The 144,179-nt window shown below is 37.4% G+C and overlaps 4 protein-coding genes across 4 annotated transcripts; 3 read left to right on the plus strand and 1 right to left on the minus strand.

Annotated features, from left to right (window-relative positions):
• Positions 1 to 3,223: 3,223 nt before the first annotated feature.
• LOC113068296 (low-density lipoprotein receptor-related protein 12-like) lies at positions 3,224 to 12,852 on the minus strand. The gene is made up of 7 exons (XM_026240987.1): positions 11,917 to 12,852; positions 9,934 to 9,990; positions 8,304 to 8,439; positions 7,229 to 7,431; positions 5,928 to 7,029; positions 5,695 to 5,827; positions 3,224 to 5,159 (listed from the first exon to the last, which is right to left on the minus strand). Exons 1-7 carry the CDS (start codon positions 11,981 to 11,983, stop codon positions 4,236 to 4,238), a joined length of 2,622 nt encoding a protein of 873 aa, XP_026096772.1. The 5' UTR covers positions 11,984 to 12,852; the 3' UTR covers positions 3,224 to 4,235.
• A 19,560-nt stretch (positions 12,853 to 32,412) lies between these two features.
• LOC113068297 (zinc finger protein ZFPM2-like) lies at positions 32,413 to 78,783 on the plus strand. The gene is made up of 7 exons (XM_026240988.1): positions 32,413 to 32,671; positions 45,310 to 45,435; positions 47,401 to 47,502; positions 59,980 to 60,104; positions 64,383 to 64,479; positions 74,029 to 74,235; positions 75,847 to 78,783. The coding sequence occupies exons 1-7, from the start codon at positions 32,632 to 32,634 to the stop codon at positions 78,159 to 78,161; spliced, it is 3,012 nt and encodes a 1,003-aa protein (XP_026096773.1). The 5' UTR covers positions 32,413 to 32,631; the 3' UTR covers positions 78,162 to 78,783.
• A 4,854-nt stretch (positions 78,784 to 83,637) lies between these two features.
• LOC113068299 (serine/arginine-rich splicing factor 4-like) lies at positions 83,638 to 92,447 on the plus strand. Its single transcript, XM_026240991.1, has 6 exons — positions 83,638 to 83,799; positions 84,638 to 84,780; positions 88,151 to 88,263; positions 89,752 to 89,960; positions 91,113 to 91,166; positions 91,365 to 92,447. Exons 1-6 carry the CDS (start codon positions 83,693 to 83,695, stop codon positions 91,834 to 91,836), a joined length of 1,098 nt encoding a protein of 365 aa, XP_026096776.1. The 5' UTR covers positions 83,638 to 83,692; the 3' UTR covers positions 91,837 to 92,447.
• A 594-nt stretch (positions 92,448 to 93,041) lies between these two features.
• On the plus strand, positions 93,042 to 98,498 carry LOC113068298 (transmembrane protein 200A-like). The gene is made up of 2 exons (XM_026240989.1): positions 93,042 to 93,548; positions 95,908 to 98,498. Exon 2 carries the CDS (start codon positions 95,944 to 95,946, stop codon positions 97,153 to 97,155), a length of 1,212 nt encoding a protein of 403 aa, XP_026096774.1. The 5' UTR covers positions 93,042 to 93,548; positions 95,908 to 95,943; the 3' UTR covers positions 97,156 to 98,498.
• Positions 98,499 to 144,179: the final 45,681 nt, after the last annotated feature.

Consider the following 144,179-nt stretch of genomic DNA (forward strand, 5'->3'; position numbering starts at 1 on the left):
TCGAGTGTCAGTAACTGCATGTTTGATATAACTTTATAAGAGTGATTAGCATTGCATTATAATACATTACCCTTATGCAAAATACCTGAGATAGCTTGAATGCAGATAAACCATACATTGTTGCAATAATATGTTAATTGTCTTCATGTTTAATCAGACAAACATTTTGTACATTTTATTCAGCTACAATAATAGCTAGATGCCTTTGGATTTTACTTGGATTTACTTTTTTGAGTCTGGCCTGTGGAGATTCTGTGCAAGGGCGCCCTCCAGGCTCGAGTACGAATGAAACAGACAATACATGTAAGAGTTCAGCGCTGTGTGCGTTTCGTTTAGAAATATCATGGTTATTGCCAATACCTGTATATCATAACAACCCTTAAAGGATTAGTTCACTTACAGAATAAAAATGTCCTGACAATTTACTCACCCCCCGTCATCCAAGATGTTCATATCTTTCAGTAGCAAAGTAATTAAGGTTTTTGAGAAAAACATGAATCCGCTGTAAATTGTGAGGCGTTTAACTTTGATATTTTAGATAGTATGTGAGAATACAGAGGCACAGCGTGTCAAAGCCTGAACCTGGAGGGTCACAGAGTTTAGCTCCAGCGTTAAACACGCCTGATCCAGCTACCTATAAAGTTTTCATAATATAATCAAATGTATGTAAATTTGCAGATCAATAATTATTTACTGTTTGCATCTACTAAACTTACTTGTTGACTAGTGCTGGCTAATTGATGGCTCAAAATAATTGATAAAATTGCCTAGAGCTGCAGACAATGATTATATAGACAATTGATTCATATTAAATTAAATTGAATATTAAATTAAAGATGTGGAAGATGTAGAATCACTTTTTCCGCTTTAGTATACGAGTAAATGATTGACATTTACTCGTATACTAAAGCAGAAAAAAAGTGATTCTACATCTTCCACATCTCCAAACAAGCAGTAAACTGAAGGCTAAGGTAACTACAGTGAATGTAGCTATATGTATGCTGACATTCATGCCATCTCTGGTCTGGGGATAAAGCAGCTATGGATATGTTTTTGTAAAGTGTGCAATAATTAATTGTAAAATTTGCTTTTCAAGATTTTCAATGTAGCGATAGAAGCACTACAAATTGTTTAAAAGGCATTAGAAAGTCCCGTCCTCAATTTAGATTTATTTTAATTTTAAAATGATATTGATATGGTTAGGGCTTTACAATGGTTTGATTTTATATTTGTAATATATTTATTATATAAATACATATGTTTAATATCACATTGAAACGTCAACAATATTGGAGAAAATTAAACTGGCTTTTGGAAACAGAAACCATCTATGCAGTCATATTTTCAGTTAAACTCCACAGTTTCAGTGTGTCTCGGGATCATCAGGAGACACTGCTTTGGTTTCTTTTCAGTATAGTCCACAGATGACTTTTAGAATGCTTCAGTTTTTTCCAGAAACTAAAATTCAATGCCCGCCCACTCTTGCTCACTTTAGGAAAAAAAAAGAAAACGTCCAACACAAGTGAGATGAACACTTTTATTCTCTTAGTGCAGTAAACATTTTTCTTTTTATCTTTATATACACACATATACATATAGACACTATACCGGTTTTGTAATGTTGTAATGTTTTTTTAGAGGAGTTTCTTCTGCTCATCAATTTAATACACATTAAAATCAAATTTATTTCTGTGAATCAAAGCTGAATTTTCAGCATCATTACTCCAGTCTCATGAGTCACATGATCTTTCAGAAATCAGTATAATATGATGATTTATAATCAGTGCTGGAAACTGCTGTGCTGCTTAATACTTTTTTCAGGATTCTTTGATAAATAAAAAGTTAAAAAGAAGAGCATTTATTTAAAATGTAAATCTTTTCTAACAACATTCACTACAGATCAAAAGTTTGATTGTGACAGCAAAGATTTTAATTGTTAGAAAATATTTATATTTTGAATAAATGCTCCTTTTAAGCTTTTTCTTCATCAAAGAATCCTGAAAAAAGTATCAAAGTAAAATAATAATAATAAGCACAATTGTTGCCAAAATAGATAATTCTAATAATAAAATCAACATATAAGAATGATTTCTTAAGGATCATGTGACACTTTATACCAGAGTAATGGCTGATGCAAATTCAGCTTTACATCAAAGAAATAAATTATACTTGAAAGAATATTAAAATAGAAAACATTATTTTATATTGTAATAACATTTGGCAAGATGTTTTTTTTTCTGTATTTTGGATCAAATAAATGCAGCCTTGATGAGCATAAGCGACTTCTTTTAAAAAAAAAACATTACAAGTCTTACTGATCCCAAACTTTTGACCCGTAGTGTGTGTGCATGCATATATACACACACACACACACACACATACAGAGATCTCTTTTGCATGTTTTTGTATGTGCGTGTATATAATTATATAGATATATATTAACACCGCATCATTAAATGAAAAAAACAAAAGCACAAGACAGTTGGACATGCTTTTTAAGTAAACGCTATTGAAATGAAAACCAATAATAAATATATACACCCACACAAGAATTCTCAGTACCAAAACAGTAAAGGTTACCAAAAGGTTTACGGTAACAAAAAAATAAATACAACAAACAAAAAAGGATGTTATACAATGCAATATTTTTAAAAATAGTAGCTCCCTCTCAGATTACAACCGGTTATAAATTAAATTCTTGCAGGTAATGCTCCTAGTACCACTGCAGCAGGGACACAAACTCACACGCAACTGAACAAACGTACCAATTTTCTTTTCTTTTGATCTCCAACCTTTTGCAAGCAGTTAAAAGAATACATTTCACCCAAAATGAAAATTGTCATTTACTCAACTGTTCCAAACTGGTTTGACTATCATACAAAATTAGGGCTGCACGATGTGTCGTTTAAACATCGATATCACGATGTACGAATCCACGATAGTCACATCGCAGGATGTGCGATGTAGGCTGTCGCAGTTGATCCGTTATTCATTAACTGTACGGGTCAGCTGCTTCGGGCCCTTGACGAATGTGATTCGCGGAGAGCACGAGAGAGAGAGTGCGCACGAGAGAGAGAGAGGGAGAGAGAGAGACAGAGGGAGAGAGAGAGACAGAGGGAGAGAGAGAGCAAGCGAGCCACGGAAGCAGGCTCACAGTCTTCAAACAACAAAAGCGCTGTCTTGCTCTCTCTCTCGCGCATATTAATCAATTGACACGATGGTGACATTTATGATCATTTAAAATTAGAACGTCAGTGTGCTCACCCCATTTTCGTTTGTAAGAAAAAATTAGATTAGATTTCATATCGCAATATATAAATCGCAGAAAAATAAAATATCGCAATATCATTTATTCCCAGTATCGTGCAGCCCTATACGAAACACAAAATTACTTTTTATTTAGTACTCTGTTAACCCCTAAACAAACTCTGAGCTACTTTCCAGAATGTCAAAGCTGCCTTTTCCATACAGAGAAACTACATGGGGACAACAAAAAACTAAAGAGAACTCCATATGACTTCGGCATGTCTTTTGTTAATCAGTGAAAAAAATCGTTGAAATCATCTGATGCCCAATCTAATACAACGTACCTTTATATGAGAACTACTAACATAATAGATTCATATGGATCACATATAACCTGTATTCAGGGTGTTCACTGTATAGAAAAGAGCTGCTAGAACGCCATTCACAATAACACAAGAAAGTATGTCTGGAACAGCATGAGTGTGAGTAGACATTTCATTTTTGGGGCAACCATTCCTTTAATAAAACAAATGTCTGAGATCAAAAGTACAAATAAATTAAAGGTTAGAGAACAAATAGCTCCGAGCGCTTGGATGTGTTCATTCTTTCGTTGTCCCACACTGTCCAGGATCGACGGGTCTGTGTCTGTGCTGCTTTCCCATACTGCAAAGCGGCTCACTCTGTACTCTACTTGAGCTTAATTTGACTCAGAAAAATAGACTTTGACCTGGTAAACATCTCAACGAATACGAATATTGCACAGTGGAAGGGACAGTGGGACTGTGGAGCTCTCTTACGCTGTATGATCTTTACAGACCGGTCTTTAAAAGTACCTGATTTCTGAAGCTCTTCGACTCGTAAGAGGACACATGTTTAAAGACACTCAACCTCCGCTCCACTAGGGGGCGATAACAGAAATGGCAAGCTGTAAGCAGGGACATTTTAGAGTCATATGGGTCATGTACCGAGTCAGGGAGTTCCTCTGAGTCTTAACAGAGCAGCAGTAACTCGTCGTCACTAGATTCTGTTTTCACTGTCGCCTCCAGACAAGCGTCTGGGATCCGCGCCGTGTGGACAATTCCACAGTGTTCACAGGGGCCATCCCTACCCACCAGCCGGCCTCTGAGAGAGACCGCAGCTGGGGTCAGGTGGGGCCCGAAGGCCTGTTCCAAGCCTTGTTCCAGCAGCGGCCTGGAGCTCTCATCACTGTCCAGGGAGCTTGCATCTGAGACGGGAATGAGGAGCTCCACGTCATCCTCATCCTCACCTCTAATGCCGATACCAGTGCAACCCACACTTCCTTGCTCCAACTGCCGCAGAGGGCTGTGATTCTGCCCAATGCCACTTGACCCTCCATCTCTAGAGCGCCCCAGAGAGAAACGAATCCAGCGTAGGCTGCGGGTGACCCGGCTTAGAGCGCTGCCGAAGGGGCTTCTTGCAGGAGCAGAAGTATTGGTAGTTGGAGATCCAGTTACTCCAGAACTTTCTGAGATGCTCTCAGAGATGCTGCTCTCGCGGCTGACCAGTGGAGCCGAGCTGGCAGACACAGAGACGATGGCTTCCACTGCTGTTGTTGGGGGAGTTTTCTGTGGCAGTGGGGCCATCAGGCCTCCAACAGCTCCTGGGACATCCCTGCGGGGATGCTGCTCACTCTCAGTGTCCGTATCATCAGAGTCCAAGGGCAAGAGTCCACGGCGAGAGCCAAGTCTCTCCGGCTCACGTGCTGAGGCACTGCCATCAGAGCGCTCTTCTGTGTCCGCAGACACCAGTGCGAGAGAACCAGACTGCCGTGAACGCGTGAAATTGAACAGGCGTCTCCAGATGTTGCTGTGGCGTCCTGTGGTGGGGAGCCGGATTGAGGTGAATCCTAGCTGAGAGCGAACTGCCAGTCTTAGGTTTTCTAAAACAGATGCCTGAAAGCAACAACAACAGTGAGTGTTACCGAAGGTCATCTATAACATGCAGGCCAGCCATCATGCTTCATACTGTCTGGGAACTGTCCAAGGTCAGTCAGACAGCAGCTTGGTGCAAGTTTACCAAGCTTATTGTAGAGAAGGCTTGGATCAGAAATGTCAACATGCATTTACTCATCTCACCTGCACAAGAAACAGATTCAGCATTCCTAAAAATAAATGAAAACAGTGACATGCAAACCTAGAATAATTAAAAGTTGAATAAGAAAAATATCCTCTATGCCATCTAATTCTATAATAGAAAAGCCCATCCACAACTATAAGAGTAACAACAAAGAGGAACAATCACTTTCTGAACTTCTTTTTCCAGCTGAAGAAAGGACTAAAAACATTGACAGCCTATAAGAATCCACTTAAAACTGTACTGTGTGCTTCTAACAAACAAATCCTTATATGTGGACACTAACATAGTTATCTTTATAGTTATATTTTTTGTCTGAACAGGCTTTAACTACACAATTATGTAGTCTCATACCTGGTTTCCAGAGCAGGCAGGAAAATCTTCCACTGGGGGGATCAGTCCTTGAGCAATCAGCTGCCCATACGATGGAGGAGCTTCTCTTCTCAGTAACTCAGCTTCCACTCTAGAGAGCTGAGTCTCAAATGACCTGGAAGAACAGCCAGTGCGTTAATTGGGAACTGTTGGGGAAACGGTCCCAACAATCCATTTCTGTTCTAGCTCTAGTCTGGCGAAGTGGCTTCACTAACCTGCGCTCAAACATCCTGAGTGAGTAGAGTTTGCATGTGCAGCCCAGAGCGATGACCAGCAGCAGGCCGCAGATCAGACTCCCGATTACAGCGGCAGTGATGACTCGCGTGGGCACGATTACCGGGCAGCTCTCCTCATCGCTTCCGTCCCCGCAGTCGTCTTGCGCGTCACACACCCAGCTTTCAAAAACGCAGCGGTTGTTCTTGCAGTGGAAGTTTCCAGGTTGGCAGAAAAAGCAGTTCTTCTCATCGGAGCCGTTGGGGCAGCGGTTCTGGTAGTTGCACCGGTCAGAGTGTGGGTAGCATGCACCGTTTCGCGAGCATGGGAACTCGTCTTCCTGGCAGTTGCTGCAGTTGAGCTCGTCCCTGCCATTGGGACAGTGCCAGTAGCCGTCACAGCGCTGTTGTTCAGTGTAGCAACCCCAGTTCCCTCCGCACGGGATTTCCCACGGCAGGCAGAAACCGTCTACATGATACGTAACGTTAAACCCTCGAGCCGCATTGATTTTATCAGCATAAAAGTGTATCCGAAGTTGTCCTGAAGATGACACCACTGCTACAGGGGCTCGAGAGTCGAACGCAGTCAACACACGCAACAGACGCCCGGGGTTCTCCTCTAATCCATCGTAGACTTTAACATAATCGCCATAGCCTGTGCCATCCAGCTTGAAGTCCATAAAGCGCAGGATGACCTTACGGTGGTCGCCGGTGTCGATCAGCCAGGTGCAGTTACTGCCAGGAGGATAGAAGTCAGGATAGTTGGGCGAGCTGAAAGTACCGTAGAAGTTGCGCAGCCATTCACCACAGGTGGGCACGTCACAGTCGATCTCGTCACCCAAGTCCTGACAGTCAATGCTGCCGTCGCATTTGAGCGACTCCGGCAGACAGGTGTAAACACGGGTGTAGCGTGAGAGACAAGGGAACTGGTTGAAGGCGCAAGGCTGGAAGGAGAAGAACGCGGAGGGATTAGGCTGTGCGCACAGCTCCTCGTCTGAGTTATCGCCACATTCATCCATGGTGTTACACTTCCAGGACTCTGGGATACACTTTCCATTAGCGCAGTGGAATTGGTCAGGCTTGCAGCTGGCTTCTTCGGATTTCCCTACCAATTACACACAGATATCAACCTTTAGAAAAGACAACTTTTAGCCATGTTTGGTAACATCTATGTTTTAGAGAACATCCTGTAACCAAATACAATTTAAGAGTGAGAGAATTTACTAGTGTTGGATGGCAGAGTGAGACATCTTCGTAATTCTCTGATACAGCCGTATTTAAAGGGATATTAATAGCAGCTCTACCTGTTACGTAAGAAAGCCTGAAGCCTTTTCCAGTCATGCTGTCATCAGAGTGGAACTTGATCCAAACGTGATCCTGAGAGGAGATGTATGGGGCAGGAATAGACGAGCCACAGGCCCGGTACCCATCCAGGTTCTTGTAGGTTCCAATGGAGATCCAGTCCAAACCACATCTGTGCGAGCTCTGAATTTCAAAGTCCTGAAAACTAAAAAAATTACCACTGGTTTTAAGTGCAGGAACATTGGGTATGTGCATGACAGTATGAAATACAGTAACCCTGTCATCAATAAGAACATTCAAATTAGTCTGCTGCATCACAAGCCTCAAAAATCAATAGATCAAGACTTATATTGAATTGTTATTAAGTACCACCAATTAAGAAATGATGCCGGGAAAAACTCTACCATGCTAAATACCTATAAAAAGAAAGGTATACTTGTGGGACATGCGTCTCGCTGAAAACTGAACCAATGGTCTTTTTAAAACAGTTCCCATTCACAAATTAGTAAGTTGCTGTGTTCACCACAAAAGTCACATCCTGTGGAAAAGAAATACCCATTTGGTCTATTTCTGTACCAGTAACCATGGACACCATTCTTGGATAAAGACGCAAACAAACACTCTGGTTGAATCAAACAGGCAGCGCGAGAACAAAAACTGAAATAATCACAAAAAAGCTTTCATAAAGAGTTTGAGGTGGCAGCAGCTTAAAAAAAACAACAAAAAAACACACCTTATTCTTTTAAACCAAGAGAGAACTCAAAATACAATCCAAACGCCTTGAGAATTCAAGAGACACTGCTCTGCCTTAAACATCTCTGTTGTGATGACAAACAAACAGATCCCCAAAGTTATGCATCTGTGTCTAAAGAGGCAGCTTGTTTTAGCAAAAGCAGTGGTTTGCATTGGTACAGAGAAGCAGACTCCACCAGCACTGCAGGAATTCATAGCGACCATGACCAAAATAAAAGTCTGTGGTTAAGCCTGTGGGAAACTGTGAAGAACATCTTTATTATTGATCAGCTCTTGACTGCGTCAGTGGAAGGGCAAATAGTGCAGTATTGTGGTTAGTGTTACCTGATGGTGATGATCTCTCCAGGGTTGGCCCTGATGTTCCAGCTGCAGTTGATGCGAGAAGGATATTCAAAGGGCCAGCCAGGGCTGGTGATCACTCCACTGGACGCCCTTATCTGCTCTGCTACATCTCCACAGGCTGGAGAAAACCACAAAAACAAAGGTTAACACCCTGCATGCATATTTTAACACATAATGGGTGATTAAATGTAGAGTAGGGGGATTTCAGAGAGGCTGGGAACAACAAGCTAGCATTGAAAGCATAAGATCCCACCCTCCCTGCAAATCATTCTCCAAAGCCACGCCTCCTCCAGATCACATGACCGCACTCCGGCACAGCAGAAGCTGACCGGCGACACCATGAGAAGTGTTCGATGGAGGATTGAATGCAGTGCTGTCAGATTACTTCATATTAGAGCTGTAACAGGTTTCAGGCCTGAGCCCGACAAGTACATTTTGATTGACAGCTTTTTTAAAGCCCGAACCCATTTACAGCCCGACATTAATCAAATGTGCGCACACAAACAGCTCTTTTGCCTTTTGTCAACAATGAGTAATTTATTTATGTTTTAACATAATTTACTCATAACTAACGTAGACTAGACCACTTGGAAGTTGGAATAAAGAAATAAAATAAGTCCTCTGTTACATCGTAACATCTCAGCATTCTAGACATAGGCTCATTTAACCTATAAATAGACCAACGCACCAATAAAAACGAGTCATTTAAAAAAAATTTAATTAAGATAAATTTTAAATTAAGATGGGTATTTGGCAATAACGAAATTAAGATAAAGACTCCGCCGGATTTGCTTTATTTTATAAAAGAATAATGCCAACATTAGCGTAAATACTCTGTCAACATTATGCATTTAAGACTCAATGAATATTTAGTTATCATTTGAAAAACCTTTACTCACAGAGATTAGGCTAGGTCTACATATTTTTGTGGAGGAAAATGATTGAATCCACTGTAGAGGTCTTCAGCGCGTTCCTGCGCTCACTGATAGTGCGTCATTATTCACTCATTATTCTCATTATAAACATGGCCAAAACTTTTCCACACCTCAAGAGTTTGCTTTAGTTGCTGGTGCAACCAAAACGTAATCACCAGAGGCAAGCCTCCGTTACACCTGCTCAGCATTCATTTTCGCATCTTTCTCGCGCTAATCGAAACACATCACATGACCGCTCGTTTACCTCGCAAACCGGAGCACAAGCCCGAGCCCGGCCCGAGCCCGTGTAAGATGATAGAAATTAAGCCCGAACCCGACCGAACCCGTCGGGTCCCGACGGGTCCCATCGGGTTCGGGCAAAGATCTTCAGCTTTACTTCATGTCTCGTTCACCACTGAGAAAATATTACAGTACAAAGCTAACCTTTAAGTTACCAGTTACTCAGGCAAGAGGTAACATGTGCAGACTAATCTGGGCTAAGTATGATGAGTCTTTATATGTCTTACATTCCTTTGATCTCCAGAGGCACATCCAGCTCCCTACAAGCTGTGTTTGAGGACTTCTGAAACAACTGAGGAGCTTTGGTTGACAGTCATCCACATAGTCTATTTTGCTCTGAAGATTTCAAAAAAATCTATAACCGGGGTCTGTAAACCAAATCTGAAGTCAGGACTCACCGTTCGCCATGCCTGATACATATACGTTCTCGCTGTGCTGTGACGAAACCGCATTTACTGTAAAAAAGAAAAACATATTTCCAATGATTATGATGCATATGACAGCTGTGTGAAGAAAGCAATGTGTGTAGATGAAAACCTAAAGGGGACAGAGAGCTGATCCTTTAAACTTAATATGGTGTGCAGCAGGGCTTTGTAAACCAAGGGCTGAAATTTCATCCACAGTTAGACGCAAGCAGGAACAATGTGTACTCACTATCAAACCGATATTAAAATGGTGCATTTGTGAGTAACAGACTGATCCAGAATGCTTCCAGCATTGTTGCGAAATTTGGTTCAAACGCCCACATATATTTGTAATGCATTTATAACTGTAAGAGACCAAGCCATGAACATCAGACATGCATAACCCTCAGCTAATATTTGGACTTGTTCTGACTGATCGAAGCCACGTTTCATCTGCTTTGAAAGTAATACCTTTTCAATTGCTAAACCTGAAAGATAATGCAAGAAAATTGCCATACACATCTACCATCAACAAAGTGACTGGGATAAAACCTGGCTTAGTCTTCTGTGGCAGCTGTGGCCATTGCATAGCAATTAAATCTCTGACTATGTCCAAATAGCATACTACTCTTCTAGCTCTGCAGTATACTGTAGACATCCTATTCACAATAGATTACTTTTCTATATGCATGACCACAGAAAACCCGACATTATCCCTGAGGGGCATGCATTGTTCGGGCTTGCTGGTCATCTGTTGGGGTTTCCCTCACTTATGGGGCTGCTTACAACAGCTGACTGCATGATGGGAGCACAGCACAGGGGAAACAGCCGCATGCAAACCTGGCCACTGCCACACAACAAATGTACAACAACTGACAGATACGGTGGATATTTCAACTTGCCTATATCAATAGGTCAGTTGTAATATGACCAGCAAGAAATTTGTCAACTAGAACAGATGCATTGGAGTAAACGGTACTTCACAAGAAAAAAAAAAAAGATACATTTATGATCCAGTTCTTTTGTAAACAACATGTAAGTTTGTGTATAACTCTTCGGTTCTTGGTCTGTGTATTTGAAACTTTGCTATAAATGTTAGTTATTTGTCTGTGTTCCTCTAAACTTTTTTTTTTTTTTTTTTAATCAATTTTGGGCTTTGGAGAGGCACCAAAAAAATAAAAATAAAATAATAATAAAAAATAAATAAATAATTTAAAAAAGTGGTAAATATATATAGTTTATTATTTTTATTTTTTCAATTGTGCTGATTCAAATTTGACCCAGCTAATGTTATCCAGTGGGAAAACATTATTTTTTTTCAATTTCAGAAATTACTTGTGATAATGCTGGAAGCAGTTGAAACATGAACAGATCAATGTATGCTATTGTTTTCCAGTCAATGTGAATTTATAACTGCCATTCAGTTACAGAAACAAAAAAAAACATCCTTATTGTTGATAAATCAACTGTTCTGCATCAGATGATTTCGTATGGACGGTTAGATAAAGGGAATTTTCCAAACAAAATCAAAAGTGAAAGGAAGAAAAATAAAGAATTCCCCAAAACATTTACGATTGAAAATCCCCTACCAGGACAGATAAATAAAGGTAGACAGTAAATAAGAAAACGAGAGGCAAAGGACCAGACGAACTGACAGCCAAGGGCAAACAATACACGTCTTTGTTCCTTTCACTGACCCGGATCTGATCTCAAAACAATCACTCTAGCGTTATGTGTGTGTGAGAGTAATTAAATCAACCCTTATTTAAGCATTAGAGAAACTCCAATGTATGTGAATGAATGAACACCAGCACACTCCTCTGAAATATCACTAGGCTGTAATTTACTGAAACGACATTGTTTAACATATAGTATTTGCTAGATTACACTGCAAACGCTATTTTATGATAACCAACAATAATTGTAAGACGCGAGAAGATTTCATGATATTTAGAGTAGCGAAACAAAGTCTCTTACCCATGAAGACGAAGAGTAGATGTGTCCATACCAAACAGATCTTGTTTAAACTCGAAATGTGGTCCATACTAGCTTTAAACGATGAACTGTGATAGTCTGTAGTGTCAGTATGGCTATTTTCATACAATATCTGTATTTGTTCTTCAGCCGTGTATTACCAGAGACACCAGCTGCTCAACATTTCCTGCTCATGTCTTAATAAAACACTGATGTTACAGCCAAACGAACTTCTTATATACACGATAGTAAGATATAAACAATAAAACAATCGATAAGACTGAATAAAAACGAAATCTCAAAAGCAAAGTGAGTGAAATCACATTCACTCTTCCCAACAAAGGAGTCGCTAATGCTAACAGGCTAACGCTAATGTCAAGCTACACCGCTACTCTAACCTACTGATATCAAACTCATAGATTCATTGAATGAACCTCTTAGTCCAAACACACACTTATCCGATTAGTAAAGCAGCTGAATCATTCCCGATGTCCATCACTGATAGATTCGGTGATAAACGACTAAAGGCACCGGTGTTAAACTAGCGTTAGCCGGCTGTGCTAGCGCTTTTGTTGTTGGCTCGCGAGCTCCTGTAAAACACACACAAACAGTGTCCTTAAAAGCCCAAGACGAAATCAACACTAATCTATCGATGATCCGACGTGAAAGCGCTAATTCCGAGCGTCTGAAGGTGTTAAACAAGCCTAATCCAGACAGATATAGCCACACAGTGGTCTACAGCATGATGACACGAGCTGAGGTCTGGCCGAATCAAATACTGGAAATAAAACTAGACATCAGGTTTAATCGACAGCATGATCGTCTGCCGATCTGACTGTAATCACGCCAAATTTCGTTCTTTCTGATCTGACCGGTTGTGTGTGTTGTTACAGCCGGGTATTTACCACCAAACCACCCCTTCCCCCTCTAACATCTCCTCCTCCTTTCTCTCTCAATCACAAACATACTGTAAATACTCGTTCTTTCCGTTTAGTTGCATTCTTTGTGATACTTCACAAGCAATGAAAAAAGAGAGATATAAATTATGTAATAAATAAATAAATAACTGGAGCGTGGTTGTACAATTGTAAAATGTATTCCTTTTGTAACATTATCCTCACTGTTACTTTGGATGTAATTCATCACTGCTGAATAAAAGTATCAATTTCTTAAAACACACACACAGTCTCTCAACCAAAACTTTTGAATGGTAGTATATAAAGGTTTCTTCAAAAATAAAAATAAAATAATAAAAATAATAATTATATATATAAATATATATATATATATATATATATATATATATATATATATATATATATTTTTTTTTTTTTTTTTTTTTTTTTTTTTGTGGAAACCTTTATATACAACAAGGATGATGATGATGATGATAATAATAATACAAGTTTTTTTCATCAGAAAATCGTCACAATAATTTCTGAAGGATCATGTGACTCTGATTAATGATACAATGATGAAAACATTCAGCTTTGATCACAGAAATAAATCACATTTTAAAATACATTCACATAGAAAACAATTATTTTAACATTTGATCTTTCAGAAGTAGCCATCTAAATAAGATATTTTTAATAATTATAATTTTAAATAATTTCCAAAGTTCAGAGGAGCCAGGGCTGCTGTGGAACGACCCAGAGGACAAAACTGCAACTAATGTATTGTAACAGAGAGACATGCACCGTTCTGTTGAACAAAGGCTGTGACCGCGGGGTCTCGCTGTCATTATAGTCAGAGAGGTCACTGCATTCAGGAGCCCCAGAATTGAGCTCAGACATCAGGGCTTGCAAAACCAACATCTGTCTCTATTCAGACGGCCCACGTGCCGCTTAGTGAAGCTCACAGTGAGTGACAGATGTTGTGTCATCCACGCATGCCCAAACACAGGGTTAAATCCATTAGGAAGCAAACAGATGGTTAGGGTTTTTTTGTTCTCAGTGTCCAAAAGCTGCTGGAGTTTGTGTTCTTTATTATATGCTTTTTTTTTTTTTAGCCGGACAAGATCAATTGTTCTCAAAAAACACTGTATAATGGTTCATAGTAACACCCACTGTCATTCACTACTTGGCTTATGTACTTTCTGTAATATATATATATATATATATATATATATATATATATATATATATATATATATATATATATATATATATATAAACATCCCGTGGCTGTTTACCAGTTCTTATAAAACACATTCCAATGCCTTATTCTGTCTGATCATATTCTAGATCCCCTAATCCACTCCATACCTAAACTTAACTTAAATTTACTAACTAATAATAAGCAGCAAGTTAGTAGTTTATCAAGGCAAAAAAAAAAAAACATAGTTAATGGTGAAAAATGATCTCCAAACTAAAGCGTCTGCTAAATGCATAAATTTAATTTTAATTAAATTTTTAATTTAACTAAAACCTAATTTCACCCTAGGAGTTCACAATATATATCTATATCTATATCTATAAATATATATATATATATATATATATATATATATATATATATATATATATATATATATATATATATATATATATATATATATATATATATATATATATTGTGAACTCCTAGGGTGAAATTAGGTTTTAGTTAAATTAAAAATTTAATTAAAATTAAATTTATGCATTTAGCAGACGCTTTTATCCAAAGCGAGGAATGCAACAAACAGTTTAATATTAATGTAGTTTAATTAAATTAAATTAATTAATTTAATTAGTTGTAATTAAAATGAAGCAATAATACAAGAAGTGCTAGCAACAAAGTTTCAAATATCGTCTAGAATTGGACAAGCTATATGAAGGAGGGATAGGGTTTGTCACGTTAAATAGAGAGAGAAGGTTATTTCACCGGCAAGGAACAGCGAAAGGAAATGTTCTGGAAAGGGATTCTGTGGCTCTCTGTGATTGTGCCACGAGGTGTTGCTCACTTACAAATCTCAGGCTCAGGAGGGGATTATTTACTTACTGCGTTCTGAATCATTTGTTGAGGTTTGATTGCACTTGTTGGAAGTCCAGCCAGAAGATAATTGCAATAGTGCAGCCAGAAATGCTGATGTCGTTACACTGTGGTCTTTGAAAGTCGGTTGTTTATCGTAAGATTTCTGCCTGATGTCGATGAGTTTGTTTTTGAGGATCCCATGGTGAAACTGCTGTAGAGTTGCTAGTCTGCACTAGTCTTGGTCGAGTTATAGGTGATGTTCTTTCATCCATGAGTTTTATAATATAATATTTTATGATGGATTTTCCTATTTTAAGAATGAAAGTCTGGGTTTGGGACAAGAGGAAAATAATATTATCTATACATGTATAAAAACATTTGAAAAGTAGCTAAACTGAAATTAGACATGCAACGTGATTTTTTTATTATAAAAAATTATAAAAAAAGAAGCAATTCAATCTTCCTCTAAGCTGTTGGACTCATTTTACAGACTCTTTCATTTTATCTGATAAATTGTAGTTAATTTGAAAACACATAATTAATTCCCCTCAAGTCTTTTGGTTATTTTTCACGTGATGTGACCGAACCGATTACTATTTTACTCGGATGTACGTCACAACAGAGAAGACAATATTTTAGCCATTTCTGACTTTAAAATGAAATGCATTGACACACACAGAAAAACAAGTTAAACTAATTTAGTCCATGACCCTCACTAGTGCGTGGAAGTGTGGTTTGATTTGTTAATTGTAAGGTGTTTTGATTTCCAAACAAATCACATATTGTAACCAGAAGAGGTCTGCTTCACCCAACATACCTGAAATAATCAGACAATCTACTTAGAATCCTTCATGATTTTTTTTTCTTTTTTTTTTTCTTTTTTGTCAGTCAAACTCAATTCACAGATTTATTTATTTTTGTATATTTTGTATATTATATTTTTTTACTCTGGAATAAAAGAGGTAAGCATTTTAATATTTTGATTTTAAACATCTATCACATCTTTTAAAATGTAATATGTCAAAATAAAAGTTGTGTTTAGTTAACATAAAAACAGCATTCTGTGAAACATATTTGTAAGTGTAGAGATGTACATGAAAAGAGCCCTAAGGGTAACGTGATAGCAAAAAAAAGAAAAAGAAAAAAAGAAATAAAATAAAAAAGAAATAATAACAATAATAATAATAATAATTAATAAAAAATTATTTAAATTGAGGCCACATTTCAATGCTATTGCATTCATTCGCATTCACATGCAAAAGATTTGTTCTCATGAGAAACTTTGCTTTCACTCACAAAAGCATTGAAATAAGCTATAGTTTAGCCTCCCACCGTATTTTATTACCATGACCAATTTTGCTTGCATGTAAGAGAGTGCAAAGCTTTAAACGCAAAAAGTGAATGCAAAGGTTCAATATAGTTGTTCCTCCCACCTTTGGGTCTCTGGAAATATGTCAAGACTACATTTTATTTGAATGTTGGTTATGCTATCAGACTATAAATAATATTAGTAGGCTATATGTTAACAAAAAGAGCGGAGAAATATTGTATATAGTATAGTGTATAGTGTATTAGTGTACTGTCTTAAATCTGCCAATGAAGACCTTTCTTTTTTCCAGTCCTCCCTTTAAATTGTAGGGTCGTGTCTCATTCACTCACTAGATGGTAGCATTGTTGTGCTGTCCGTTCTTTTCCTCTGCTGTATTAGTGCAACTCATCCCTTGACTATTACTTGACATCTTTTCATTAATGTTCTACCAATATCCAACCAGTTTCTTCGCTTAAAGCAAAAACACGTCTGATAAAGACAATCCTAGGGACAGCTTTACAAAGAAGACATGATATTTGCACATCTCACTTTCAAATCAACAAGGACCTTTTCAGTGTTACTCGATAAAGTTAAAAATGCTTTTCAGACACATCCAGACCGTAAGAGCTGGTTTGTTCCAAAATGCCACCATGCTCTTTTTTTTTTTGAAAGATATGTCACTAAATCTGTCAGGAATTTAAACTGAACTGAACTCTAATCATCAGTAAGCTGGCCCATCCATACAAGAGGTAGAAAACGAATTTCCTCTTATTATATGAAGGTTTTCATTTATCTTTGAGCAAACAATGAAGAGTTCATTAGAATTAGTTCATTAAAAGCAATCTGAATATGAAGGACGTACATAAAAATCTGCCCTTTTAGAAGAGATAAAACATTTAAAGTTCTAATTAATAATAGCAATCTTTGGATTACAATAAAGCTTAATATTTAGATATTTATTACGTGATATGTTTGATAATAAAACATATAAGGTATTACTGTAATTAACTGACATATATATTTATTTGTAAAATGAATAAGAGAAGATTTAGGATAAAAGAGCACCATTGAAACCATTTTCAAGAACTAACATTAAAGGTTTTCATATATTTGCATCATCATAATTCTTCATTATTTTCAAACTTTTTTTTTTTTTTTTTTAACAAAATGAGCATGTTTCAGTAAAGGGGCTCAGATATCAGTGTCTTCCTGTGTAAAGATCAGCGGTGCTATCAGAGCAGTTCAGCACACTCTCAGTGCTGGTAAACCCTGGAGAGAAAAGCTTAAGACACAGCCCTCGATAAGAGACTGTTGACTCCATAAAATGTCACCCCAGGCATATCTCAGCGCTCAGATGAAGGGTCTTTAGAGGAAGGTTAAAAATAGAAACCCTGCCATACAATAAGGTAAGCAGACACTGAGAGGGAGGAAGGGAACGAATGAATCAGAAATAGACATTAAACATCAGCAAGTGACCCTGAACTCTGAACCGTCTGTCTGAATTGTGATCGTGATACTCGCAGAGAATTATCAGTATCACATATTACAAGTCTATAATTGACAGAGTAACACGCTGTTCTTCTCTACACATAAAACATGCATTAAAATTATTAAAAATAAACGTTTAAATAAAGTTATACTTTTGTTGAAAACAAATGGAGTAGAATGTTGCAAGGAACATTTCTGTAACCTTTAAATTAAGTTATAATCACAACAAGAAAAAAAAACATTTCAAAACAATTTTCCCAAACTGTTTTTATAACCTTAACATCCCAGATAACACACGCACGTCTTCAAGATGTCTGTTAAAGTTCACTTGATCTGGAAAGCATCTGTTGTGTACAAACACCTGATCGACGTCTTTAAGACGTAAGTTTTGTGTCCATTCGAAACCATACACATCTTAAAGACATCTTCTAAACTTCTAAACGACATCTGAACGTATAGAAACGTCTATTAGATATAATGCAGATGAGAAAACACTATAAAAAATGTGTCTCGCAGATGAAAATGCAGATATCAAATAGATATATAGTCTCTGTGATGTACGTGTGCTATCAGGGTTGTTACATGGGTGGGTGGTTGCCAGGGGTGGATTTAGTGAATTGGGGGCCCCATGAACCAACCTTGAGGATCCTTTTTTGTTGCGATGCTTGACGCTGTACAGTTCTGCCCCCACAGTTGTGTCCAATGTTTCACATTTTTTCAAGTACATGTTATAATGGCTTTCTTTCATGTTGTAGACCACAAAATAGCAATTGATTCACAGTTAAGATACAGTTTTTCACAAAAACTACAAAAAATTAAACCCTTTTTTATTCATCATTTTTTTTTTAAGAAAAAGGATAAGTCAGAAATATAAATTGAAAATGAATTAAAACGGTGTTCATTGGGGGGATTTTTGCATTGGTCAGAACAAAAACTGCAGATGGGCTGATTGAAAATGTACATTCATCCTCTGCCAGCAGGAGGCGCTTTTGGAACCTCCGAAATATAGTGGTTTCCCCAAAGCAGTGCTGTGCTCATGAAGCTACTTTATCAGATAAAATGCCATCAAAACTTTTCTGAAGACAGTCGTTTCCCCTCATAGATTCATTCATAAAAATTAACTGAATTGGTGAGAATGACAAAAGTGTGGAAAAAATATAACCTACATTGACATAAATAGCAATCGATCGCATGTCCACACAGTTAATGCACATCTTGTATATGGAAAACATTTTAGGGGGGGCCTTGGCTTTTGGGGGTCTGAGGCTGTCGCCTACCTTTGCCTAATGGGTAGGTCCACCCCTGATAGTAGCCACGGCATTGCTATGTGGTTGTTAAGGTGCCGTGAGTGTTTTTTACAGCTAATTTTGCATTTTAATGTGGGACTTCTGATTCAATAGCTGCAATAAATGAAAAGAAGAAGTGCTGTGAATGGTAAAACTATATATAAAAAAATATTTACTAAAATAAAACTACTACAAAGCAGTTTGTGATAATAAAATAAACAAATTTAATAACAAATAGTTTGCGATATAAATCAGCATATTGGGCTGTACAGGTACAGGTAAATAACTTTGACACCGGAAGTCTTGCACATTCAAGCTGTAAATAACCGCACCTGCTCTCAAGTACAAAAAAAAAAACAAAAAAAAATAAATAAAAAGCCTGTGAATTTTACGGCATTGTTCTGCTTGTTTTATCGCCCATCAGACAAAATAGTATGTTAAAAAATAGCTCTTTAAGCTATGTGATTTGGGGTAGGCTAACAGTGCTAGACGTGTTATACACCAAACCGGAGTCATGCTAACTATGAGCAATATGATTGTGATGCTTGCCTCAGCAAACAGCGCTAATTAAATTTGCCTCCATATCCTTAAATTAACTCACTTTGTGCAAAGTAATAGCTCAGTGTCCCCAGCTCAAATGGCCCAGTGTGCTGTGAGCAGTCAGTACACAGCTGGCACGCGTCAGTTTGCTGAAGCGATACACATCGTCCTCTCTCATCAAAGCCTGTCAACCCAGAGAGCGCCATTACGGCTGATGACTGACAAGTGCAGATTCTCATACGATGCCATTTGGGATCCGCTTTTCCAGATGTTTTCCAACTCCTCCGTTCTCATTTTCAGTGGGATTGCGGGCAAATAGCACACAAAGCGAGTGGGGCACTGCATTGTGGTCTCGTACTGTCTTGCCAATCTCGACTGACGCGTCTCTTTTGAGGTATTCATCAATTTTGACAACCATCTGCGCAGATTACTGGTTTCTTTCCACACATGCACAGTTAGAAGTTTGCAGTTGTTGTCTTCTGTTGCTCAGGATCGGCCCATCATAGATCGGGTGTAGAATAAATCTCAGATTTGTTTATAATGCAAATACCATATGGATTAAAGTGAATGCATATGTGAGACATATGGGCAAACTAATTAACGAATAAAGATAAGTTACTTCAGAAAGTTGAATCATTTAAAAGACACTTCTTAATCTCTTAAAAGTTTGCGTTTGCATTAACCCAGAGGATTTATTATTATTATTATCATTTTATTGCTTAGATGTTTTTAAGCATCATCTTTGTCTCAGGTGTTTCTTATGCAATTATTTTGAGACTCTGGGAAGCAGGAGATTTAGCCTAAGCACAAATATCAGCTCTCTGTTTACCTCATCGCTGACTGGGAGAAACCATTGAGGTATTCAAGAAATCTCATTTTTGATTTTACTGTGCCATCTGATAATTCAGGCGACATGTTTAGAGCTCTCACTGTAAAACCCGACAAGTAAACTTAACTCAAACCGTTTGAGTAAACAGATTGCCTTGATTTAAACCCTGTAAGTTTTAAAACTTTGCATTCAAGTAATTAAGTGATTAACTAAGTGCTGATTGAGAATAAGTGATGAACAGCTGCTGTTAACAAACAGAATCACTGAAGAAAAGAGAAACACAAGAAGCCTTAGATGAAATCAACTGAAATAAAATACATGAAATCTCTCAAGATCTGATTAAACAACCCCACAAACAGCATCACCAGCTCCACTTATTAATAACCAGACTGACTTTATTTCTGTCAGACGTCTACAGAAGATCTTATTGAGAATGAACTAAGGTTTAGATGTTGATTTATTGTTTCATTTGAAGTAACCATGTTAGAGATCAGTGTTTGCTTTAGTTGGGCTCTTGACCCTTGATTTCTGTCTTAGTCTTTTCTCTGGCTGTTATAACCATGTGTTTCTAAAACACATTTGTTGTAACTCAAAAGCCCAGAAGAAATGCCATCAGGTGTTAACCTGTACCTAGATGTAGGTTGTTATACTTTATATCGGTGATGATAATCATCAATTATTGAACTGCTAGGAGTCTAATCTCTGATGAAATAGGTGTTGTGTAATTTGATTGGTTATAGTGAAAGTGATTCTAAGAGCCAGTGGTTCTGTAATAATCAGTTAATACAAAGACTTTCCAAACAGTGTGGTATTCTACGGTGTCAAACAGTCACACACAGACATCAATAATCAGAATATGAACCTCAACAATGGTTACCATAAAAAAAAAAAGCTGCAGAGCATGCTGGGAGCCATGGATGAGTTTTGTACTACAATAGTACCCAGCATGCACTGCAGCATGTTTTTTTGTCACCATTGTTGAGGTTCATATTCTGATTATTGATGTCTGTGTCTGACCAACTACTGGGATGGAGTACAAATGTATGTGTACAAAATGTTTAAGAAGCCATTTTTATATTAACTGATTATCACAGACTCTTAGGGTCACTTGTATTAGATTCACTTCTACTAATTACACATTTGTTTCCTCAGAGATTAGACTCTGTACAGATCAATATTTGTGAACAATAATTAATAATTATCATCACCTATATGAAGTATAACAACCTACACCTAGGTACAGGTTAACACCTGATGGCTTTTCTTCTGGGCTTTTGAGTTACAACAAATGTGCTTTAGAAACACACAGTTATAACAGCCAGAGAAAAGACTAAGACAGAAGTCAAGGGTCAAGAGCCCAACTAAAGCAAACACTGATCTCTAACATGGTTACTTCAAATGAAACAATAAAATCAACATCTAAACCTTAGTTCATTCTCAATAAGATCTTCTGTAGACGTCTGACAGAAATAAAGTCAGTCTGGTTATTAATAAGTGGAGCTGGTGATGCTGTTTGTGGGGTTGTTTAATCAGATCTTGAGAGATTTCATGTATTTTATTTCAGTTGATTTCATCTAAGTCTGTGTCTGAAGTCAGTTGTAGTAGTTCTTGTGTTTCTCTTTTCTTCAGTGATTCTGTTTGTTAACAGCAGCTGTTCATCACTAATTCTCAATCAGCACTTAGTTAATCGCTTAATTACTTAATTGCAATGTATATCTTCTTTCAATGAACTCAACTGAATTAAGTTCAGAGTACTCGTAACTGTTAGTTTTTTCAACTTAAATGGTTTAAGGCAATCAGTTTCCTCAAACGGTTTGAGTTAACATAACTTGTCAGGTTTGAGTGAGGCTGTGTCTGAAGTCAGCTGTTGTTCCTTTCTCTCTTTTCTTCAGTAATTATGTTTGTTAACAGCAGGTGTTCATCACTAAAGCTCAATTAATCACTTAATTACTTAATTGCAATGTATATCTTCTTTCAGTGAACTCAACTGAGTTAAGTTCAGAGTACTCATAACTGTTAGTTTTTTCAACTTAAATGGTTTAAGGCAATCAGTTTCCTCAAACGGTTTGAGTTAACATAACTTAAGGATGTCTGTTTACTCAAATCGTTTGAGTTAAGTTTACTTGTCAGGTATTACAGTCAAGGCAATCGGTTTACTCAAACGATTTGAGTTGAGTTAACTTGTCGGGTTTTACAGTGCTGTGGCTGCTCTTTCAAAGCTCAGGGAAATTATTGGAGATCTCCCCTTGGAGATCATTTGTCATCCTCTTAACCTTAAAGCCTGCTGTATCATATTTGATACACATATTTCTATGAGCTCTAAATTATCAGCATGATCAAACTTTGCTGAAAAGCCAACTGTACACATTTTGCATGCCTTCCATCATCTGATTGATAGTTTAAACATCTTTTTTTTAGCAGGTAAAGGAGGTTTAGTATAAATGCACAAATGTCCCACTTCAGGTCGTGTCTGTCTACTGTGAACGTGTAGTAATAAAATTTATATTTAATATTTCTAGATAAACACTTAATGGACTGAATCAATTTAGGCTTATTCGATTAATTATACATAATTTTATGCATCAATTATATTACACATTTTATATATATATATATATATATATATATATATATATATATATATATATATATATTTGATTTGATATTGTTAACATAGCACTAGTACTGAGCGAAAAAAAAAAAAAAGTGGATCCGACAGCTTAGAGTTTATTTTGAAACCTTGATGGCATTTAGACTTTTCAATAGTGACAAATCTGAGCACAGTTTAAAACATTGTTGAGATCTCTTTTAAAACTTTAGAAGAGGCAAATGTGAGATTGCTAAGGTGTTTTTCTCGGGAGAAAACAAAAACAAAACACAATTCAAAAGTTTATTTGTATAGTGCTTTTACGATACAAATCATTACAAAGCTACTTTACAGAAACTTAAGTTTCTACAATACACTTAATCGAAGTTTGATCACCATTTTATCTCCGTATTATTTATAGGAAACCAATGAGATCCAGAAAAGATCTTCTGTTATTTTTCCTTATTTGGTAACCTGAAATAGCAAGCATAGTATGGTGCAAATTTCGATATTTTAGAAAATATGCACAAAAATAGTCTTGCAGTGCTGTTTAGATACCTTGCTCACTTCTTTCTTTGTTGTCCCTGTCAATTAACACATCAAGTGGTGTGCACGCATGCTGCACGATGATAATCCTCCACAAATAATGAGGAACGAAACTAACATACACAAATGGCTGCAAGTATCTAATCAATGTCTCACAGGGATGAGAATTGGGCTTTTTTCTTATTCTCTGCCTATTTTATTTCTCTCTCCCCTCCTCCAGTAAATACACAAATACAAATTGCTTATGCATCAGACTAGTCATTATCTCAGCTGCCAAGGTGCATTGAGTCTCAGGAACACGTGCATTTTCCCGCAGTCTCCAGATCACAGGGATAGGCTAAAGTAGCACGGCTATTACAACAGAATACAGGCCTGGTGTCATTTAATTATTCCCTATCTGCAGATAGGCAAGCACTATAATCTGTTTGGGTGAAATAGCCATTTCTGATCAGCGGCGCCACGTCGAGCTGTTTAGGAATTCACTGCGTTTTTGATCTAATCACAACATCAAAATATTCATGACACACAATGATATCTCTCCAAGGCAGGCTGACAGCTATTAACAGGGAAACATGGGTAATTTATTAACACTTATCTAGACCTGAAAAGTCCTTTCACTCTGCTCACCACAGAGAGAAGAGGAAAATAGTTTTATGTGATGCCAAATGATTTATAATGGTCAGTCGTGATTTGCAAAAGGGATTTAATTAAATCGTGTCTTCCCAATTTTGGAGGAAGTTCCCTAGAAAGGGAAAAACGGATGTAGGGTTTTGTTTGAATCACTATTGCTATATTGTATATTGTATACCCCACTTTAGTTAAATCATACAGAAATGAGGTGCGATAAGCAGCCAAACAAATGTGCTTTGCTACAATGGATGTACTTACTGTTCTTCAATAACTGCTACTGTTAACTTATTTTCACCTACTCTCAGAGGCTTTGGCTAAGATGGTCAGGGTTGCCAGGTCTGCAAAACAAAACCAACCCAATTGCAAATCAAAACAAGCTCAAAACTAGCCCAATCATAGTTTTCAAAGTTGTGGGGAAATCACTGTAACCCATTGCTTTCAAAACCCTGAAGATGGTGGATCTCTTAGTCTTCTCGCAACCGTTCAATTAACCCAATCATCCGCCATCTGAGCCAGCTGCGAGCTCTGATTGCAGTCAAGATAAACACGAAACAAATCAATACGAGTGTTGTAAAGGTTAAATTATGTTATGTTGTCTGTTGTAACACCGCTGTGTGCTGGAGCAGTGAGCCACTGACTCGCTCTCGCCTCGGCAGACTCTTAATGCTCGAAACACTTCAGAGTTGCAGGCGACCCACCAGTAATTCATTCAAACCTTGGCTTATTTCATGTTTCTAATCCAAGAGCACACATTACGTTTGCTAATTAGTCTAAATTAGCCGATTCTCTCACGCACATCTCTCCTCAGAGAAAGGTTGTTTAGTCGATCCCACAAAAACACAACTTCGGTGTTGAACGTTTTCAGACTCAAATCCTGTAAAGGGCCCAGCATTCTTTTGTCACAAGCATACAGACACTTTCAAAAACAATTAAGCCAGTGACATCACTGTAATTAAAGTAACTAATTACCCTCTTTAAATGAACAGCTTAGCACAGAAAGGAAAAGAGCATCCGCTAAACTTCTCTTCGGCTCACCTCTGAAGACCACACAGAGGAAGCTCTTGTTTTTGGCTCACATACACGTCATTCAAGGTACATCATAAATTTTCACACTCAGTTCTTATCAGTGAATTTGCATTAGTCTCTTATCAGTCCTCTTGCTGGGCTTAACTTGATAGGAAGGATGCGCATCATACATGAAGCTTCGCTTAGTCTGATGTCATCTGATGCCAAGGAGTTTGCATGTTAAATATTACTCTTGGTACTTGGGGGTTAGTGATTTGAACAAAACCCTAATATTAAAGGTATAGTCCCCAAATCCCACTCACCACCCCTCCCCCATCCCCCAACCACATACCAACATTCCAAAAAAACACTCAAGGTGATGAGACATGGGGCGCTTTCCCATTGAGAATGGGAAACACATTTCAATCTGGATATTTTGGATTGGTCGTGGGTTCTGTGGCTCACCTGTTGCCTGCAGCATTGCTCAGAAAGTTGCCCTGTGTATCATCACCTTCAGAACACCCTAGCAACACTGTACCAATAGCAATAAAACTACACCCAGCACTTTAGTATCATGGGAGCTGGTTATGCACAGGTAATAACAACTCGGAAGGTTTAATTGGGAAATTTCACCTAGAAATGAATTTTATTCAGTTTGTATGCTAGGACTGAACAAACAATAGAAATCCACATTCAATCATATATCATGAACAGGTTATAATATGTGTACAGTTGATTACCAATAATTTTTTTTCTGAAAACAATTGAAGTTACCCTCTTTTGATACAACAAGCAAATAAATAGCATTTGCAGTAATGCACTAACAATAGACAATGGACAAAGACATTGGCGATATGCAACACTCAACACACATAATATTTAACCCTTACAGCATTTGAATGTATTTGAACATCTGTTCCAATGCAGTGCCGTCAGACATCTCAAGCAAACTACTGTTTTGTGAAACAGATGATGTCCATGAGCTGCAGATGGAGAGACTGATGGTCCAGTGTTGTTTGGTTTGTGAGCCGCTGCTCATGAAGTTTTCTGTATGTTTTTCTGCATCTCTTCGTCTTTCTATTTGCTGCTGATTTGAAAGAGCGGCCTCTCTTCACCCCACACTGTGAGATTCCTCCATCTGCTTCCCCTTCACTTCATCAGCTCCCCGATCGACGGCAGCTCTTCCCTCTATCACAGTCACCTCGCTGCATGCCACGGATTTGAAGATTAGCTACTCCCATATTTTCCCTTTCAGCGTTTATCTCCTACAAGACACAGCCATACTGAAAAAGGGCAAAACCACAATGAGCCACATACTTTCTCATGCCTCGAGGCCTTTTAATTACAAAAATCAATGAATAAACTGAGCTGGGGTGGGGTGAGTGTTCCTTGTGAAGAAAAGTGTGCATGCGCAATCTTTCTTTCTTTTATAATAAATGCTTTTTGAGTTCATATTTTGTTGGAACGACCATCGAACAAACGCTGCATTTTGAGGCCAATTCAATGAGATATCCATTGTATAATACAGACCATCAGGCAACCCACTGATGGATGTTTCATAACTCTATAAGAGATACAGAGATGAGTGCTATTGTCTCCTCGCCGCTAACAGCTATCTTCGTCTTTTGTTATGACACGACAATCTCTGACAAGCCTAATTACTGTTTAAGCTAATTACCAGCGCTACACTGACGCTCTGCCTTCAGTTCAAAGCTCTCAGCAGCTAAATGACACATCGTCTCCCGCATATTGGGATGGTAATAGTGGCGTGCCATTATCAAACCCCTAATGATCAGGTGCAGGGTGTTATATGAGGAAGCAGGTCACTTCTGTGAAGGCCTCTGGACCCTCCTCGTCCCCCTGTGATGGCTCTTCTTGCCCCCATCGCTGATTTGATGCACTAGATGCTAGAGCGGTGATAGCGCTAGGAGAGGATGTTCTCAGAGAGAGGGAGTGAGCGCATGGCGGATAGTAATGATGGAGTTATCCTGCCTGCTGTCCCACAGGGAGCTAATTAAACAGTGGAGCGTTCATTAAGCTGCACCTGTCTCACTGGAGATGAGAATGGGCCAAAGTTCATCTGAGCTGAAAATGTCAGGAAACAATGTCGAGGTGTTGTGTTGGACGACTGGAAGCATCAGTGAGCTGTATTTTTGATGAACCACTTCATAGTGTAAACCCGCTGGGAAATCTTTATTTTAAATAAACATACAGGTTTTTGATTTTTTTTGCTCCCCATTTTTTTAAGGTGTCCTCTGCTTAATTAATCTGTTGTTTTTTTTTACTTAAAAACATTTAACTAAAATTGACCTTATTTACTTTTTTTACACTGAAAAAACCACAACAACTGTTATATATAGTAACATCTAATTTAACAGATTCCACAAAATAATTGTTTATACCTTAAATAGGTTAAAAAAGAAGCTATTTAAGGTTAAAAAAAAATTGTCTGCCTCTTTTTACAGTGTACCTAATAGTTATTGCTAAAAAACAGTTCTGATTATTATCAATGTTGAAAACCATTGAGCAGACTCATATTTTTGTGGAAATACGTATATAAATAATGATATCATGTCATTGATATCTGCTATTTGATTTGTCTAAATAGAAACATTTAATTGTATTTGCATACAGATCATAACATTTATTATTTTACAGTAATCACCTTGTGATAAAAAAAAAAATTAGTAACACTACAAATCAGATTTCATTAGTAAAAATGAATTAACAATGCAAATTACTTCTAAAACATTTAATGATCTTAGATATTGTTCTATTTTTATTCATGTTAACAAACATGAATATAATATTGTAACATGCGTGTGGCAATACTAATGTTAACTATGGGACCTTACTGCGAAGAGTTACCAAGAAATTCATACAAATAAAAAAAAGAAATAAAAAAAAGTATTTGATCTATTTTGCACTAATGATGTCAAACTAATTATATAAAGCTTAAAAGCACCCAAAACTGTAGAATTATTTAGACTTTGCTCTCATCAGCTGAATTGGCTCTGTGCGAGTGTCATACGCAGAGGTGTTGTTCTCTTAATGATTCATTCTCTAATGTCAGCATGGCAGTGTGAGGGTCAGGTTGTTAGTGTGTGTGATGATTAGCAATCCAACCCCACAGGGACGCATATTAATGAGGCCACACGCAGGGTTAACAATTCATATCAATTCTTAAGGCAGGGCCTAAATTAATTAAGCTCTCATTTACAGGCACATGGAAACCCCTCTGGATTTAATAACGCTTTTTGGAGTAGCATTTACACAATTAATTCATTCTCATTAACAGCTAGCGAAATATAGCAGTTATCAAAATGATGTTAAGGTGATGACTCAATAATGACGAGCCTGACACTTCCCTCTCTATGGGTGCATTCAGTAAAATCTCATTTAGTGTGAGCATTTCAGTCAAAGTGTGACAGGACTTGCATTACATAAAGGAAATGCATATGCAACATTTGGACAACACAGAAAAATGGTCCAGCTCAGAGGTTGACAGTTTCATATCACTGTGCTTCTTCTACATATCAGCTTTATCTTAAATAGACTGTAGCGTTCTTCCATACCTTATATGATCAGTCTCTGAAGAATTTAATTCGATTTGATTGAGTTCTCTTCTGAATTTCTATTGGGAAAGAGAGAGGGGCAGGAATCTGTAGAGCGCCAGAAGTCCTGATCTCAATTTAATCCCATTGGAGAAGATATACAGTATACTCTATATACACTGTATTGATTAAATGTGGTTCTTTCATGATTCAACAGACTTATATGACCTCTGTTGAATATCTTTAAGTATCAACTTTGTCTGAGATGTTTCTCCAAAAATGATGAAATAACAGTAAAGACATTTATAGTGTATTTATATATTAATATAAATATAGTATTTCTGCTTAAAATAAATGCTGTTTCCTAAAAAAATGTATTTCCACAAAAGTATGAATCAGTTCAATGTTTTTCAACATTGATAATTATCCGAACAGTTTTTTGAGCAATAATTCAGCATATTACACTGATTTCTGAAGGACACTGAAGACTGGAGGAATGATGCTGAAAATTCAGCTTTGATCACGAGGATAAATAACATTTAACAGTATATTTAAACAGAATTTTTTTTTTAAATAATATTTCACAATATAGTTTTTCCTGTATTATAAATTAAATAAATGCAGAATTCTTTCAAAGGCATTTAAAAATCTTATCAACCCCAAATCTTTTAGTGTATGTGCCATAAATTGAATGTTGTTAGCACAGCTTAGAATATTTGGTCTTGGATTGTCATGAAAAATGACGAGGAACATTTGACTTCATATTGAAATCTTTTGATTGCAGACTTTGGTCAGATCTGAACACAGTGCGAGACATTGGTGCGATCTCTCATCTGACTCTGAAACAACTGAAATATTGAAGAGATGTCATTTGTGATCACTCTTTACCAAAAAAAGTAATATTCAATTCAAAAATGATTCTGAGCATACAGTGCTTTTAGTATCCAAGATTGGAACAACCATCCTTTTTATTCCTCATGTGTCAGCCATGTGCGATAGGACCAAAGTGTGTGTGTGTGTGTGTGTGTCCACGAACGTGTCACAGCCACCGATTTAAGGCCCCCAAGGACTTGCTCCTTCCCTTTCCATCAGCAGGTGTCTTCAGGGGGCATGCAGTAATTTCATGGCTCGTTGATGGTGTGCAAAACCTGGGCCACTGTCACTGTTAACCTTCCTCTAGCCGAGAGCCTTTAAATGAAGTTATTAATCCAGCAAACACAAGCAGACCGGACGCTCCTGTGAGGAGGGGCGAAATTCACTGCCCCCATCGACATCCGTGTTGCCACGAAGCATGTAATGACAACATCATTCATTTTTTTTAAGAAAAGCTCAGTGGACGTAACCCATCAGGACCGATGGAGTTCCTCTTCCCCTCCGCGTCGCGTCCTCCACGGGTGCACCACGTCAGTTTCCCAGCCTCCGTGTTTTGACGGCGCATCTGTTTCCTGTTTAATTGAATCAAGCCTTTAGAGTTTCCCTACACCCCCTGCACTGAGTAAATGTGGTAAGACCACAGAAGTAAACATCAGAGCTGTTGCCATCCACGGCTTATCACCAAAGACCCATACGTTCACTTAATATGCCTTCAGTTTTAAGGAAGGATTGTCTACGAAATATCCCTCGCAGGCAATGTTGGAGCAATAGAGACAAATACATCAAACTAAATGTGTTTGCCTTACTGTAAATATAATCTTCTGCTTTGTTTTTTAGGGGGGAGTTAAAGCCCACTGCAGTTATTTTGGCCAGATTTGGCCATTTTAGTATTCTTTCTCTTTTTTGGATAGTTTACAGGTGAGTAAAAGGTTGGCGGGGATGATGTTTTGCTGATTTAGTTTATCAAATGAACTAAGAATTTACTTCAAATATATCTCAGGCCTGAGGCGAAAACATATGCAAAACCCATTAAGCAGGCTTTACTCTACCCCATTTCACACTATAATTCAGATATCCCTTTAAAGGTCTTCAAAAATGTGAAGGTGATGGAAGGTAGGTGCAAGGAGTTGAGGGCTTCAGACAAGCCAGATAAAATAACTGGATGAATTATGCCTTAATTGTGCCTGCTCAAATCAACTGTCTCAGAGAGATAGGAAAAAAATGCATGGAGATGCACGCATTAAAACCGTATGTAAGACGCCAGAACTGTCCCATTCCTCTGTAGCTCCTCAAGAAAGATCTCATAACGTCTTAAAGCCTGATATTAGATATTCTTTAAAAACATTAGTGCTTAAAAGAAGCCTGAAATGGTCTGATCTGAGGAATATATACATTTAGACATTTAGAGGTGAATAATGCCAGGAGCCTCTGAAGAACCACTGAAGAAGCTTTATTTTTAGGAGTTACAGTAAAGGTTAAGTGGATGTGATTTACTGTAAGAGCACCGCATGCACTTTCACCTGCTCTGTATCTTCTGTTCCACAGAGGTCATTCTGTCCTCTTTGTTTTACTGTCTTTCACCTGCCATCATTTTACAGCACAGTTATTTACATTACCCTCTTGGCTGAGCAAGATATGGCATAATTGCATGTTTTTAATTATAAAAAAGTAAGGCGATGGGATGCGAGGTAGCATCGCATTGTTCCTGTCTTATCTGTGCCCTGTGATCGTGTGAGCCTGTCTCCTGTGCTAAGTGATGATAAGCCTGCTTTCAATGCTGGCTCATAATTAATCCATCTCTGGCGCGCGCTCGCTCCCGCATCTCAATGCAACTCAGCTCTCTCTTGATATCTCCCACAAAAAGAGAGGTGCAAATCCTTGAGCTGAGCCTCAGATTGATGACATGATTCTCAGCGCGCTAAATCTCAGCATCTATAGTCTGAAAATGCATCAAATTGCAAACAAGACGGGGACTGTGTTGGTGACACTTTTCTGGCATTTGTGTTATTTAAAGAAATGTGGAGGAATTTGAATGTGTTTGTGTATATCGAACACTAAAAACTAAGTTTCTTTACTGGGATCTATGGTTCTATGAAGAACCTCAAATAAAAGTTCTTTGTAATGGAAAAAGATTCGGACCCTCTTTACACTGAGAGTCATCAACTGTTATGCATTTAAATTAATAATTTGATACAATGCACGTATAGTGTACTTCTGAATCAGAACGCACCGAGATCAGATCCAAAAATGCTCTCTTAGGTATTGAAACTCATTTAGAACAGAATATTGCACAATGCGTGTTGCATATTGTGCAGTAAACACTGCAAACAGCCTGCTTTCATAGTGCAGTATTTTTCAGGTGCTACTACCTTGCTGTTACATGCATAACACTGTGTTTAATCCAGCATGCCATCATCTCATAAATAAAAATGATTTCAAATTTTTTTTTTGAAAAGTTTTAAGTGCATGCTCAAATCCCAGTTTTTCTGTCTTGTCCCAAACAGTGCGCTTGATGTGCTCGTGTAGCCTTGCAGGACCCCACAGAGGCTTCTATGACCGGAGCGACACTGTGGTTTTTAGGCCCCCTAAATAGAAAAATAGTAGCCTATGCATAGTACACATATAGTGTATAGTGTAAAGACACAGCCACAGTATTGAGACAGTTTACAATGTGTTGTTCTGTAGCTACTTAAATACAGAAGGTTTTTGGATGTAATTAAAAAGTTAAGAACAAAAACAAAATTCTACAAGTCCGGAAAGTTGCATATATATCTCCGCAGCAGACATCCCGAGGGGAGAGAGAAAACAGCTTGTAAACAGCAGAGTGCAGTGAATGTGTGTGTGTGTGTGTGGAGTGTGTGAGCGCTGCTGCTGCGCTCAAACCTCCAGCAACAAAAGCTCAGCACGCGCTCATCAGCGCTGTCAGTGTGCGCCCGGAGCACCGCGCAACTTCACTCTCTCTTTCTACACTACACGACGAGACCAGCAAAGCCTGGCTGGAATCAGACAAACACCGAAACACACCCGAGTCTTGTCTTACAGGCACTGCGTTTATCTGGGTTTGGATGAGTCGCGGTATCATCTTGTAATCTCGAGTCCAGCGCGCGGAAGCAGGAATGTCCCGGAGGAAGCAGAGCAACCCGAAACAGTTCAAACGTGAGTTTGCCAACGCGGATTTTACTCATGCCTTATTTTTTATTTTATTTAATTTTTTCAGATGTCAGAACAGGTTGTTTATAGTTTTATATGGTCAGCTTGAGTTGATGTTTGATTATTATTATCATTATTTTAATTTATCGATTGGTGATGGAGAATATATGATCAGTCAGATATGGATCCGAAAAATCAAAGGCTCGTTTATCTTTCATGCGTTTATCAGAATTGTTCTTCTTCTTCCTTTTTTATATCGAAATTGAAATGGCATAACTGAGATCTCTGGAAAGTTAGAAACTCCTGAATTTGTCTGAACGGCTGCATGCAATGCTTGTGAAGTATAAGCATATGCATTATGTCTCTTGTGACTTTTAATCCAGTGCTTTTAATAAACTAAATTAATTTATAACAATCATTGATATTTTAAATCCAGAACTTCCCAAAAATGTTTGAAAAAATGAATGCTAGAAATTAGAATCTAGACATATGATATGAAAGTAACATTAAACTTGTAAAAATAGTAAAACTGCTACATGTATTATTATTATTATTGAGTAGTGCAAGCACTGCAAAACATCTGTTAATATCTGTAAATGCATCTCAGAATTACATAGAAGAGCTTTGGAAGACACTGGGTGAAATTTCAATTTTTTTAGCGGCAGACTTGAAATGTAACACAAGGACAGCTCTCCAGAGAACCTTATTTGTTTCCAGTCTTGGCATATTGCGCTGGAGATTCTGTCGTGATGAAACTATTTGCTTAGCAGTCCGGGCATATCAGCTCTCATCACGTCTGTTTTCTGCTTTTCAAGGTCTGCATTATACAGCAGGCAGTTGTAGTGATATCTCAATCTGCAGACGTGTCCCACATATTTCTGATTTGAAACACTAGCATACATCACAGAGTTCTTGAAATAACTGTAGCACCTGTAAAGAGCGCAGCTTCGCCAGCCACCTGCTCATAGCAAAGGACAAAGAGGTTGTTATGGGTAGAGACACTCCTGTCTTTTTTCCTTGGTTGGATTTTGTTCCCGACTGAACACAGTTTGCCCTGTTATCTGAACCCTATATATGCGAGGCAGATAAAGCGAGAGCACTGAAAGAGCTTCATTAATTTGCCCCGATGACTGTGGCGATAAGGGCAGATAATGGGCTTGATAAGCTGAGGAAGATATACCATCAGAAACCCCATTATTACCATTAGAATTCCAGGCCTGTGGTCTGCTCCAGCCTGATAATCCCTCTCCCATCCTCCACTTCGCATGATAAGACACAGAACAGTCTCTTTATTAGGATGCCTGGATTTTCCGATAATATGGTGATAAATTATGTATTTTCTCTTCTCCCACTATTTTAGCCCTGTTGAAAGATCTGTCTCTCTCCTTATGGAGAGATATAAAGGGCATTTCGGGGTCATCTTTTTTTCTTTCCCATGCATCCTCCCCCCTCTGTTGGTGTTTAGGGGTTTAGTTTGATGGTAAGGGAGATTGGATGGCCGAGGTGTCTTGGTGGGAGAGCAGCGTCAGTGCTATCAGCTCTGCATCTCCAGCACAGGCTGCTACCAGCTGTTCATCTCAACCTCTGATCACCTGCACGGACACGCAGTGTACATTTGGCCAAATTGTTTGTCGGTGCAAGACGGGTTCGCCGTTTTTACTGTCTGCTGAATTTGTAAAACAGCAAATAATTGCTGTTGGTCACCGCACTGTTCCCTAAACTCTCAGAAACAAAGGTACAGAAGCTGTCACCATGGTGGTAACCATTTCAAAAGGTACTAATAAGCACGCTTTAGATACTAATATTTACGTTTATAGTACTAATGTGAATCCGGTAACACTTTATAATAACTACACACTATTAATCATTAATTAAGCATTAGTAAACAGATAATTCATAATTTATAAAGCATTAATAGACAGTAATAATCAGTTTATAAATACAGATATAAATGCTTTATTCTTGATTTAAAAGCATATCTATAATGTGTTTTAATAATTGTATTTTCATACTTTATTCATGATCAATTTATCATTTCTCAATGAAGTATAGCATTATTTACAAACCAGTTATTTAGGAGTTGCCAGTGATTCATAAGATCACAAAAAATGTAGTAAATTCAGGTAGTTATAAAGCATTTAGTAGTGGTCAGTTAACTATTTATGTGAGCTCATCTAAAGTAAGTCTAGTTATGCCTTGTAAAGCATTTATAAAGGATATTTAAAGGCTCAGTTATCTTCTAAACAAAAAACAGAAACAAACACAACACAGTGATATAGAACATAGAAATATTAAGAGCCTTTAAATCTCATTTGTAAAAGCTTTACAAGGCATAAATAGTCCTCACTTTAGATGAGCTCACAAAAATAGTTAACTAACAACTACATATGTTTTATAACTACCTGAATTAACCCTGAATTACAGTAGAAATACATGTTAATAAACCATTTATTAACACTATAAGTAACTATTACTATATGTCTGAATAAAAAGATGTATGAATGCACATTTAAATAGTTTATTAATCATTTACTTACAATTTCTAAGTGATCTTATGAACCACTTACAACTCCTTAATAACTGGTGTGTAAATAATGCTATACTTAATTTAGAAATGATAAACTGATCATTAATAAAGTATGAAAAAACAATTATTAAATACATTATAGATATGCTTTTAAATCAGGTATAAAGCATTTATATCTGTATTTATAAACTGCTTATAAATGTCTATTAATGCTTTATAAATTATGAATTAACTGTTTCCTAATGCTTAACTAATGATTAATAGCATGCAGTTATTATAAAGTGTTACCGTGAATCCTTTAGAGATTGTTAAATTCAAAGAGATACAAAGATGTACCATTAGACAGGGTACTGAGAACAAACGTACAAAAAGAAAAGAAGCTGTAGATACATTGAGGATATTTTTTATTAATTACTTACTGAATTTGAAATTATGGTGTGTGTGTATTTATTTATACAATATATCACACAAAATATATGCATCATAACTCTCTCAAATACATAATTTTGTGTTCTATCTTCGAATGTCTTTGTCTTATTGTTATATGCATGTATACAGAATTTCATAGTTAATGTGACACACCTGTGGTTCTTATGTGAACTACAGGAGAACTGACTTCACGATAAATAACCTTGACACCTTGAGAAGTCATTGCAAAAACAAAGAAGAGTGAATTTAGTTCACTTGAGCATCATTTGTGTGCAAATTTAGAAATTTTGATATCTATTTCAATGATAATGACATGCTTTTAAGTTCAGTTGAGGTGTCCAGAGACTGTTTGTGACCACTGTATATGCTTCTAACTACTGTTTCAATATAGTGTAACTGCTAAGTTTTGTCACTAGTTTCAGCTCTTGCAGCCAAAGTGCTCGCATTGTTCACAATACTTCAATGATTTATTTGGAGGCTGTCATTCGTGGTTATCAGTGCTAAGTTTGTGCTGTCAGAATATGATAATTGATTTCAATATTATACCCTATCAAGGATGTCAGATTTGTTGCCTCTCCTTTATTCTTTTTTTTAATCGGTTTTGATAAACTTTGTCTGCCACATGCCAGCGTGAGGCATCCCTCAGTCGCGAGCTATCTCTCACAGATCAGTGCAATATGAAGAGAGGGCTTATTGCGTGCCAACTTTCTCCCCAGCATCTGTTCAGCACTAATGAGCTATGAAGTGCTGTGGCTCACTAGCCTGCAGGAGGAGGAGGGGAACGCCACGCGCCTGTCTCACCCTTCTCCAGGAACGCCAGGAGACGTCCAAACTGTTTAGGAATGCAGCTACTGTTTGTCTTTGTTTGTTTGACACACAGATTCCACAACTCAGTGATTAGTGATGCCTGGAAGCTAATTTATTAAAGCAGCGAGCAAAGAGAAGCTGTGCATTACAGTAAAGGTAAGGGGTAACCGTGGTAAAATCACTGTAATGCACAGCCTGAGTGGTTCATTGCTATAGAAAATGGTGCAAATGCAGTATGATAAAACACCATTTAATTATCAAAAATGTGTTGCCTTTCTTAAAACTATTATTAGAATATAATGTATTGCTATGCATAATAATATAAATGTTGTTATATTAAATTTTATAATTTCTAAAATCAATTTAATGCATTCTTGCTAAATAATAGTATTAGATTAAATTAAAAATATATAATTGTGTAACAATAATTGTTCACTAAATGTTGTTATTGAAACATCTGTATTAGTCAGCCAATACAAAATATAACCAAACGCTTTAATACAAATGTCCAAAAGTTTGTCCTTAAAGTGCATCTTTAGGCTGCTTCTGGGACCCGTGGCTCTAAGAGAGGCCGACAGAATCAATGGCAAAAACAAGATAAGCGAGATGTTTATTTGATGAACCTTAATCATCGATGCCCCTGCTGTGCTAGATGTCCTATCAGTGAGGTCCAGCGGCTTTGGACGAACACGCCACTTTTATTCTCCTCACCTTCATTGAGCTTTCAATGAGGTTAAATCAATAACTGTTGTCAGATACACAAACTGGCGCTTGGTTTTCAATGGGAACAAAAAGACGGCTCAATTAGAGTGTTTGTACTGAAGATTTGTTAAAGAGCTTGTCCTTCCAGTTATACCAACATCTTGGTAGCGCCCTTGTGTGTTTATTTTCTATGTCGTCAATAGGCAACTACATCTCCTGTCTACCTAAATGGAAAACGTGTAGATCAAGGTCACATTTGAACAATATGTCAAATCAGAAATGAAATCAGACAACAAGGGTATTGTATAATAATAATAAAAAAAACATTAAAACATCAATTTCATTTCTTTAGCTGGAAAGAAAATAAAAAATCTGTTTGGCCGATGTGTAGGAAGTGGACTTTTATTTTGGCATGACTCAGAATGCTAGCGCCTGTGTGCACAGAGCTCCCGTATTCATGCTACATTCACATGCTATCAGAATTATAGTAAATATGTAACGCCACGCCAGCAGAGGGAGCCCTCTCCCCAGAACTGACTGTGATCCGCTCCCTCTGCTTCACCTGTACTTCCTGTTTGTGCAATATATAAGCATGGCCCCAACCACTATCACGTTGCGAAGTATTGCCAGCCTGTCTGCCTTACCGAGCGTTATTCCCATTGCCATTGTTTGCCTTCTTGTGTATGATCTTTGCCTGGTTTCCCTGTCTCTGTCTTTGGATTTGCCCACTGTCTTGTTGTTTGGATTGGACTGCCTATCTGTGTATGATTCTCTGCCTACTACGATTACGATTCTCTGCCTGCTGTTTGGATTTGTCTGCTGTGGATGTTATTAAACTGCACATGGATTCTAACGCCGCCTCCGTGTCATTACAAAATAATAGAGTTGTATTGTTGGAAATTAGACATGAACAGCATCTCAAGTCATATTTACAACCCAGAAACTCTGAGATCCTTTTGATAACCAAGTTTCTGATTTGGGCAGGCCGTAAACTTTAAACATGCTGGAGAGAAACATGCTGATTTTTATTGATGTTATATACATTACAACATATACATCGCTTTCTCAAGCTGTTACAGTTATGTATATTTAGATATCTAAATAACCATTTGATGCAAATTGTGTGCATCGAACACAGCGAAAATAGCAATTAATTGACAGATATTGCTGGCTAGCACGGTCAATATTAATTCGGTTACCAATGAATAGGATTCTACATCTTATTCATAACCTGTGTTGACTCAATTTCAATTCCTCTTCAATATACCTTTTGACTTTAATATGATTTTCACAAGTAAACAGGTAAGAATGAACTCACGAATGTCCACCATTCTTGTTCTTTCAGACAACAAAGCACTTGAATGCACAAACTTCAGAAGTGGGATCTGGGACATTTCTTCATTAGTTTACTGTCTCTGTTTAAAAGTTCTAATAATGAATTATTAGACAGCAAGTTAGCATTATAGCATTTGCTTTTCGATGAATTAGTAGCACTTGTCATATAAATATGGCTCAGTGAAAGATGAATCGGTTTGTTGACTACCTAAATAGATCATGCATCTGTAATGTATGATCAAACCCATCAAATCTGTGATTATGATATTTGCTTTCTTCTGAAGATTGATATAAATGTCTCAATGTGACAAACAACTGAAGAAATTCACTGTTAGCTTTATGCAGAAATGAAGAATATGGGCAATTTTCTCTCAGTGACTGTTAAGAGCTTGTTCCCCACAGAAAGGTGCTGAGATTGATCAGGTCGGGTGAGTGAAATATCAGTAGTGAAAGTGCAGAGGAGCTCATAACTGCTTGCTTGTTGGATGCAGTTTTATAATAATTGTCTGTATCTAAACAAAGACGCCAAACATGAGAAATTGTCAAATAGTCTTATAAAATGGTTAATAAATGCTTGTACAGTGGCTGCAGGTGCTACAGTAAACGCTGTTTGTTGGGATTAGAGAGCTCGGCGGTCTAATTTTAACTTCAGCACCTCCACAGCAAATGTGATGGCAACGCTTTTAAATGCGGAGCTGAAAATCGCTAATGGCACAAATCCTGTGCACTAATAGGTGATAGCTGAAGTCTGTGTGAGCATCTTTTGCCAACCACGCTTAAAAGTTCATAATTCGAAGCGCTTTTGGGGTTGAGTCTGCAAAGCTGTTGATATCAAATGACAGCCTTTAGGTTCTTCAGTAACCTTTAGTGACTGCGCAGCACGATTCCAGGATACCGCAATACCCCTAAAGCTTAATTATTAGTTGTGTTTTCTGTTTACATCTGGGTTTTGTCAGAAAATTATACTGCGTCACATATTTGGAAAGATTTCTTTGCCGTAAGAAGGAACAGCATATGAGGATGAAAGGACTATAAGAGGAGGTCTCTTTAATATCCCAGTTGATTCTCACATACAGTAATGAGATTAAACGAACAAACGGAGACCTCTGTGCACATCTGCTGCTTCTCAGATTTTTTTTATAATCTGATTTCTTTGTGATATATAAGATGCTTTATAATGTAAATGTACAATTCAGTAGAGTAAATGTCTGGATGATGGCGACTATAGCTCTGATGAACGTAACTGATTATTTTAGGGTGGATTGATTTCTTGTTGGGTTTCGGTGATTGTGAGCAGATAATTCAGATCTTTAAAGTCAGGAAATTGATGTTGTAGGTCATTGTGCTCCCTCTTCAGTCCAGATTTCAGCTCTTATGTGAGCCATTGTTCCTATGCTTCTCTGTAAATACTAGGTCTGGGATTAGAGTGTGTAACATAGGATGAGCTCTGAACATTATTCATATTTCCATGCTGTGTAATCGTTCATCTAATCCCATTTAAAGATACAGTGGCACAAAGGCTGTTCATGGGAAAGACTGAGCATGTGAGGATTATGGGAACATGGTGATCGCTGATGGGGCGTCTGTTTGCTAAACGGAAAACAAGATTCCTATTGTATCTCAGATTAGTCCCACTTAATTTCTCTCACATCACAGAGCAAACAAAGATGTATCACTGATATCACATGCTTTGAGAGCTGTCTAGAGAATATGATATACTTAGCTCTAGGTAAACTGTGCTAAAAAGCAAAAACAGTAATTACACCAACATTATTTGTAAAAATATGCACTTAATTGCATGTTACTTACAACTAAATAAAAATGTATTATAGTTTACATTTATTTTAAATGCAGTTATAGCTGAACCCAAGAGTGCCTTTTTTTCAATGAAGTAGGACTTATTTTTATATGTATTTTCATAATTTCTTTTATTTTCTGTTGAAATAGTTAAAGTTACTGCTGAGTGTACAGACAAGCATTTTTGTCAAACTAAATTATACTCTAATGTCTATTGAAACTTGTATTTCATGCATTCAAATATATTTTTTGAAATTACACCTTTCTATTGACAAAGTTTCAGTTTAGTGCATTTAATATTTAATAACTTTTAATAGTATGTTTAAAATTAAATGTAAATGTAATATCAAATAACACACTAGAGTTAAAACTATAATCAAGTACTTTACATGTGCTTTAGTATGTAAGCCAACACATCAAAATAAGTTATAATATTATGAAAACCTAAATGATTAGTAATGTACTTCAAGCTGTCACTGGGGCAGTATCCTTTCGAAAGGTACATTTTTGTACATTTTAAGAACTAAAATGGACTTTTAAGGTCTCAATATTTGAAAAGATTCCACTCTACTGACAACTCTTGTACATTTATTTCTGAGAGTTTACAACATATTGAACATGCTTTGCTTTTATCCCTCCTACCATATTTATGTCAAGTTAAACATGGGGTCTACTTTTTTGCTGGAGGTGGAGGTAGATGTTCTCAGAGGCCCTGAGGCACTTTTAAAAGCCATTCCTGGCCCACATATTTCCTGAACCCTGTCCTTCTTCGTCCCTTATCTCTCTGGCCCATCTACCCCGGGAGGAGCCCAGCAGAACCACTGAGATGTTATGGCACTGCGGTGATCGGGCATGTGATGAAGTGCCAGGCCGACACAGCTGTTTGTTTGATGTTCTGCCGAGGTTTAGGAGGAGGAATCCAAATCTGACATTCACACAGAGCACTGGGAGGAAAGAATGATTCTGTCTGGGAATGTAATCAAGCATGCGTAGTTTCTGTATATTATGTGTTATCCCTGAAGTAAAGATAATTTTTATAAAACTGCTAAATGAAATTATGGCAGGTCAGTGCAGGAGGGCAGTTTCTGGATGTTATGCACCTGTTTATAATTTACAGTATATGAAATTATGCATACTAGGGATGTGTGATATTGACAAAAATGGCAGAATTTGTGTACACTGTGTTTACAATTGCATGCATAATTCTATGATATTGTTTTATAATATTTTGAATTTTAAAATCTCTCTCTCTCTCTCTCTCTCTCTATATATATATATATATATATACATTTATTTTTTTATTTATTTAATTAAATTAAGCTTTTACATTTAAAAACTAAAACTAATAGTAAGTAGGTAGCAAGTCATTGTCTTTTAAAATGAGTCATTGAATCATTTATTCAACCGATTCTTTTGAACATCTAATTCATTTAGGAACGAAGCAAGTGACTGTCTTTATGAATGGATCATTGCATCATTATTTAGTTCACAAACATAGATTCATTTCAGAGAGAAGCAAGTGAATGGATCCATTCTTTATGAATGGATCATTGAAAAACTGATTTTTAAAATAAAACAGATTCATTTGGGAAAGAAAAACATTCCAAGAGCAAAAACAGACCATTTTGACAATATGGTGTCTAAAATGTAACACGATATTAACTGGTTAATTGAACATCCTGGTATTCGAGAAAAAACAGCATGCTTGCTTGTGTGATATTGCTAATCGCTTAACTATGCTAAACTATGCACAGTTTTCTGTGTACTGCTGCATATTTAGACAAATATAGTAATTTTCTTTTTATATAGAAAATCTGTGTATGAACTTTGCATTATTTCTCTCAAAAATAATTGTTGGTGTGCCATTCGTGCTCGTCAATCTTTGGTCAGATGCAGAAACTCGACTGTAAAATAGCAGAATAGAAGGACCAGGCTGGACTGATGGGGAAGAGAAGGCTGATTTCCATGCGGCTCGCTGCTGTCAGATTGAATTAGCTCAGGTGTAATTAGAGCGCTGGAGAGCGTCCTGCTTTGGCTGCGGTGTGCGACGGGGCAGCATGGCTCTACACTGAAGCCAGCTGATACCGAGCCGGGCCGCTATCACCATGCAAACACACACCTCCAACATCGCAGGCGAGCGGCAAATCCAAGCATGAAATTAGCAGTCACTCAGATCATGCCCGCATACTTGCATATTTCACTTCATGTGTTTTCTGCTTTCTTTGTGTGTGTGTGTGTGTGTGTGTGTGTGTTTTAGTGGACGTCTGGGTGTTTGAGCGGCTAGCTGGAGTTGAAGTGCTGTGTGTTCTGCAGGAAGGAGGTTAGACACTGTTTGCAAATTATGTCTGCACTTAATTAAGGACCTTTTTGTCAAAATGAAAATGGATCTTATTTTACTGTCTTCATATCTCTTCACAGTTATATTTTCTGCTCAACCTGATTTTTTGTTGATTAATACTGTTTTGATTATTACAAGGTGAAATTAATTATCGAACACAATTTCTCACTTATTTTAAAGAGATCAAATCCCCAGAGCATGTGACGATGACAATAACGAAATATTTCAGACATTTTAGAATTATCCATAGATTAGAAATCACACACCATTATATCTTTAGTTTCTATTAATATCTATAAATCTGTTTACACTGAAAAAAAGTGTTGAGACACGAAGTAGAAATAAATATATAATATATACTCTAATAATCTATTTACAAATCCTGTAAAAAAAAAAAAAAAGCTGTAGATGTTGTGAGTTTTGCTGATTTATTTACAGTTACAATTATAGTACCCTATTATTGACAGTTATTGATCAATTCATGAACTGTAAAATTACTGATTACTGTCATTTATAAGCAAGGTGACTGAAACTACCCATGATGCAATGCATATTACAGTTAAGTTACTGGTCATATTACAGTTCAGTAAGGGTTAACAGTGTATTTAATATTTAGCGTTTATCCCAGAGCTCTGTTAAAGATTTGGCAAGATACTAAAGTCCACAATCAAATGATTTCAATAAAAACTCTAACATTTAATTTCCCTGAATTTGTTCCTAGATTTAAATAATCTGAGCTGCCATCTACAGTCATTTAAACTAGGAATGAAATATGTTTATGCTAAAGTTAATACCTCCAGCAAGTCTCCAGAGCTGGACATTTTTGTTTTGCCACAAGATCAAATGTGGTTAAATTCTGACCTTGTTCAGAGTGTCTCCTCTCACCACGTCTGCATCTCCATTGCTTTCATGCACACAGTCACTGCTGCTCTCCTGCAAAGAGGCCATTCATAAAGCTTAATGAAAGGAAAGAGTTTACTCACCCAGACCACAACATCTCCCACACACACACACACACACACACACACACACTGTAAAAATATAGACAACACCTAACCTAAAATGAAAACTTTTAGCAATTTTTAGAGTAAAAAACAACACATATTTTATTAATTAATTTATTTTCTAACTGGGAATATCTCTGTAGAAATATTTTTTTGTTTTATTTCGAGACTGTTTTGCACACAGAATCTCACTCCTCATTACAGTTTTCAGCCCTGTAAACACGAAACGTCAAAGAAAGAATATTTTTAATATCAAAAGTGAAACACGTCTGTTTAATTTAATTCAGGTGGGTTCTATTCCTCCATGCCCCCTGATTGAAGAAAAAAAAACATTAATATGCAAATATCAAAGTTACATGTACAGCTGGAAGGATAAAAATGACTCTCTTGATAGAATGGAGCCAATGTCTTTTTTTCTTCTTTTTTTTTTGACAGAGGAAACAAATTAATCAAACTGAGAAAAATGAACTTTGTGATTCCACGGGTGTACCACCCAAAGGCATGGCAAGCAAATGAAAAATCAACATTGTACCCACTGATAAGGCAAATGAATAAGAAAGTGTGCTCTGTCTACCTTCAATGCCGCTGCTTGCGTGAACAAGTTATCTCGGAGCAGACGTAACCTTAGGCTTTGGATCTGTTCCTGTGTTGGCTTAGGTCGAACACTTTGCAGTTTTCCAGACATTACAAAACAGATATCCTGTCATAGTTTGAGCTACTTGGTGGGATATGAGGTTAAGGATGGACATGACATGATGTTTGATGGACATGATTTCATGTAGCTTATTGAAGAGTGATGTGCTGTTACTTTTCAGACTTACTTTGATCGTGGATATATCCTTGCATGTTTTCAATAACTCACGGTAAAATAGTCAATTTTAATATTTCATATAGCTTCCTGGTTATCTGCCTCAACAATGCCCTTGTAAAAAAGTAAAAAAGAAGTGTGTGCTTAATAGCATCGAATGTGCTCTTGTAATTTACTTCAAATCTTGAAAAAGTTTATATAAAATAAAAAAAAACTCTGTGCAGATAAATGAAATAAAAAGTCGCTTAAGTATGCTTAAAGAGAGTTCACTTCCATAAATGTTTTTAACACACTTTAAAAAGTAACTTCAAAGTTTTGCTTTTAAATAATTTTGTTTTTAATGAAGTACACTTCATTTTGATGTGATATATTTGAAATGTACTAAATTGCGATTTACAAATGTGCAATTACGTAAAAATGTTAATATCATGGAATACAATTTTCAACAGAAATATATATTTTAGTTGATCATAAATGCTTGTCAGTACATTCAGCAGTAACTTTAACCATGTTACAAATACAATAGAAGTAATTATGTAATGACATATAAAGATGGACTCAAGTCCTACTCAAAATGCACTCAACTTTTTGAATTTAAAATCAATTTAAACTATTAATAAACTGTATGCAGTTAACATGCCATTAAGTGTCCAAAACCATTTAAGCATATTCTTTTAAAATATACTATGTCCTTAAATTACTTAAAATACACCTAAAAGTGTTTTAAAGTGTATTTCATTTTCACAATAGTGAAGACAAAGGAAAATTCACTTTAATAATAATAATAATAATAATTCCTTACATTTATATAGCACTTTTCTGGGTGCTCAAAGCGCTTCTCCTTTGGTATCTTCTGAAGTGCTAATATTGTGCACTTATTTGTCTGTTACTTGACAGGAGTGTTTGAAAATGGACTTAAGACTGAGATCTTGAAAGAAGAAGACGGGTCTGTGGAGGACGACTCGCTTTACTACTCTGACCCAGAGAAGCTCATCTCTAAAGAAGGAGATCACTTGAGAAATGGTAAGCTCATTTCCCATTAAAGATAACCAGAGAAAAACATGTATGTGGTTGAAAATCAACTGGAAAACACAGTAACACACTGTAACACTTTAGTTTACTAGGACCAATTAAATATTAATGTCTTAATCTGCATGACTACATTGTAGATCATTTAATCAAATCCCATACCTAAACTTAACAACTACCTTACTTACTATTAATAAGCAGCAAATCAGGAATTTATTGAGGCATAGTTAATAGTTAGTTTCATATTCGCTATTAACTAAGAGTTTAGAGGGCTATATTTTGTATTGTGTTACACTATAAATGTTAGAAGTATCAGACTTTTTCTAGAACCCACAATCTTTCCCCACCTTCCCACCGCAGCCCCTTTAGCTCAAAGCAGTGTTTGGTTTTGTGCTGAAATTGAATTTGAATATGAAAGAGAAGATTGAAGAAATATGGCATTTTGAGGGAAGACCTACTGTATATGTTTCTTACAGGGTTATTGGTCATAGTAAATAACAACAGAGTGGCTGGTATTTCCTGCAGGTCTCCAGCATCAAACCCGGGCTAATAGCATCAGCTCTTTGAACTGAAATTCAATTACAGGCGTTTCTGCCGGAAACACCTCACCGTCAGAACGGGATAATTCAGAGCCCCCCAGCCATTTGAAATTCACTCCGCATCCTAACGTTATGCACTTTTATTTGTAAATGATGAATCTTCTCTTTGAAATGCCTGTTCAAAAGTTTGCGACGGCAAAAGTGAAGTGCGTAAACTCCCTGCTTTGCCTGCGAGCGTCCGATCTTCAAAAGAACAATCACTTGCGCTTTTTTGTTCGAAAATTGGTGGAACGATGTGTGCTGGTTTGCTTTTTGTTCTTGTTGAATAGAAAGAGGTGCAATCCTTTTTCATTTCCTCGCATGTTTTGACCAATTACGTTTTGAAGGGGTGAACTAACCCTTTAATATATTTTCTTTCCCTTTATATTTGTATATCAATATGGTACAATATAAATCTATTTAAATCAGTGTGATCAATGAGTTATATGCAGAATAATCTAAAAGTGGTCTGATTATATCATCTCAAATGCTTAATGTTGTGGATTACATTACTATCTAAAATTTTTGTCATGTAATTTGAAATCAGTAATGGATTACAAATTGTAGGTAATCTACTCGATGATTTCCAGCAATCCTCTGGGAATCTATATTTTTCAAAATATCACTCTTTTTTTACTCTTAATCTGTCTGAATACATGAAACCCGCTGGTTTGAACATGCACCAGCTTTTAAGTGGTATTTTGGCTGTCTTGTCCTTTCAAGAAGGTTTAATGCTTGGATCTGTCCCTGTATTTATTCAGCTCGAGTTTTAAGATCATATGGTTTTATCCATTCCAGTCACTAGAAAGGAATTTCCTGTCTGCAGAGGACATGGACTGATTCCCTGTCTGTGTATATAAATGTGTGTGTGTGTGTGGGTGTGTGTGTGTGTGTAAAGTTGTGTGAGGATCTGAGGTAAATAGGCCTGTTCTTGGAGTTAACTTCTCTTGCCTGTGACGGTGTTAAGTAGGACTTTGCCCATGGTGTCAGAGCCAAAGGCAGAAAATCCTTAATCACAGCTTAATTAAGAAATCATCTTGTAGCTTAATTTCTTTCCCAACACTGTAATTAAACATTTCCAATAAGTTTCGTCACAGGGCTTAACAAAAGCACCCTGTCTGTGATCAAGGTGGGTCCAGGGACTTGCTCTCGGTCTCTTTTCTATTCGCTCCAAAGAAACTAGCATAAAATCCCACAGCAGACACTTGAAAGAATCCAAAATGAGAAACTGCACATTGGAATTACAAGGAATAAGGGTTTTAAATGAAAGACACTGAACACCTTCTGCCAGTGTGAGAGCCAGATCGGTCCGGTTTACTGACTGTGCTACAGTTTAGCCATTTGTACAGCGAAACCCCTAAGCTTTGATGTCTTTATACAGGTGAAATGGCTGGAAGTTTAAAGGTGGAACAACAAGACATTGATGGACAAGAAGAGCGAGTCCAACCAAGCCCACTGACAGCAGAGGAATGGGACGGCCCAAGTAAGACAGCTGCCCAATCAAGTCTTAACAGACTTAGCATATTTTAACACTTTATTCTGATAATTCACTTTAGATATTTTACTAACTACAGTGGCATGCGAAAGTTTGGGAACACCTTGCAGAATCTGTAAAAATATGAGATCATACAATTTTTCTATTAAGTACTGTCCTGAATAAGATATATAACATAACATTTGTTTACATTTAGTCCACAAGAAAAGAAAATTGTGAAATTATTAAAATAACCCTATTCAAAAGTGTATAAACTCTTAGTTTTTTTAATACTGTGTATGGTTACCTGGATGATCCTTTTTTTGTGTGTGTGTGGTTGTTCATTAGTCCCTTATTTGTTCTGAGCACTGTTCTTCAGAAAAATCCTCCTGCTCCTGCTGATTCTTCAGTTTTCCATCTTTTGCATATTTGAACCCTTTCCTGCAGTGACTGTATGATTTTGAGATACTTATTTTCACACTGGGGACAATTTAGGGACTCAAACACAACTATTAAAAAAGGTTCAAACAGTCACTGACGCTCAAGAAAAAAAAACAATGCATTAAAAGGAGTGTGAAAACTTTTGAACAGGATAAAGATGTCCACATTTTCACATTTTTCTTATTTTGTTTAAAACATTTTAATAATATATATATATATTTTTCTTTGATGATTTTAACAGCTCTGCTTTTGCAGCGTTTGATGTAGATGTCCTGTAGAGAGGGGAGATTGTCCTGGCACCATGATGTAAGTTTCTCTACCTCTTCCAATTATGCGGTCTCATTATTGTTGTGAATGAGGCCCAGAACCACAGTATCATCAGCAAATTTGATAACAGATGTGGAGCTGTGGGAAGACATGCAGTCATGTGTGTAGAGAGAGTAGAGCAGGGGACTTAGGACACAGCCCTGTGGGGCTCCTACGTTCAGGGTGATGGAGCTGGAGGTGTACTGGCCTACTTTCACCACTTGAGGTCTGCTGGTGAGGAAGTCTTGAATCCAGTCGCTGAGTGAATAGTTTAGACTGATGTCTGTGAGTTTTTGAAGAAAGCCTGATGGGGACGATCGTATTGAAAGCAGAGCTATAGTCGATAAATAGCAGCCTTACATAGTTCCTGTTGTTGCCGTCAATGTGTGTGAGAGATGGCATCTTCAGTGGATCTATTGGGGCGATAGGCAAACTGAAGAGGGTCTACAGTATCTGGGATGGAGTACAAAATGTAGTTCTTTACCAGTCCCTCAAAGACCTTCATGACTTTTGATGTGACGGCAACTGGACGATAGTCATTCAGATAAGAGGGTTTATTGTTCTTAGCCACAGGGATGATTAATTGTTTAAAGGAGGTGGGAACCACCGAGGTAGCAAGAGACTCATTAAAGATGGATGTAAACAAACCAGCGAGCTGATCAGTGCAGGACCACAGAACACGGTCAGAAGTCCCATCAGGTCTGGCTGCTTTCTTTTACATTTATTTACATTTATTCATTTAGCTGACTCTTTTATATTTTATTAAGTGACTTACAATTGCTATATATGTCAGAGGTCGCACGCCTCTGAAGCAACTAGGGGTTAAGTGTCTTGCTCAGGGACACATTGGTGTCTCACAGTGGATTCGAACTCGGGTCTCTCACACCAAAGGCATGTGTCTTACCCACTGCGTCAGCTCCTGATGTTTACTCGCTTTAGAGCCCTCCGAACCTCGTCCTCCGACACAGTGATTACATGATTATCGCTGCTCTGACTGCTGCTTCTTGATGTGCTGAATGGTAGACTCGTGCTGCCTAGATTGTTTTCAAACCGTACGTAGAAATAGTTTAACTCTTAAGCTAACAACGGATCTGCTCTCACCCCTGCAGTAGATTTACCACAGCATGGACTGTTCTTTCCTCCCCCGGTTTCTGATTAGAGAAGGGCCTTATAGTTATTGTTTCAGGTGCTAGCTCAGCTGGCATGTTTATAAAGTATCTGTGAACTCGCTGACGTCAGATGAACTTGCCCGAAACATGTCCCAATCTACATCATCAAGAGCAGCTGTAGTTTAGCTTCTGAGTGGGAGGACCAGTGCATCACTACTCTCTGCACCGGGCCTTTGTTTAAATTCTGGTGTGAGGAAAATGGCAGCATGGTTTGATTTGCCAAAAGCCGGTAGTGTGCAGGTAGCTGAGACAGAGAGTAGCAATGATCCAGTGTATTTGGTCCTCTGGTTGGACAGGATACATGTCAATAAAAGTTTGGCATGACCTGCGTGAGTTTGGCTTTGTTAAAGTCCCCAGCGATCCATGTTTCCCGTAGACAAATTAAGTGCAGTTTACCTCGATCTTCATGCTCTTAATGCATTGTGTTTCTTTCTGGAGCATCAGTGAATGAACCTTTTTCAATAGTTGTGTCCTCAGTCCCTCAGTTGTCCTGAGTGTGAAAAGATGATCTTAAATCACCTTGTTTTTGATTGCTTCCACTGTCTTCATTTGGATAAAAGCGTCTGCTAAATGAATAAATGTAAATGTAATGTAAATGTAAATCATACAGTCCCTGCTGGAAAGGGTTCAAATATCCTGGAAAATTGAAGAATCTGCAGGAGCTGGAGGATTTTTCTGAAGAACAGTGCTCAGTTTAACTGTTCAGAACAAACACAGGACTCGTGAACAACCATCTAAAAAAAAAACCTGTCCTGGATCATCCAGGTAACCACAAACAGTATTAAGTACCAAGAGGTTCCCAAACTTTTGAATGAGGTAATTTGAATGATTTCAGCTTTTCTTTCTTCTTGTGTACAAAATGTAAACATATTTTATGTAAAATATCTTACTCAGGACACTACCTCAGACAGTATCTCTCTTATTTTGTTAAAATTATTCACATTTTCACTGATTCTGCAAGGGGTTCCTAAACTTTCACATGCCAATGTAGAAGTAACTACACAGGTCAACTAGCAGTCATTAGAATATTAGTAGACTGTCTGCTTAATATCTGACAACACTTTATTTTGATGCTTCCCAACATACATAGAAGTACAACTCATTCTACTAACCCAAAGTCTCTTTAAGACAAGTCATGTCACTCGGTGGCCATCTTTGAAATGGGCATGCAAGTGCAGCTCCTATCTCTTTGTATGGGGAAACATAAAATTCTCCAAAACTGTTCACTAAGCTTACAATTATATTTCATGTTTGAAATCATCAAAGAAATGTGACAACAACTGTATCATAAATGTATAAAAAGCTTATTTTTCATGCTAGATCAGCGAGTGCGCATGCGCAGTCCTAAAAGCACGTCTCAGAACGCTGAAATAGCAACCGGGACTTCTAACGGCAGCTGCAGTGATGCTGACCTTAATGATTAGTGATTAGCTGTTTCATTCAGAAGGCGGGCCTTCCTGCGATTGAGTGGCCATATTGAGCATTGCTTTTTTCCCATTCAAACCTATAAGAGTGACATGTCTTGGGTATTCTATAGTCTTTGACTAACCCTAGGCTAACAGTCTACTACTACTCTAACATGTAGTTGCAAAGTTATATATATTTAGTAGAATGTTGAAAATGTACTAAAATTGACTATTCAAATTAAGTTGTAATGCAATGCAACAGATAAATCCACAAAAAATACACTTTTTATATGTCACAATTGCACAGTTCAAGATGGAGTAAAGTGAGTCTGAAAGGTGCAGCTGGATGATGCACTGTATTAAGCCTTGCCCTCTTTAAAAGCATGAAATCTGATAATGTAATAATGGCATTTTGGGAGGCGCTTTATCTTGCTTTTCACAGTAGATTTACACAGTACAGTCACTAGTGCCAAACTGAGCTGACTTGCCTCCTATCTTTATATTTGATCACAGTCTTTGTAATCAGTTCTTGATGATGAGATATCACAGCACACTGATATTCATGCTCTTTATTCATACTCGGTCTCTATCTCTGGATTTCCCTTTTTCTCCCTCCAGTCATCTGAATAAACGTGATTAGTTCAGTTACAGACTCATTCTAACAATAATGAGGCACAGTGTTTGCTTATCTGATCAGGAAACATTGTTTTTATCTTCTCGGAATGGTTCGAGTCTCACTATGCCATGCAAGCCAATAGACACAGAATAAATGGAATTGGTGTTTTTTTTTTTTTTTTTTCATAACTGGGACCAACAACTATTTTGTGGATGCTCACCTCCAATACAGTAAAAACAGTAATATTGTGAATTATGATTGCAGTTTAAAATAACTAATTTATTCCCAGTCTTCAGTCACATGATTCTTCAGAAATGTAATGCATCCTTGCTGAATAGAAGTATTAGTTTATTTTAAAAAATCTAACTGACTCAAACTTTTGACTCAAACATTTACCCCAGTGTATCTCCAGTGCATCTTTTTCAACACACATCACACTCAATCTGTACTGCAAGCAAGTGTTGGGACTCAACAAAACAAAGGGTGCTTGCAGTGAGAAAACTGAGTGTTTCATAAGCGCAGATATGTTAGATCCATTTGGATATAGTTTATACAGCAATTTGGATTTCCACAGGCACAGATAGGCTTGCCCGTCTGATTTAGAAATACAGTTTCTCATGTTAACCGCACTCTTTTTCTTTATGTTTCGTGACCCCTCGGATCTGTCACTATTCCTTGTTCCCGGACCTAATCATTTATAAATTAAATCATTGCATGGAATGACTTCCAACATCTCAAACTGAATAAGCATCTGCAGTTATAACTTCCTTATGAATATTGCGGTGGAAAAGGGAATGATTCTGTCCGAAGACTTTCAGGAGAAGGCAGGATGGAGCGAGGGATTTTAATGAAAGTGTAGTGGATTAGAGAAATCCCTGGAACAATATGAAATCATTACAGCCACAGTCGACATCAAAGTCCCACTGATTGAGCCCCCTAAAGTCTTTTCACACAGGGAGCAGGAACGCAGCGGAGAACATGTAAACCAGAGCCGAGAGCAGCCGACCACTGCGCTCACAGCCAACTGAGAGAGACACAGAAACAGAGACAGAGAGAGAGAGGGAATTTATTATCTCACTGACCTCCTTGTTTTCTGATCCTCTAGGCAGATATTCTCAACTCTTTTAAAAGAAATCAGTTCTGACTGTGTTCAGTAGAAAACAACCTCACACTCGTGGACAGCATATGTGGCAGTTTTTGCAGTCCTTCAATACAAGCATAAATCACATTTACAATAATGCACTTCAGGGAAGGTCTATGGGGCATATGAATGAATAAATGGATGAATGAATGAATGAGGCATTTATAATCTACATTTCAGTGTGACAAACATTAAAATACACGAGACTTTAAAGTTACAGATGTTAACATGAGACTAGAGTAATAAAAAAGACTTGCCTTGTTTGTTTAAGGTTAAAGTTTTAAAGTTTGTATCCTACCTCTCTCCCTCTCTTGTTCTGCTCAAATCCAAATATTCCATAATTTTTGTATATTTGTGATGTTACGTATCTGAATGCTAAACTTTTATTTATTATGTAAATGATAGGCTTTGTACTTCAGTTCCAATGGTGACACAGAGGCAGGCGCGCTGATGTTTGGATCAGTGTATTTTATTTAGGTTAAGTACCAACTGCGCTGTCAAGTTAGCAATGCTGGAACTGATGTGTGTGTGTGTGTGTGTGTGTGTTTAAACTTTATTGTCTTATTAATAATACATCACTCTATAAAGGTCTGATTTTATTTGTGTACACTCACAATCAAAAAAAAAAAAACATTGTGCTTTTGTAAAATAAAGAAAACAAATAGGATGTTGCTTTCTGCCATTTGAGTTTCCTTTCTGTGAACAAATTAAGCCTGACACAAAAATGAATTGTCACACTGTTTTTCCCCTTGTTTATCTGTAAACTAAATCAAATAAATTTCAAGAACGTATTCCTTGTATGTAGGCCTATATATGTACTGCAGATTATATATATTTAACATAATGTGATAATATTTAGTATTTTCACATTGTTTAATTGGTTTTATTGCCTTTACAAAATAAATGAAAAGAAACCAGGCATAGTAGAATATTCGTAGAATTTCTGTTCTACCGAAACCGTATCGAACCGTGACCCCGGAACCGAGGTATATACCGAACTGTGACATCTGTGTAGTTCCACCTCTAGTTGCTACCTCTGTTTCATTGTGACTTTAAACTAAATAAAATTGGCTTTTTCTTTTCTTCTCTTTTTTCTAAGGTAATCTAGAAATTAACAAACGGAAATAGCTCACCTAAAACTTGACCTTTCTGTAAACTTCACCACTATTAGGACAGCATTCAGTTAAAAAACTGTCCCGAGCTGGGAGATCTTTGACTGGGTGACGGACACAGTGTGGCTCATTCATACGCCTGTCCCACCTTACGCCTGCAGGAGGGGTGTGGAGGAGGGGGCTGTCACCCAAATGAAAATACCAAGTAGTAATAATAATGATATAAATAAAGACATTGATAAAAGGGCTAATCTACACAAAACAAAACAGCGTGTTCCTCCCTGATTGTGTGGGTTGTTGAGGTATTCAATTAGGCCATTTTCACTGGCATATTAATCATCTTTTCAACAAACAAGCCGGCGTTAATTAAAGCGGAGCATGAGGATAAAGACGTGTTGCTGGATCATCACTCCGTTTATCAACCGCACGCACACACACCCCGCCGTTTAGCAAATCCCGTGCAGCGCTGCGAGGGGAATTTCAATGCTCTCTGGTTTAGAGCTGGTTTTTAGGAGGGGAGGAGGTGGATTTTGTGAGTTTCAAATACGGAGATTGTCATTGTGAAGCCCTCTGCCCTTCACCATCGGGAGATGAAGTTATTCTTCAGTTTTATTTTAGCTGAAAAAAGAGCCTTGAGAGCAAATCGCTTTAACCGGAAATGCACGCGAGAGGAAGGGCCTTGATGGGGAAGAGAATCAGACAGACACCTTTGAATGGGGTTTTATATGATTAATGAACAGATGTTTGACTGAAATCAGGCTCATATTAAGGCCACCTATTTGCCAAATCACAAATCTCAAATGCGCATGTTGTTCATTAAAAATTGGCAGAACTTTTAACGTAATTTCCATAATACCCACACTTATAGTTAAATTTATAAAAATTTTATCCATTTACTTTTAACTATTGGTCAAATATATATTACACATTCAGTACACAGTGCAATTTACTGATCCATATACAAAATTATGGACATTAAATAAACACATATGATACAATGTTTTAATAAATTCCTCAAAAATATGTAGTCTATATATATATATATATATCAAATTAGCAAGTTTCCAAATGCACATATTGCATCCTAAAAAAAAAATGTGCATAAATATCACCATAATATCATAATTTCCATGCAAATACCCAAACTGATTCTTATATTTACTGCTGTTTTTTTTTTTTGTGTAGATTAGCCCGTTTATCAATTTCTTTATTTATATTATTATTATTATTATTATTATTATTATGTGGTATATATATATATATATATATATATATATATATATATATATATATATATATATATATATATATATATATATTATATATATATATATATATATATATATATATATATATATATATATATATATATATATTCTTAATTATGCTGTAGACTTATTGGCCACATTCTTAAAATGTAAGAACAAATTTCTGCTTAAATCACTTATAAAACAATATTTAAGTATACTGTCATATTAACTTAATCTAAACAATATACTGACAAATAATCATTCTGCTTGTGTTTGTTAAACAAGACCCATTTTATGGTAAACAGAGTACAGCCATAATCTTAAATAAACTGAGTATAACACGAGTGCATTGTGTGTCCGGGGCAGACGGTGTGTTTGAACCCTGCTCATCCACGTAGTGTACTGTGCCTCCGACATCTACATCACACAATCACACCACACTCCCACAATCCTTTTCTTCTCTGGCTGCTTGACTCCAAGCACACTCAAACAGCCTGCTGCACCACGCTGAGAGATCTTTCTCATTCTCCCGCTCTTTCCCCATCTCTCTCTCTCCAGAAACTCGCGGCAGAGAGAGAGAAGTGAAGTCAAAAACCCACGACAATGTGCCAGAGAAATATCAGAGTGGCTTTTTTTTTTACTCGTCACCCAAGCCAAAGATGGGCCGTCTCCAAATCCTGCTGCCCTATCAGACAAATTAAAGTAAATCAAGCATGAAATGAAGCGGGAGAGCCTGGAGATAAGGTCCCTTTAAGTCTCTCACAGATTAGACCACTGAGAGAGAGAGAGAGAGATGGAAGAGAGGGACAGTGTGGAGGCAGAGAGGTGCAGAAAAGACCGGTTTGCTGCTTTCTCTGTGGCAGACAGTGCTTTTGATTTCTTCACGTTGGCTCTGACGTAGAAGAACAGCATTCGCTCAGTCATTTTTCTGATAATGACTTTTGTTTATTTTAATACTCCTGCATTGTGAAGTGCTATGGAGTGTGACTACATTTTGAAAATGAAGTGTAGTTCATTGCAAGCGTCCTAATTTTCATTTGATGCATTGAAGTGGAACGGTACAAAAAATATTCTCAAAGAAAAAAGATTTCCGCCTGATGTTGTAGTAGCTTTTAACATGGTTTCCTCAAACATTGATTGGATTGTAAATTGTTAGTCTGTTCTCGCATTGACTTCTGTTCAAGTCAATGCGAAATCAAAACTTTTTATTTTCATAATACACATTGCTGTTGTGATTGTGAATAATCTGTGCTCTTTAATCCAGAGATCCAAAAAATGTTTTGTAATCTTTTGTCAAAATGTAATAACTTTTTGGTTTACATCAAAATTATAATACTTCACCCCACCATCCATCAGACTTTCTGGTATATATATGACACTTTTCATTCCTGGTGGTTAAAAATCACTCATGTCGTACTTCATTTTTCATGTTGTCTATCCTGTTTCACTCAAAAAATAAAAATTCTCATGTCCTGCCCAAATTGTGTGACTTCTGTGGAACATAAAAGACAATATTTTGATGTATGTTGGTAACTAAACAGTTTTGGTTCCCACTGACTTCAATGGAATCCAATGGAACCAAAATTGTTTGGTTACCAGCATTCCTCAAAACATCTTATTTCATGTTACACAGAAGAAAGGAGGTCACATGGGTTTGGAACAGGGTCAGAAATGAACTTTTAAAGGGTTTTATTTATTTATTTATTTTATAAGGGGAATTTGTATAGTTACCATATTAATTGTATCTGAGTTGTCTTTAATTTAAAATACTTACATTTGACAAAATCAATAAGAATACTTTAAACTGTTACCAATTGTATATAAATTTTGGCTACACAAACAAGTTATTCAAAAACCCCCGTTATAATCACTGAAGCTGCCAAATGACATATTTTCTGCATTTTGTTATTTATGATGAGATAATTGACGAGAGCACTCAACAAAACTCTGGCGATTCTGTTGCATTCATAAGCTTGATGCCAAAATCATAAATGATTACAATTACAGATGATAATCATAATTAATGAAAAAGATTAAAATGAATACAAAATCCAAACTGAGTATATTCTGCTAAAGTTTCTAAGAGAGCAATCTAATCTAAGTATAATCATCTTCAGAAGTCAAAAGACAAAGGCCTCTGGGGAAATGGAATAATATTTATACTAGAGACTTACATCCTATTACAACATCATGAGATGTTTTGGTCTGATCTATAGACGTCAAACGAATTTATCCATTGTGTCTCTATCTACTTCTTGCCAAATGTTTTCTTCCACCTAAATTAACTTGAAGTTCAAAGCAGATCACGCTGACATGACAATGATGGCTAGATAAGATCAGATAAAAATACAGATGTGGCTGTGGTTTTACACCTTTTGAGAAGAACAGCACGTCTTGCCAATTTTCAAGAATCACTCTGCAAATAGCAGCTCTCGGAAAAGAGCATGTAGTACCACGAAGATGGAAGGCAATTTGAGTGCACATCCTTGCATACAAAAAGTGATTTTGCAGAGAGTAAGTTTCCAAAATCCTATTCTAACATCACTTAGATTACTTCACATAAGGAGATGTACTTTCTTAAACAGGGCCCTAAGCAGAAGTGTATTGTTGTGCCCCAATCCCTCATATAATAAGAAAAAAAAAATATATATATATATATATATATATATATATATATATATATATATATATATATATATATATATATATATATATATATATATATATATATATATATATATATATATATATATATAATAAACACATACTGTAGGGGTCAAAAAAAGAACTTTAATAAAACATAAAGGTAAATAAATCATTTATATTATTTACAAATCCAACTGTAGCTCAGTTACCAACTGTGTGGCTATGACTTTATTAATACAGTTGTCTGATTGCTTTTATAGTCTCAAGCATTCAGAAATCACGCCAAAGAAAATTAAGCTGTGTTACTACGATAAAACCATGGGTTTTTTTTTTAATAAATTATAGAGGATGTGTCATCTATAGCAAAAAGGTGGCCAAAAATGAAAGATTTCATTAATAAAGAAGTGGATCTCTGAATGAAATGTTTGGTTAATAGCCTATTAAACACTGATTTGATTGTCCGGTAAGTGAAGCATCAGCAATTATGGCCTTTGGCTCCATTTTCAGGCATGTGTAAGAACATGTTATGTAGGCCTACATCAATTGTTTATTTTTTACTAGCCTACATTATGTATTTTTACAGTGTTATTCGATGAAACCATATAATTATTAATTAACCAATCATTATTGCCTCATTGGTTTTATAAAATGCATTAATTTAAGTAATTTAAAGGCTGTTGTTGGCTTAGGTCTGTTTTTATAATTTTCACTTTTCATTTTATAGATGTTATTTAATCATGCAGGAACCATTTTTTTCCACTTTATCTTATTATAATTGCCTATTGTTCCAACCCTGGAACGACAGGAGGATGAGACAACGATGACATGATTTTTGGGTCGATCCCTTGAACCTTTGATGTGTTTTCATGTTTACTCAAAGTTTATAGTCTCAGATTTAAAATTTACCATTTAAAATGTATGTTCTGCTATCTTTCTTTTGGGTAACACAGAAGAAGATATTTTGAAGAATGTTCATGCTGTTCCTCCCCATACAGTAAAAGTCTATGGGGACGATTACCAAGAAGCAGACAGAAATTTGCTGAAAATCTTCCTTTTTTACTGGAGCTTTCATATTTTTAAAATTCATTTTATTTTCATATTTTTTTTATTTCCTTTTAAATTATATTTGTTTCACTCATGCATACGTTTATTTGCAGTCGGTTACAAGACGTGACAGTTTTGACGTAACTGTTTCCTTAAATTATTCTAAAGTGTAAACATACTGCATCATCAGTAAAGGACTGGTGTGCAGAATTCATAAATATCTAAATATATATTTATAAAGAAACATGTCCCACATTGGTGCGCTTCTGTAGTTGAAGAGATCTATTAATCCAGAGAGGGGATGGGTGTAAAGGCTTAACCCCGATCTCCTGAAAGCACTGCCTCAAGATTCTCTTTATTTATCAATCCATCTGCCGGAATTTCACATCTCCTCCTGAAACTGGATAATTTAACACGCTTCAGTACTGTTCACATCAAAATTTCCATCAAAAAGGGGCTTAATCAACCTTATCTGAAGCCCTGTCGCAGCAGTGAGCGAAAGCCTAATCAAAGAGACAGGCAGGGTCACCCAGGAGGGGGTCAGAAGGATGGGTGTATGATTTCTAATTGAGGGAGACGCTCACACTAGTCTGCTCATGGAGTGCTGTGGTGTTTTGGTTAAAGATCTCAGCTGGTAACTGTGTAGATGTAGGTTTAAAGCCTATTAACTTTCAGCATTGTGCCCTTGAGCAAGACACTAAACCCCGGGTCACCCCAGTGAGACTGAAATGCACATATTATACAATACAACAGTGCATCAAATAACTACAAGTAGTGAATTGTGTTATTATTACAGCCCTACTGTTCAAACGTTTGTGGTCAGTAAGGTTTGAAATTGATTAACGATGCATTAAACTGATCAAAAGTGTCAGTAAATACATTTATTATGTTACAAATAATTTCTGTCTCAAATAAATGCTTTTATAAAAATGCTTTCTGTTCATCAAAGACACCTAAGAAAGTATCACCGTTTCTACAAAAATATTATAATGATTTCGGAAAGATCATGTGACACTGAAGACTGGGGTAATGATGCTGGAATTTCAGCTTTATATCAAATGAATACATTATATTTTAATGTATTTTCACATAGAAAACAGTTTTTTTAAATTGTAATAATATTACAAAATATTGTTGTTTTTAATTTGTTTTTATCAAACCAATGCAGCCTGGGAGAACATAAGATAACTCCTTTAAAATACATAAAAATCTTACCAACCCCAAACGTCTGAACTGTACTTGGATGAAACTTTTTTAAATATAACATCCAAAAAATAAAAATAAAATAATATATATATATATATATATATATATATATATGTAACTGTATTTAATTTATTTATCTATTTCTGCAGGAGAGCTGAAAGTGGTTGGTGAAGGAGGAGAGAGAAGGATTTGTTCTTGTCAGGCACTTCTGCTGGGCACCACATGGGGACCTTTCCCTGGGAAGATTGAGGCGGCCACAGGAGGAAGTGACAAGGTGGGTTTGCTCATTTATTATAGAGGTGAACTCAAAAGGTATGTTTGGGGCAGATATTTAGAAATGTCTGTAGATGACAAATTCCCTTTCTTTTTCACAAGAAAATGTTAGTATCTAGAACTGATGGGAAGGGAATTATGGGAAATGTAGTTTTGTCTGCTAACACTTTTAGCAAACAGCTTCCTAACTTCACCTTTATCCCTATTTTTTTTTTTATCTTTAAATGGAAACCAAAAATGCTAGTCTATATTTACAGTCAGAATTTTAGCTGAAATTTTTGATAATGATGACATTGTTGTGACGTCCGTTCCTCTCATAGATACCATCATCATGACGTGACTTAACATAAGTGTGTACTATTGCGATTGATTAAGGATCTGATCAGCATAATGTTTATTTTCTGTACAGTCTCAGTGAATTGCGGGTCATTACAGGAAGGCTACAGACACAGAGACCGAAACGACAGATAGAGAAGAGAGCAAGAGACAGAAGTGAAATAATTTGAAAGGTTTTTGTGTCCATCTTGTGTTTTGAGGCCTTGGAGAAGACGGTGTTGTGTTGTGAAGAGTGTGTGAGTGTGTGTGTGTCGGGTAATCTGTGCCCATGGCAGGTTTACCCTGTGAAGTGGCCTGGTATCGCAGGCCCATTGTTGTTGCTCCTGTCAGAGCGAGAGAGAGGCCGATGGAGGCTGTGCTGGCCTGATAAGAGGAAAGAGGACTCAGCCGAGAGAGAGAGAGAGAGAGACAGAAAGAGAAAGAAATGACTCAAGGAGAGTGGAGTGCTGTGTAAACTCTGTCTTTTTCATGAAGTATTCCCACACAAGCCTCTCTCTCTTTCTGACGCTCCATTCTGAAGGCGAGACACCATACATACCGTAAGTGAGTCCGCAGCTAAACAAAATATGTGAAACCTTTGTTTGGTTCTCGCAGGGTTTTACTGGTGTTTGTAAGACAAGGCAGCATTACTGTTACTATCGCTAATGTTTTAGGTTTGTGATCTAAAAAGAAGAGCTCAGGTGGGCTAAGTCACCACATAGCCACCCCATTATTGCTAGAATACACTAGAAACCACCTAGCACCCACAAGGAGTCCAGGGCCCATTAAGGGGCCTCAGCAAATTTCCAGAGGATCTGCGGGATGACTTAAAGATGTATAAATGTGTACATTATAATTAATATAAAAACATATTCAGACTCTAATCTAGATGTTTAAAAAAAGTTAATTGCGATGTAAACTGGGGCCTTCAAGTCGAAAAGTTTGAGAACCACTACCCTAGATCCTTTGTTTTACATTTGTAAAAGATTTACGTGTAGCCTTTAGAAAGTTTTTAAGAAACTAATTTATGAAATATATATATTTTTTTAAAATAAATAAATAAAAGTATGCATCTCGGTTAGTGGAATTTACTAGCAATTTCTAGGTGAAAATTGTTACTAAACCATTTTTTTTTTAAGTGTAGATTTATTAGGCCCCTGTATTTTGATGTAGTTTGGCGTAAATGTCTACATTTATATGCATGGACCCCATGACATCAATTTGTACTAATTTAAGATGAATTCATCTCATCCCTTTGAGGTGCAGTGGATATGATCTCTGCCACCTGTAGGGATCTGGAGACGTCCGGCTCTAGAGCAGCATCACCCCTTCACATCCCTGCGGGGGAAGAAAGGGAGCCAAACGCTTTCCAGACTCTCAGACGGTTATCTGTGCGCTTATCTCTCCAGGAGCTCGCGCTCACTCTCTCTCTCGGGCCAAATCTGCATTTTTGCTGAATCCGATCATCTTCCTGCCGACTGGTCAGTCCCAGACACGGCTGGCAGGACTTTGTTTTATGGCCTATTAGAAATAGAGAGAGACAGAGAGGGAAATATGCACACTTTACACTTTAGCATACTTTTAACAAGACTTCATTACAGAAATAATATTAAATATAATATTTAATGTAAATATTTTAATTCAATGTATTCTAGTTTACATATATATTAAATGCAATTCGCTGAATTGTTTTTAACCCACTTAAGTAAAAAGTAATTTCATAATTAATTCTATTGTCTTTGAAATACATTTAATGCTGAATGTACCGTCAAGCATGTATGATAAACTAAATAGACTTTAATTTCATTTCTATTGAAACTTGCACATCATTTATATCTTTCTAATTGTATCTTTGTAACTATGAAGTTGCAATTCTGGACATTTAAAACAACTATTAATTTTTTTATATAATATCAAATAACACACTCTAGATAAACGATAATGAAGTACTTTCCATGTGCTTTAGTGTGTTGACTAATTATCAAATTATCAAAATAAGTGCACTTCACTACAGCATGACACAAGATTAATAATACGTAATGATTCAAAATGCACTTTAAAATAAACCTTTTAATTTGGCATTATTACAAAAGTGCACTTTTTAAAAGTCTACTTAAAGAGCCACACAGATGGGAAATCAAAAATTACCTGTATTACAGTGTATGATGTAGCTGTACATCAGTGTAAACATTGTGCAAAGTAATTAAACCAAAAAGTACACGATTTATAAAGTTATTGGCTTCTAAAGTAAGGAGTCGACTCTGAATCGCTGAAACGAGTCGTTATAGATTTCAAATCTTTTGCCCATCTCTATGTACGTCACTAGGAGCACTTTGCATAATAATCTCCGCCTACCGTCTTGAGAGAAACGGAACTCTGACCTGCCCCACCCCCACACACAGACGCTCTGGTTACTAATTGGGGGTGATAGCATCATGTCGAGGAGACAGTGTGTTTTAATTGTAAAAGCAAGTTTGTTTTATTTTCACTGCCAAAGAATGAAGATCAGAACAACCAATGGCTAAAATTCAGTTTTACCACAATACCAGAGCAGTACAACAAATCCCTTTTGTTGTGTTCACAACATTTCACTGATGACTGCTTTTCTAATCTCGGTGAGTTCAAGGCAGGATTTTCAAAGCGTTTGGCCAAAAAGAGGGTTCATTACCAACTTTATTTAGAACAACGAGCATCTCCGAATCACAACGCGAAGTATGATTATGAAGTTATGTGTCTGTTTTCTCCTGAGCGTCTTATCAGTATGTGTGCTGTCTGCAGCCTGTCTGCGCTGATCGTCATGTACAAACACGTCATTAAAATGAAGTGTAACTCCGTGAATACTCAACGAAGAGACATGAGAGAGATATCTATAGAAAGTTTGACATGTCTACTTTAACAAGTGCTGCTGAAAACAGATATTCTGTGATAAAGTAATCCATATGAAAACAACGCGATGTCTGTTTTTCATGTCTCCCTTCGTGACCACGCCCCCGCGCTGAACGCGCTATTCAGATCCAAACTGAAGCGCGCGGCTTGAATACACCCACACAGAAGAAAAAGCAGCAAGACTGTTCAAGTTTTTTATTTTACTGTTTGCTTCGCGGTGAGAGGAATAAGACATAATTCACCCCAAACAGATGCTAACGCATAGTTTACCGTGGAGGTGTGTGCGAAACAACCAATCAAACCTGACTATGTTAGTTGACCAATCAGAACACAGTATGCTACCGAAAGGTGGGGTTTAAGGAAACTGAATCTTTTGAACAGCTTCGCGCGAACCGTTTGGGGATCTCTGAGAATTGAGGTAATTTTAAAATGATATTTTGACCAAATGACAATGTTTTTTAACCTATTGTACAGGACTTATAAACAGTGATAAGAAGCTTAGAGTTTTCATCTTACTGGCTCTTTAAGTGTGTTAAGAAGCAGACACAAACGAGTCTTTCTTTAAGTACACTTATTTGGACTTTATTTCATTATGTAAGGAACTCCTGCACACCATCTTATAACAAATAACTATACATTTTTAATCGTACAACGATTAAAGTCTGGGCACAATGCAGCTAAAGATCAGTGCTCAGCATCCGCTTCTTCTGTCTCCAGTCCATCCCGCTCCATTCTGAATCCCAGAGCTCCCAAAGGATGAGATCTGATCAGGTGAAACATTCAGAGGCTCTCTAACAAAACAGCCATTCAGAGGGTGAACGGGACGGGGTATGGCCTGCTCGCCCGTCCTCACACACATACGTGGAGATATAGCTCTGGAACGGTCTTTGGGCATGATGAATGCATGGTTGAAGTTGTTCAAACAATCTCACTTAGACACTGGATAGCTTATCTACAGTCTGTTTACTGACGGTCTGATGCAAAAATAGCAGGTTTGGGGTGAAATCAGCTGTTCACGGCTGTCGATCAGATGGTCTGTTCTGATGTGGAGGAGACTGAAGTGTGTTTTGTGTCGCAGGTTTCGCTGGCTCTGAATGGAGGTCCTCGCTGGCTGACGGACATGATGTGGGTCAGCGCGGAGGATGGAAAGAGCAACTGCGCTGTGTACAGTAAAGGTGAGAATGTATTCTTTAGGCCATTTAATGGGATGTTAAAGACTTTTTGATGAATACAAACCGTGTTTAAATGCACGACTTCGTCATTGCATTGTGGAGAATATGTTTATTGGATCAAGGCCATGGCTATTTCACAATATTACTGTGTTTACTGTATTTTTGATCAAATCAATGCGAATAGTGACTTATTTAAGAAAAATGTAAAATCTTGCAACCCAAGCCGTTGAACAGAAGTGTTTGTATCTGTCTTTGTATTTTTGGATGGGTTCCCCTTTGCAAAGAGATCATCACATCAGAAGGTCTGTAGCATCAAAAAGTGGCACTACTATATGCTTTAGATGATCTCAAAGCTGTAGTCCCTGTGGTCTGAAAGCTTACATCCCCCATGTCTTGACTTCATATGTACAGAGAATTTAAAAACCATGTGCCCTTTTCCAAGATAGAGCCATGGCCCTGTTTTAACCAAAAGAAGAAAAAGTGAGCGGTAATAACTCACCATGCCATGAACAAATGCTCAATGTTTAAAGAGCAGAAAGATAACTCTTTGTTGCTGGCGCTCTCTCTCCTTGACTAAAAGTGATATTTCTGCTAAAGTGCTCCAGTTTTTTATTATCTGCAGGGGCTTAATTGATTAATCTACTTACAGTACGTTCGTAAGTGTAAGTTCACCAGAGAACAATCCCTTCTCCATTCTGAAAAAAAAAGACTTGAGGAAATGAAAGACTTAAAGGCCTTTATTGCACTTATCTGAGAACACAGAGAAATGGGATAATGGTTGAACATCTCCAGCAAAGTCAAACTCTATTATCAGTGTATGGAAACAGCTCCGCCCCCCGGAGGAGTCCCCGCTCTGCTCCACCAGCACCACCGCGGCACAGGGATTGTGTTTAATTAAAAGACAACACTGATGAACGGAAGGGCTTTCAGCGGAGAAGATATTAAGGAATTGAGAGGGGGTCAGGATTGATTAGGTCAGGCTGCCGGATACCTGTATCTCTCAAACTCGCCGGCTTCCTGCTCTCCCAGCGCTGGTCACAGCAGACGTTTTGAGAGCGAGGGTTTTATAGTGTATGTAGATTATTAGGTTGTATTCACATATTCTGGATTTGAGGATAAAATGTCATAGAACAATGTCGGTTTTCATTCTTTATTTGCTTTGCTTGCTTGGTCTGAACCTGAGCATTGTTACTGGTCTGTTTTGATATTATTGTGTAAGTGTGTGTGTGTGTGTGTGTGTGTGTGTGTGTGTGTGTGTGTGTGTGTGTGTGTGCGTGTGTATGTGTGTGTGTGTGTGTGTGTGTATATATATATATATATATATATATATATATTAGGAAGAAAAATATCTTTCAACTAATGCTGTAAACTATACAAAGAACTCTCAGTTGGTGCATTATTATAACATTAAAGGTTAAAATTAACAACAGAGTCCAGAATTTCGTACACTTCAATTATGTGGTTGAAATATAAACTTCTAACTGGTTTCTGTCATAAAAAAATAAAATTAAAAATTAAAAAATGGTTACAGGTTTATTCAAACATGCATTAAGTAGAGTATCTACAGATGATAATACCAGTATGTCATATATAGTTAATATATTTAGCAAAAGGCAGCTCTCCTAAATAATATTTTTCTAGCTAACTCACCAGTTTATGGACATTGAATGTCTTTCTGCAAAGTTAAATATAACGTTACATAACGTTGTTTACAAGCTGTTTTATTGACCTTTTTGAAACACTGATTTAGAGATTACATCTTGATACATTTTAGTAAGTTATTCAGTTTTTTCAACATACCTACTGATGTTCATTCATGTTTATTCCATGCTGTAACTAGTATTAAAGAGAAGGAGAGATCATCGGTTCAACTCTTGGCTACAGCGATCTGTCATACCACATCAACGAGCATCATAACGGTATTGTTGGAATTTGGTGTTAAAATTGGCAGAATTAGACCACTCAGACGTTTCAAAAGTAATAAAGCATAAAACGTATTGTGATTATTGCATAGTAGTCTTAGTTGCTTAGTTGGGGTCACTTCATCTACAGCGATATCATTGACTTGATTGCAAATAAATGCACAGACACTATTTAAACTGAACAGAGATGACATCACTGAATTCAATGATGAACTGCCTTTAACTATCATTTTGCATTATTGACACACTGTTTTCCTAATGAATGTTGTTCAGTGCTTTGACGCAATGTATTTTGTTTAAAGCGCTATATAAATAAACGTGACTTGACTTGAATTAATGTTTAGTGAAGCTTTGTTCATGCTTTAACTGAAAACAGCGTAAAAGATTAATCTTGGGATTTAAGAATTGATATCAAAGAGATGATTGATTAAAAGCCATGAATCGATATTGTAAACTCAGCTCTAGCCTCTTGTAGCAAGACCTTCAGACTGACAGAAGAAGGTCCGGACTTCATCGCAGCTTGCATTGGCCAAGGACCACCAGAAAGCAACCAGTCACAGTTTTCGTTAAGGAAGTGAAAATGTAAAGTCGATGCATAAAATAACAGCAACCAATGAATAATTCACTCAAGAATGTTGTGTAAGTTTAGTGCAACAATGGCACTGTGAGCTTCAAATGCTTTTAAAAAACAGTTGTTTAGTTGATCCTGATAAGCGCTTATTGTCATAGTTGTAAATGCGACCATGAGGGAGTTTGGCGACACGATGGCTTTGTTTCCATGCAGACGCTTAAAGAATGCATCTCCCATAAATCCTGTAGAATTAAACCAATCAGATGACAACTTTAAAACTAATGTGTTTTGCATGTTGTGTGCCCTATGCATCAAACATTCAGTAACAATGAGTACAGTTGTTCCCTGTACAAAATCTGTCAAACCAGACCGCTGTTTTCAAGCAGATTTGTCAAATGCACTTCTGAGTTCAAGGACATCAAACTTAGTTCCTCACCAGAAGCTCTCCTAAGAGTTCGCCATTGAAAAACCCATCCAGGTTGACCACTCATTGGGATATTGGGGTGAATGTGGCCCCATGAGAGTCTATAGTGGTTCTGGAGCGGTGTTTTCCATAACAGACTATAGGTCGTCGAGTCGTCTGATATGAAATGTTGTGGTGGTTGGTGGCATTCGTGCGTTTCATGAACCGATGAGTTCCAGCGAAGGGGGCAGTAAAATACTTAAGCATGTGTTTTATATGTGCTCTCGATCCTGTCAGAGGGCTTTTGGCTTATCTTGAGTGAATGTCGAGGCTGGAAATGTCAGGCACGGGCAGAAAAAAATCTGAGATTATGAAGCTGCTGGATGTTGTCATGGGGTTGTGATGCGTCATAAATCCTGGTTTGATGGCAGTGGATGTCTGGATCAGGAGGGACACGGCTTAAGGACTGCAGAGACTCTGAGCTCTGCCACTGAACAGGAAAGAGGTTTATTCTGCTCATTAGACGATGTAGACCTCATCTTTTGATTTATCATCCCCCCACCCTTGGATTTTGGCTCTCCTCCTTTTATATTTCATGCTGGCTATCTCTTTCTCTCCCCCTCCTTCTCATTTCTTGATGGACTGATATCTGACAGGCTTATGGCTGTCTGTGAAGGGAAGGAAACCTCTATGTTAAGGTGAATCTGGGGTCAGCAGAAAGAAAACAGACCTGGCACACCGCGGCAAGAGGAAACGGTGGTCAATGACTTATCACTTGTAGTTTCCTGTGATAGTACTAGTGGACAGAAGCCAGAAAGCTAAAACAGGAATCTTGTATGTATCTTGGGTCTCGTGGTTCAGGGTTACAGCATTATGTCAGAGGAATTTCAGTTTGATTCTCACTGAAGACGAGGTCAGAGACAAAGTTTAATTGAGTTTTCCTGAAACCAATCGGGAGGTTTGCTGGAAGGTAGAAAAGCAGAAGCACATAATCCTCTTCCCACTGAGGCGCTCGCTTTAGGGCTATCTCTCCTCCCTTTCTCCCAATCTCTCCCTCCCTGCGTCCCTCCCACGCTCTCTCCTGCTCTATCCCATTACCTGGAAAAAAGCAGAGGGTCCCAAGCCACAGTACTGAATACCCCAAGATAAAAGTACAAAATTTCCTTCTGAGATGTTTTTTTTTTTTCTTCTTCTTCTTTTTTGAGAAGCTGCAGTTGTTGTTTTTTTAGTCACAGATCAAAGTGTCTGGGCGGTGTGACTCTATAGGCTGCTCTTTAGGGTCAGCACCATCAGCTATACTCCACCGAGCGGCAGAAATCTTCCTAGTGTGAGCCAAGTGACAATCTACTGGGAGAAATAACAGTGATTTGCATTGTATGTCAGTCATTGACCATAATCCCCAGTAAGGCCTGGCAGTGTCCTGTTGTGTGTCTAACAATTCCTGAGAAAGAGAAGGTGATGGATGAGTGAAGCTGCTTATTTACCACAATTACACAGATTAAAAATAAATAAATAAAATCCTTGCAGCATCACCAGACTATTTGTTTACTATTTTACCTTTTGTTTAACTTTGCTTTCATTTTGTTTATGTGTAACGTTTGTTTACATATTTTGTTTGCATTTTGTTAGTTTACCTTTATATTTGCCTTTAAATTCACATTTAGTTTGAACAATTTTGTAAACAATTTTTTTGTTAATGTCTACACTTATGTCTACATTTTATATATATATATATATATATATATATATATATATATATATATATATATATATATATATTTATATATATATATATATATTTTTTTTTTCCTTTACATGATTGTACTTATATTTGTTTTGTTTTTGTTTTATTTACATTATTCATGTTTTGTTTTCTTTACATTTGCCTTTACATTTCGCTTTACTTTTACATGTAATCATTTTAGAAACACGAACCTTTAGATTTGTTGCTTTGTTTACGTATTTAGTTTCAAGTTTACACTTGCATTTACTGATTTTGTTAACGCTTCCCTTTACGTTTGCCTTTGGTTATTAATTGTGTTAATATTTACATTTTCTATTATGTTTCTCTTTACATTTACATTTGTTAGCCTGTTTTGTAAATATTAACATGTATACAGTATATACGTTTTAATCTTTTCCTTTACATGTTTTTGTATGATTTTATTAAGTCTTACAGAAATTGTATTAATTAACATTTGTTTATTAACGTTTAATATTTGCCTTTACATTTATATTTTCGATTTAATTTGACCACTTTGTTAATGTTCATCTTTGCATATGCATATTCACATATATTTACATAATTATTTTGCTAGCGTTCCCCTTTAAATTGATTTGTTTACCTATGTTGTTAATGCTTACATTTATATTTACTTTGAACCTTTTCTCTTTACATTTGCCTCTGTTTGGGAATGTTTTCATTTATTTTGACTTATGTTGTTAATGCTTACATTTACATAATGTTTACTCCTTTGTGTTTTCTTTTACCTTTGTTGTTTAAATGTTTATTTTTTATGATTTACATGTTTTTTACATTTACCTTTATGTTTGAATATTTGTTTAAAAAGTTACCTTTGTTCACTCTTTCATGTTTATCATCTGTTGTTGTATTTATTTTGTAATCCATGTGCTTACAGGCGTGTATACGCTGTACATGCATCTCAATTCAACGGCGCAGTGCACAGCTATTAAGGAGCTGTCACAAAGCTTAATTACACATTCGGATATGGAAATGAGATGCTGCCTGTCAGCAAGTCTGTGATTTGAACGCTTCACATGTAACACAGAGACTGTCAAGAAAGAGTTCAATCAAAAATGCTTGAATAACTGAGTTGAACAGCTAGCTACACTCTCCTCCATCTTTATTAAGATCACCGCAGTATGAAAAACAGTAAGCGAGGGGGAGGGATGATGGGAAGGAGGTCTATCTCAGGCAGAAGTGATGTGGTTCTATCCATATTCATATTCAGCAGCAGCTGTTATCGCTTTAAAGGCTTTCTAATTACAACAACAAGACAAAAACTGCTTGGATACGGTCCAGACCCGCTTAATGATAACATAAGCGCTCACTCACTTTCTCTCTCTCTCTTCCTTTCTTAATCTCCACAAAGCACCTTGGAGTCTACTCACCCAAATACATGCCAATCAACAGGGAAAGTGGCATTCGGAGATGCAGGTGTCACGTTTGATAAGAAACTTCTGGATTAAATATGCTGTGGCTAATGATTGAGGGTGAGACCATGGGCACGATTGTTCTCCGTCTGATAACATTCTGCGGAAGAAACAGCCAAATTCCATCATTTAATAAACAGCCCCGGCCTCAATCAGAGAGAGCGCCTGGATCCCCGTGTTGAAGTGGGAGACATTGCTTTTCATTAAGCCAATCTCAGGGGGCTTCCATAGGGGTGTGGAGGTACAGCGACAAACAAATTGTCCCATATTTAGACATGTTTGTTTGTGTGTGAGGTGCATCACTATTGCTGCTGCTCATACATTAAATAATTTTGGATTTACTTTGAAATGAATTTCAGCCAGAAATTGCTAAATCTCACAAAGAATTACAAAAAAACACATTGAATTAACTAATGTTTTTTTTTTTTTTTTTTTTTTTTACAGTGTACTTAGGTATTTGAAAATCCGAAGTATTAATCTTCAGTTCATGAATGCTATGGCTCGTTGAGAGGGGGTCTGCCATCCCTTATGATTTTTTTACTTGGTAAACAGCTAAAATGGGTGCAAAAATACCACTAATGGTGGAATCATAAAAAACTAGAACATATAGATATAGAGATATCTAGAAACTAGGACATATATATATATATATATATATATATATATATATATATATATATATATATATACACCCGAATCAACTAGTAAAAATGCCCTGGCATTCAGTTTTCTTTATACACTGTCAAAAAATGTGCTTGTCATTGAGGCAGGGCAACTCTTTTTATTATCTTTTATTATATTTAAGGTCTAACTTATCTATTGTTGGTACCTAAATACGTAACGTTAAGGTGCTATTATAACTAATAAGGGGTAAATACGGCACAAATTTGTGCCTTTGAAGGCACTGCCCAACTGACTAGATGATGTACCCCTAAAAGTAGGATTTGTGCACATTTTATTCTGAGATACATCCTATTCATCTAATTTACTCTATCAGTAAATAGCTGTGGAGGTCAAAGATTTGACCTCTTTGAGGACATTCTAATGCAATAGCCGTTTGCATCATAACTGAAGCCGTTGGACTTATGTAATGAAAGCAATAAAGGAAAGTGAGACAGATGCAGGTGTTGACCTGTCACTCATAAGGAGCTCAGTTCACCCAGCCAGTTACATCTCACTTTCTGCCAGCATTCACTTTAGCTGGACCAGTAGGCTAGCTGTCAAGAAGACGATTCATTTCTCAAAGCTAATATTTAGAAATTGGAAAATGGCAGGATAATTTTTTTGGCAGACCTGTCAAGCTACCGCTGCTCTTCAGTTTGAACCTGAAAGCCTGAGGTGTGGTGTGGTGTGCATTGGAAAATAAACACTGACTGCAGCACCTCATGAATATACAAAAAGAGGCATAACTTCACACCCTGCTACACCCGCCAGATGACTGGCCGTGCCTCACAGGAAGCCGCATGATTCCCCTCTGGTGTGTGTTTGATGTAGTGTGTGGGCCAGGAGATCAGTGAGGGTGCAGGTGTGCGGGACAGATGGAGGGGAGGTGATACCCGGGGCGCTGGCTAGGAACACAGAAGCTCCATAAGGGCGGCCCCCAGGGGAACAGAGCCGTATGACTGATGCACTCTGGGATGCAGCGAGGCAGAGATGTGATTTATGGAAGGGAGCAGTGAAAGTGAGCTCCCCGCTGTCTCTCACACACATTGCTGCTGCGCTTGCAAAATCTCTCTTTTACTGGGGTTTTTAACTTTCCATCTGCGTTTTCTTAGGACTTTCACAGTTGCTGGGTGAAATAAAGATGGTCGTGGCCAAGTAACATTGGTTGTTTTATGCCATGAGTCTTGAAAAGTAGAGGAGAAGGCATAGGTTATTTTTTATTTTAAAATGACACTTGTAATTTTGAAAGAGGGTTTTAAACACTTTTAAATAATTATGAAGACTTTGTGGTGTCAAATGTAAACCTGTACAGTGTTAAACAGTGTAGAATGTTAAAACTTAATCGATGTGAAACATACGAGAGAAGCAGATCTACAAATCACCCATAGAAACCAACCATTCAAGGACTTAGGGTCAGTTAGGGTTAGGGTTAACAGCAGCTAAATATTTTTGTGGACATCATGAATATATATACATACCTCCCATAAAAATTACTTTAAAATTGTAATATTAAAGAAGAAAACTGAATTGTTATTAGTAATTTTAGGCTATATGATAAAACATTTTGAATTGCCACTTTATTTCCATTCTAGAATCTGGGTACTGAAGCTAAATCAGTTGCAGACAACTGCATTAAAACATCTGTTTCATTGAATGGACATCGTTCCTCATGTCAGACCCACAATAACAAAAGTCCCTTCCATGCAAGCACGTGTATTAACATTCCTCTGCAGGAAGCATGACGGCGCATCACAGGTCCTTTTTTTCTGCTTGGACATGCTGTCAGAGAGCACTCACACATCTTTGAAAGGTAGCATTGAGTGTACTTCATCCTCATTGTCCAACTCCCCAATTAGTCCACGTCCTAATTCTAGCATTTATTGCTTGCATATCATGTCTCTTCTTGTTATCTTGTGTTCCAGACTTTTGTAAATAGTCATATTTAAAACTTGAATCCCCTCAATGGAAGATGACGCGCAGACAGAATGTCCATCATTTAGACAGATAAATGTTATCTCAGTCACAAAGCACTCCTCTTCTTTCTAACTGGCTAATGAGTTTGTTCTGCAGAGTCCAGTGGGATGTTTCATCCGCAGCCCTTCAGTTTGATAATGCTGTACTTTTATCTGAGATGTCCATTCTCTTTAGCAGCAGCGTCTTCGGCAATACACTTGTCCCTCACTTGTTTGTTGTGGCCTCAAAGCAACGGATTTGTGTGTAGGACAGCGGTTCAAAAATTATTACATTTCTATTTAACGCTATGCCAATTTCTCAAGGCAAAGGCCTTGCAACGATACCACACTAACAGAAAAAAATTATTGCAACAACAAAAAACAAAACAAAAAAATGATCGTCTGGGTGAGTTTGACAGCAAGTATAAAGCACTAAATTTTGATCTATTTTTTAGCATAAACAAAATATAATACCATATTTCATATTTCATTACAAAGTCTATTTAATGGGTTAATTTTTAAAAGATTATGGGAAAATGACTTTCATCAGGACATAACCTCTAATGATCAATTATCATTTATTTTCAATTCTGAAATTCTTTCAACTTAGTGTTGGCCTTAGAGAGAAAGTTCATCCAAAAAATGAAACTTCTGTCCTCTTTTACTTACCCTTATTGGATCCAAAACCTGTATGAATGAATTTCTTCGTTTGAACACTAAAGATAATATTTTAAAGATTTTTTTTTTTTTAAGTTTTTGTCCATGCCATCAAAGTTAAAGGGGTCCAAAAAAACCAAAATAGCATAAATAACTTTTTTTAAATGGTTCAAATATTTTATTAAATATTAAATTTGCTTTTTCTCACAGGAGGACATGTGTGGTGTTCCACAACTAAGAACATCATGGAAGGAGACGTACTTGCAGCCTGTGTGGTGGATTTGCACTGGCATCTTCAAACACCAGCCCAAACTCAATACAATCAAGGGATGTACCCGGCCCGACAGCTGGATGGCATTCAACTCCTTCCTCAGCAAGCAGCCATGGCGTCCATTCTGCCCGGCGCTATTATCAACAGTGAGTGCTGCATTATCATATGGAAATCCATGTCAAAGAGTCATCACAGCTCTGATGTTCATGTTTGCCATGGATAAGAGACATAAGGGTTGAGGCTGATCTTCAGTTTCACAGTTTTCGCAGGAATTAGATATTTACCCTCTACCATTCTCTAATCATAGTTAACAAGAATTTGATATGTACAAGAACAACAGTGCAGTTGCTTTAATGGGGTTTATAGGGTTGGTTTATATGGTTCACCCCATTATTGCAAAATACAGTTATATTCCATTCCCGCATCCATCTAGCATGGATCTGCTCTTGAGTTTTTTTCAAATATTATTTCCTTTACTTTTTGAATAATTTTTTCTGCTTTTCCGAAAAGCTTTTTGGAATAAAAAACACACACAAAAAAAAAAAAAACAGTATATTATAAAACAAGAACTATTTAAGATTCTGCACCATTTCAAGGTCAATAATAAATTTGTATAAAATAACAAAAATTTTTTTTAAATAGAAGTAGTTTAGTGGTCTCAGATTTCTTGACCCCACTTTATTTAACTATGCGATTTTAGATGCTTTTTAGAAGCTATAGATAATTCAGTATAGATATTATCGTGTCCATTTCTGTCTTTGTAGAAGACACCTTCCCCTGCAAGGCATGTGGCATCTGGTTTCGGAGTGAAAGAAACCTCCAGGCCCACCTTATGTATTACTGCAGTGGGCGACAAAGGGACCCTGAGATGGTGGCAGAGAAAAATGCCAATATCAGCCATCAAATGCTCAGCAGTCGCACATACCCCCAATGCAATATGAGCTTTGCAGGCTCACATTCCTTGGAAATGCACTTATCCTCACATAACAGTGAGTAGACCAAGAAGACATTCTTTTTCAAACAACAATTTAACCAGTCACAAATTAGAAAGACACACTTGTTTATTCAAGAGCCAAAATATCAACTAATCTGGTCAGGTTGGTCTAGTTTAAGGCCCAGATATACTTCACTTCCGTGATCCATTCCTTCTAGAGCATAGACACGTCCAAACAGCTTTCAAAGTATACTCAAATGCAGATGAGTGTGCATGGATGAGTTAGACGCATGCACAGTACCACCCAATAGACACTCAATGTTGACCTTGCGCATACACTGTTGTACGCGGATGTTCACAAATGTTGGGCTGATGGTTTTAGATGAGTTTTGGGCAACTGTCATATGGTCAGACCAGCTTAAGCTGGTTTGAGGTGTTTGTGGTAGTTCAGTAGAGAGAGGACAGGGAATTATGGGTATAGTGCAGGGGTGTCCAAACTTGTTCCTGGAGGACCACTGTCTCAAAGAGTTTAGCTCCAAACTTTATTAAACACACCTGAACCAGCTCATCAAGGTCTTGAGACTTATTAGAAACTTCCAGGTAAGTGATTTGGAGCTGGCTGGGAATATAATCTGCAGGAGCTTGGCCCTCCTGGTGCAAGATTGTACTCCCCTGGAAGAAGGGATCAAGAAACAGGATTCCAAACTAAAGTTATCTGCACAAGCATCATGGCTCAATGTGCACAGACTGCCTTTGTTAGACCCAACTTTGCATTGTGGTGTTACTCATTAACACCATTTCTGTTTTCTTTTTGTTTTTCCAGTTCTCAAGTCAGATGAGATATCCACTGGAAGCAACTTAAAATGCACAGTTTGTGACTACACTGCTGAAACTCTTGTGGCACTCCAGCACCACATCCTCTCCCATCTGTCCCAAACTGGCCTGAGATGTAGTCACTGCCACTTCACATTCCAAACCCCCAGAGAACTGGTCAAACACCAGGAGCTACATGGACATATGGTCAACAAACTCATAGAAGAAGACAAAGCTGGTAACTCTTCTAACAACATTGCAGGCAGTCCTCAACGAGTTAGACCAAATGCAAACATGAAAGACCTTCAAGAATGCACAATACAATTTGATATAAGCCAAATGCCAGAGATGGAAAGTAGCCAGACATCCACTAAGGGTGAAGGAAATTCAGGAAACAAGGCTAGTGTTTCGTACTCCAGAGTAAAGTCAGAACCTTCTAGTCCTCGTTTAGCCTCCTCACCCATTCAACACCACCTGCTTCCTGCCTTTCCTTTGCCCCCCTTCATACCACATGTCCCATTCTCACAGGATATTACGGTGGGCCCACAGGCATCTGAGATCCTAGCCAAGATGTCAGAGTTGGTCCATCGCAGGTTACGTCATGGGGGAAACTCTTACCCTCCAGTCATGTACAGCACACTTGTGCCAAAGGGAGCAACGTGCTTCGAATGCAATATCACCTTCAATAACATTGATAATTATTTGGTGCACAAAAAGCACTACTGCAACAGTCGCTGGGAAAGCACACACAGGCCACACGACTTCCCTGGACTTCTGGATAAACCAGCAGGCAGTGTAAGCCCTAAAATCGGAGCTAGTTTAACTGTCATGCTAAATGCCAGCCATCCCTCTGAAGTGAAAGGGCATGAGCCTAACCCTACCAATCCTATCGCAGGTGGAAAAGTGACAGATGAACTGTCGGTTCAAGTTAAAAAAGCATCAACCCCATCTGGTGCACAGGAGAGGCCGAACGGTACACAACTGGATTTACAAAACCAGAAAATACCACCTGCTGAAACTGACCCCAACCACACAACATGCGAGGCATGCAAGATCACCTTTACTCGACATGAGACCTATATGGTGCACAAGCAGTATTACTGTGCCACTCGCCATGATCCTCAAGTGAAACGCGCAAACAACAAAGGAGCAGCCAATCAGAAGACAGTACGTCCTCGCAAAAGAAGAAAGGCATATGAGCTGGCCACTCCTGAACAAGAACTAATGCTACCTATGGGTATGCCATCATTTCTTGGTATGCCCACTATACGAGGTCCATACATGTCAAAAGACACACTGGATAGCTTCAGGGACCATCCGAGGTACAACATGATCCAGGGGTTAGTGCCCAAATATCCAGAGGCTTCATTGACAGTCACAAAATCAGCTCTTGTGTCAAAATGTAATTCAATCTCCAAGGAACAAGGTGATACACCTATAGATCTCAGTAAAAAATGCATTGCACAGTTTGACAACACTTCGGTTTCCTCTAAAGGACTTATGGATTATCATGAGTGTGTTGTGTGCAAGCTAAGCTTCAACAAAGTTGAGGACTATCTCAAGCACAAACAGAACTTCTGCCCAGGTACCATTTTGCAAAACACTTCCGCTGAGAAGAAAATCATCAAAAAGGAAGGTCCTAGAAATACTAACAGCCTTTTAGAGAAACCCCTATTTGAGCTCCCAGCTACACATGGAAAGATTGAACAGCCGAATGCAGTGCCAAATTTTGACATCCAAGCTTCCAGTGAGGAACAACCAATCCCGCTAAAAGATGACACTGGGAGCATGTTTCAGCCCTCTGGGGTTTATCCGAGACCTGCTAAGAAAATGAGACCTGATGAGCAAATTTGGCCTTACTATGAAATCAAACCCACCGATTACGCTACAGGGATGCTGGTCTCACAAAGCGAACGAAGGCAGAGTCCAAACGAGGGCAGTGAGGGGGAAAAAGACCAGCCGATGCCTGATGGTAGCCATCTAAGCACAGATGACCCTGGGAACCAGAACAAGTCTTCATCCTTAAAGGACAGCCTCAAACTCGAGGACAAGATGGAGGATGCTGGGAATAAACACCATGATTCCCCTACACCGGAGAGCCATGCAGACAGTCCCATCAACTGTAAGGAAAGCACAATGTCTGTGCCATCCTTAAAGACCGAGGAAGTCTCGACAAGCTTCAAGAGATTGTTGAATGGGTCCATTGCAACCACAAGTAATGTAAAGTACTGCCGTCCTTGTGACATCCAGTTCAACAACCTCTCAAACTTTATAACACATAAGAAGTTTTACTGCTCGTCTCACACAGCAGAGCATGTGAAATAGTGGACCTGCACCCTGTCTTAAACCTAGTCCCCCAGTAGAGATGTTTGGACATATTACATTTTTCACAAGCACCAGTTTCTCTCCATGTGGTCAACAACATAAGACATTTTTACAATACCATGCTGGTGTACTCAGCCGCAGGAGGACAATCAAATCAGGAGATTTATCCTACAGTCATTTATTAGAAACTTTTAAAATATTTGTTGGGAATACGGTGTGTTGATTGTGTTTTATGTATTTATTCATTTAATAAAAGTTGCAGCTCTAAAAAAATGCCGATCTGATATGAAAAACAGGTTTCTCTTTTAGAATTACATAAAGAAGCTACACGAATGATTATAAAGATAAATATACGGCCAACTGATGTGTCAACATATCCTTATGTACTGGCAATCAGGTTTTCTGAATTAATAACGGTCAATACATGTAGAGTCTAGTTTGTTTTTGATGTTTCTTTATGCTTCCATATGTTTTTCTTGTCAATGCAGAACTCTTCTTAAAAAAGTGACCTGTAAATGTGTTTGCTGATTCAATATCTCTTTTTTTAAATATTTGACTTCCAAAGCAATACTTTTTAAAGATAGAACATTATTTAAAGCAGTATTATGAAAGGGTAAGTTTTTGACCTTCAGAAATTGTCTGTGTGAACTGTTTACTAAAGTCTCGCTGGAGAAGGGTTTACACTTGGTGTCGATGAGTCGTTGTAATTTTTCCTACAAAAAAACAAAACAAAAAAGTCAAAATTGTGTTGCTATGCATGTACCTGTATGGAATGAAATTCCAGAAATGTGGGAAATGTTATTTTATGTGACATGAAAAATTAAAATATCAGGATATCTCAGGACAGCGGTGTCAGTGAATTTGCTACATCTAATCTTTTTTTATCATTACTGCGCATATTTAGTTCAAGACTTGCTGAAGATTTATGGCTAAATGTGCAAGCACTAGCACCGTCTAGTGTTAGTTATGATTCATGACATACAATCAGTACCTTCCTTTAAAGGGGGGTGAAATGCTCGTTTTCACTCAATATCATGTTAATCTTGAGTACCTATAGAGTAGTACTGCATCCTTCATAACTCCAAAAAGTATTTAGTTTTATTATATTCAAAAGAGAAAGATTCCCGGAAAAACACGAGCACCTGGAGGCGTGACGTGTGGGCGGAGCTAAAGAATCATGAGCGACAGTTGCGTTGACAGCGTTTGGACTCTGTGACAGCTGTGAAGGCTGAAACTAAACGAGAGCAGCAGCAGCAACGACTCGCTCCGAGCGGGGCTCGAACCCGGGTCTCCGATGGGAGGCGGACGCACTAACAAGGAGGCAGAGATATTTTAAGCAGTTTTACTCACCGCATGCGGTTCCAACACACGATCGTGACCCTTTTTCCTTGGGATTGCATTATCCTTAAGAAATAAACGATACGCAAATCCGGAGTCAAACTGGGCTTTGTTTGTAAAACAAGCATCTTCGAAATGCAGGGAACAAACACAAACACTTGCACAACTCCGTTGATGCTCTGTAAAAATAAACTCCATCCACTGGTCCCTTAATGCTGTTTTTTCTTTGGTAATCTGTGCAGGGTTGTCTTGCCCTGGCAACCAAAAACACACTCCTTTTGTGACATTTCGCGACGCTCTCGCTCTGATCAGTGAATGTCTCTGCTCTGCTATATGGGAGTGCGCGCTCTTCCGGCAGAAGTGCCTCAGGACCCAAATAAGGAAATTCCGCTCCATCTAACGTCACACAGAGCCATACTCGAAAAAAACTTTCCGAAACTTGTGACAAACCGGAAGGAGTATTTTTGGAACAGAAATAACTTTCAAACGTACAACTTAATTTTTGAAACTTTGTCCATGTTTAGCATGGGAATCCAACTCTTTAACAGTGTAAAAAACTCAGTATGCATGAAATAGCATTTCACCCCCCCTTTAAAGATGAAACATAAGCAGTAAACACTTTAAATGAAACAATTTAAAAATTATTCATGACTGTATCCTGAAAGCTTGTGCTGCATTTTTACATTTAAAAACAACTGATATGTAGCAAATTTTGTGAGAGTTGGTGTGTTTTGCAATAGAGCATATAGAACATATTTTCAATCATGATCAAATCAAGACAATACAACACATGAATTGGTCTGGAATCCAGGTAGTTTATTTTCTGAGGACACCAGACAAAACCCTGAGCTCTCCAGAAGCCTCAGCATCCGTGTCTAGCTTGGTCGGATACACGAGACCGGCACTTCTCAGAGGCTCCTCCACACGAGCAGATCACCTAAAGGGTGAGAGTGATAGAGCACATCTCTTGTCTAATGTACAAACTGAACAAAGATGAATGTTGTTCTCTGACACAGACCCTAAACCATCCTCTCTTTTTCACTGCTGGAGCTGATGATCGCTCATCCTTTATCTGGACTTGCCTCTGTGATTGCCTGCTGTGGTTGGAGGGGCTTAGAGCTGAAGCCCACCTGACCTTCCTTTGCTCTCTGATGTGACACAGATTCTTCTCATATGGATTCAAGCTCCCAGTAGCCTATCAGCTGCATTTAGCTTCGGTGTGAGAGAAGGGCCTGATACTCAGAACCACTTCATCTCTTCAACACAGGACAAGGAACATGTTTCGCTCCTAAGCAGGAGATGCACTGAGGGGCCGTTATCATGGAACCACTTTTCATTTTAGCAGAAGCCTTGACATGTGTTGAAGCCCAACTGCAAGGTTGCCATGTTTTCGATTTATCTATTTATCAATTTTTTTTTTTTTCATGTTCCACAAAGATTCAGAATTGTGCATTTAAGGAAATTGTGATTTAGATTAATAAAGAGCAGCTTTCTTTCTTGGACCCCAAGGTCAAGTGTTCAATGTAAGCCTATTTGAAGAAGAGTTTACACTTGCTATGAATGACTAATCTTTCCTCTATATATATATATATATATATATATATATAAACCTTGTCAAAATATGTGTTGCTATGCATATATATATTAAAAGGAATTCCATCAATGTGGAAAACACTTTATGTGGTGAAAAGTAAGCATCGCATCTCAGTTCAACAGTGTTTTTATATATTTTTTTCATTGTTAACATATATTTAGTTCATGAACTAATGAATAACAATAAAATTGTTTTCTTTAAACAAAAAGAGTCTGCAGCTCCAGTTAGAAAAGCAGATTAATATTTTGGAGGGTTACTGTTTCACTCAGACTGAATCCTTGAAGCTTGTGCTGCATTTTTGAATTATAAAATAAATACACAATGTCATTCTGATGTGTTCACCAGCTCATGTAGACTCACGGTTATAATCACACAGACATCTGCTCAGTGTGACTGGCATCTGGTGTATGCTGTCTAAGAGAATAATAATAATAATAATAATAATAATAATAATAATAATAATAATAATAAACACTTCTTTATTACATCCACCATTAATCCCCGATGCATGAGATCAATTTGTTTTTAGATTTTGTGGTTTTCTCAGGTTTTAACTAGTCTGACGTGCTCTCTTAACAGAGAAACTAAGCCATGAGCTTAACCAAGAAAGAACAATGGTTGAAAAACATTCATTTGCCTTGGAAAGCAAGGTTTCACTCTAAAGAAAAAAGAAAAAAAAAAACGATGGAAGTCAATGGCAACCACACCACCTGTTTGATTTCCAGCAATCTTCAAAATATCTTCTTTTATGTTTAACATAAGAAAGCAACCCATACAGGTTTGGAACGACATGAGGGTGAGTAAATGATGACGGATGGTCATATATGTGGTTTGTGTCATGTTTGGCTTATATTTCCATGGTGTTGTGTATTCTTAAAATCTTCACTTGGTCAACTTTAGTTACTTGATGGTCGTAGTGTATGTGATGGTGGCTCATCTCTGCAAAATAATTCACATAAGAATGGATACATTTTTTTTTAAGTATTTCAAAATATTTATATTTCAACTTAAAACTTACATTCAGCTGATAATTTAATTTTGTAAGTATAATCAACTTGATTGTATAAATAATTTCGACTTAAAGGGTTAGTTCATCCAAAAATGAAAATTATGTCATTAATAACTCACCCTTATGCTGTTCCAAACATGTAAGACCTCCTTTTATCTTCGGAACATAAAAGGCTCTCAGTCCCTCCATTGAAGCTGTGTGTACGGTATACTGTCCATGTCCAGAAAGGTAAGAAAAACATCATCAAAGTAGTCCATGTGACATCAGAGGATCCGTGGGAATTTTTTGAAGCATCGAAAATACATTTTGGTCCAAAAATGGCAAAAACTACGACTTTATTCAGCATTGTCTTCTCTTCCGTGTCTGTTGTGAGAGAGAGTTCAAAACAAAGCAGTCTGTATACCCGGTTCGCGAACGAATCATTCAGTTCACCAAATCGAACTGAATCGTTTTAACCGATTCGCATCTCAAATACGCATTAATCCACAAATGACGTAATGGCGTAACAGTCAGTGTACTGTTTGAGTACATGCATTACTCCGGGATATTGGTTTGTTTTAACTCAGAGGGAGTGTCAGCCACATTAAAAAAGCGAACAGCTTAAGTCATTTGTGGATAAATGCGTATTAGAGATGCGAATCGTTTAAAACGATTCAGTTTGATTTGGTGAACTGAATGATTCGTTCCCAAACCGGATATCCAGACTGCTTTGTTTTGAACTCTCTCTCACAACAGACACGGAAAAGAAGACAATGCTGAATAAAGTCGTCATTTTTGCCATTTTTGGACCAAAATGTATTTTCGATGCTTCAAAAAATTCCAATGGATCCTCTGATGTCACATGGACTACTTTGATTATGTTTTTCTTACCTTTCTGGACATGAACAGTAGACCGTACACACAGTGGAGGGACTGAGAGCTCTCAGACTAAATCTAAAATATCTTAAACTGTGTTCCGAAGATAAAAGGAGGTTTGGAACAGCATAAGGGTGAGTTATTAATGACATAATTTTCATTTTTGGATGAACTAACCCTTTAAGTTATACTAAACTGACTTTAAAAAAATTGAGTTGAATCACATATAACTTGTAAAAAGAGGTAAGTGTGTTGCGGCAGTTTGTAGCTGAACTGTGCAGGACACTCACTGGCCCTCCAGGGCAGAGTTTGGGGACCCCTGAGTTAAAGTAATGCAAAAACACAAGTTACTATGGCTTACTGATCATATAAATGTTTACATTGTATGCTTCATAATCAAACCAAAAACTTTTTTTAGGATATTTAAAGGGATAGTTCACCCCAAAATTAATTTTCGTCACTTGATTTGCCGGATTTTGGTCTTTAGCATGAGCTATTTTCTGTACTGCTTTAACATGTGATTAATGCGGATTTAAGCTCTATAAAGTAATTTAAGGAGTTAAAATTAGTAATTAGTGAGAAAAGTAAAGCAACAACGTCTATGCAGCTCTTTAATATTTTCACAGAATTGCTAACAATTTTTATTTTGAAAAACACCCAAGGTGGGACTCTTAGTTTGAAGCTCATATATGTTGTTGCTGTTTTCCACGTCAGGCTGCTGCAAGGACTGGTAAAATGTCTCGAGTTTACGTGGGGAAATTAAGCTATCGCGCCAGAGAGAAAGATGTCGAAAGGTTTTTCAAAGGCTACGGGAAGATACTGGAAGTGGACCTGAAAAACGGGTACGTGATGTTTTCTTTATTCAAGCGAATGAATGTGCCGCCGGTTGTTGAGAAGGATAAACGGTTGTTTCTTCTGCTCCGCGTGAATAAAAAAAAAGACCTCCGTTATGAATCAAATAACTTCAATTATATGAAATTAAATGAATTACCCTTAAAATATGCTTGCGGATATAAAATCGGAATATAATCAGTGTTTTTAAAACTGTATTTTTAGCGGTTTAGCCCAGCAAGCTAACGTTAAACTCCATTGTTTCCAGACTGGCCTCGATTGACTGCTTAATTTCAGTCCCGTTCTCTTAAAATGTATTATAGTTGATATTTAATATATAGATACAATAGAGTCAACACGTCTGAAGCCTAGTGAAAATGTTTATATTTTATATATTTAAAACAAAATGTGAGTGAAAATATAAGGATGTTAATCCGTAGTAGTTGCACGACCATCAGGGTTTACAGACGTGTTGAGTTCATGTGCTTGTGTGATCTTATTTTTATTAAACTGTATTGCTAATAAAAATATGGCCATGAAAGAAAATCAAAGATCACGGATGTAAATGATGTCATCGCTAAATAAAAAGAAAAACAATTGGGTACAGTCCTTTTAATGCCCCGCCCAAACCCTCTGTTTCATTTCATAGCATGTTAATGCAACATAATATTGAGTTTATTAAGCTATTTAATAGTGTCTTCGAAAAATGTCAACTAATATAGAGGATGACAACAGTAAGCAAGGGAATGTTTGAAACATACAACTTGATTACTGAACATTGATACAATGATGATTATACAACTGGGTTTTGTTGGTTTGTAATATGATCAATCCCCTGCATCTCTTCAGATATGGTTTTGTGGAGTTCGATGACCCCCGTGATGCAGATGATGCAGTGTGTGATCTGAATGGCAAAGACCTCTGTGGGAAGAGAGTGATCGTGGAGCACACCATCGGACAGCGGCGCGATGCTGGCAGCAGATCTGGAAGAAGTAAGAGATTCGTTTACTTACTCTAACACAATACTACATACCAAAAGCTATTTCAGTTTCATAGGAACTTCTTTTTCATTGGCTGATGTTGGATTGATGCCAACGCTGCATTTTTTCAGGCTTCTCAAATGGAGAGATTGGTGCTCAACGTGCTCATTATAATTGATAATCCTTATACCAGAAATAGATGTTTCCAGAATGAATGTTTCCAGTGACGTCTTCAGGTGAATGAGATTGGCTCTGACATGGTTTCCACCGTTTCATCCATGAATCTGCTGAGTAAGACCCTGGTGGTTTGTCAACAGTGAATCACTTGTCCTTAGTCATGGTAATTTTAGCGATTTTCAGCTTTTTGATCATTTTCACATTAAAAACAGAATAGAACAGCATTTTTAAAGGGATAGTTCACCCAAAAATGAAAATTTGCTTTTAATTTACTCATCCTCATGGCCATTTGAGATGTAGGTGACTTTTCTTCTTCTTTTCAGAGGAATAGTAAAGAAGATTTTAAGCTGTAACCGTGCTCCTTTTTTCATTTTAATGCAAGTCAGTGAAAATAAAGAAGCAGATCAAGGAGCACAAAATGAATACCTGTGGTTCCTGACGATATATTGAGATCTTATGAATGGAAACGATCGGTATGTGCAAGAAACTGAACATTATTAACTCTATTATCCATAGCTACATGGAAATCTGATTCTTTTCCATGAACTAGTTCTTTCTGACAGTTCGTTTCAATAAACTGGTTCAGTACACTGGTCTTTTTACGTAAACATGCAATGATATAACATACGTAGATATATCATTAAAGCACATAATGATGTTAAACTTGGATGTTTTACACACCTTAAGTGTGCTCAGCTCACCTTTTTACATAAAAACAGAGAAACCGATTCAGTGAACTGTTTCAACTAGTTTACCAAAAACAACCAGTTCAAAAGAATGATTCGTTCGTGAACTGGACATAACTCCAGACCATTTGCCTGAATCTATGGATTATAGATGATAATAATGTGATTAATAATGCTCCTTTTCTTGCACAGACAGATTGTTTCGCTGCTTAAAGTCCCGTTCACACCGAGAAAAATATTAGCATATATTAGCATATTAGCATCCACACCAGCAAACAAAATCGTCTGCTTATTCTAAGCGCAAGTGAGTCTGCCGTTTTAAATTTGAGTGTGTTATAGCAGGATGGATTCTGATTGGCTGTCAATCTTTTTGTCATTCATCTGCGGGGGGAAAAAACTCTTTTTGAAAGTGATTTCAGCGAGTATCGTTGCTCTGTGATTTTATCGTTATAGTTGTGGTGTGGACTCTGCTTTTATTTAATATTGATAATGATTTTAGAACTTTATCTTTATAGTTGTTGTCTTTGGTGTGAACAGGCCTCAATATATGGTCAAGGAGCCACGGGTATTAATTTTGTGCTCCTTAATATGCTTTTTTTTTCTCAAATATGGGCAGACATTGACTTGACTTGCCAAGCACCACAGTTTCAGCTAAAAATCATCTTTCCTGTTCCACCCACATCTGGAATGGCATGAAGGAGTAAATTAACAGCAACTTTTCAGATATTTTGGGGTGAACTATCTCTTTAAGAGTGTCCAGACTCTGTATGAGAAGCCTGAAAATTGTATGTTAAATTCCAAACCTTATCACATATGCAGTTCCTGTTTAAGTTTTCTAGGGAGTGGAAATTGTATGAGTGGCAATCTTTAGGATATGACTGATGGGTGATTCTTCAGTTGGGATAATCTGTTTGTCCATATCTCAAGTAAGCTTTCTCAAGTGTCCCTAAATGAAGAATCACCTTGAAAAACTTGATAAGTTATATCTTAAGTATTTCTGCTTCACTAGGCTATATGCAGATTAAAACTGTTGAAGTATAATGATTGATTTTAAGCATTTTTTTAAAAATGGAATAACTTTATAAATGTCAAAGCTAGAAATTTAACCCTCAATGTTTTATCAAAAGAGTCTGACTGCCTGCCCCTTTTGCTGGCCATGGTGTCCCCCTCCCCATGCGTGTGGCTCTTTGACCAAACTGGGCCCCTGGGCAGACCATTAAAGCGAGCCAATGTGAAAGAGGACCGCTTTTCCCATTAAGCCGGGTGGTGAGGATCTCAAGGGGTTTAGGAGATGTGGTTTGAGCTCTTTTAGGTGTTTTGGTTTTCTTTCTTTTGACATTTTACCTTTCCTCTGTAAATTAATCTCATTAGTCCAGCGTAAGTATGTTATTTGGTGAAATATTTACAGTTCTTGAAGAATTAATCCCCTTAAAGGGATAGTTCACGCAAAAATGAAAATTACCCCATGATTTACTCGCCCTCAAGCCATCCTAGGTGTTTATGACTTTCTTCTTTTAGACTAATCTAATCTGAGATAGATATATATATATATATATATATATAAACTCCTGGCTCTTCCAAGGTTTATAATGGCAGGGAAAGGGTGTTGAGATTTTGAAGCCCAAAAAAGAGCATCCGTCCATAATAAAAAGTGCTCCATATGGATCCGAGGAGTTAATAAAGGCCTTCTGAGGCTAACCAATGCATTTGTGGAAGACAAATCCACATATAAATCTTTATAAACCATAATCTCTAGCTTCTGCTCACTGTCCTACACATGTTCACGAGAGAGTTGTGTTCCAGTGGATAATGAAGGATGTAAGCATACCACAAACTCTGAGAAGTGATAGAGGAGAGAGCAAAACAAAACACTGGTCCTCATCAGCTGGAACATCTGGTGGAAGCTAGAGATTACAGTTTATAAAGTTGGAAATCTGGAAGTTTCTTACACACATGTGTCATTTCAGATGGCCGCCCGGAGCCGTATGGAGCAGTTTTTTTTATGATGGATGGATGCATTTTTTGGACTTCAAAATCTCAACACCCATTCACTGCCTTTATAAAGCTTGGAAGATCCAGGACATTTTTTAATACAACTCTTTGAGTGTATTGGTCTTAATTAAGAAACTCATATACACCTAGTATGGCTTGAGGGCGAGTAAATCATGGGCTAATTTAAATTTTTGGGTGAACTATCCCTGACTAAATGATGACAGATTCCTTTTGTAAAAAATGAATCTGTCATCGTTTACTCATACTCATGTGATTCTAAAACTCAAAATTCAGATTCAAATTTATTACAGTAGTAAGTATAAGATCAGTTTCTTAAACCATTTATAAAACTTACTTTTTCTATAATTTTTATTTAATTAATTGTTTTATTTTTTTGTAGATATTTCTTTGTCTCAATATGATTTCAAGTTTTACTGTGTGTGAAATTCACTTAAAGGCTAGTGTGCAGACTTCATTGTGTTTTACCGTTCCTGAGCTGTGTGCATCTTATTCTCGTCACTCTGAAGGTAGTCGGTACGGTCGTGGAGGAGGAGGGGAAAGGTTCGGCCCACCCACTCGCACAGATTACAGGCTGATTGTGGAAAATCTGTCCAGTCGCTGCAGCTGGCAGGACCTGAAGGTATTCAAACATTGTAGTACTAGTAGTTTTTAGTGTTATGTTTGCTGAGGGAAGCACCACTTAATGTTGCATATGGTGGCTGCCGCTAGCCAAGCCAGTTACATGGACAGGGCTCGACATTAACGCTTTTTATTTATTTTATGTTTTATTTATCTGACTTACTTGAATGGACAAGTAACCTGATTCAGATTTTAATAACAAACAATAACTAGGCCAGCCCTGAAACTCTGTTGAGAATGACTTCTAAAGAATAATGTATTGACCGTATCAAGGTTTGCGTCAGTTGAGGTTCGTGGAGAAACAAACATGAGCAAACATACTGCTGTAGAAAAAAGTTAAATATTCAATATAATAAATGCAACATCATGTGACCAAGAGTGAAGTTTTCCCGACTTTCCGCACGATTGCAAATGTGATATTTTATAATACTTTAGTTCAATAAACATGTAACTTACATTTTAGACACATTATTGATCGTTTTTGCTCTATTTCACTAACGAAAATAGTTCTAAGCAAAGACACAGCGGTTCAGTCGTGCATCTCCGAGCAACACACAACAGTCTCTCGTTACTGAATGATTCAGTGGAAAGATGAAGTTTGTTGATACTGATTTCATTTGAATACTAACAACCATATAGTGTCTTATTATTCTAATTTAATGTATTGATCAAATTTAAGAATTTGATGTAAATGGTGACATTTAATCATGTTAGGGAAAATATTGTCCTTCATAATGTTAAAGTGTAACAACAATCAATTTAGGGCAAATATCACACGTAATACCTGATTGAGCACAGATGAGACTATTGCTTCAAAATAAATTACATTTGAGCCAAAAGTATGGAACAAGTCATTTTAAGTATTTTTTTTAATACATTAAAAATAATAATTTTGATCCACAAAAAATGATGCCGTGTCAGAAGAAACTAAAACAACTACCATTCACACACACATTTATTAGTACACACAAACAAACCACACTTTGAAATCCATACTAATATACCCACACCACTATTTTAATTGCATAATTTAAATTCATCTGGCCTTTTTTTCTTTCAGCAGAAATGAAAACAGATATTTGCTTAAGTGAGAAAATTGTGCCATCAGGTGGAAAATAATAATGTAAAAAAAAAAACACAGTCCATGCCAACAAACTTTCAACAAAAAATACATTATTTTATGCTTAAATTGCATTGAGATTAAATATTGTTTTAATGGGTTTCGGTGGGTAATTTTTTTTCCTTAAGGTTCTGAGTGTGAATTATTATTATTTTTTGTACCAAGTATAAAATAGATTTATGAAAGGAAGTAATGGTGAAATATTAAAATTCCAATAAATGGGTATTTTTGGCCAAATGTTTACACAAACCAAAGACCCTAAGGATGCACAAGGGTTAAACCATTATGTATTTGAAGCATTTAGGAAGTAACTCCTCTAAACATAAGTGATTTGTTCTTGAGAGTCAGTAATGTGTGATGGATTCGCAGGACTACATGCGTCAGGCCGGCGAGGTGACTTATGCCGACACTAACAAGGGCCGCAAGAACGAGGGGGTGATTGAGTTCAGGCAGTACTCAGACATGAAGAGAGCTCTGGAGAAACTGGACGGTACTGAGGTCAATGGAAGGAAGATTCGGCTGATCGAGGACCGGCCTGGGGCCAGACGCCGTCGCTCCTACTCCCGCAGCGCCTCCAGGTGCAAACAAATCAGTTTTATTATTCAATGATATTGGAAAAGTGGGAGACATTTAACCTCTTAAGACCCAAGAAAAAAGTTTTAGGAAAAAGTTAGTTTTTCCACATCTTTTAAGTTGTTTTTTTTTAGAGCATTAAAATTTTTTTACGTTCATAAGTTATGCTATGTCTTCAGTAGAGGACATAGGGAGTAAATTTCTTTAAAAATAAATAAATAAAAAGACATGAAAAAATATCCATAGGCAAAAACAATTATTATTTTTTAAATTCCAAATAAATCTTTAGGTTTTCAAGATTTTTTTTTTCCACCAAACTTTGTATAAAGAAGATTCTCAACTGTTATAACAGTATGATTCAATATAACATTTTTCTTTCTGAAAAATGTGTGTAAAATGGCCATATACAGGCTTTCTTATTATATACAATGTATCTATATACTAAATCTAATTTGCATATTAATGTGTATTTGGGGCAACATGTTAATAAAAAGTGTAAATAATGGGAGTAATAATTGTCGAGATTTTCATAATATAAAATATTTAATAAATATTTAAATATAATTAATTTCCCTGTTCATTTGTTATGTCTCCCAAAATGTGTAATAAACCCACTTTTAGTCCCGGTGAAATCATTTATGAAATCAACGCCCGTTTCATAACAAAATCATATTTTGATTTTAAACCCCATAACATTTTCCTGGGATGTTGATTTATGACATGCATAATAAGACAACACAAAAATAAGCCCATAATAAATTAAATTATCACAAAATATTATCTTATTTCCATAAAGACTAAATTAATTTTGATTCATTTTGATAATCAAGGAAGAGGGAGTGGTCATGGTGAAACATCCAATCATTTGGTATCTCTGAAAAGCCCTGAATGTGCTCTGTACAGGACACCCAAAATGAAAAACCTAAAACTGTGGCATGTACAGTCTCAGAGAAACTCACTAAAATATAATGCCCTCATATGAGGCCGCAGTGTCTTAAGAGGTCAACTTTGAGACGTTGCGTTCGCACCAATGTCATGAAGCTTTATGTCAGAAATTAGTGATTGGCTAAACAAACTTTACTTGTAGTAAACGCTGCTTTAGAGTTTCACAGAGAACACGGTTTTAAAGTGTCTTGCTTCTTGTACACGTCCCTCAGGTCTCGCTCCAGGAGCAGGAGGTCTCGCAGGAGCCGAAGCAGCAGCCACTCACGGTAGGCGACGGAGGTCTCAAACTGTAGTTCGTGTTTCTCTATTCTCTTACGACGGTAGTATTAGTATAGTTTTGATGTAGGAGTCCACTAGAGGGCAGTGACTACTATAATACAAATAGAAGTTCTGTGTGGATTCAAAGGTAAAAGCTAAAATATATTGATTTGGTGTATATTTCTTTAACGGTTTCTCCTTTTCAGAGCCTCAGGCTCGCGATCACGCAGCAGGTCAACCAGCAAGAAGACGAAGGGCAGGAGCGGTAGGATGGAGGAGAGCAGTAATGGAGCTCGCAGGGGAGGTGAGAGCGCCAGGGATAATAGCCTGAGCTGCAGCCCTCCGAGCAAAAAGAGCAAACGGGAGAACAAGAGGGTCCGCTCCTATTCTCGATCCAGGTCCCGATCCCGGTCCAGATCTCGATCCAAATCGGGAAACCACAGGGATCTCTCCAAAGAGTCTGGGTCCAGATCTCAGGAGGCGGCCAAGAGCGGAGATGAAGGCCGTGTGGCTGAAAGGGCGCATTGCTCTAGAGCTCATTCTAGATCCAGATCACAAACACCAGCAGATGCTGATCAGCGGAGGGAATGTAGATCCAGATCCAAATCCAAATCTCGCTCACATTCACGCTCAAGATCTTATTCCCGATCTCGATCCCGCTCAAGGTCTCGGTCCTAGGTAAAAAAAAAAAAAAAAACTATATATATATATTTTCTTGTTTTCCAGTCTATTTAAACATCTTTAAAACAAGAATATATCATGAGTTCATTTTTTTTTTTAACCCCACTGACAATTAAATTGTTAGATCTGTGCTATAACCAATCTGTGGTTGAGGTAAGAAAATAAACCGAATTCAAGATATATTATCTGAAAACAAGTCAGAATATGTTACTTTTTTTGACAAGCTAAATGATGTGTCTTTTGTTTTTAATAATTTTTTTCTTGAGAATAACACAAAAATAGACTTTTAAAATTGTCTAAATGTTCTGCCCTGCATTTTTCTTCTTGTTTTTTTTTGTCAGATAGTTTAATTAGGGAAATTGCTTGCTTATTCAAAGTTCAGTATTATCTGGTATTGTTAACCTTATGCATCATTTTTAGTAGTTTTATTTTAAAATTGCTTGCGATTTATTTGATTCATGACGAGTGAGTAAAATTAAACCAACAGTAGATGTCCTTGCCTGTGCATCATATATTTAGAAATGTACCAGTTGTTGTTAAGCTGGGGCAGAGTTTGTGGTCTTTTTACAACAAAGTCTCCATACAAAATAAAAAACTGCCTCACAATATTTTGTGTCCATTCAGTTTGTTGACAAAGGCCTTTTGTGGTGGGTTTCCTGGTATTGTAGTGTCATAAGTAAAACTGTATAAAGGAAATTGACTCGCACCCATTTTAGTTCAAATCCAATACAAAAGGAGATGTTTTTTTTCAGAAAGTGTGCTGCTCTTTATCATTCAATGAAAATGGAGAATACTTAATTGCCCTTCTGTCATCTCGCTAATCTCACTCTTGCTTGAGAATTAAATAAGTAAAGCTAAAATAAATCATACAATAATTATTATCCTGACATCACTGACGCGTTGAGAAGGTGATGCAAAATCTGTGCAAAAACGTCACCGCTTCCGGTAATGACATGACCATGAATAGACATGATATTCAATGCTAGATTAACCAATACTACTATCAATGACATCAGAATCTAAGCAGCTGAATTAATGTTGTAATGTTGTAGATATATGTAATAATCTATAAAGAACATTTGCAAGCAATTACTTTCCCGCCTCGACAGGTAAAACTAATTCCACAAGATGTCGCCAACATTCAGATAGGAAAAGGCTGTCCGGTGTCTGGTTTGTGTAATACAGGCTTCTCTTGCCTGCTTTTCTATATAGTTTCCCTCTTATGTTCTTTCAGTATTACACTAAAAAACTTTTTATATTCATATCCACCAGCACGCATTAACTTATTCAACAAAACCCCAAAAAGAGCAACATAGCCTGTTGAACGTTAGTGTCTGTGTGGAAAGCGAACTGAAGTGTGGTCACTTCATTGAGTCTCGACGAGGGCGGCGCTCTCCTCAACACTTCACTGAGGGGACAACACGAAACCTGGACACTGGGGCACGGACGGACGGTGCTACTGATGATGGAGCTACATTTACCTTCTCTGTCTTCAGAAAGTCCGTTCTTTTAACCCTTCAGTGTCCTCTTCTGGAGAGGAAGAGCTGTCATGGGAGACGCGCGGCACTTCACGCGCTTCTGGATTGATGGGAAGCCGCGAAACTTCGCAGCGCGAGAAGAACATCACGAATACGCGTGTCCAGCGCGGGAAAAACATCACGAACGCGCGGTAGAACGATGGAACGCGGACGCGATACATTGTAACAAAGGCAAGTATTCGCATTGACTATTGAGGCGCTTTTGATACATTTGTAATCTTGTAACCCCAAAGCGGCTACATCAGTAAAGCAACGGACTTGACCTTATTAGAGGTCGATAGGTTTCCAATGTTACTGAAGAAGTCTAATCTCAAGTTTGGGCGCAGATAAATGGTGACTTCAACATGTAGGGCTGTTTCGTTCAATGTGATGTACACACAGAGAGAGATTTATTGGAATGAATGAATTGGAGATTGAGCCCACTATTAAGGAAATAAATAAATAAATCACGTTTTGATGTCTTTGATCGTTTTAGCACAAGATGGACAGTCTTTGAAATGCTTTCTTACATGCGTCTGAAATTATAAAGAATTTCACATATAATTTGGTGCATTTTTGAACATTTTAAATGTGGTGCATTATACACAGCATGCACAAAAGAATTTGGGATTGAGCCCTATACCATTAATTAATTTATTTATTTATGTATTTATTTATTATTATTATTTGGTGATGTTACAGCCACAACATAGTGTTTTACGAGGCTTATGGAAATGCAAAAAAAAAAAAAAAAAAAAATGAATATACTATATACTGTGAGTTGCCCTTCCCCCTCATTTTAAATGCAACATGTAAATTAATCTGTCACAAATGATTAATTCAGACTGTACATGCATTTATGCCAATGATTGCAGGAATATTTGAGTATTCTGACACTCCATGTAGAGTCCTGTCTACAAAGAAATGACTCAAGTGCTTAAATAATAATCTGCACAGATAATCAAACAATAATTTAAAATCTTGAACAATTCGTGATTCATTGATTGATCCACATCTGCTGTATATATTTTATACTCTTGTATAATTAATTTCACCATTTGGAAACCAGAGTGAACAGCCATTAAAAGTAAAGCTTAACTTGGTAATGAAAAAAAAAAAGGTCTGGAATTCATCAGTCCAGCCTTTTGATTTATTTGTGTGAGATGCATATACTATAGATTGTTTTTCTGTGTGCATCTCATTTTACTTATGGAGTTTGATTTTTGCATAGTTGCAAGTTCAATCATTTATGATGCAACATTGCAAAAAGAAGTTAGTGCCAAAACTACAGATTATTTTATACCCAAATTTGGCCACAACCTCGGTTTTTACAATTGGCCATCTTACTTTGCATTTCTGAATACTGACATGTTGCTTACAAGTTCTAGCTGATCTAAGTTTTCTAGCAGAACATCCAAGGCATTTCCCATGAGTTTAAACAAACCAAGAGATTTGGCAGAATTGTAAATGACATTTTCAGAGTTGTTGAGAAACCTCTGCCAATGGAGCGTTTGTTATTCCAGAGTGGATTGGCCACATATAATTCCTCATTTATGGACTTTTTTTTTTTCCCCACTACATTCTTCCTCACCAAAATGTGGCATGGACTTTGGAGTTTCTTAATGGTTCAATTTATTTTTGCCTCGGTCAGTGCAATGAGCGCAAGACTTCCCCTGCACACCTGTTTCTTCTTCTAGTTAAAATCAACAACATAAAGAAATGGTGTCTTAGATGACCTTAAATCAGCAAACCATGTTTAAAATCTGGAGCTCCCTTTGGGAATCCAGCTGGGTAGTTTATCTGTCAGTGTATCAAATAAATATGTCATGCCTTAAAACTAATGCAACAGTTTACAAATTGTTTGAGGGACTGGGAATACTCTCGCTGCAATAAAACACAGCATCAGCCACTTTAATTCTAAGAATGGTTATATTTAGACTCTATACGATTTATTGAAATAGATTTGATACAGTTTATGATTTGTTTGTGGTGCACCACACAGAGGCATCAGAATTTAGTTACTCTCTAAAAATCTCATGCTGCAGTATCTTTATGTTTCGGTTTTTGATAATTCTTTGTGCCGTTTATCTTTGACTTTCTCATCATTCAAGATGGAAGATGCAGTGGTTCAGACATGGGCAGCCTTTTCTCTTTTTATTTCACTTTTGACTCAACAGTTTTATTTGACCTGGAACAATCCTTTAATTTATTATGCATTATAATTATGATGCATTATGATGAATTAAATGCTTTTTCAAGGCTGTCGGAGAAAGGAGAAATCACTGCACTTGATTTCTTAAATTATTTAAAATAAGACAAGCCCCCATGGATTAAATATTAATGGACGTCAATTAGTGTCCATTAGTGTCAATGCTTCAATCACACAATTCAAACAAAGGAGAACAGTAGTTAGTAGCACATACTGCATATGTGCCTTGCTTTAGTGGTCTGAAGCAACCTTTAAGATGAAACTGTTCTCTTGACTTGAATGCATAACTGAATGCATGTCACCACTCGACCTTAACCTTGATCTCACTTTCACCCTTTTCAGACTCCCATTAGGGACCATCACAGACCAGTCTATGCCATGAGGAGTCAGAAGTCCCGTGGCCAGACGTCAGCCACACCTTCCCGCCAACGCTTGCCACGTTTCAGTCTTCACTCCAGGAGAAAGAAAGAAGGTGTGATCCAGGGAAAGCTGCGTATCCGTTCCATGCCGGGTGCCTTTCTGGTGCTTGGGGTGGTGGTTGTTGTCGTTGGCACTGCGCTTGCCGTGGCAGGCTACTGGCCGTACAGGACCCATCGATCATCAGTGGACACGGCAGAGGAAGGATCCTCTGGAAGTGCATCAGGATGGGGATTAGGGTCCAAAGGACTGTTTTCAGCAGCAAGTCTGGTTCACAGTGAAAGGATGAAACTACTAGGACCTGTCATTATGGGAGTGGGACTCTTCATACTTATTTGTGCCAATACGGTACTCTATGAGAATCGGGATAGAGAAACTCAAATGCTTCTAGCTCAGATGCGGAGTGTCATTTGCTCTGTTTCTGCAGCCGTGCCTTCGGCAGACCTCTTGCACGTGAACGCTCTTGCCAGCCACTACCAATGGGTCAGCAGTTTACCTGCAGCCCACCTGAATATCCTCTGCCTCCAAGAAATGTCCAGTTCGGAGCCTCTACTACAAGTAAAGAGCATGGATGAGGAGGACAGCATTCAGCAGCAAGATAAAGTGCACACTGAGGTTCTTCATCATCAGGACTCTTCCTCCACATCCTCGATTCACTCCTCCAACTCTTGCAATGACAGCAAAGAGTTTTTTTGCACAGAGGAACGGGGGACAAACTCTGCACTGGATCTGCAGGAAGAAAGTCACTTTGGACTAAGCAACTGTATGACTGCATCCTCTATGTCCACTCTGGGTGGGGAGGAATTGGAGATCTTCTCCATCCCACCCAGACGCTCCTACAGCATGAGCCATAGGACTAAACCACATATACTGCGCAGGGATCTGGTGTATTCTGAGGACAAGCCTGTGTCTTCTATGGGTCACTATAGACTCCTTCCAAGGCAGTCCAGCTCAGAGGTGTGTGTGAACATGGTTGGAGCTGGCGTTGCAAGCCTGGACCTTATACCTGTGGAAGAGCAGAAACACAGCAGCTGGCCTCGGCTAGATCTCGGAAGCGCCAAGAAGTATCTCAAGCTGGAGAACAAAGAGGACTCTGTGGACAAGTTACTGGACCAGCATGAGCAGCAATGCTTGCAGTTAAACAAAAGCTATGGCTCAGGTCTCTTCCAGTGAGCCGAAGTTTAATCTTTACATCAAGGTCAATGGCTTGCCTGAGCCAATGGTAATAAGAAGGAGCCTTATATAATGATATACACTTGGAATAACCCAACTTACAAATGGGCGCAAGCTTCCAGTGGATATTGTTTGCACAGTTTCTGGAATCCCTTGAGGTCAATTAATTTCCATGACTTAGTCATTTATCTCACTTGACTAGTTTTGTAACTTGCTTGTTTTTGGGATTTAATTTGATTTTTTAACTAGTTTGTTCGGAGACTTGACGGAATGAAAATATAAACACACGTCCTGAAGGAAGCTGGGGATGGAGGCATATAACAGTCATGGGAATGTGCTAAACAGCTTGTGATGTCATAGATGATTGGATGGATTCCAATTGGAGGGATCCGTTTGTTATTGTTGCTAAAGCCCTACTTGTTACTGGGACACAGCAAGCAACATTTGTTAAGCTACGAGGTAGAATAAACGAAGACCTCGGCAGTGACTAGATTCAAAGTAAACACATTTCTGACTTCCGAATTCAGGTCAGCCAAAAACATGGCTCTGGTTTTGATAGTTTTAAAGGCCAAAAGATAAAGAATGCTGGTTATTTGACCCATAAGTGGATTCAAGCTGTGTGTCTGCTATTGGAGTGTCCATTAGAGTTCATTTGTATGCAAGGTAATGAGGTAATGCAACCTCAGTTGCAGTGTCTGTTAATATTTTGTGTATGGTTTCCCTGAGTATCTGTTCTTCTTGTGTTTCACCTTTCTTCCATCTCTGCCAGCCGTCAGTGAAACAGAAGCATGGTCAATGAGGGCGCAGTGCCCTCTTGGCATCATTAACTAAGGTGATCAGTGTTTTTGCATGCACTAATGCGGGTACATAATTGCTTTCCCTTTAAAGGGTGGAGTTGGAGTGATCCCCTCTTTGCAACGAGAATGTGTAACTTCACTCTGTTTACAAAAATAAGGCAGTCACTCGTCTCTATTACGTCCATGTAGCCTGTTTTTGTGCGCTGTGTTATTTGCTGTGGGTTCTTAATGTATACTGAGCGATATCTACACTCTGACTGACCAATCAGTGATCAGAACCATTACGCCACCTTTGAATTCCATGCCTGTGTGGCAAATAAAAGGCAAAACAAAATCACTTTAAATGTAAGTTTGTTTGCTGTCCATGATTTTACGTTGATGCAAGCGAGCATCTGGGGTCAAGGTGTGGCTTGTTAGCTGCAGCATTATACCCCTGCTGGGAGATGCTGTAACAAAGAGCTTCTTTCTCCATCGATGGACACTCATATGCAATTTCAGTTCTTATATACAGTGATCGTTTTCAGCTCAGATTGTCTCATGAAAAAATAAATAAAAGATTCTGAAATGGAGTATATATGAAACGTGACAGTATACCGGTTCAATATCTAACAAAAACAATAACATTATTTTAATATATGCATACTGCGTTGTGATTGGTCTTCTGTCTTACATCTATTTGCATACTAACTGATTGTTCTTTTTATTTTCTTGTATCTTTTAAGCATCCTTAGTCCCTAGAGGAGTTGAGTTGTGTGTTGTGCACAGACAACAGAAATCAAGGCACATATCATTTCATTTGCTTGATGCAGCATTTCATTTACTGTGGCCAAAGCCTAAAAACTACATCTATCAGAAAGTAACTTTACTATTTGAACTAAACGTTTATGATCAAATTCAATTAAGTTAATAATTCATAATTAAAGGAAAGAAAGCATTGGTTTCCTCAGAAAAGCAAAACATCTGACTAAACCTGGTTTTGAACACGAATCCCTGTTGTTTAAAGGGGGGGTGAAATGCTCGTTTTCACTCAATATCATGTTAATCTTGAGTACCTATAGAGTAGTACTGCATCCTTCATAACTCCAAAAAGTATTTAGTTTTATTATATTCATAAGAGAAAGATAGTCTGTACCGATTTTTCCCGGAAAAACACGACCGGCTGGAGGCGTGACGTGTGGGCGGAGCTAAAGAATCACGAGCGCCAGTTGCGTTGAGAGCGTTTGGAAGCTGTGACAGCTGTGAAGGCTGAAACTGAACGAGAGCAGCAGCAGCAAGGACTCGCTCGAGCGGGGCTCGAACCTGGGTCTCCGGTATGGGAGGCAGAAGCACTAACAAGGAGGCAGAGATATTTTAAGCAGTTTTACTCACCGCCTGCGGTTCCAACACACGATCGTGACCCTTTTTTGTTGGGATTGCATTATCCTTAAGAAATAAATGATACGCAAATCCGTCGTCAAACTGGGCCTTTTTTGTAAAACAAGCATCTCCGAAATGCAGGGAACAAACAAAAACACTTGCACAACTCCGTTGATGCTCTGTAAAAATAAACTCCATCCACTGGTCCCTTAATGCTGTTTCTCTTTTGGTAATCTGTGCAGGGTTGTCTTGCCCTGGCAAACAAAAACACACTTCTTTTGTGACATTTCGCGACGCTCTCGCTCTGATCAGTGAAGTCTGTTGTGCTCTCTCAGTGCTCTGCTATACGGGAGCGCGCGCTCTTCCGGCAGAAGTGCCTCAGGACCCATATAAGGAAATTCCGCTCCATCTAACGTCACACAGAGCCATACTCGAAAAAAACTTTCCGAAACTTGTGACAAACCGGAAGTAGTATTTTTGGAACAGAAATACTCCTTCAAACGTACAACTTAATTTTTGAAACTTTGTCCATGTTTAGCATGGGAATCCAACTCTTTAACAGTGTAAAAAACTCAGTATGCATGAAATAACATTTCACCCCCCCTTTAAAGGTGCAGAGAGGCGTAATGGAGCAGAACTCAGCCATGTGCTTTGTTAGATGTGGATGTGTAAGGCCATAGAGCCTTAAAAGCAAGGTCTGATTCAGCGATGATGGATGAAAGCAGTGTGAAAGAGGTTTGCTTAAGTTTAATATATTTCCAAGGTGCTTTTATTGATATTAGGCTACTCAGACATTCAATTTTTCTTCTACCCAAGTTTAAGAAATTAATTCAGCTCAAACTAATTATTGTACAAACTTTTTTTCTCGACATTCTATAGCCTATCGTTCAACAAATTTCAGATTAAAGTCTAAAAATCTCCCTTTTATTGTTAAAAATGTAGAACTGAATTTGCATAATTAATAATGATTGATCTTTCTGTTCTTACATCTATTTACAGTTTTCCCTAAATGTTACTATCAATATTTTGCTCCCTGTTTCTTATTTGGGTTTACAAAATTTCTAAAATCATGTTAGTTCTTTATTTTGATGGACATTCAAATTCATATCATAAGCCTCAATGTATGATAAATGTATAGGAAGCACACAGTGTTTTCAAAGTGTAAAAATACCACTTCCAACCGATCTCCGTTGCTTTTGAATTACTCCTAATTTTGCTCCTAAATACTACAATATTGAAATAATTACTACTGTAAAAAAAAAAAAACCCTTAAAAAAAGATAAGTTAAAAGTTAAAATAAAATAAAAACATTAAATGCAAAGGGAAAATTGGTTTTCATACCCATTGACAAAATGTGTTATTTTTAAGCATAAACTTTCATCTTTCAATTTATTTTGTTCATATTCTCAGAAAAGCAAGACTTTATATCTTCATTTTGCAGTCTCAATTAAATGTATCTTGCTTTAAGGATGGTCATTGATATAGATATTTGTATTGGAAAACAAAACAAAAATATTGAGGAAGATATTCATTTTATTTTGTAGTGCATGCAACATTTGATGCCATGACTTTGTGAATTGAAGACTTTCTGCTTTCAGATCTTTTTAAAGCCTGAAATGAAGACTTTGTAAGAGCAGCAGAAACCTTGTTTATTTGACACAGCTGATTTTGATTGGTTCATTAGAAGAGTCTCTGACCTGCACTCAGTGTCACATGAGGAAGACTTTTAAAATTACGAGTCTGACTCTATATCAGTTATCCTGCCAGCAACAATCATTACTTATAAACTGAGTTCCTGTAGCTCTTCTGGTAGAGCATGGCATTGGCCACGGGTTCTTTCTAAAGGAAACACACACTAAATGACACGACATTTCCAGCCGTGCCCTGCAGTGTGACATGCTACACTTCATCTCAAACCATTGTACATTCAACTGGGTTTTTTTATAGTCCTTTTGCTTCATCAGCTGTTGCTCAGACAAATTTAACAGAACATGGAAGGAACTGGAGGTTTCTGAGTACAGCACTATTTTCAGTAATTTCAGAGTATAAATGGATATCGTTTTACACTGGCTTTAATGAAGTGTGACTTGCAAAGTATTTTTTAATCCTTTCTTTTCTTGAAGCAAATTCTAAATTAAGCAGTAACACGAAAACAAGAATCTGAATCAGGGTTAACACTTTTCACAGATAATACAATTATTATTGGAGTATGGTTTACAAAAAATAATATTTCAGTTTTTCTACTTTAAATTCATATTTAATTCAATGTGTTACTTGCTGTCTCTTTGTAATTTATTTTAAGTTAAAACCGTTTTAAAGTAAATTCTAAACTAACCATTTTTTTTTTTTTTCATATTAACAATCAGGAAATCAGAACGTATATGATTTACAAAAGTCTGGTAATTTGGCAGATCACAATAACTCGTGCAGCTTTTATTATTACAGAATATGCCAGAATGTAACAGAAACTTCTAGCTATGTTCCCATCCACAGTTTATTAGTCAATGTATATATCTAAACATGCAAAATTGGTACAAAACATATCTGTACTAAACCAATGTTTCATAATTAATGATAGAAGTCCTTAAACCTAAACATTTACCAAAATATTGATGCTACATGAAGGTAAATATGACATAATATAATAATACTATTTTACATTAAAATAATATGATACATTATTATGTTATATATTATATTAGATATTATAATAGTACTTAATAATTTACAATTATAATAAACACAGAATTACAGAAGAACCTTAACAAATCTAAGAGACACAAATGTTTGTTACATTGAGGCATCTGCATATATTTGTACTTTCACTTAGCAGAAAATCCTGCTAAAGCTAAATCGTAAGCAGTCATAGCAGCTAAGAATACCTTTCTCTTACACATTCACACAAAAGCTGGGCGAGTTTGGTTCAGTAAGCAGGAGGAGGAGGGGAAGAGAAATGCCCCTGCTGTAATTATCCTCAGCAGTGTTTTTGTCAGGGGCCAACCCTTATTAGCTTTTATGGCTCCTTCCGGGCAGGTATGCAGTCTCTCGTGATCTCTTCTCATTTAACTGGTCATTTACAAGATGGCTTCTGGGATTCTAACAGATTGTAAAGCTAGCAGTTAAGACCCAGGCATTTATTCCCCAAAAATTCAAGGAGGAAGAGTGGAGAGGAGGCAGAGCAGAAGACTAAAGCGCAGAACTGTTATTTGTGTCTGTGTAAATTTGAATATGATGTTTCAAACAAAAAGGCAATGCTAGCTGATACTACATACATACATGAAATTTTTGCTATACTGCTAAATCACGATAGATATATGTGCATATATCAGAGCGCAGGACTGCTTTATCTTACAACATGGAAACATTACGCCATGTGAAAATACAGAGCAAGATGATGATGAACAGTGTGACTTCTTGACACAATGCAAAGTGAAGTTTGGTTATTGTTTCTCATTTCTGAGCGACTTTGTATTTTGCTTTAATGTTCTGATACAGTAAAAAAAAAAATGTTTTATGCTGTAAATTGGCTATACTACCCAGCCCTAGCTGTCTATATGTTATCTTACTTGTACTGTCTTTGTCAACAATTGTGCAGCCATTAATTTGTCAGATTTGTTGAGAACATGGTCTTCATCTCAGATAAATTGGCATGGCAATGCAGCTTGTGCTTTACCAGATACACTCTCCTCTGGCGCAGGGTAATTAGCTACCCTCAGCATCTGCAGTGCATTAAAAAAAGTTTCGTAAAAGCTTGCACAGTTTCAGAGGTCCTCTCTGCACTTTTAACATGTGACAGAAATGCATTAAAAGCAACACGGCTCTGCTCTAAACACAGTCCGCTGTTTGCCCAGAGAACTGCAGGTCACAGTATTTTTTAAAGTGGAATATAATTTTGAAGAATACATCATGTAACTCAGCACTTTGGATCAGAGTTTGTTTATATGTGTGTGTTCAGGATGTTAGCAGGAGGCTGGGTGTAATTGTTTTTTACTGCTGCAGGTCTCGTTGGCTTGTGTGTGGCCAGTCAATGGGATCCAGGTGTGATTCAGAACTATTTCATGTTTTAGTGTGTTAATATGACGCATGCCGGTTAAAAACCTGTCCGAGTGTCTGATGTCATGCAAAAAAACTCTCTCTTAAGGTAAGATGGGAAACGGCTTGATGAGAACGGACACAGCTTAATGTTCACTGGTTTAAACAAGCATGATTCATTATTGTCTTCTAAAATGTTTGTATTGTAAGTCCATGTGTGTGAATATTCCAGAATATTTTGACAGTACGATCTCTTTGGGAAATGTCATATTTTCTAAAAATGAGTGTAAATGCATGGAAACTTTGGAATTAATAAACTAGTCTTTTTCCATCATATTTATTTTCTTATAAAAGCAACCAAAACTTTCTTTTTTAAGAAAGGTAGTTCTTTACTGGGAACTGTGCTATCAGACATGACTTTCTTTCTAATGAAGTTCAAACCTCAATGACTTGAGACTTTGGCAGAAGCATCTCTTTAAATCTCAGAACTCAAAAGTCTCCCGTGTCTGTTTTAAAAGGCTTATGTCTCTTTAGAGAAACTGAATGCGATCTTACTTCCCGAAGCCTTGTGTGGCATTCTATACCCATGAGGTTATTTCTAGAAAGGAGTTCAGAACACACCGTCTGCAAATCTATGCAAATTTTACCCAGACAGGAGAGAGTAAAATAAATAAATAATAATAAACCTATATCTCAAGGAGAAATGATTTGATGGAACTTCAGGCGAATGAGGCTTTTATGTTCCTTACAGAGAGTCCCAGGGGTCTGTTGATGCTCCGCAATGAATCAATGTTCATACGATGAGTATTTGGACTTTGAGTGAGACTGATGAATAACAATATTCTGTCTGAATGTTTACCTGAATATTATCAGGGAAATGAGGGGAACAGTTCTCATTTGAATTTGTGAGCGTAACATTAAATGCATGAGATGTTTTGCATAAGATGTGACATTATTTTCATGACAATAAAGACATTTTTTTCACTTGATTTCTCATCCTCATTTTATTACAAAACATTCTGCACTGCAGTAAAGTGAATACAGTGGGAATCAACATAAAACTTTGAGGGACAAGTGTGCTCATTAAAATAAATAAATACATATATTAATAAATGAATACATTTAAAAAAATCTGCATATTGTTGCATAGTTTATTTTTCTTTCTCTTTTTCGTTCGATCTTGGGGGTGAAATATTACCTTGACATGTTTTCATGATATTCTGCCACCTTTATTATCTATATATTTTTTTAATTAATTAGTAGCTGCACAGTTGTTAAAGAATTAAGTTAAAGGTTATGCGTCCACAAACTACAACTGAGGTGAAGCGGCACATGTCTTTCTGAGAGAACTTTCTGTCCTGGAATGAGGGTTTTTAATAAACCTTATGAAAAAGACACTAAATTGTATTGAGTGTGCATAGCTGAACATTTAAATTTAAACACTTAACAGATGCTTTTATCCAAAGCAACTTACAGTGCATTCAGGATAACATTTTTTACCTAACATATTCTCTGGGAATCAAACCCACAACCTTCTGCTCTGTTAACACAATGCTCTACCACTGAGCCACAGGAACACTCATTACACACTAACGTGTAAAGAATAAAAAGTTTTAAAGCCAAATGAAAAATATTATTTAAAAATTACATTATAATTCAGTATATTTTCTAACATACTGAAGCACATAAAAAGTATATTTGATTATCATGTCTGTCTCACTCAATACATCTTTCGATCGACAGACAGACAGACAGACGTTTAGACAGACTGACAGACAGACAGATAGATAGATAGATAGACAGACAGACAGACAGATAGACAGACGTTTAGACAGACGGACAGACAGACGTACAGATGGACGGATGGGCGGACAGACAGACGTTTAGACAGACAGAAAGACAGACAGACAGACGTTTAGACAGACTGACAGACAGACAGATAGATAGATAGATAGATAAACAGACAGACAGAGAGACAGACAGACGTTTAGACAGACAGAAAGACAGACAGACAGACGTTTAGACAGACAGACAGAGAGACAGACAGACATTTAGACAGACAGAAAGACAGACAGACAGACGTTTAGACAGACAGACAGAGAGACAGACAGACATTTAGACAGACAGAAAGACAGACAGACAGACGTTTAGACAGACAGACAGACAGACAGAGAGACTGACAGACGGACGGACGGACAGTCAGACAGTCAGACAGAGACAGACAGACAGACAGACAGACAGACAGATAGATAGATAGATAGATAGATTGATATACATGCATAATAGCAGTAGCTGTGAATCTGTGTAAATCAGGAGGCTGTACTTCTTATCTGCATAATGTTCTGTTGTGCATCATTACATGTTGAGCCTCGAGCTTCGGGACTCTATTAAATAAACATAAAAAGACCTTTGAACACCATTTTTGCTTTATCCAGAAGGAAACATTAACATGACCCAGTGCAGCTTTATTTTGATTTCAGCATGAATTCTTCTCTTTCTACATAATTCTATATTTCAGAACAAATTACTTCTGAAGAATAATATGCAATAATATCTCATTAAAACCTCCATATAAATAGCTCATCATTTCTTCAAGTGCATTTGGTTGTTCGGGCCTCATACAGTCTTTGGATTGCTATCTGAATGGCAATATAATCACACAATAATACTGCAGGTGTACTGTAGTACAATAATGCTTACAGATTGTAATACCATGTTTCTTAGAAATGGACCAGTGACAAAAAAAAGAGCGTATTTTTTCTTTTAATTCACAAAACCTGAACATGTTTATCTCAGAAGTGTTTTCATTGTCACTCTGAACTGCATTTATAATGATTTTAATAACTTAATATTCAGATCCAGACCAAAAATGATTGTTCTGCTACTTCAGACCTGTCTGAGCCACAATATATTTCACTCCTCAGCTCAGGTTTTCACTTTCAATAGATTGCCATTGATATATTTTCAGATGATCTAAATCTCAAGTCTCCATCAAACATACACAGAGAGCTGTTTGGCAATGCACACCTGTTTAAATGTTTTGAGCTTCATGGCTCACGATGAGAGCAAAGAATCACACCTGACCCATTCAAGACAGCAGAGGTGAAGAAAGACAGAGAGACTTTGTGGATCTGAGCTGAGGATCTGATTTCAGATATCAGAATCTACCAAACCCGATTAGGAGGTCTGTAACCTCATGAGACCTGTGTGAACCACCTCTCGCAGGATTTACAAAAAGATGACTGGTCACTGACTGTCCAGCAATGAGTTTATGTTATAATTTTAAACCTATTCTTCATACCAAACACACACACACACACACACACACACACACACACACACACACACACACACACACACACATGTTGGTATATGTGGTTTATGGGGACTCTACATACTGTACAAACTGTATTTTCTATTACACTACACCTAAACCAATCCATCACAGAAAACTTTGTGCATTTTTAGATTTTCAAAAAACACCATTTAGTATGATTTAAGCCTTTTGAATATGAGTGTCCTCATAAACCACATTCATATTGTAATACCTATGTCATACCCATGTCATTATACAAATTTGTGTGCTCATGAATCACACAAATCGGTACAAACACACTCACACACACACACACACACACACACACACACACACACGATTCCCTCACAGATAAACTTGTGTTCTTGTGTCTGTTGGAAGTTGTGGTTTTGATTTGCAGTCCACACAGAAATATGCTTTTGAATGGTTTTCATAAGCTTAGAATGGAGACATGGAAACTTTCATTCGTCACAGATAACATGATTTCCAAACTATTTGTGAACCTCAATTGAGACGATCCTGTTTGTTGAATATTGTGTAACCGTTGTCACTTTTATTGTCTTTCTTGCATGTGTGTACAGATTGCTTGAAATGAGTCAAATAAATAGCTAAATAACAATTTTATTTACAAACCATTTGTCATTGTACTTTTCTGTTTCATTAATAGTTCAATCGAAAATAAACAAACAAATATATAAATGGCTCTTGAGTGTGTCAGAACCAATTTGATGGTTGAAGCAGAAGACATTTTCAGCAATTATGACCTAATCCTCCACCTAAATTAAAATTATTCTGTAGTCTTTAGTAATTATGACAACAGAAACACATGATGACACAGCAATAGCCTGAAACTGTAAAATGAATGTGGATAGCAGCTCTGATCTTGGAACTTGGAACAGTTTGATGAGATATGTTTCATATATTTCATAAATTCCTTTGATTTATGAGTTCACACTGAGAGACTTTTAGACTGCAGAGTATTTTGGCAAAGCTGAGTGCAGTGTGAGTCTTTAGAAGAGACGTGTGAGATTAGGATCTTTCCACAGGATAAAAGTCTGAGAAGCAGCACACAGTGTCCTCATACGCTCTTCATTTCCTCTCAGTGCTGTCTACATCTGAAACTCTGTACAGACAGTTTCTATCTGAGGTCATGTGCATGAAGTCCTGTAATCTCACGTTCTGAGTTTTGCTTAGACTCTGATTCTGAAATTGCGACAGCTCTAGAAATCTGCCATGTTGGGATTATAAGGATTTGTCCAATGCTTATGTAACACGGCATGCTGAAGTCTGTTTAGTGAGTGTGTTTCAGCTGGCACAGAATTTCTTGTGTCATAAACTCAAATGTCACATGAACAGTGTTTGAGATCAGATTAGGGATATGTACACAAATTGGATTCACAGGTTGTATGCATGTTTTTTTTTATGTGAGAGAAGTGCAGTGGGTCTACATGTGTTTGTAATCATGCTTTATTTTCAAGTTTTTGCGTGTGTGTGTGTTTGTGAGTGCATTTATTTAACTGTTCTTTGTCCCCAAATTGTCCTCAAGTTAGCTACATGTGAGTCCAGGGACGTCTTGAAATGTAGAAATGTATAAATATACATGAAGTAAATTATGTTTAAAAATGCAAAAAGTTTGCTTTTATGGTTAGGGTTAGTTTTATGTAATGACAATACAAGTTTACAGTATCCTCAAGAGCTAAACCTAGTGTTTTTTTTTACACCACCATAAACACATTTGGGGTCATAATTAATTGATTGATTTAAAATTTCAATTTAGCAAGGATGCATTAAATTGATCAAAAGTGAAAGTACATATAATTAAATAAATACACTTCAAATCAACATTTAAAACAACAAAAAAACATAAACCTTGACAAAAAGTAGTTTTTGAGAATACCTTAATATACGGTACATTTAAATCCATAACCTAATAAAAGTAAACAATTATGTACAAAAACAAGGAGGGAATTCACAAGCCTCTCTATAGAGCCCTATACAGGAATCTAGTGGTTACTTACAGGTTTCTCTTTTTTTGCTCTCACATGGAGGTGCTATTCTGCCTTCAAAAATGGGATTTTAAAGGCCTAGTCTCTTTTTAAAACTGAAATACTGCATTAATTGCAGTATATATCAACCCATTCTCACTCCAAAGGCGTCAAAAACCGAAGCATGGTCAAGCGCCCCTAGCGTCACTTTTATGACGCCAAATGTGCCTCTCGGCGTCGACTATCGAAGCACTACGACCTTCATTGCTTTCAGTGGGAAACTTTTGGCGTCAGAATTCGACACGAGGACATGAGATGTTTATCGCTATGAAATCACGTTCAAGAAGTCTCATTCAGCATACATCGCGCGATACTTGCTATCAGTTCCACAGTTTGGGTGAGTAGTCGTATATACGCTCTTTTAATGCCTTTTATCAAATGTATTCTGTCTTCTTTATTAATCAGATTAGTGCCATATGTTTAATCGCTGTATTATATCGGTCATCCGCGGCTGTCTTTGAGTTTCATTGCGTTTAAATAAATGAACACAGCTGCTAATTAGTGTGATTAAACTCTATCTGTCACGTGACGTGCCATAGACCTTCGATCCATTTTATATTATTATTAATTTCAGGATCAATGATGTAAGTTGTATTTGTAGTAAAATCATGGTAATCACGACACAATAGTAATAAATGAAATGTGAAGTTAAAACACAGTAAATGGGACATTAGTAACTGTAACTGTAGTTTTACTATGATATATTAATAATCATTACAACAATACAATAATCACCAAACCAGCTATGTTTGTATCACTGTAATGTTAGTGTTTTTATGTGCTTTTATATGACAGATATCACAGTAATCATGTGTTCTGTACCATGCTTTTAATACCTTTTAATGTGAATCCAAAAAAAAAAAAAAAAAAATCAAATTAAAAATAAATAAAACATGTATTTTTCCATCGTGCAGTTCATTCATATCAGTTTATATATATATATATATATATATATATATATATATATATATATATATATATATATATATATATATATAAATATTTTGCTCACAGATCATTATTAACATTCTGTATATAATTCAATTTTATTTTCTCTCCCCTTTTTTATTATTTATATTTTTAGCTGAAAAGACGTAAAGGCAGTCAGCCCAGTGGTGTTTCTGGAGAGGGATTCCTTCAGAAATGGAGAAGACAGAAAGCTGCGGAGGCAGATATTTGCAGCAGTAAGTCTGTGATAGTTTGTCTCTTTTATCAAAAATTCCTGCTGTTATAATTTGTACAGCATTTGTTGTTTCTTAAACTGTTGCACTGTCCAAATACCCACACTTGCCATCTTTTCACTTGACCACTTGATTACTTATTTGAAGTCTTTCCTGTATTTGGCCTAGTGTTCGAGTGAGCATGATGACCACGAGTGTGTGTCGAACTTTTCATGACCTGATGACTGTGTTTCCCAATCCTGATCCTGGAGAACCCCAGCACTGCACGGTTTTGGTGTCTCTCTTATCTGCCTTGGAGTCTTCACTGATGAGCTGATGAGTTGAATCAGGTGTGTTTGATCAGGGAGACATCTCAAATGTGCAGTGTTGGGGTTCTCCAGGACCAGGATTGGGAGCCACTGCCTTATGGGACACTTATGTGTTTAAAGAGATTTTTAATATCTAATTATCAATATTTCACATACTGTACTAAACACATCACAGTCTTAATAATCCAGTTTAACACTTGTACGATATTGTACAAGCCCCAGGACGGTCTCATCTGACACTATCAAAAGAATTCATATGACTATAGCTTGTTATTAATTACTTGCTTTCAATAATGGATTCATTTAACATTTAATTTTACAGCATCTTTACAGAGGCTGCTTTTATGGTCTAAACAAAACACAGTGTAATGTATAAGTTGAATGTAATGTAATATTTCTGTTTTACAGGATTGTTTGAGGATAACACTGCAGTTCTCCATCATGCACAAGGACTCACCTCGTTTACTCTTTATCACCCACACACACAGATATGGTCCCTGGATCAGTGATTAGACTTTGCAGTGGTTTGATTTTTGCAGAAGATATAACTTTGTTTTATTTATAAGCTCATAATGAATACATTACAGAACCAGTGATGAAAACAATAGTTAAAAATAGTATTTTTCGTATTGATAAAGCATTTTGTTCTCTTTTTCAAGCTTCATACAGTGAACTTTTTAGACTTTAATTAAGAGTTTTAGTAAAGGAGATATTCATACACAGTCATCCCCTAGCTCCAGTCATGAAGTGAATTCATGATGTTATTGTCAAAGCTAGCAGGTGTTTGTTTTCCTGAACACTTTCTCTGTCTTCCATTGTTCAGACAATCAGTGTTTATTTGATGCTGTGCTGATTGAGTTTTATAGATGATATTGCACACTTGACATGCATGTCTTCATGGATTTTTTTTGTGAGTTTGAAACATTTACATTGTGTTGTATAACATTTTGGTCAATTTAATTTTTTTAATAAAATTGATCTTTTTCCAGTGTTCTCTGAAAGACATACTGTATTTACTGTTTTGTTTTTTAATAAAAGCATTTTCATTTGCATACTGAAAATAGTTAATGTTTACAACATAACTGCCTTTTTATTCTTTATGGTGGCAAAAACGAGCTTGGTGACAGAGGATGCAGTGTAGTAATTTGGGCATGTTGTCTTTAAATGAGTTTGACATATCAATAAATAATGGAAGATCCTTACAAAAATATGCATGTTTATTATGCTTTATGTATTTATTTGTTCATTCATTCATTCATTAATTTATAATTTCTGTTTTTATTCCTAGGGTTCAAATGGTAGAGAATGGTAAATCACAGAAACACAAATGTGAACAATTTTAACTTTAAAACACAATGTAATATACAATGTAAATTTTAGAAGCACGTCATTTGATTAGTAAATATATTTGTCTTTGGTCAAAAAAAAAAAAAAATATACAAATCTTAAAAATGTGTCTTATATTTAATGAGAGGAATCTATCTGTTGGATACAACTGCGACTGCTGGGCATGTGCACATCAATATTGCCCAATTTTTGTCAAGCTGAACAACGGAGGAAGGTGAAGACGTTAATAAAACATAATCTAATAAGTAGCAAGCTTAATCTATTGTTAACCGAATCTATCCCTTCAGCCGAAAAACGAAAGACATCTGTCATACATGGATAAGGAAGTGTGACGCTGCTGCTCAGCTTAGATGCCATTGGCTATGACTTTTCAGGACAGTCTGTGGTTGGACTATCTTTTAACCCATATTAAACAGCGCATCATGTTAAAAAGTATGTTTTGCTCCTATCATCACATTAGTAATATATTAAGTCAACAATGAAGTGTTGCTATCTTGAGAAAAATGACATCTTTAGCGAGATCCTAATCCTAACCCTAAGCATAACTTCAAGGAACTACAAAAACAGCCCCCTAGTGTTGCCTTTCTATAGATAGAACGACGGAGGCTTGTGGGTAATGTAGTTTAAAACTTTTTATTAACGAAACTAAATAAATTATTTATTTTAAGGTAAACTGGATATCTAAATATGTTTATTGTGCACACCTCTATGATATATTTGAGAGGCAGGCTGAAATGTGGTATTTTACAGTGAGCAATATTTAAAATGCTTTTATGCCAGCTTTCCACTTATTTCTGAAAACTGAGCTCAACATTATTTTATCAGCATAGCATAAGTAATAATCCTGCCCATTTTCTCTTTGATATGTTAATTGGACTCTGATTTACAGCCATTTGAAATGTACAGTTTTGGGCTCTTCCGGGGGGTGCTACTGGGCCCCTGGGGGTAGCAGGGCAGTAAAACCTACATATATGTATTCTCCTCATCATGAACAACAAACTGAGCTGAGTCACATTTATATCTGACAGTTTTCACAGTGCTCTGTTTTCTATTCTATTCATCATGGCTATTATACCTTTTGACAGGACATTGTGAGGCCATCTGATGAAAAATTGAAAAATTAGAAAGAAATGATTTAATAATGAAAATAATAGATTATTTATTTGATTTTTGAAGTAAATGGCAAGAAATATAATGGATGAACCTGCAACAACTTGCCATTATCTATTCCCCACTGTAAAGCAGTAATCAAGGACAATGTATACACATTGTGATACTTCACTATTACACAAGGACAAATTCATGCAGTGCTAAGAATATTAATTTATATATATATATATATATATATATATATATATATATATATATATATATATATACATATATATATATATATATATATATATATATATATATATATTAGCATTATATATAACTAATTAGCCGAAATCAGTGTAAAAATGTCCTCCTCACCCCCGTATCTTGCTCCTCATGTGCTGGACATCAGTAATGTGCGTGCTCTTGGTTTTAATGCAGTACAAGATCCACGTTGATCATTCCTGCTACATTCTCAGTTATCCGTCAAGTGCTTGTAACAATAAAGCCCATGGCACCATCTTGTAATGCAGAATAATTAATCTTGTAACTCCCTGTATTTCACAAAAAATGTGCATATTTGTTACTAAAATATAAAAAAATTACTTTCTGGTGTACTGATGTCCCAGATGTTATTAATCCGATCAAAAATGTTCATGTCTTAAATAAAAAAATAATCCCAATAATTAATATGTCGTTTTTCCAAGTCTAAAATAAACACATATGAGCCTACCTAGTAAAATGATGTATTTACCAAGAATCTTCAGAACACAATATTCACCATTTTCATTTTATTGAAGCATAGACTATAAAGTTGATAAAGTAGCATCAAGACAAATAAGATTCAATGAAAATAATTATCATCAAAGATACATTAACCTCATATATAAATCAGTTCACACAGATGAGTGATGAAATGTCCTTAAAAGTCACACAGTCCCATCCAGTCAACTGTGATACAGATCATGTGATACATATAAGACATGAGATACTGTTCCAGAAAATAATGATTTCCATCATCACATCTAAACTGGTTTCATCTCCCCATCGTGATCTTCTTCTCTCGTGTCTGGAAACAGTTTGTGGTTGATGTCCAGCACTGATGAGGTGTAGCTTGTTCTCAGCCAGATGATCTCTCAGTCCTAAGATCCCAGACCTGGTCAAAGTGAAACAAACAATCCAGATGAAGTTGTTTAATGGACAGAGAGCGCAGCTTATGTTCTGTGTGGTTTTAGCAGGGTGAGCAACTATGACCCTTGTAGTACTGTACACTTACCATTCTTCAAGCTGTTTTAAGATCTTTTGAGAAGCTTTTCTCTGAAGACAATTTACCACATCCTCTTCTTTCACTCCTTTCAAGAGCATCACTTGGTCAAAACCCCTCATTTGGCTGATGAGATCATCTGTACAAATAAAAATACTGCAATAAATATGTCATTCTGCAAGAATTAAGAAAAAGTTACAGAAGCAAAGGTCTTGCTCATGAGACATTAGCATGTGTAGTTCTCAGAGACTCTAGAATTCATCTGTTGTTGCAGTAAATGTGTTTTTTTCCTCTAGAATCTTTCTCCAAAGTTCCTGACTTCTCTCACAAATGTTTTAGTCTGTGCAGTGTAATGCCTGGCTTCAAACCAATCAACTATCAATTCACAATTAATAACATAACATTTACAAAACAATGAAATAACGTCAATTGGTGTTTATATCAACTAAACCAATTTCATGATACTTGTCTACTCTTAAAACAGGTGGTGTGTTTTTAAAAACATAATATTAAAAATGTCCAGTCACACTTTGCTAACATGCTGTAATTGTAATAGTATAAAAAGAAATCAAGGCTGACATGACCAGTTCTGTGAGAGATCATCATAAAATGTTGTATAACATTGCTTCAACACACACATACCAGAGGACTTCTGTTTGTTTGAGCTCAAGATGGCCATCTTCATTCCTCATCCTGAGCAAATCATATCCTTGGTCTTACTTCTCTTCTGTGAAACAAGATAATCTCTACTTACTCTCTGTGCAATTAATATTGCTCATTAAACATAATTAAGTTAATTTAAAGTAAGATTCAGACCAGAGCATTTTTGGAGTAAACAAATGTACCTGGGAAGAGCTGATCATGGCAAGATTCGCTGAGACTCAGTAATAGCTCTTTTAGTTTTTAGGAAGGTTTGTGAGGGTTGGCTCTTGAGTGAGTTGTTGAGCTTGATATTTTAGACCTGAAAAAGAAGAACAGCATTATCTGGAAAAAATCCTGTAAGACAGAAGGAAGGACATATTATTAATTACGTGCAGCTTGTACATTACACCTCTGTAAAGATGCTGTATAATTAAATGTTAAATGAATCCATTATTGAAAGCAAGTAATTAATAACAAGCTATAGTCATATGAATTCTTTGATAGTGTCAGATGAGACTGTCCTGGGGCTTGTACAATATCATACAAGTGTTAAACTGGATTATTAAGACTGTGATGTGTTTAGGGATCATTTTTAAGACTTTGACCCTGTCCAGATACCCACACTTGCAGTCTTGGCCACTTGAGAGTGTGTGTACGTGACAGTGTGTGCACAAGACTGTCCCCGGTCTTAATAATGCCAAAGCACAGCGTCCTTAACACACACTAAACCTCTCCAATACTGCTCTGGAGCGCTATACAAAGCTTAGTGTATCCCATCATGCATCATGTTTTGGAATAAATCGTCAGACTTTTTGCCGAGATCTCACAAGAGGTCATGGAAAGCTGTCCAATGTACAGTATGTGAAATATTGATAATTAGATATTAAAAATCTCTTTAAACACATAAGTGTCCCATAAGGCAGTGGCTCCCAATCCTGGTCCTGGAGAACCCCAACACTGCACATTTGAGATGTCTCCCTGATCAAACACACCTGATTCAACTCATCAGCTCATCAGTGAAGACTCCAAGGCAGATAAGAGAGACACCAAAACCGTGCAGTGCTGGGGTTCTCCAGGATCAGGATTGGGAAACACAGTCATCAGGTCATGAAAAGTTCGACACACACTCGTGGTCATCATGCTCACTCGAACACTAGGCCAAATACAGGAAAGACTTCAAATAAGTAATCAAGTGGTCAAGTGAAAAGATGGCAAGTGTGGGTATTTGGACAGTGCAACAGTTTAAGAAACAACAAATGCTGTACAAATTATAACAGCAGGAATTTTTGATAAAAGAGACAAACTATCACAGACTTACTGCTGCAAATATCTGCCTCCGCAGCTTTCTGTCTTCTCCATTTCTGAAGGAATCCCTCTCCAGAAACACCACTGGGCTGACTGCCTTTACGTCTTTTCAGCTAAAAATATAAATAATAAAAAAGGGGAGAGAAAATAAAATTGAATTATATACAGAATGTTAATAATGATCTGTGAGCAAAATATTTATATATATATATATATATATATATATATATATATATATATATATATATATATAAACTGATATGAATGAACTGCACGATGGAAAAATACATGTTTTATTATTTATTTTTAATTTGATTTTTTTTTTTTTTTTTTGGATTCACATTAAAAGGTATTAAAAGCATGGTACAGAACACATGATTACTGTGATATCTGTCATATAAAAGCACATAAAAACACTAACATTACAGTGATACAAACATAGCTGGTTTGGTGATTATTGTATTGTTGTATTGATTATTAATATATCATAGTAAAACTACAGTTACAGTTACTAATGTCCCATTTACTGTGTTTTAACTTCACATTTCATTTATTACTATTGTGTCGTGATTACCATGATTTTACTACAAATACAACTTACATCATTGATCCTGAAATTAATAATAATATAAAATGGATCGAAGGTCTATGGCACGTCACGTGACAGATAGAGTTTAATCACACTAATTAGCAGCTGTGTTCATTTATTTAAACGCAATGAAACTCAAAGACAGCCGCGGATGACCGATATAATACAGCGATTAAACATATGGCACTAATCTGATTAATAAAGAAGACAGAATACATTTGATAAAAGGCATTAAAAGAGCGTATATACGACTACTCACCCAAACTGTGGAACTGATAGCAAGTATCGCGCGATGTATGCTGAATGAGACTTCTTGAACGTGATTTCATAGCGATAAACATCTCATGTCCTCGTGTCGAATTCTGACGCCAAAAGTTTCCCACTGAAAGCAATGAAGGTCGTAGTGCTTCGATAGTCGACGCCGAGAGGCACATTTGGCGTCATAAAAGTGACGCTAGGGGCGCTTGACCATGCTTCGGTTTTTGACGCCTTTGGAGTGAGAATGGGTTGTATATATATATATAAACTATTTTCAATGGGGGGAAAAGATAATAATTATTGCATAAATATTAACTAGTAACATGAAATTATCTTAAAATAACAAACGAAAGAAAAGAACAAAATATTTCTGAACAAAGATATATAAGACTGATTTTACAGAAGAAAAGAAAAGTTAAATTTCAGGTGTCTTTTGATCACAAAGACCATGAGCGTGTCTCTCAAATGAAGAGCGCACAGGGGTTAAACAGCATCGCAATACAGACTTAGACAATAATGTGAGTTTGGGGCGGGACTATTTGATTGACTGACCAATGGAGGCCATAATATTTTATTTATTTATTTATTTATTTGATACTCCATCGGGTGACACTAATGTTGCACACTAATGACACACTTCAGCTTACATGTAATTGTGTTTGTGTGATTGAGAAGTGGTTGTGTTCACAATCACACGCATGTCCTCACTTGTTCTCGTGTGGATGGTGTAATAGCGCTGTAGGGGGTTCCTCTGGCTCAATGCTTTGTTTATCATCTCTCAGTTCACAAAGCTGAAGGGAGAAGTTATTCTGTTATTCAAGCGGAATAATCAAACCCTCTGCGGCTCATTTTACTTCCTTACTAAGTTACTTTATGCCTCTGTAAGTCTATCCTTGTTACTTCTTCTTCTCTCTCTCTCTTTAGACGCATCAAACTCTGCAGTCTCCTTTCCACATGCTCTTATATAAGATTATTAATTTTAAATGGAAATATGAAGGAAAAACTTCAAATAAAAGTTTTTTTTTTTTCATTTGCTGTTTTTCATTTCCTCCACCAACTCTCGCTCATGCTGCTGACAGACCGCTGGACTCCAATCACATGGATCAGTCTTTTCTTAAAGGGTTCATATGCTAAAATACTCAGAATTAAAACCCTTTCTCACATGAGTTTAAAGCATTCCAGCGTGAGTTTCTTTAGGCGACCGTTATTTCAGAATGTACCGCCTTATTGTTTCCACGGCGACGCATCATGCTTGTCATGTGACACAACACAGCCACAATAAATCTGTATCTGTATGATACAATATTAGTGATACATATTAGTGTTCATGTGCATTTTATACATGTATTTTTTTAACATCCAGTAGTATGCATGTATATGTGAGTAATTTATAGGTGTATTTTCACGTGTGTATGTATTCATAAGCGAAATGTGATTTAAATCCTACACGGTGCCTGATATCTAATAGACAGTCGATATGCTAGTAATATGCATGCTAATAAGCAACTAGTTAATAGTGAGAAATGGTCCCTAAACTAAAGTTTTACAAATAGTGTTAATGATACTCTGTATTTTGCATTGTTGCACTGTAACTGTCAGACTCTGTTCTGATTTTTGGTTGTCTTTTGCTCTCCATATGTTCCTGTCCTGATTATGTTGATTAATTTGATCCCAGGTGTGTCTAATCATTAGTCCCTATTGTCTGAGTATTTAAAGAGTGTTCTGTTATGTATAAATAAATATAAATACATTTCTTGGTTTTGTACTCCTGATCTCATGGTCTCCTCGTTCCTCGCTCCATGTTTCCTCACCATAGCAATCTCGGGACAGTAACATTGTAAAGTGAATAAATGTTTTGTTTTTAGACGCCTGTATATGGTTTCATTACATTGATGAACTTAAAACTATAGTTTGTAAAAACTATTACTTAAGAGTGCACATTTACAAAATGTAAAGTCTAATAGACCAAACAAAGATAAAATGAGTTTAAAATACTCAAAACGCTGATGCTAATAGTTGCCCAATTTTTTTTTTTTAATATAACAGGCACAATATTTTTTACAGTGCAGAGCACACATCATGAAATAGTGTATCTCACAATTTGACCTTCCATCTCCAGTGGGACTAATTAATCTGTTAACTGTTAGGTGCATATGTCTTATTTTTAATAAGACACAGTTCTGCAGTAGTTAAAGCTTTTTTTTTTTTTTTAAATCAGCCTGCTGTGGTGATCACATGGTAATATCATGGTACTTTGCTGAGGTTTATTAACTAAAACAAAACATTATTTGAAATAAAAACTTTACTTACTTTAAAAAAAATTACTAAAATAACTAAAACTAAATGGACTAAACTAAAATCTGAAGCTTAATACAATTATAAACAAAAATTTGTATAATAAATTGTAATAAAACTAACTAAAATTTAAATTACAATATAAAATGAAGTGTAATTGAAAATATTAATTATTAATTATTACTGTGAACAAATAACACTGATTTTGTCTTCACGATACAGCCATTTATTTTTTTCAAGATGCATGCAATGGTCATTTAAAGCAAGTTCTTTAAAAAAGTTGTGCAAACAAATGATATATGAGTGGCGGCTGTTGCTGACTATTTAAATCTATTGGGTTTGGTGTCTTGTCTCGCAAATCCAATGACACTGGTAGTGATGATTCTCTCTGACCAGTGATCTACAGTGTTTACATGTCACATTTTAGTATCAGTATGGCTCGTTTAAAAGATGCTACTAAAAAACATACCAGGTACTTGGTACTGTAAGTGAGTTGTACCATGAAGTGGAAAAGCACCATATGTAGACAGTTCCCTAAGTTTTAGAACATAGCCAGTATCTCTGTGTTTATCATTCTATAAAGCAAAAAACATACACATCCTCTGATTTTTGCTCAAGCTTATTTTCCCTGTTATCTTCCCTCTCAAATTCAGCTATCTCTCTCCCATCTTCCCAATATCCTGCTCTTATGATTTTCTCCTTGCAAGTGCTTTTATCTGCAAGCCATGTGATCTGTCCATTCACATTGAGTTTTAATGTGATGCAAGCCTTTGTGTTCTTCACTCTGATGAAGCGAGTAAGAGCGAGTTAGCCCACATCATTATATCCATTGGTTTTCCCCACTTAACTTCCCACCAGCGTGACATTGCAGCCCAACCAAAATAGGCCATCCCAAACATTTCTGAAACCATTACACCACTCCAACAGTTCCCAACAAAGAAATTCACGCTCCATCAACCTTCAACCATCAAAAATATCTCAGTGGGAAAATGACAGAATGGGGAATTGTAGTTGTAAGCCAAGCTATTTTGCCATCACTGTTTCTTGTCCAACCACAACAATTCACAATGAGTTTACATTATCAAATTGAGGAACGTTGGAGCTAAATGACCGTTACTCGGTTTCGAAACAATCACACGTAAGTACTGAGGTTGTTTGTGAGTGGCTGATTGGCTAAAAGAACCTTTGGTACATATTGCTGGGCTACTTTGAAATGGGAGCATAAAACATAAAACATCTCTGACTTGTCATTTCAGAGAGCTGTAGGCAAGGTAGAAACACGTTCTGACAGCATGTGTTTGAATGGCTCATACCCTCCTGAGCTGAAAGAGTGAATCATTGAACTCCATTCTAAAACATTCCTAATATTTATAAAAAACAAAACAAAAAAACAATAAGAATATGAAAAATTTGTGTAGTCCTACAACATTATTAAGACCAAACGGATAACATCAGCTCATTGGAAAAATATTTCTCTGACTACATATTTGCAAAACTCCAGAAACATAGAGAAATTAAGATTGTAGAACCAGATTTTGGAGTCTTAAAGACTTATTTTGGTGCAGTTCCTTGCACAGTACTATATTGCAACTTTTATCATAACACTTATACATAACAAACACTTTTATCATAGTGCATGGTTTGTAAACTAATACTGCCAGGGTTATGGACCTGTCTGTTTGTTTTTACCCTCCATGTACCTGCCCTGACCCAGTTTCCCATGCGTTTGATTGTCCATTTGGATCAGGTGTGTCTAGTTAGTTAAGCTTGTTATCCACTGTATTTAAGTCTTAGTCTGTGCAGTTTGTCTCTGTCGGGGTGTCCAAGTTACATTTGTGTGTCATTCCTGTTGTGGATTTTCCCCTGTGTTTGCCCATTTAAAGATTGTTTAACGTTTCTCCACATCTCCTGTGTTCCTTCTGGCAGCAAATCGTGACAGAAGACCTGGCCTACAAACAGTTAACCTGGCTTCCAGAACACAGCCAGACCCAGTCCCCAGCTCACCATCTCCCCGCTGTGTGGAGCGTGAGCCCAAGCCCACCGCTGACGAAGAGCAAGAGCTCATCGCGACCAACAAGCCATCGCCCAGGAGTGCGACAGAGTGGAAGATAGTCACAGAGCCAGAGCCTCACAGATCGTCAGACCAGGTGTGAGAGCAGGATACAATGAACGGCACAAATAAGAAAGCCATGGACGGTGAGAGCGAAGACATTAGACTTCCCAACGTCACCCTTATTGCCGTGCTCAGCCATGAGGCTTCACCGGGTTTCCTCATCCCACTGGCTCCCCCTTGGTCAGTTGTCACTCTGCCTATGCCTGTTCTTTAAGTTCGACGTCCAGTCTACATTTTTGTTACATGTGTTTTCTGCTATCTTCTGTTTGTTCTGTGAGGATTCTGATAAAATACTTATGTTGGAATGGCATTCATCTGCCTTTTTTTGGACACACATGTGACACTTCCATCCTCTCTGAGACAAAAGCCAAAACTTGATCCAGTGCACATGTGCCCAGCCATTGAGTTATGCTGCATACAGATAAATCAGCTAGTTTCTAAGCATTTTTGATGATGAAATGTACTAAAGGCACTTTAAGTTTATGACACATTTACTGTCACATTGAAAAGATACAGCACTATTTATATATCTAGAACCAAAATCTGAGAGCGTGCATTTCTTTTTTTTTTTTTTTAAGAAAAACATTAAAATATAACGATCTTTAAGTGATTAGCCTTTAAAAATACTTTTAATCCTGGAAGCAAGTCCAGACATTGAAAAAACAACCAGGGGCTTAATGTGGTTATACTGCTTAATCCACAGAAATCCAAGAACGCCTATGTCAAGGAAATCTATATAGCATTTAATCCTGCTTCATGTTGGGGTCCTTATCAGCCTGTCAGGGTTTTAGGGGTTTAGTGATGCTCATATTTCTACATTTTTTGTCCTGTATTTTTTATATATTTTCTTTTCACATTAAATAAATCATTCTTAAATATTATTTATCTGGTAAGTAGCCATAGAATAAGTGGGATAGTGACCAGTCAAGCCCATCATAATCAGAATATAATAATACCCCTTCAAAGTGATGCAGTGCATACAGACATTATAACTATGTATAATAAGTTAATAAAAAAAGCATGAGCAAAGCCAGTAAACCTGACATTTAAGCAAAAGGGTAACATAACAAAAGCCCTATTTGGATGGTAATTGTTTTTAATGTGCACATGTGTAAAAATAAATTTACAATAAAACTTTTGGATTTGGATAGTGAATTATTCACAGTGATTTCTGTGATCCTGAACCCAGGGATCCGTTACTCACGTGCTCAGCCATATTTTGTCTGCTGTAACTAAAATGTCATATGGGCATTGTTTTATTTTTGTACTACACTTTTTTTTTTCTCATCCAATATTTTAAGGAGACACTGGCTCCCTTGCATCCTCGGAGGAAACGCCCTGTTCCTCTTCAGGAACTCGAGCTGCGTCAATGCGCTTTGGGAAACGCGCACAGCGTGCGCGACTCTGAATATCATGTGAAATCAGACCAATGGAAGAGCGTGACGTCACCGGCGGAGTGACGTAAGCGACCAGGAAGCTATAAAAGCACGTGCCACGCAGCTGGCGTCAGCTTCGCGTCTTTCAGCAAGCGCTCTGTGTGTGAATGTCAAACTGTTTGTCTTGTGAGTCTTATTTACTGTTGTCTGTGCAGTTAAGAGCTCCTTGACATGCCAAAGAGCAAGGCGAAAGACAAACACTCTGATGGCGATTCCAAATCGCGCTATAGGTTGTGTGTTCCTCCCTGCCCAAGATATATAACAGGTGGGGATACACACAGCCTGTGCGTGGTTTGCCTGGGTTCGAAGCACGCTGAGTCGGCTCTCGAGGGGGCCGACTGCCCGCACTGCAAACGTATGTCGGTGCGGCTGCTTCGTTCCCGGAGGGCCCTTTTCGAGAAGGGGGCCTTCGCCAGCGTTCCCTGCAGTGATGGTCCCGCTTCTGCTGAGGCAGAACGGCAGCTGCACTCGTGGGGTTTGCAAGTGGATCTGGTGGAGCTGCGTGGCACGTGCTTTTATAGCTTCCTGGTCGCTTACGGCACTCTGACGGTGACGTCACGCTCTTCCATTGGTCTGATTTCACACGATATTCAGAGTCGCGCACGCTGGGCGCGTTCCCCAAAGTGCATTGACACAGCGTCTCGTTCCCTCGAGGAACTAGGGTTACATACGTAACCTAGAGACGATTTGTACAAGCATGTAGTGTTTCTTTACAATGCCAACTACTTGCCCGGCATAATACAATGTTTTTAGTAGTTTTGTTGATCTGTGTGAACAGGGACAGTTTTGACAACTTTGTTGTCTGTACAAAAAAACACTTTCAGTTTTTAGTTCAGTCATTGTTATGTAAACATACCTTAAAATGCTTGTTGATTAAAAGTCAATTAGCTAAAATTATTTTACATTTACGCTAAACTTAGTTATATTTATTTTTATCTGCATATCACTTATAAGAGATCAACCAGAAATAAACCTGAACCTCAATTGAAAACATTTTCAGATCTTCATAGTCCCTTAAGTCAGCATCAGTAAAAAACCTGCACGTGTGGAACATGTGAAGTTTGTGAAAACTAAGTCACAGGAATCATTCCACTTACATTATGTGGTCAATGCGTGCCTCCAACAAAACATAGATCATTTTATTTAGGCCACATTGCCCAATGTGGGATGAAAAATGTTAACTGTTCTAGCGCTGGCAAGAAAGCTTTTCAAAATATCTAAAGTATCAGGCTATAATTGAAGCTAGATGTTAGTTCATGCTCATCCAACAATTGCTCCTATTCAAGTTTGACTTCAGTATAAAGCTCATGAACTTCATCAGTGCTGTATACACTCTGAGCTGAAAAGAGTGTTCTAACAGATTCCTGAGAACACTCTTTATTTGTTATCATGTGAGTTTGATAAGATCACAACTTCATAATTTCATATAAATGTTCACTAGAATTCAGTTTGTTTGGATGTGAAGGTGCTTATACAGACTTATTTTTATTTTCCTTTCCTGCCTGCCTTCTGCAAAAATAAATAAATAAATAAATAAAAAATTAAGTGGTTGTTCATAAGGTCATTTGTCATCTGCATATGGTTTTGGGTGGGCACAGGCATACAGAGTGAAATAAGCACTGTGCCATTTTCCATACCCTGACATCTCCTTTCACCAAGATAAGAACATTACTGGAATATTTTTAGTTTACAGTCGACCAAAATAAAACTAGTGCTACTTCTGAGAGAAATTCATGAAAGCAGTCTGGAAATAGGATCTGAATTATTTACAATAAGCTTAAAGTATTTCAAGAAGTAATGTAATGATGTGCAGAAGCCGATGATAATTTAAAATGATCTCACTATTACATTACTCTTAATGTACACTAAAATAATACACAACGTGGCTGCAGGGAGCTGTAGGGTCTTTCTAGGAACGATTACTCATTACTGAGCTGACCTCTGCGAGATTAGCCCTATTGCCTCCTGCAGCGCTTTCCCGGCAAATTACTTGGTCCCTTTGGGCCCCTTGTGATGCTTAAGGCAAGTTCAAGTATGAGTCGTTCCTCTAGCAATACATGGCAGGTTTGTACTGGTTCTCCGTAGAGTCTTAGCAAAGGCAGTACGAGTGAAGTACATAAGACCTGAAGATCCTATGGCAGACTTTTTTAATGTGGGGAATGTGTGAGAGCCTGAGACAGAACTTATGGTGAGACCAAAGACTGGTAAAGTCAGTACACCTCAAGTACACTGTGGCAGTAGTCTTAAATTATTAATATCAAAGGAACACATAGCTCTAGACAACTGCCTGCTCTGTTCTTCAGTGGACCCCTTACTATTATTTGCCAAAGATAAGCGGTGCCCTTCCAGATCTAATTTGGCCTGCTCTACTTCTTGAAAAATCCTCTCCACCTCAATCTGCTTTTAAATTTGCAACTCATGTTTACATTTGTCATGATCAAGCGGAATCAACAACAGTTCCTTTTGTTGGTCAAACGTTAAGCCCTGAGTCTGGATAAGTACACCAGCAGAAACTGGAGAATCATTTCTCGTCTACAGCCAACACACCCTTCTCCCTCAACTCAGACTTCAAAACTACCTTAATCTTCTCTTTAAGGCGTTTGTCCCCTACAACTATAGAAAAGTGCTCCGCAATCTTCAGTAGCTGCTCTCTAGTACAACGCTCCAACGCCTCTTCAGACGGAGCTGCAATAAATGCATCACAATCTGCCATTACACTGAATTACAATTGGCACATCAAAACCACAGCAACAGACCCAGCAAGACAGTGTAGCTTCCTCGTGCATACTAAAAGGACTAAACCTCACGTGGTATGGAGTTTCCCCGCTATCTTGATCAACCCAGCTAACTAACTCATCCCTAGTCTTCATGCAGCTACTTGTGGTGGGTATTTATGCACTTATGACCGCTGGCTTGGAAGAGCAACTAGCACACTAGCGACCCACCCAAAACCACGGACATGCTCCCAAGCTAAAAGCTTCACCCACGTTCGCCACAACACTACCATGGACCCGCACAACAAGCCCAAAAGTGGACCGTCACTACAGCCTACAACGGAAAACTCCAACTGCTTTTGACAACAATATGCATACAAGGACCGACAACAATCACCTGAGAAGAGATTGCCTGAATAGTTTGACCAAGTGGAGCTTTGTCTCCACTGGTTCATAGGTTCCAGGTGCACCACTCACAGGTTCCAGGTGCACCCAATCAGCAATCACCTCAACAGAACAAAGATAATTAACAATCACACAAGGGCCATCACAATGGTGCAGAGAGCATTCTGGTAGGTCAAGATTTCCTTTTAGAAATGAGGCAGTTCATGAAGCAACAACAAAGAAATGAAAAGATGTTATTTGATTAACTGAAGGGGTTAAAGTCTACTATCTTTCAGAAAACGGGGATTGTTTGAACAGATCAGCCAACTTACTCACCACCATCCCTTACCAACACCCAGAACAATTCCACAGTCATTAGGAGGAGGAACGTTGCTTCCAGAACTTCCTCATGCCCAACCTCAAGATCACGTGCAACTTATGTCTCCACTACTTGTAGCATCTTTCAGACGCTATCATGAACCTTCAATGCCCGACTTCATAGAAGGTGAGGATGTGGAGAGTTTCTTCATGCGGTTCGAATGTATTGCTAGAACGGGGGGGTGCCAAACTGCCGATTTGGGAGCCTGAATGGCAACTTTGTTGACAGGCAAAGCTTTGGAGGCCTATGCGAGCACTGAGGAACAACGCTCTGGTATCTATGAGAACATCAAGGCTGCAGTATTGGCCAAATATAACGTGACAGAGGAGACATATCGTCTGCATTTCAGGAGCCAGATTGTGTCATTTGTTCTGATCGTGGGTCCTCAAAGGGCCAACGGCAGTCAGTACAGGTGCAGTCAGTGCGGGGCAGGTCTGTGCACCATGCCATGCAATGAGAGGTACCATACTCTAAAGAACTATAAAGCATGTCATCTAGACACCTGATTGGGCAGATAGCTAGTCAACTGAGATATATATATATATATATATATATATATATATATATATATTTTTTTTTTTTTTTTTTTTTTATAAAAATATATATTTTTTTTTTTAATAAAAATGTATTTTACTATGGCACAGTAATATAGTAATAATTTACAACTTTCTCCTGTTTTACTGTTGATTTCCTCTTTTCTGATCATTTGGAATGAGGATAAAAAAAAATGCAAATAAGTTCAAACATCAATTCAATATCTACCATTTCCTAAATATTATAGGGCTGCCCCCTGATGATTATATTTACACCCCATATAAAATTGCGGTCATGCCCAACATTTTTCTAATTTACAGTAGATCTCTATATTTAATCTCTTTCATGCCACAAGGACCCCCCCCCCCCCCCCCTAAAAAACTAACAAAAACAAAAACATCCAAATTGTGTGCAGTAGTTACACATTCCCAGACTAAAGGTTTACAATCCCTACCTAGAAAAGTAAAAGACAGGGATGGCAAGAAAGATAAGGCACAGGAGAATTTACCCAATCTCCTTGACTCTGAGTTGGAGATGATCATCTCCCATTGGCAAGTTCTTGATAATTTTAGTGAGTTGCAAAAATCAGATTTTACTTTACAGCCCCCTGTTCCAAAAGCTATGTGAGGAAGATGGCAAGCCTCTGGGGGTACCAACATTTTGGGGGGAGCAGTACATTTTAAATAACAACCTTTTTTACCTGGCTGATACAGAGAATCCTAAACTGGTAGTACCCAAGGTCCAGTATCACATGATTTACCATCTGGGCCACACTGTCCTTTGGTCAGGACATTTAGGCCAACAGAAAACATATGAGCGAGTCATTCAAAGATTGTATTGACCAAAAATGTACCAAGATGTGCCAGAATACTATAAAACTTGTTCGGAATGTCAAATGGTAGCACCTGCTCATGAATCCGATAGAATCTATCTGAAAACACTGGCAATTATTGAAACTCTGTTTGATTGTATAAGGATGGATATAATAGGCCCTTTGGTGAAGAGTAGTTCGGGGCCAATTTGCATTGGTGATCTGTGACTATGCTACTAGAAATCCAGAAGTATACCCTTTGCATTCAAAGTTAAAAACATTGTGAGATGCTTGATTGATTTGATATACAAAGTTGGAGTTCCCTCTGAAATTATTACGGATCAGGCAACAAATTTTATGGCTAAACTGATGAAGCTTCTGTACAAGCAACTAGGCCATACTGGGATCCTCATGAACAATATCATCTTGAAAGACACCTCTCCTATTCGGCAGAAACCGATTGAGTCCCTGAGAAGATGGTAGAATAGCTTAAGACTGAGATCGAGATCATGCTGGAAATGGTGATTATAGAACCGTCCAGAAGTAAGTGGTCAAGTCCCATACTAGTGTTGTCAAGGTTCTGTCATTTCAGTCTAGTGTTATTCGTGGTTTTGTGACAGGGCCGCGACAATCCTGTCATGTCTTTGTTTTCATGTTGTTTTCAGCCATGTGCTCTCGTCTGCATGTCCTGTTTCATGTTGGAGCACGGTGTTTGGATCCCAGCACTCATGTCTTGCTGAGTTTCGGTTTCGTGTTGTTGTCTGGACACTCGCGCTCCATGTTCTGTCTTGTTGTGGAAGTGTGCAGTTTCGAGTTTGCTCATCCATGCACTCTTCTGTCCATGTGTGTTGTGTTTGGTGTAGCACATTTGCTCATTAGCTGCATGTTCATGTCTTGTTCAAGCTCATTGTTTGTAATTGGTTTGGTGGCCATGTGCTTGTGTTTTATTTTGTGTGAGCAAATGGCTTTTGTCTTAGTTCCTGTGTGCCATGTGCTCTCATGTCAATTGTCTTGACCCCACCCATCTTGTAACCTGATTACTGATTTAATTTGCCCCATTTGTGTTCCCTCGTTACCCTCATTAGCTCCCTATTTATACTCCTTGTGTTTGCAGTCTTAGGCGAGTTTGTTGTCGAATGTTTGTTTGTGCTCCTCGTGTTCTGCCTTACCAGTCAAGTTCTTGTCTGTTTCTCCTACAGGGTAGTTTAAGTTTGTTTATTTTATTTTATTATTAATAAAGAGCCCTTCTCCCTGCAGAACTGATTCCTTGTCTCATCCCTCTATCCGAACCCTGAGATGTCCCTAAAAAGGATGGAGGAATAAGGTTCCGCACTGATTTTAGAAAATTGAACAAGTATATCTGGATTGATTCCTATCTAATGCCTCATTTCGATGAGTTAATTGAGAGACTGGGTAAAGCAGCCTATATGACTACCTTAGATCTGTGTAAAGGATATTGGCAAGTGACACTTTATCCCTTTTGCAAGACTTACAATATACTGCTTTTCGATCCCACACTGGGTTATATCAATATACAGTTATGCCCATTGGTTTACATGGAGCACCAGCCACATTACAAAAAATAATGGATCATGTACTGGTGGGATGTGAGCAGTATGCAGCTGTCTACCTTGACAATGTTGTGATATACAGTGGATCTTGGCCAGAACATATGCGGCATCTGGCTAACATCTGGCTTAATGAACCTTCGCTCACAATCAAAACCACCAAATGTTCATGGGCTCAGGCAGCGGTGAGTTATTTGGGGTACTCTCTAGGACATGGACAGATCATAGATTAAGCTTAAGGCTATTCAAAGCATTACTTGCCCTAAAACTAAAAAGCAGGAGAGGTCTTTTCTTGGTCTAATTGGCTGGTATCGACAATTTATTCCCCATTTCGCATCACTGGCTACCCCACTGACTGATTTGACCAAGAAGAGTCCTGCTAAGATCTGTTGGACAAATGAGTGTGTAGAAGCCTTCAATAATCTTCAAGATTTGTTGTGCCATGGACCAGTGTTGCGAAAGAGATTTATCAGTCAGGTGGCTACTTCTGATGTTGGGTTAGGAGCAGTACTAGTCCACGGAGGGCTAACGATGAAAGCCCAGTGCTGTATCTGAGCAGAAAAATCTTTGAAAGAGGGCGGATATACTCAACAATTGAGAAGGAAGGTCTTGCTATTAAGTGGGCTGTGGACTCGTTGCACTACTACCTGCTTGGAAGCAAGTTTACAATATGAACTGATCATTGTGCATTGAAATGGATGTAAACAATGCAGAACAGTAATTCCTCTAACACCAAATAACAGTGAGTATAACAATGGTAATGTGTGTGAATGGAGTATTAGCAATGTAAGCGAGATTAGCGGCAACCCACGCTGGCGATGCTAATTGGCTATATGACTTTAGTTCACGTACAACAACATTATCTTCAAATTAAAAATAAATAAAGCCTAGTTTTCATACAACAATTAGAAAACTGTAAAGACAACCAACTGTAACATCACTTTATTCTTACCTTAAGTTTAGTCCACATGCTTCTCTTCAGCTGGAATGTGCAGGGTTTCCAAACCAAAAATGCGAAGGAAAGTGATTTTTTTTTTTTTTTTGTAATGAGTAAATAAAACAAGGTCATTGTTTGTTATGTGTGTGTACCTAAGAAGATTGGCTGGGATTACATAGATACTTTTTGTAAAGTCATTTTTTTTTATAATGTCTTGTGTTTTGAACAAATGCAAAAATAACTGAAAACTAGATATATTCATGCAAAGATACAAACAATGTATGTGCAAAATAATATATCATCTCCATTCATCCAATATTAATATATAATTTTAGATAACTGGTCACTGGTCAGGTAGTAGCATAGGTAAGCTGTTTATGTTATTGGATAGCTAAGCTAATTATTCCTGACGGCTGTACTTTCATACTTATGTTTACTTGATTAAACTGGTTTCTCTACACTGATAAAAATGATTTTGTGGTATATACTACAGTAAATACTACATAAAAACAAATGTCATTTCTACATTAATTTAGTTAAGACAAGAATAAAAAAAAATAATAAAGTAAATTCAAAGTTAGTACTCAATTATAGCTTGTAGAAATTAAAGTTGCAAGTATATTTTTCTTTAAATAAATTTCAAAGTTATGATCTCATATTTCCCATCATGCAATAATAAATTTTTTTACATTTTTCAGTTTTTGAGTTGTTTTTATACTGTTTTATGGTTGCTTATATTAGGTTTATATTAGGTTTAATAACATACTGTTTTTGACATCTGAAGTTTATTTTCTACTCAAAATGACCCATACATAATAAAACACTATTCACTGATTGTTAACATCATTGTGTATGATGTACCAAGTATTGAGGTCTCTGTGTTCATTTGGCTAATAATTTTATTGAGTGGGCATATTATCTTAAGAGGATTACAGTCTGTCTAAATGCTTACTTGCATGTTTGCAAGTGAACCAAATGCTTAAATAGCATGTCTATTTGCCAGCATTACCTTGTTAAATTACATATGATAAACTGTTTTTATTTAATTCAATCCTAAAATATATGAGTGCAAAAACTTGCAAAATCTAAATTAAGTAAATCTACTTATTGTTTTTTCTTTCTTTCAGTGCAGTATTATTTTGTTGCATTACAAGAGTTACATTTACATTTATTTAATTAAAAATAATTACCAGAATTGCATAAAACAAGTAAAATGTATCTGAAAGATCAAATGGTTTTACTTAATTATATTAATCACATCATATTTGTAAGTAAAAATTACTCAGTACAATTTAGCAGGTTGAGTTAAATGTACTAATTCACTGTTAATTTTACTCATCTTAGTTAAGTAGATTTACTTAACTTCCACATGTGTAATTTACTTAAAATATTTGTGCAAGAAATTGAGTAAATTCTACTTATTGTTTTTTTCAGTGTTCTTTGAAAACTGGATGGAGTTTTTTTTTTTGTGTGTGTGTGTGTAAAATGTCAATAGCTACTTCATATTACTCCAGGCAGCATCAGCATTTTAGAATAATTTCTAATAGATCATTTGACACTGATATCCGGAGTAATGAACGGTATATATATATTTTTTATAATAGTGTCATTAAGGCATCTGCAGCCGGGGAATAACTGATAAAGCTAACCAGCCAAACCCTGACCCCTGATACTAACATCCTGAGGAGTCAGCGGTTGCCAAGCTTATGGTCATTAGAAGTGAATCACCATTAACAATCCACCAGTTCATGCAGTGACTGACAATGAAATTAAACAGACACCATGGGAGTCTGTGGTTTTGGCCTGTTTTTAAGCATAGGGAAAAGCAAGATTCCCCGTTCGTGGCAACAACAGTATCACAAGATCCTTTTCTGTTCTCTCACCTCCTGTAAAACATTATCTGTTTCTTTTTCTCTGTTCTGGGAATCGTTGCCTATGACATGGCTTTATCACAAGCTAAGCCACCTACATGTCAGAGAGGAGGAGGACAGAATGAGCGCATTCTTCCTCCTTCACTCGCCTCTCACAGGATCCAGTGAGCAAGCTAAATTCAGCAAACTGTTTAGGCTCAAAAATGTGAATGCTAATTCTTCTAGCTGTGCAAGGTTAGTTAAGTTCATTGTTCATTGTTCCATTTCAAAATGTGCCAAACTGCAATTTATATGATAAAACAGATAATTCTGCTTATGTTTTTTGTCTGACAGGATTCCAGCCATGCAGTAATCTACATGACTATCTACATGGAAACTTCTTCAACAAATCACATCACTAGTCCCATAAGTTGGATAGAAAAGTTCCACTTTGCTTTATGTCTTCTAGCAGAAAGATTTACGGATATTAATTAATTTATTAAAATATTGTAGTGTGTGTATGTATGTGTGATTAGTTTTACAATCCTTAATGCATTAAGGTACACAGTTAACAAAATTATTGAAGCACAATTTCTATACTAGGCAAGGCAAGGCAAATTTATTTATATAGCACATTTTGTACACAATGGTAATTCAGTGCTTTACATAAAAATCATGAAAAAATTTTTTTTTTTAAATAAAACAAGCAATTTAAAAACTTTGAAAATGATTTAAAAAAATACTTATATAAAATTAATTTAAAACATTTAAAAATATAAAATGATTTGACAAAAAATATATACAGTGAATATGTAAAATACAGTGCAATCGGTTCGGACATTGCACAGTGCTCATTCAATAAATGCACAGCTAAACAGATGAGTTTTGAGTCTAGATTTAAATGTGACTAATGCATTAGCACATCTGATCTCCTCTGGAAGCTGATTTCAACTGCAGGCGGTTACAAAAAGTAACTAAAGGCAGACTCCCCTTGTTTTGTGTGACCCCTTGGTATTTCTAACTGACTCGATCCTAATGATCTGAGTGGTCTGTTAGGTTTATATTCAGTGAACATAGCTGCAATATATTTCAGTCCTAGGTCATTTAGTGACTTATAAACGAGTAAAAGCACTTTAAAATCAATCCTAAATGTAACTGGAAGCCAGTGTTAGGACCTGAGAACTGGTGTGATATGCTCAGATTTTCTGGTTCTAGTCAGAATCCTGGCAGCAGCGTTCTGGATGAGCTGCAGCTGTCTAATGGTGTTCTTGTGAAGGCCGGTGAGGAGACCATTACAGTAGTCCACCCTGCTGGTGATAAAGGCATGAACAAGTTTCTCTTAGTCTTGACTGAAATCTAAACATCTAATTCTTACAATGTTTTTAGATGATAGTATGCTGATTTAGTTACTGCGTTGACATGACTACTGAAACTGAGATCTGTCTCCAGAATAAGACCAAGATTCCTGACTTGATTTTTAGTTGTTTGACCCTTAGAGTCAAGGTATGCAGTCACCTTGAAAACTTCATCTTTGTTTTCAAATGCAATGACTTCAGTTTTTTTTCCTTGTTTAACTGAAGAAAGTTCTGGCACATCCAACTATTAATTTCATCAATGCATTGGCAGAGGGAGTCAATGGGGCTGTAGTCATTTGGAGATAAGGCTAGGTAAATCTGGGTATCATCAGCATAGCTGTGATAGGCAATTTGGTTCTTTCTCATTATTTGACTTAGTGGAAGCATATACAGGCTAAACAAGATTGGTGCAAGAATTGAGCCTTGTGGGACCCCACATGTCATGGACGTCCACTTAGACTTATGCTCTCCTAGACTCACATAATAACCTCTCCCTTCTAAGTATGAACTGAACCATTTGAGTACCATCCCAGAAAGTCCGACCCAGTTTTCCAGTATCTCTAGTAGTATGTTATGATCGACAGTGTCAAACCCAGCACTGAGATCTAGCAATACCAGCACCGATATTTTGCCGAGTCAGAATTTAAGCAAATATAATTTATTATCTTAATGAGTGCTGTCTCTGTGCTGTGATGCGGTCGGAAACCAGATTTAAAATTGTCCAGGTATCCATTTGAGTTTAAGTATTTGTTCAGCTGATTAAAAACTACCTTTTCTATAATTTTGCCTATAATAGGAAGATTAGATATTGGTCTATAATGGCTCAAAATGGCATTATCAAGATTGCTCTTTTTCAGGAGGGGCTTATCAACTGCAGTTTTCATGGAGTTTGGAAATGTCCCAGAAAGAAGTGAGGCATTCACCACTTCAAAGACATCTACTTCTAAACAATTTAGCACACTTTTGAAAAAAAGAATTGTGTCCAGATAGCAGGTTGATGATTTAAGGTGCTGCACTATTTCTTCCAAAACTTTGCTATCAATTTCTTCAAAAATAGACATAGTATCTTTTTGATATTGCGGCTGAATCCGTCTGACTTCTGCACTACTTGAGTATGTGCTAATCGCCTTCCTGATATTGATGATCTTCTCAGAGAAGAATGAAGCAAACACATTACATTTGCTGTCTGATAGCATTTCACTGGGAATATGACTTGGGGGGTTTGTCAGTCTCTCAACAGTGGCAAAAAAAGAGTACGAGTGTTGTTTAAGTTACTGTTTATAAGATTTGAGAAGTAATTCTGTCTAGCTGTGGCTAGTTTCATATTAAAAGCATGAAGGCTGTCTTTATAGATGCTATTATGAATTTCAAGTTTCGTCTTCCGCCACATCCGCTCAGTCTTTCTGCATTTTCTCTTCATAGTCTGAACTGCTGTTGATCTTCTCGAAACTGATTTCTGTCTGCTAATTTTCTTGCTGACTATTATTGGAGCAATATCATCAATAACCTTCTTAACTTTTGAGTTAAAGGAATCAAGAAGAATATCAACAGAGTCTGCAGAAATGCTTTGTGTTAGATATATATTAGATATATCCTCCATAAACAGCACACTAGTGTTCTCGTTAATGCATCTCCTTCTGACAGAGACAGATCTAGATTCAGTGGTAGCAGAGATCAATATATCAAAGAAAATACAGAAGTGATCAGATATTATTAACAATGGATGAAATGTTTAGACCCCTACTAATGATTAAATCTAGGGTGTGTCCAACTTTGTGTGTGGGTCCATTCACATGCTGAATCAGGTCAAATGTGTTTAGAACCGTTATTTAATTTTTTTAGTTTTGTTATCTATGTGAATATTAAAATCCCCTGCAATAACAAAACAGTCAAACGGGCACAACCAGACACAAATCCAAAAGAAAAAAAAACATCACTAGCAGAAAAAGGAACAATGGAGAACACAGGATATAAATACTGAGAATGTAATCAAGAAGAACAGAAACAGGTGTTGAGCTAATTAATCAAAGACCATTGAAACTAACTAGGCAGGAAAACGAAGACCTTGAAAACTAAACCAAAACAGATCATATATGTGACATAAACACTGAAGATGTAATGCGAGAAAGAACAATATAATATACAAACTATATTTCACCCAGTGATTTAATTATTTTAAGTAATTTAATTTTTGATTTTAATTAGCAGAGACATTAGGGACTTGATGTGTGGAGGTATTTACTGTGTGAATTGTAGTGGTTTATTTATGCATTTAGCAGACGCTTTTGTCCAAAGCGACTTACAGTGCATTCAGGCTATCAATTTTTACATATCATGTGTTCCCGGGGAATCGAACCCCCAACCTTTCGCTTGCTTGCTTGCTAGCGCAGTGCTCTACCAGTTGAGCTACAGGAACACTAGTGGTTATTCACCACGTGTGTGTGCATCAAATTTGAAGTGGCTTTTGTTGTTGCTATTATTTAATCTGCCCTACTTGACTCTTTTGACACCTACTCATGGACAAACCTGGTAACCTGCTTCCTTTTTTATTACTATACCCATATTTGGATTGTGCTTCCTCCCCTGCTAATGTGACTTAATCTGTTAGAACTTGTCCCCACACACAACCTTTCTGCCCATATTGGAGCATTACGTCCTGTCGTTGAGTTACTTTATTATTGCCTCTGCCTTGCTGCTGTTCATCTGTTGAAATCATCAACTAATTGTTTAACAGCTGGCCATGCCTTGGTTGAAGGGGATAAAAACTGGTTCTGAGAGAGAAGCAGGGTGCCTGGTGGTGGTTGTGTTCAAAGGACTCTCCCGGTCTACAAATGAAGCACAAGTTCCTAAGCCTCCCTGTTTGGACAGCGGTGTACTGCAGCTGGAACACTCTCTAATGTTTCCTGAAGGGCCATAATATTTTATTACCACACAGTGTAAATGTGTGTCCCTTTGTATCTATGGTGTTGATGTTCATTGTGGTTGCTTGCTTCTAGCCTCAGCAATATCCATCCTGTGGTTCCAGTGTCTGGTGCTGTCCTGAAGATTGTGGCTGTCCTCAAACTTCCCTCAATGCTCACTTATGTTGGCTGAATGGCCGTAACTATATTTTATCGCATTGCAGTGTGTGTGACTTCTGCTATATGTGATGTTGGTGGTCATTCTTGGTGCTCTTTTCTAGCCTCTGGTCTATCCATTTGGGTTTCTGGGCCCAGTGCTGCTGTGAAGACTGCCTTGGTTAATGCGGAATCTCCGATGCTTTGTTTGCTGCCTAGAGTATTGTAACATTTTCCTGTGGGTCTGATGACTGCCGTGACCCTCTGGACGTGTCGGCTAAACTGTTGAGGGTTGACAGCTGCTGCGAACAACCTAGAAGCCTCCAGTCATTGAACCTTGACCTTTTGTAAAAGGTTTTAGAAATGTAATCTTAGATGACTTTCCTTTACATTAGTATTTACTATTTAATAAATAAGGAAATGTGGCCCTTTTGTTAGTACCATGGTTTATGGGAGGGGGGGGGAATTTAGCCCATGGAGGTCTCAGGTAGAAGCTATGCTGAGGGCCCAAGGGTTGACCACACAACAAGGGGTGGAATTTCTGTTGGCAGCTCTAGATGGGAAGGCAAGGCACCAGGAATGGTTATTTAAGGTGTAGGAGACGGATGACACTTAGGGGGAGCTCTACTTCGACTGGCAGGGACGTGAGCCAACCCAAGAAGAGGTGGGCGAGTACCTGTTAGATCAGTTCATGTTGAACATAAGACCATGACCAATCCAGCAAGAGATCCATTGGCAGGTGCGCGGCAATCCACAGTTGACATTTGCCGCCGTCTGCAGGCTGTGGCTCTCCAGCAAGAGCAGCAAAATGGAGAAGACCACGCCTGGGTCAGATGGGCTATGACACCCACAGCAGTAGCCTCACCAGTCAGCACCCTAAAATGCGACCCACCTGAGCCAACTGAAAAACAATCTCCAGGCAGAACTTCGCAAAGAAGTGGCAGAGCAACTGAAGTGTTTGAGTGCCTCCATTGATGAGGAACACCGCAAACAGATATCACCTACCCCCCAAATGGCCAGTCAGTCCACCGTCACACCTAGGATGCATATCCATTGCCTCACATCGAAGAGTCCCTCACTGGGTTGAAGGGGGCCCAATGGCATTCCACACTTGACCTTGCCAGTGGATACTGGCAAGTTGATATGGACCCCCAAGACTGCCAGAAGAAGGGCCTCTACGAATTTGACAGCATGCCTTTTGGCCTGTGTAATGCACCAGCAACCTTCCAGAGGCTCATGCAGAGGTGTTTAGGGGTCCATGGTGCATGCCTTTTTGTTCATTTACTTGGATTATGTGGTTGTGTACTCCCCTGACTTTGACAGCCATCTTCACCATTTGGAACAAGTGTTTCAGAAGTTGCACGATCATGGCCTGAAGTTGCAACCAAGGAAGTGCAAGTTGTTTCAGCGACAGGTAACCTACCTGGGTCATGTCATCAGCAACCAAGGTGTAGCAACTGACCCTCAAAAGACAGCTGTGGTAAGGGAATGACCTATCCCACAAACCATCAAACAAGTGTGTTCCTTTCTGGGTTTTGCCGGGTATTATAGGAGATTTATTCATGGCTTATCACAACTTGCTGCCCCTCTTCATGCCTTGCTTAAGGAAACGGCCACTGCTCAACAGAAAAAAAATGGTGGATTGGACCATAACCTGCCAGGACTTCTTTGACAGGCTAAACAAATCTTTGGTATGTGCCCCAGTCCTTGCTTACGCTGACTTCTCTCTACCTTTCTGACTGTTTACTGATGCTAGCCTGGAGGGCTTACAAGCAGTTCTGGCCCAAGAACAGGATGGACAAGAGAGAGTCATAGCTTTTGCTAGTCAGAGTCTGCATCTCGCAGAAAGAAATGACCAAAATTACAGCTCATTCAAACTCGAACTTTTTTGGCTCTGAAATGGGCCATAACAAAGAAGTTTAAGGATTATTTGTGGGGGACCACCATCAACGTTTTTACAGACAACAGTCCACTTGTACATCTAGCCACTGCCAACCTGGGAGCTGTGGAGCAATGTTGGGTGAACCAGCTGGCCAACGACCAGTACACCATCAAGTTTCTCCCTGGTAGAACTAATAAAAATGCTGATGCCCTTTCCAGGTTGCCAGGTGAGGGTGTCGACACTGTGGTAAGAGTGGTTGCTGAACCAGCTGATTCGGCCGGTCCTGTGGAGGACATTCATCAGACTTCATACTGGTGGTATAACTGCCAGTTTCCGGACTCAGGGTTGCAGCTCCTGTGGACCTGGAAAGCTGCAAACACGCTTCCACCACCTCATGAACGAAGAAGTGCTCCTCAACAGGTAAAGAGTGAGTGGGTATGTATTGTAATTCGTGGCAATCAAATGCAATGCCGATGCACTGACCCAAGGACTGGTGAGATATACTGGCAAGTGTTGGTTCCAGAGCAGGATGCACAAGAGCTATGGCAATAGTATCATGAAAGCTTGGGTCATCAAGGAGCAGAGAAGGTCTGGTCAGTTATGAGGAGACGGTTCTATTGGCCCAGCATGATTAAGAGCATGGAGACCTGGACGGCAACCTGTCCTTGTTGTCTCAGAAAGAAGCCTGGACTTGAGGTAAGAGCTCCCCTGGCACCTATTTCCACATCCTACCCCTTTGAGGTACTGGGAATAGACTACCTTTCACTGGGAAGACCCAGGGACCCTTTCCCTTATATTTTAGTCATGACTGACCTCTTCTCAAAGTATGCATTTGCAGTACCAACAAGGGACCAGTCTGCAACCACCACAGCTAAAGCCCTGTACAGTGCCATGATCCAGGTGGTGGGATGCCCAGAAAGGATCCTTTCCAACTGTGGGGGTCGCACAACTGTGCCTGTTGTATGGATGTAAACCGTCCCGAACCACCCCTTACCATCCTCAAGGTAATGGTGCATGTGGGAGGTTTATTCAAACTTTGTTTTCTCTCCTTGGTTCTCTTTTAGAAGCTGATCTGAACTCTGACACAAGCCTACTACATGGTAAAGGTGAATGCTGAGAGGCAGCAACAAAAGGACCAGCAAAGGTACAATTGACAGGCCAAAGTGGATTCGCTTCTGCCAGAGGAATGAGTCCTCTTGAGGAATTTCCGCATGCATGCAAAGGGCAAACTGGCACCGCGTTAGGGTCTGAAATTTTGGGTTGTGGTAGCCCGACCTTAAGTTGATCGACCAGTTTATGTAATTCGTCCAGAAGGTCATGAAGGCCCCACTAAAGGCGCGGTCACACTACACTTTAAACGTGCAAAATTATTTCGGACGCCGCTGCGAATATGGGCGGGAGCAAGATAAAACGGTCTCTCCTCAATTATCACAACATGGATTAATATGTGCTTGTACTGTGTCTTTTGCAACGGTGTCGAAAGCGTCTTATTATATTGTACTCTCTGTATATATATCTGTATATTGTATATATATCTGTATATTGTATCTCTCTCTATATAAATATATACACCCTAAGCAATAAAAAATTATAAAACTTCCTCATTCAAATGTATCATCTGTTCCTGTTTCCTGTTGACACTACAAACCATGCAGCTTCTTTTTTTATTTACATTTTTATAATCTTTTAAATATGTATTATATAAAATAGGATGCTGCGCTACAGCTAAAGCTTCCTTCATTTTTGAATTTCTGTACAGAGAGGTCACGCAGTGACGTATCGATCTTCTACTGGTCCCACATCTTCACGTGATGCGAATTCGCAGGTCAGAGTTCACCAAACTTGAACTTTGGAACGCAGCAAAATGCGAAATTTTTCGCATAAGCTTGCGTTTCCGGTCTGACGCATTCGCATGCGTATTAATGGAAGTCAATGGAGAGAAAAGTGCAGTGTGACCGCCCCATAAGACCATTCACCGCAATAACCTGCGCTGTTGCCCCGTGAACATGTCAAGAGAGAAGCCTTCAGAAGGGGAACCGCCTACAAGCCATCCACAGGCCATGTCCTGGTATCCAGTCATAGTCACTCCACTCGTCCATCAGCACCAGCTCACTGGCCATACCCCTGCCACCACTTCAGTCATACCGAATACAGAGAGAGATCTGCTGTCTGCAGTTAATGGAGTAGACCCAACGGAACAAACTCCAAGCCTCTTGATCAAAGAACTTACAGGTGAATAAGACCATATAATACAGCCTGAAACCGTGTCCTGTCTGCCAAGCCTTCCTATGATGAGTCCAACAGGTGGGGTAGTAAGGCGGTCACAAAGATCTACCAGGGGGCAGCCCCCAAATAAGTATGGGCACATATAGATAGTGGGAAATGTCACCGGTGGACTTTTTTTTTTTTTTTTTTTTTTTTATTGGCAGAGACATTAGGGCCTTAATGTGTGGTGGTATTTACTGTGCATGAACATTTGCACTCTGAATTGTAGTGGTTATTCACCGTGTGTGAGTGTGCATCAAATTTGTAGTGGATTTTGTTGTTGCTATTCTTTAATCTGCCCTACTTGACTCTTTTGACAAACCCGGCAACTTGCTTCCTTTTTTTTTTTTTTTTTACTATGCCCATATTTGGATTGTTCCTTCCTTCCTTCCTTCCTCCCCTGCTAATGTGACTTAATCTGTTTATTAGAACTCGTCTCCACGCACCACCTTTCTGCCCATTTTTGAGCGATACTTCCTGTTGTTGACTTACTTTATTATTGCTTGCTGCTGATGATTTGAAGTTATCAACTAATTGTTTAACAGCTGGCCATGCCTTGGTTGAAGGGTATAAAAACTGATTCTGAGAGAGAAGTCTATACAGCTTTATCCGCATACACATTATAACAATAACATCCTGTAAAGCTTCTTTGAAACAATGTGATCAACACTATACAAATAAACTTTATAAATACAAATAAAATTGTCTTCGTGTTGAGTGTGTTGGCCATTATTTGGTGCAGACATGTGTAAATATTTTTCTGTTACATGTGGCGAAAAGTGTGTGTGCTGCATTCCATCTCATGTCTAACAATGAATATATAAATTTTAAACTTACAAATTATAAGGTGTCAGTTTTTGGTAGTTTTATGTACCACTGAAATGTTGAAACATAGGAAAGAAGCAAAATAAACCGATTATTAGCTGGGAGGTTCCAACGCAATAAACCATGGTAATCAGAACAACAGGGAATTAATAAATCAGAATGACAGTAATAACAGTTTATTCTGCAATGAGGACACAGAGAACTCTAATTTACAACATTATTGCAAATGTTTAGTTTGCTAAATGCTAAAAAGGTTAAACAAATCAGAGTAGAAATGCTTTCTCATTAAATCAGTTTTGGAATTGTTTTGTCAACTTTTCACAAAATATAAACTGCTGACTTTAATTTAAGACATATGGCTTAATTCTTGCAATCGCGGTTCACTGAATCCCTTTTCCACAGAACCATGATGAAAACCAATTTGTGTATTTTTTAGTGTCTTCTGGAAGAGGATCAATTTAATATTATGAGCTCATAACTCATTCCACAATAAGCTGGATTTCTGTTTGATGACAGTTTAGTGTTTTAATAAATAATTTATACTTGCTTTGTCTTACAGTATCCACCCTAGGAAACTCCATTGTGATATGAATGTAATTGGTTTGTGTGTTTTGTTTAACATCTTGATGCCATGCAGCTACTAACAAAGTCTGGAGTGGCACAGTGGTATTTCAAACCCCTCGACTCGCCCCCTGCAATCCTGGCACCCTTCAAACCAACAATACCAACTGAAATACCATAACTAGCAACTTAACAAGCCTCATAGGAGCTCCATGAAAAACAATAGAGGCCCCATGGAATGAAAGCTAATTTTTTATAGGGACTATAGAGATTTCAGGTCCCAAACTATCTGTACAAGGGCAGATTGTACATAGTCAATGAGTGAACAATAGACACAGCCTGAAGATATTGCTTCAGCTGTAAATGAATCCGGGACTCTTCAGTGTGTGCCTGTATGTGTGTGTGTGTCTGTGTGTGTGAGAGAGAGAGAGAGAGAGAGAGAAGGAGAGAGGCAGACCCTTGATCTTGATGAAGGTAATTGAATGGGAATATAAATAAAAGTGACTCAGACCCCTCAGGGGATACATCAGAGTTATATAGTTTGTCTCCTGTTATTGTTCTGAAACTCCCATTGCTCAACTGAGAGACAGTCAATTCCCACACATTACAAATACTCATTTGTCAAGCTGATTGACTCCTTTACACATGAATGATATTATCTCTGCTTCAGTGAAAAAGCACCTTTCAGCAGCTTAGCAGCAGAAAGATAAATACGTGTCTAAAGCCTGTGGAGAATAGGTTGATGTCAGGCTCTTTCACTAAATTATTTCCAAGAGGTAGAGATAATGACATATAAATTAGTAGTGAGTTTGAGGTGTGGTTGCAATTAGAAGAAAGGTAGAAATAATGTGTGATTTGAAGTAGTGAAGTTGAGTTTAAGGTAACATGAAGGCTGAGGTAATAAGGCTGAAGTTATTGGTATTGGTTTCAGAGGTAATGAGGCTGGAGTACTGAGATTGAAAATGTAAGTAAAGTTGAAGTAATGAGGTTGATATAATGAGTATGAAATCTGAAGTGAGGTTGAGGTAATGACATGTTTGAGGAAATGAAGTTCATGAAATGAGTTTGAGGTAGTAATGTTGAGGTAATGAATTAGAAGTTTGAGGTATCTGGGTATTATTTTTAGAAATACAAGATTGAGGTACTGATTTTCAGGTAGTGAGGTTAAGATTAACGATGAATGTTTGGGTAACAACATGTAGTCTGACATGTTTCTTGTTCACGACACAACAACATTTTAAGAGTCAAATTATGAGTTTGAGATAGTAAGGTTGGGGTAATGTGTTTGAGGTAGTGATGTTAAAAAAAAGAGATTGAAATGGTAAGGTTGAGGTAATGTGTTTGAGGTAATAACGTTAAATTAATGAGATTGAAATAATAAGGATGAGATCATTTGTTTGAAGTATTGAGGTTTAGAAAATGAGTTTTAGACAGTAAGGTTAAGGTTGACAGTAAGGTTGAGGTTGTTTTTGAGGTAGCAAGTTTAGGATAATGAGTTTGAGATAATAAGATGGATATAATTTTGAGGTAATGAGGTTGATGCAGGTTGAGATGGTAATGTTGCTGAAATTAGAAGGTTGAGTTACTGATTTTCAGGTATGTTTCGAGATAATGAGGCTGATGTAAAGTTTTTGAGATTTAGAGATTGAGGTACTGAATTAGAAATTACAGTTTGAGGTATTAATTTACCAAAGTGCATTTTGTCAGTGTAGCATTACTCTTAAAATAACAACTTTGCTGCTTATCTACCCCTAGAAAGTCCTAATAGGAGTAAGAATATGATCCTTTTAGGGGTGAATAAGATACAAATTTGTCTCTGTAAAGGTACTGCCCCAGTGGCAATTTGTTGTACCCATAAAGGTACAATTTCTGCAATCTTTTCTCTAAGAGCATAAGGTTAACGTTGTAAGGATGACGTAAACAAATTGAAATTAGAAGCAATGTTAAGGTAATGTGTCTGATGTAACAAAGTGAAGTAATGTGCTTAAAATTGGAAGTAAGATTGAGGTAATGAGTTTAGTGTAGTAAGATTAAGGAAATACTAAAAACTGATCTCTTGTTATACAATAATAAAAAGCATAAATAAGGCAAATGTTTAATTTCTTATGGATGCAGTGCTAATACTTTCATTCTATTTACTACTTCTGTGAGGCGATTTTATGTAACATATGTCTTTTATACATGTGATTGTTACATATATTATACTTTTATACCTCAAGCCTCAACCACTCTGTCACTCTTCTTTAAGCAGTGTCAGGCAGCAGTGCTGCAATGTCAGAGCAACACACAGATAGTGTGACAAGAAAGTAGATAAGTCCTGCTAAACCCCGAGGGCACTGGAACATGCACAAAATGCTACCTGATGGCTCAAATGTCTCCATGCTCAGGCAGTTATCTCTAAAAACATGCTGCACTCACGAAAAAAAGCTCAGCTCACATTTGAGATACTGCAAAACGGGTGAGATTGCAGAGGATAACTTCAGCAGAAGGATATTTTGCCAGTGCAGACAGATTGACAGATGCT

The sequence above is a fragment of the Carassius auratus genome, linkage group LG44F (assembly GCF_003368295.1).
Source record: "Carassius auratus strain Wakin linkage group LG44F, ASM336829v1, whole genome shotgun sequence".
Taxonomy (NCBI): domain Eukaryota; kingdom Metazoa; phylum Chordata; class Actinopteri; order Cypriniformes; family Cyprinidae; genus Carassius; species Carassius auratus.

Coding starts and splice junctions, on each gene's coding strand:
- LOC113068296 (XM_026240987.1), bottom strand. CDS start 11,983: ATGGACCACATTTCGAGTTTAAACAAGATCTGTTTGGTATGGACACAT. Junction 7,432..8,303: donor GGAGAGATCATCACCATCAG/GTAACACTAACC, acceptor TAATTTTTTTAG/TTTTCAGGACTTTGAAATTC. Junction 5,828..5,927: donor CTCAGGATGTTTGAGCGCAG/GTTAGTGAAGCC, acceptor CTGTTCTTCCAG/GTCATTTGAGACTCAGCTCT.
- LOC113068297 (XM_026240988.1), top strand. CDS start 32,632: ATGTCCCGGAGGAAGCAGAGCAACCCGAAACAGTTCAAAC. Junction 45,436..47,400: donor AGGAGATCACTTGAGAAATG/GTAAGCTCATTT, acceptor GTCTTTATACAG/GTGAAATGGCTGGAAGTTTA. Junction 47,503..59,979: donor AGAGGAATGGGACGGCCCAA/GTAAGACAGCTG, acceptor CTATTTCTGCAG/GAGAGCTGAAAGTGGTTGGT.
- LOC113068299 (XM_026240991.1), top strand. CDS start 83,693: ATGTCTCGAGTTTACGTGGGGAAATTAAGCTATCGCGCCAGAGAGAAA. Junction 84,781..88,150: donor TGGCAGCAGATCTGGAAGAA/GTAAGAGATTCG, acceptor GTCACTCTGAAG/GTAGTCGGTACGGTCGTGGA. Junction 91,167..91,364: donor CGAAGCAGCAGCCACTCACG/GTAGGCGACGGA, acceptor TCTCCTTTTCAG/AGCCTCAGGCTCGCGATCAC.
- LOC113068298 (XM_026240989.1), top strand. CDS start 95,944: ATGAGGAGTCAGAAGTCCCGTGGCCAGACGTCAGCCACACCTTCCCGC.